Raw genomic sequence first — 122,176 nt, 5'->3', positions numbered from 1 at the left:
TGGAAAATTTTTAAATCGTTCACACTTGGAGACAAAACCAAGAATGATTGTCGCAGCAAGAGTCCACAAGAAGTGAAAATAGTTTCTGAAAGAGCACATGCTCCAAAGAGCTGGGATGGAGGAGTTCAGTGGGTGACCAGGGCCTCAGACACTAGCAAGACAGACCAGGCTGAGGGGCCACAGAACAGACTTCCTTGTGTAATTCGGCTCTTTTCCTGAGAGTTCAAGAGTCAAAATTAAACCAAACTCCACTTCCTGATAATCAATAGGTGGTGAAGATATAACAAATAGGCACCACACGCAAGGGAGTGCTCCCCGGTAGCGGCAGGAGGGAGGTGGGCTCAGGGTGGGAAACACCCGTGAGGTGGGGCCACAAGTGAATGGTCAAGAAAGAATTCTTGAGACATTTTCTGTGCAAAAAAGGTGCTTTTGTTATAGCACACGGACAGGACCCATGGGCAGGAAGAGCTGTGCTTTTGCTGTATGAGGCTGGTGGTTATTTTTATTTATTTATTTTTGACAGAGAGAGAGAGAGAGAGAGAGAGAGAGAGCAGGAATACAAGCAGGGGGAGTGGGAGAGGGAGAAGCGGGCTTCCCACGGTGCAGGGAGCCCGATGTGGGGCTCGATCCCAGGACTCTGGGATCATGACCTGAGCCGAAGGCAGATGCTTAACGACTGAGCCACCCAGGCGCCCCTAGACCAGTGTACTTTTAATATCCATTCATTTCAACCTTAGTCCTGACCACACATAAAATTCTTTTCCAAAGCTTTCCCTTCACAAGCCTTCTACAACTTTCTTTTTCAATCAGATTTTGTTTATGCCTTTTCTCTCCAGACAACCAGTCTCATTTTAGGACAAAATTACTTTCTTTTTCCCTCAACAAAATGTATTCCAGTTTCTTATACCTTTCCTACACATCTACTTTCCTACATACAGAGTTGTTTTCCTTATCATTTCCATTAGGCTTAATTACATTTATTAGAATTTTAACTCTTGGAAACCTTAGTCTCTGGTGAAACCTAACCAATTGTGAGCAGTCGGTTACACCAGAATTCTTTAGATGGCAAATTTATAAATAAATTTCATAATTTCTAAAAACGTATGTTTTCCCATAGTACAATCTTTCAGTCAAGCACAAAGCATATTTACTAACAGACCCAAGTATACTCAGGTTCTCTACAATAAGAAGCCAAATGCACAAACCTATGTTCAATAATCAATGCTTTAGTATTTTATGTTATTTGGAAAAGGCAGATATCCAGTCAAGTTAACCCAATTTGACATCTAACGTAGCAAAACTTCAAGGTTCCAGGTTACCAAAGACTTTGAAATCTATCCTAACAATCACCCATGAGAACTCTATGAGACAGACAAAATTAACCATTATTTCAAGTCATCTTTTTGCTGACCAATTGCAACAGAGATAACATGAGCTTATTTGACCTTTAGTAAACCTTGGTAGAATAAGTTTTATGTTTAATGCTGATAACTCTATGGACAGGTCTACCTTAATTAAACTAAGAAACTTAAATCAGTTTAAATCAGTCTGCTCCCCATTGTCAATTTTTTACCTGGGGCACCAGTGGGGAAATCTGAATTGGGGGATGTAAGTCCAGGGAGGGGTGCTCTAGGCTCCTTGACATCGAGGGAAGGAGCAAGAGCCAATGGTGCAGGGAGCACTGAGCATGGTCCCAGAGCCAGGCCACACCCAGGGTAGTGCAGAAACAGGAGGGGAATGGGGGGGGGGTGGGCAGGGCAGAAGAGGTGAGGTGCCTAAAAGCCCAGAGGGCAGAGAAAGAGAATTCCCTGTCCCAAAGCTCCTCAGCTCAGACAGATGAGCAGACACCATGTTTTTCCCCCAAAGTGAAAATAGGCAGTCCACGTCAGGCCAGAGAAGACAGGCAACTTCCCTGAAACAAAAGGAGTTTTGGCAGCTGCTTGGGAATATTCCTTAAAGCCCCCATCCTCAGATAGAACAACCAGATACAGTTGGCTGTAAAGGCCATTGCCATCTAAAGAATTCTGGTGTAACCGACTGCTCACAATTGGTTAGGTTTCACCAGAGACTAAGGTTTCCAAGAGTTAAAATTCTAATAAATGTCATTAAGCCTGATGGAAATGATGAGGAAAACAACTCTGTATGTAGGAAAGTAGATGTGTAGGAAAGGTATAAGAAACTGGAATACATTTTGTTGAGGGAAAAAGAAAGTAATTTTGTCCTAAAATGAGATTGGTTGTCTGGAGAGAAAAGGCATAAACAAAATCTGATTGAGAAAGAAAGTTGTAGGGGCGCCTGGATGGCTCAGTCGTTAAGCATCTGCCTTCGGTTCAGGTCATGATCCCAGGGTCCTGGGATTGAGCCCCGCATGGGGCTCCCTGCTCAGCAGGAAGCCTGCTTCTCCCTCTCCCACTCCCCCTGCTTGTGTTCCTGCTCTTGCAATCTCTCTCTCTGTCAAATAAATAAATAAAATCTTTAAAAAAAAAAAAAAAAAGAAAGTTGTAGAAGGTTTGTGAAGGGAAAGCTTTGGAAAAGAATTTTATGTGTGGTCAGGACTAAGGTTGAATATCATAGCCATTAACCCAGGACATGAATGAGGGAGAAGCCCCCATGTACAAGAGTAACCTGGGTCTGTTAGGAGGAGGAACAGAGTCAATGTCCCCTTCATTAGGGATGGCCTGTGTTTTCTACAGCAACCTGGGTTTATTAGGAGGAGGAGGCCTGTTTAGACAATCATCAAATAAATCAGGAGGGGTTCTACTACCCTGGTTAGTGCACAAACACATTCTGCAAGAGGCCCAAAGGCCAGGGTCCTGATTTAGGGCCATGCTGGGCTGAACATGAGGTACCTCCATCCATTTGCCCTGTTTCCTGCAGAAGGGATCTAGCTGATAGGTCATATTGAAGTTTAACGTCCCACTAATGGGCCATTTTTCCTTGTCTCCTAAGGATTAGTGAGGCCATGCAGTGTTACAGAAAATCAGTCCTTTCTTTCAATCTGAGTTGTTTCCAGTGGGTTAAAAGGCATTCCAAGGGAGATCTGTGGGAACTGAGAGAAGGTCCATTTTCAAGAAGATCCCCCCTGAATCCCAGGTGGCAATCCATGCAGGATACGTCAGAGGTTCCTGGTGTCAAAGTGACCAGAGCCGTCCCTCTAAGAAGCCGCTGTGAACACTGCCTTGCCCTGTAGGAGGGATGCTGGTGTCCCTCTGCTTCTCTATTGCATTCTAGACTAGAGAATGGGTGCCGGTGAACAGAGTGAAAGACCCTGCCATGAAGAACCTGCAGTTTTTAACCCATGGAAAACACCAGAAAAGTTTTACAAGGGGAAATTACCCAATGTTGTAATTTAAGTAGTCAATGGGGGCACTGATGAAAAATAGTAAAGAAAGAAATCCATCATGGTCTAAACAATGTTCCAACACATGTAGTCTTTACAGCCAACTTCCCTAGGAAACCATCCCCAGTGGGGTTTTAGTTCAGTCAGGTTCCGGTTTCGGCTGCCTCTGAGTGGAGGTCTCCCAGCCAGACGCGGCTAGACCAGAGATGTGGAGGGGATCACATTAGCCCAATGAGGAGGAAACCTCAGACGGGAGTCTTAAGATTGGCAGCCGTGCTGGTGACGTAGGTGGCTGTCCCGTGCCCAAGACAGACAACTTTGTATAAGGACAGGAATAAAGAGAGGGCGTCAAGTTTCTGGGTCTTTTTTTTTTTTTATTTTTTTTATTTATTTTTTTTTAAAGATTTTATTTTATTTATTTGACAGAGAGAGAGAGACAGCTGGAGAGGGAACACAAGCAGGGGGAGTGGGAGAGGGAGAAGCAGGCTCCTGGCCGAGCAGGGAGCCCAATGCGGGGCTCGATCCCAGGACCCTGGGATCATGACCTGAGCCGAAGGCAGACGCTTAACGACTGAGCCACCCAGGCGCCCCAAGTTTCTGGGTCTTATTACCATTCCAGCCTGGGTACTAACTTCCAGCCAAAAGGTAGGCTTTCTCCTCCCCATAGAACAGCGCTGGGCTAGAGGATCACAGGCTAAGCAATCATCATGAGCATGTTCCAGTAAGACTGTACTCTTTGAAGAGCCCCTGGAGTGAGAATAAAAGAAGAGAAGAGGGAGTAACTCACCAATTTTGCACCAAGATTCAAAGTCCAATGAGAAGACAGGCCCCACGTTGGGTGCCAAAATGATGTGGGGCCATGAGCCAACGGTCAAGAAAGAATTCTTGAGGCGTGTTTAGTGCAAAAAGGTGCTTTTATTTTAGCACAGGGACAGGGCCCATGGGCAGAAAGAGCTGAGCTTTGGCTATATGAGGTTGGCACCAGCCTCATATAGCCAAAGCTCAAGGGGGAGGTCATGTGCAGGAAGTATTAGATTACGAATGCCTTCTTCGAATTTCTACTCCTAAAACTACTTTTGCAAGATTTCTCTGGTGCTTATCATTCAGTTAGATATTAACTATGGTGCTTATCATTCAGTTCGAGATGTATAGGTAATCATGAGACCCTTTAAGAATATAGCAACCAGCACTTATTTGATCCTTATCAGAATGATGCAGGCTACATATATCAGCCTTCTGGGCTATAGGTGAACATTTTTCTGCTTCTATCCCTCACTACCAGGACACTAACAACTGCCTGAGTCTGTTCACAAATGTGGGGGACCCAGTCTAAAGAACGTTACCCACTTTTATTAAATTAAGCACAAAATACCTAATACATTCTTTTCTGAGAGTGACATACGTCACAATAACCTTTAGCGAGGGCGCCTGGGTGGCTCAGATGGTTAAGCATCTGCCTTCGGCTCAGGTCATGATCCCAGGGTCCTGGGATCGAGTCCCGCATCGGGCTCTCTGCTCCTTGGGAGCCTGCTTCTCCCTCTGCCTCTCTCTCTCTCTGTCTCTCATGAATAAATAAATAAAATCTTTAAAAAAAAAAAAAACAATAACCTTTAGCGAATTACATAAGCATGTACCAATATACAATTTTTATCATATGACCCAGCAATTCCACTTCTGAGTCTATACCCAAAAGAACTGAAAACAGGGTTTTGAAGAGAGGTACTTATACACCCGGGTTCAGAGAAGCATTCTTTAGCTGTGCACAGGAATTTCAGACTCAGTTTCCCTATGGAGTAACCCCTTGTCCAGAGCAGAGGGGCACCCAGGCCAGTCCAGGCTGAGACAGGAGGGCCTGGTGTCCAGGGGGTCAGGGATTGGCCTGGGAGGGAGGCCACCACTGGATCTGTGCTCTTTTATTGGGAGCTTCCTGGGTGTAATCTGAAACCAGCCCCTGTGTGCAGAGGGCAGAGAGAGACGCAAGAAAGAGGCAGGCCACTCAGCTTGGTAGGTGGCTGTTTTCCTAAGCAAAGGGAACTTACATACAAGGCTTATGTTGGGCGGTAGCAAAGTGAATGGGTCCCCTCACCCACCCACCAAATCTTAGAAGTTTATAGAATGGCCCTTGGAGCAGCCTCTGGGAGCAGGGCAGGCAAGCAGAACCCACATTCCAAGGACAGAAGAAGGGGTGCCTGAGTGCCTGCGTCTGGTTCATGGACCATTTGGAGGTCATGTCTTTTTTTTTTTTTTTAAGATTGTACTTATTTATTTGAGAGAGAGAGCACAAGCAGTGGGGAGGGGCAGAGGGAGAGGGAGAAGTACTCCCCACTGAGCAGGGAGCCCTGCATCCCAGGACCCCAAGCCGAAGGCAGACGCTTAACCACAGAGCCACCCAGGTGCCCCTGGAGGTCACGTCTTTTGGATGATTTCCCCCAACATCTTTGTTTAAAACCAACACATTAAAAGTGATGTCACCACCTGCAGTGAAGGCGCCGAAAGGAATCTATTTAAACTCCCCTCCCCCCACCCCCAGCCGCGCTTACAGGCAAAACTCTGCGGTGTCTGCACTTTGCGCTAAGTCTGTGTTTTTCTAGGTCACGGTGCCCGACATTCTCAGTCAGAAAGTAGACCCCAGCTACAAAACTTCCTCTTCTCTAGCCTGAGCACACCTGCTTCCCAGAGGAGCCCTGTTCAGAGCCCCTGGGAAACCTGCCCCCTCCTGCTCCCCCTGCCAAGAACCAACCCCCCCCATGGACACAGCTGCAATCCTGTCACACCCTTAAAAGGCCTGGCCCAGCCCGACAGGAACTCGGCCGACTTTCTCTAGATGTCTGGCCCCTCTCTCTCCTCCCTTGCAGAGTGAATCAACTCTTCCGTGTTTCTCTCCTCTCTCTGTACAGTTCTTTGCCACCCATGTCACCGGCCCACCTAACAGGGATAGCATACCTTTTACACTTCAAAGTCCTTAAGGGACACACTCAAAAAAGTGATCTGAAATAAATTTCTTTCCAGTGTAAAATGTCCTACTTGAACACTTTAGATACATCTCATGACTGTGGTTGTCGGAAGAGTTCCTGCTCCAGGGCCTGGGTGCTGTTAAAAATAAGACAAGACCAAAATGGAGTCCCTCATACTCAGCTCCTCGTCACCAAACCAAGAGTTAACTTAATTGCCGTTTCGGCCTCTCCCAGCAATGGAATCTTAAGCCCGGCCATCAGGAATGAGCTGGTCAGCAGCAGCGAGGTCGTCCGGCTGCTAGACCCCTGCCGGCCCGGAAAGGAAGGTGACCTGCCACGACCCACCATCCACTTTTTTTTTTTAAAGATTTTATTTATTTGTCAGAGAGAGAGAAAGCACAAGCAGGGGGACCGTCAAGCAGAGGGAGAAGCAGTCTCTCTCCCCATGCGGCACTCGATTCCAAGACCCTGGGATCATGACCTGAGCCAAAGGCAGACACTTAACCAACTGAGCCCCCCAGGTGTTCCCCCCCCTTTTTTTAAGATCCCATCCACTTTTTGTCTAATATAACTTCCTGCTCCCACTCCTTGTGCCTGTAAAAGTCTTTCATTTTGTGCAGCTCCTCTGAGCTCCTTTCTATCGGCGAGATGGCACGCTGCCCGATTCGTGAATCATTGAATAAAGCCAACAAGAGGGGCGTCCTGGGATTGAGTCCTGCAGTGGGCCCCCTGTTCAGCGGGGAGCCTGCTTCTCCCTCTGCCTGCCGCTCCCCCTGCTTGTGCCCTCGCTCTATCAAATAAATAAGTAAAATCTTAAAAAAAAAAAAAAAAAAGCCCATTTAAGATCTTTAAAATGTATTCAGTTGGGGGCCCAGTGCGTGGCTTGTACTCACAACCCCGAGATCAAGACCTGAGCTGAGATCATGAGGCAGATGCTGAACTGACTGAGCCATCCAGGCACCCAGTTGAATTTTGCTTTTTAAATAGTTCCAACTTCCCATGAGCGCCAAGCTCTCCAGAAGCAGTGGGTTCCTGATTTAAAATGCCTGTCTGTCCAATAACAAACAGAACTGTATTTGGTATAAGGAGAAACTTGACTCAAATAACAACAAACTGATCCAAGAGGTACAAGGATCTCAAATCAGACAGGAAGGGGCTTTTCTTTTCCACATAAGAAGGGGAAGTCAGACTGATAGGGGCGCCCAGCAGACTACAGGGCCATTGTGGCTGGACACGACAGGGCCTCCTATGGTCAACCTGTTTTCATTCTCGGGAGAAATGGACTGATATGGGAAACAAAGACAGAAGAAAAATTATCAAATTTCCTTACTACTTACAGCCTGTTGACAAGTCCTTGAAACGGGCAGAGTGACATTCCTCTGGGGACTCAGCTGCTTTGATGTTGATACTTTGCTAAGGGCAAAAGGCAACCTTAGCCCAACCCCCAGGACCCTGTAAGCCTACTCTAACATATAAAAATTCCTTTGGAAACTTCCTTTATCTCTTACCCCTCCCCCCACCCTCCAAGATACATGTTGGCAATCATTCCCCAAGCATATGACCCACTGATATATATCTGAAGGGTCTCATGACTGAAGGTTTACTAAACAGTAATAAATGACCTTCCCCAACAATAGATAGCCCCCTCAAGGTCCTGGAAACCTTGCTTCCAAGATTTGTTAGAGGTTTACACTATCCCTGACCCCCTCCCAACTTGAAAGTATAAAATGGGCCACTCCTCCCGACCCAGAGCAGCTCTTTCTGCCCATGGGTCCTGTCCCTGTGCTTTAATAAAACCACCTTTTTGTACCAAAGACGTCTCAAGAACTCTTTCTTGGCTGTTGGCAGGGGCACTTGGGTGGGTCAGTCAGTTAAGCATCTGCCTTTGGCTCAGGTCATGATCCCAGGGTCCTGGGATCGAGCCCCACATCGGGCTCCCTGCTCAGCGGGGAGCCTGCTTCTCCCTCTCCCTTTGCCTGCCTCTCTGCCTACTTGTGCTCTCTCTCTATCTCTCTGTCAAATAAATAAATAAAATCTTAAAAAAAAAAATTCTTTCTTGGCTGTTGGCTTCAAACCCTAACATCTTTCCTACATCACAGACCAGGAGCTGGGTCCCAAGTCCCAGTGTTTCCGCAGTCCCAGAGGCAACCCAAACTTTAGGTCTCCTGAGTGGAGAGAGCCTGATAACTGTGGGGTAAGAAATGGGTTGCAGGGAACCCTTGGTCAAGCACCGGAGGCACAGGAGGGGAGGGCGAGGCTTCAGGGTATCCAAGGTCACAAGTCAAAACAGCTGGGCCCTGCCTTGCATGCGGTGACGTCACTGCTGAGTGTCTTTGTTCTTAGAGGAAGGGCACAGAGCCGCGAGGACCTCATCCCCAGACTGACTCCCAACACCAGAAGTCACCAAGCCCTCCTGTCCTATTCAGGCCTGTCCCTTCTTGTCCCAGCTCCAGCCAAGGGGCCGTTCTGCGGGGAAACTGAGCCAGGATATCCCAGTCCGGGAGGAGGACCGCACAGGCCGGGAGGCTCTGAGCTGTGGGCAGCCGAGTCCGTGTGCTTGTGGGCAGCAGCATCCTGTCGCAGCGAGGAGGCCTGGAGGGCGGGGGAGGCTGAGACCAGGACCCTCGCACTTGTGGGCTCAGCCATGTGCCCCGCCTCTGCCTGTCACTCAGGACCCACGGAGCACTCTCCAATCAAGTCCGCCAGGGGCAGGGAGCCAGGAGCTTGGACCAAACCCAGCGCAGCCCATCGGGAGATGTGGGGCCGAGGGCCGAAGCTCTATCGGAAGACAGGTTCTAGCAGGGGAGCTCAGATTGATCAGGGTGCGGGGGCCCAGGACACCATCCAAGGGGGAGCACTCCCAGCCTCCTGTGAGTGGCTTTAGGTGGGTCTCGCCTTCATGTGCACCTGCCCTTGGGGCCCTCACGGGGGATGAGATGGTGAGTGCGTGGACGGGGGAGCCTGGGGCCAAATGGGCGGGTCGTGGCCGTGGCCGTGGCCAGCGCCTGGGTCTCCTGATACCCTTAGGGGTCCCCACCCCAATCTCCGATGGCGCGAGCCAAGCTACTCATGCTGTTTGATAAGGTCCAAGTATGGGGGACGATCCTGAAAACAGGAGACTCCACTGCCGGCTCCTGTTATTCTCTTTCATTTTGTTTATGGCAATCTTTGTAATTGTGGGAGTATTTCTGGGGTTTCATGATAAAGTGACTACTCATCTTAGTTACGCCTATCTAAGCAATCATAATGAAGCTAATTTCCTGCGCTATAGAACAAAATAACAAGACGGCCACGCTCTGTCTAGCACCTTTCTCTTTGCGTACTGTTTTTTAGTTTTCGCAGAAGTCAATAAAGGTCATGTTAATCATTACAAAGGAAAAATGAAAGAAGGCTATGTCTGTAATCCAGAAAATGATCTAAGATTATCTCGATAAATTGTAAAAAAACATAATCACATGTTACGAAAGTATGGAAAAACAAAAATATCCTAACATATAAATAAAGTTCCTCCAAGGCTGTCAGGAGGAGATGCTTGCAACCTGACCCTCTGTCTGTGTCTCCTCATTCGCCGACGCCGTCCTTTCCTACGAGAGACCCACCCCGGCTGGAGCTGGACTCCGGCACTCCACCCTTGGCTGTGGGCTGGGGTCCCCACTTTCCCCAGGGGTCCGCGCTCTAATCCTTGGCCAGATGGCATCCGAGGGAGCAGAGGGCCACCAGCACTGCAGCCAGGGGTTGGGGGGGGGAGGGTCTTGGAAGGACCTGCTGTAACTGAGCCGGAGATAACGGAGGGAGACTCAAAAGACAAGTTGACCCATGTAAAGCCATTTTGGTTTTAGGCTAACCCTTAACCTAAAAGTCATCAGGTCATAAAAAGAGTCACAAGATCTGACTCAAGGAAAACTACAAGACCCCACTCCCTACACCAGTGAAAGCCACAAAGCCTGGACATGCTCAAAATTGCTCCCTGTGGGTATCTCCACAACCCTAAGACAAAGGAAAAACCTCAGTGTGAATGAGGAGCCCAAAGTTAAAAAGGAAGCCCCTCCCTGTAGGGCTAGCTAATTAAAAAAACAAAAGGGGGGCACATGGGTGGCTTAGGTTGTGATCTCAGGGTCTTGGGATTGAGCCCCATGTGGGACTCCACACTCAACAGGGAGTCTGCTTGAGAGTCTCTCTCCCTCTCCCTCTGCCCCTCCCCCCAATAAATAAATAAATCTTAAAAAAACACTTACAAAGCCTTTGGTTAGAGGCAAAGGGAGGTCCTCTTTCCCATCTGGAAGGAGAGACCACCTCCTTTCTTACTTCTATACTTAGTAAATCCTTGTTCCTTTCTCTAAATGGCTTGCCCTTGAATTTCTTTTTTTTTTTTTTTTAAGATTTTATTTATTTATTTAACAGAGAGATACACAACGAGAGAGGGAACACAAGCAGGGGAAGTGGGAGAGGGAGAAGCAGGCTTCCCCCCTGAGCAGGAAGCCTGATGCGGGGCTCGATCCCAGGACCCTGAGATCATGACCTGAGCCGAAGGCAGACGCTTAACAATTGAGCCACCCAGGTGCCCCTGCCCTTGAATTTCTTGCACAAAGACAAGAACCCTCTTGGTGAGAGACCTGAGGCCCTCCTTCTCAGGGCCTTGCCCCTCTGGCATCATAACTGAACCCACATCCTTTTCCCCTTTGGCAGCAAGACCAGTTACTGAGTCTTGGAGCTTGCAGCCAGGACATAGTTTATTAGAGGTAGCCAAGCTACCAGAGAGGAAGCGGACTAAAGTCTGTCTCCCACAAGTGACAGTAGAATAAATATTTTGTCCATCAAAGGACCTTACCAGGGGAGTGATAAGACACCCACAAAATGGGAGAACATATTTGTAAATCACACATATGATAAGATTTTATTAACCAGAATACACAAACAACCCTTACATCTGAAAAGCAAAACCTGTAAAAACTTGGCTAAAACTGAGCAAAACCTTCACTAGACATTTCTTTTAAGATGACACACAAATGTCTAATAAACGCATGAAAGGATCCTCACCATCAAGGGGAATGCAAATCAAAACCACAATGAGATACCACTTCCCACTCCCTAGGATGGCTAGAATCCAGAATTCAGAAAACAAGGGTCAGTGAGGATGTGGGGAACTTGGACCCGTTGTGCATGGCTGGTGGGAATGTAAACTCGGGCAGCTGATGTGGGCAAAAGTCTGGCGGTTCCTCAAAAAGTGAAAACAGAATTACAATGGACCCAAGTATCCCAGTCCTACCTAAATTGAAACAGATACATGTACGTGAATGCGAGGTGCAAAACTATTCAAAAACCACAAAAGTGGGAAACGTCCTATTGGGCACCAATGCATGGATGGATGAACAGAGTGCAGCATATACATGGGATGGAGGATTATTCAGCCACAAAAGGGAATGAAGCAGGGACACATGCTGTACTATGAATGCATCTTGAAAATATGCTACGTGAAAGACACCAGATGCACAAGACCACAGACCATGAGTGAACTTATATAAAATATGCACAATAGGCAAATCCATGGAGACATAAAGTATTTCATTGGTGAGCAGGAGGCATGGTTTCCTAGCTATTTTGGCCTTTAAATTCGTGTTGACAAATGTGGATATAATTCACATACCATAGCGCTCACACTTTTTTTTAAAGATTTTATTTATTTATTTGTTTGTTTGTTTGAGAGAGGCAGTGAGAGAGAGCACACGAGCAGGAAGGAGAGGGAGAAGCAGGTTCCCTGCCGGCGGGGAGCCTGGTAGGGCTGGTCCCAGGACTCTCAGATCACGACCTGAGCCGAAGGCAGACGTCTAACGGAAGGCGCCCCAGCACTCCCACTTTTAAGGGTAAAACTCAGTGTTGTTTTTTTGTCTGTTCACGGCTCTGCCACATCCGGACATCATCTGAAGAAGGAAATAGAGCCCTTTACATTTCACATTCACAGGGACTGACTACAGACTTGATCTGCCGTGACTTTCCTTGCAGAATATAATGCACAGCCAAGCATTCTTTTTTGTTTTTTTTTTTAAGATTTATTTATTTATTTATATGACAGAGAGAGACACAGCGAGAGAGGGAACACAAGCAGGGGGAGTGGGAGAGGGAGAAGCAGGCTTCCTGTGGAGCAGGGAGCCCGATGCGGGGCTCGATCCCAGGACCCTGGGACCGTGACCTGAGCCGAAGGGAGATGCTTAACGACTGAGCCACCCAGGCGCCCCAACACACCCGAGTATTCTAACGTGTCCCACCTGTGGCCGTGCCTGGCTGGGGCCGCAGGGTCCCACGTCCCACGGGGGCGGCGGACAGGGGCACGTTTGGCTGACCTGAGGCTAGAGAAGTGGAGGGGGGGGATGGAGGGCGGGGCCTCGCGGTGTCAAAGGGTCAGGTCAAAACCCAGCGAGACCGCGCCTTCCCTGCGATGACGTCACCGGTTCTTGAGATGTGCTTAAACACGGAACAGGTGCACTGTCCCTCGCCCCCGTGGCGACCACGGACATAAGGATCACCGGGCCCCTCTGCTCTGTCGCATCCTGATGGGGCGCCGCACAAGGGAGGCTCCGCGGAGAAACTGAGTCAGATTCCCGGGACAGAAGGAGGACGCAGGCGGGTCGGCCGGCCAGGAGTCCATTCTGTTGGGAGCCGAACTCCCGGCAGCCAGATGAGACACGCGGGTAGCGCCAGCCTGTCAGTCAGGACACAGGAGGCGGGGCCTGGGAGATCTGCCCAATCGGGGACCACAGGGGCGGTGCCGGGATTACCGTCCAATCAGAACGTGAAGGGCCGCAGGCTGTCCTTTCACGGTGCGGGGAGCTCGGTGTCCGGGAGAAACGCCCAATCAGGGCCCCGGGGAGTTAACGCCGAAACCCCATCCAATCAGGTCTCAGAGCCTGAAACATCGCCCAATCGGAGCGCGGGGCCTGTATAGCATCCAATCAGGCCCGAGGGAGGGCCCTGGTAGCCTGGTAGGTGCGGCTCTCAGCCGGTGCCGGCTGCCGCGCTCCAGTCCTGCGCAGCCCAGGTGTGGCGGAGCGCGGCGGGGAGGACGCCCGGAGATCCGGGAGCGCGGCCCCGAGATGGTGAGCGCGGGGGCCGGAGGCGTGGATCGAACCAGCCAGGACGAAGTGGAAGCGGCCGCGGTAGGGGGCCTCCCCGTGCCCCTGGGTCCGCACCTGCGTCCTCGGCGGGTGGGACTGGGGAGGGAGGCAGCGACGAGGGGGAGGGGGAGGCTGGGATCCGGGCGGGTGTGCGACCTGACGGGAGCCTGCTCCTTGGTCACTTACAGGTGGAGACTAACCAGGTGAGTTGTCCCACGAAGGAAACTTGACTTGCAGCGGATGAGGGGACCGCAGGGAATAACTTCAGATGCGCTGCTCCCCTGGCGGCTGTGGGTGGGCTTCTTTCATGCAGGGTTAGGATGAATATTCAGAGGGGAGCTCGGTCATTGCCTGTAAAGGTGTTTTAGGATTTCTTTTCCTTTAGTGCCTGTGGTTCTTGGTCACGCCTTTTCGAAGAATGAAGAAGTAGATCAGAGGAAGAGTGGTGGGCAGCAAAGCAGTATTTATTGAGCAATAGTATAAAGCTCCCAGAGAGGGTGGGGGATCTGAGAGGGTTGCCCTTGGAGTTTCTAAGTTTAGGGGTTTTTTAGGAACTCTTTGACAGAACTATCTTAAGGAACCAGGGTGTGCCCAGTGGTGCCAGTCCGGGCTTTGATCACACATCTGTCTACCTGTTAGGTTAATGTTTAGGTGCTGATGGTCTTTTTGGGCTGACACCTGTGGGCTTATGTCTTAACTGCCTCTCCGTCGTGATAGTGACAAATGCTTTGTAGTTAATTGCTTCATTTTGGGACATTTTGCTGAAGTCATTTCTGCAAAGGTTGCAACACTGAATGCTAATGTGGTCCTGTCTAAGCTGCAAAACAGGATGTTAGTGTGGTTTTGTCTTAGCCGTCCCCGCTCCCTATCTTCTTGTTGGGGACCCTGGCTCTGACTACCTGACTGTCCAACTAACTCCTAACACTAACTCCTAACAAAGGCAGGCATAAGGTTGCCCAGAGGTAGTTAGAAAGCATTTCTAGAAAACCTGCATCCAAGGTGAGGGTAATGAAGCCAGTGCTCCTCTGGGGGCTGAGACTTCCCATTTTAATCCCGCAGAGGTGACTGTTGGGAGTGGGGAAGAGGCGAAGGGCCTGCTCTGAGAGCCGGTATCCACTGCTTGGGTTTTGGGCTGTTATCTCGGGGAAGGAATGCAGGACTTCGCTTACTCTTGAAGCAGCGGTGAGAGATGTATTGTCTCTGATGCGGTTTGGCTCTTTCCAGGCCTGGTAGAGACTGTTAGTCTTTGTGTTCCCTTCGTTCTCTTAAAATTTTTAAGGACTGAGGTTTTGTTGTTCTTGTTTGTTTTTTCTTTTCTTTGTGATTCTGACAGTACTAGGACGTTGTGCAGGTGTGTCCTAGGGCAGTTAGAACCCGTAAGGCTTAGGGGGAGGAAGATAGCTGGGGGCCTAAAATGATCTCTTTCCGGGCACCCCCTAGCCCTCTGAGCTCGCAGGGGGACCCACGGTGGACCCGTAACCCGTCCACCTGAGTTCACTCCTTCGTGAATCAGAAACTACACCAGGTTGAGTTGTCCCACCTGGAAAACTATTGGCAGAGATAAGGAGATCTCCGGGAATGGCTTCCAAAGCCTTGACTCCTGGAGGCAGGTGGATGGGCGCCTTTTGTTTACCAGTAGATGGATCTTTACATGGACAGTCTTGTCCTCTGTAGAGGCGGGCCTGAGGTGGGTTTCTTGTGCTGTGTGGGCGCAGCCGGCTGCTGGTCCCCACTGGCTCACGCTCACTGCTCCTCCCGCCCGTGTCCGGAGAGGCTCTTGCAAGCGGGGAGAGTCCGTGTGGGCGACAGGACTTTTGTCTTCGGGCCATGTTCGCGGGGTAGGTTCTTTATATTCTTTTTTTTTTTTAAAGATTTATTTATTTATTTATTTGAGAGAGAGAGAATGAGAGAGAGCACATGAGAGGGGGGAGGGTCAGAGGGAGAAGCAGACTCCCTGCCAAGCAGGGAGCCCGATGCGGGACTCGATCCAGGGACTCCAGGATCATGACCTGAGCCGAAGGCAGTCGCTTAACCAACTAAGCCACCCAGGCGCCCGGTTCTTTATATTCTTGACTGTTAGCATCCGCCACTGTGCTGCCCCAGGGGGACCAGTGCCCTGCCCCTTGCTGATGGCAGCTCGATGGTGGTCGTCACCGCCATCAGCGTGTCACGTGACTTTCCCTGTGGCAGGTGCAGTCGGAGAATGTCAGCGGTGCCCCCATTCAGGTCACGGCTGCCGTGCGGTTGCTCAGCCCTCGTGTCTCCCTTGGGCAGGTGCCTGTGGCTCGGGTCGCCCAGTGAACTCTCCATTCTGGGCCTTGTGGGGCACGGGGTCCCCACGTTCATCCTCTGCTGTCGTCGGCACTGCTGCTGTAGTCAGTCCTGACTAGGTGTAAATCCATAGTAAATACCTGCACGCTGGGGGAATTGTGTATCGTAGACGGCGAGGAAGTGAGAACTGACCAGCAGCCGCACACGCAGTGTGTGCGTCCCCCATCAGGGCTGATGCCTGTCAGTCCGGCGCCGGGAGCTGTCCGGCTTCACTTTGTCCAGCGCGGGTGCGGGACACGGCATCTGCTTGGGGTCAACATCGGTTTCTCTGCTGCCCACTGGGGTGGAGCATTAGCCTCTGTGGGGTTCCGCCTTCTATGGAAGCGTTTCCAGCCCCTTGTCACCTGTAACCCACCTGTCTGCTTCCCGATTTCTTCTGTTTTCTTCACGCACTGGGGATGTCCGTGCTGTTTCATTTCTGTGTATTGATAGTGTTTTGTCCAGGTCAGGGGTTGTTCCTCTCCGTTGTCCGCGTGGATGGACTCTTCACATTTGCAATACACTTGCACTTGCCCGTCCTTCCTGTGTAGATCACCCTACTTTTGTTCCATGAGAAACCTCTTCCATCGCTCAGGTCATACACACGCCTGCTGGTTCTTCCTCCGTGTGTGTTCTCCTTGTTTCCATGACAGTGAAATCCACAGGTTCTGGTCCATGAACTTGACAAGGGAAATGATTCCTTATTCCCCTGTAGATAAGCAGTCCTCCCTGGCCCTGCGTCCAAGTGTCCCCATCGCTGCCCCTGCCCCACGACACCTGCTTCCCTTCCCGAAATCAGGGGGCCTGTGCCTGCATTCCACGGTTTTCTGACGGGGTATTTGTCCATCCCTCTGTTAATGCCAACTGTTCTGATTACTAGTAAGTTTAAAATTAAAATGGTCAGTTATTTTGCCACAAAACTGAGTTTATTCTGGAATAGCAGAGAATTGCAATTCTGGACGTGTAAGGTCACAAAACCACAGGCAATTTCAGGAACAGAGGGGAGGAAGGCTCTCTTACAGAGGAGAGCAGGGGCTGGGGTGGCTATGGAAACACAAAGGTCTTGGCAGAAACGGAGTTGGAAGCCCAGGGGCTCCTCCCTGGCTGGGCGGTGGTGGGAGGGGGAGGCTGGCTGCCTCCTGCTGGGGCGGTGAAATCCCAGGGAAAGTAGTGTAGACTTGCAGGGTGCTGGGCTTCCTGCTGGGCCCCCCAGTAAGGACCCAAGGGCGGCCTGCTGGCCCCCCACTCCATCCCAAATGAGCTTTCCTTGTGTGCATTTCTACATTTCCTCCATTTGACCAAAACCTTTCCTTGGAAGCATCTCTGAGTAAGCGGCGGGTTGGCCATACTTGGTGGGTTTGTCCCTCAGCGCCAGGAAGGACGTCTTCTGGTTGTCGTGTGGTGTGTTGGAGGGAACGTGCATGGCAGTGGAAACCAGCGAAGGCCGCAGCTGAGTAGCAAGGAAGGACAGGAGGGAGAAACTCTCAGGCGCTTGCCGTCTAGTCCGTGTTCATCAGGAGTGTGAGATCGCAGAGCGTGTACTTATTATGTGCATCGTTTTCTCAAATTCATAGGCAATAAATTACAAAACTTTAACATACAATCAGAAGTAACGAGACAATTCCAAATGACAAAATGGATAGAATCCAGGACCCTAGGTGTGCAGGCAGCCAGCTGAAGTGTTTATTGGCCCCTGTTCCAGCCTGGGGAGGAACGTTTCGCCGTGGAGGCAGCTGCGGCCCTGTGTGCCTCCTGGAGGTCCCTGCTGCGGGCGAGCGTGAGGACAGCATCGTGGATCCTGCGGAGCTCCGGGAGAGAACGAGGCCGGGGCCTTTGGGAAGAGACAGTGCGGGTCAGAACACGGGCTCAGCGGGTGAAGTTTTTGCAAAAATAGCAGAACTTCAAAGATGTTTTGAAGGATGCTGTTTTCAACAGAACTGTTGGAACCAAATGTTATCCAGTAAGACAGCCTGTGAGGTTGTGTATTGAGAGACAGTGAATTTGGGTGAATAGTTCAGGTGAGGGAAAGACTTGTGATTTCAGAGCCTCTGACACTTGAGAAAAGGCAAGAGAACGATGAATTTGTCACAGGATCCTCATGGGCCTGTTCCTGAAAGGCCAGAACCCCAAGAAGAGGTCCCCCTCCCGCGAGGGTGCTGTGCATGCAGACAAGGGCCTGTGTCTCCGTGAAGGAGAGGAGACGCGACCGTGAGGCTCGGGAACCCAGGCCAGGGCCGGACGTCTCGGGGAGCCTGGGGCTCAGATGTTGTCGGCTGCCGTTCCGGGAAATCTTTACTGTCCCGTCCGCACGCGGTGTGCACGGCCGGGCAGGGTGGGCTGTGAGTCTAGATGTGTCCCCTGCAGCCAGGAGCCCCTTCCCTGGAGTGTGGCCACACAAGGGTCGGGGGGCAGATCCTGACGGGCCTTCCAGCGAGGTTGGAGAGAACCTGGAGGTGACTTTTTGGGGACGACCTCTCCAGGTGGCTGGGGTCCTGCTGACGTCTTCCTCCCCTGGGCGGGCGCCGTGACCATTGCTCTCCCAGAGCATGGTGGTTTTGAATAGAAGCCATCAGTCTTTCCCAGGATTGAAGTCCATCTCGTTCTGTCAGCCGGAGGTCAAAGGCGGCCGGGCCAGTGTCTCGGACGTCCTGGGGGAGCTCCGTGGTGGGAGTGTAGGAGCTCCGGGGGGAGGCCGGGAGTGTAGGAGGACCGACCGCAGGGCTTTCGGACGCGGTGTTTGGGCGGGGTCGCCCCCCAGCCTGTCAGTTGAGTATGAGTAGTGACACGAGCGTGTGCCCCGAAGCCCGCGGACTGTGCGTGGTGCGCACGGCGAACGCGTGAACCCGACCACATGCAGCGGAGCTGGTGAAGCCCCGGCTGGTAGCATGGGCGCCCCGATCCCTCTGACGTGTGAGAGCCGTTCCCCGGGTGGGGACGGTGTTTCCTCAGAGAACTGCAGCCACAGGACAAGCCCCGGCCTGTCTGCAGAGAAGGCTTCGGCGCCGCCGAGCTGGGGAGCGGCCTGGGCTTCCTCAGAAAGTGAAAAATAGAACTACCCTATTCTGTGGGGGTGGGGACCCAGCAACTGTACTGCTGGGTACTTAACTAAAGGGTACAAACCTATGATTGAAGGGGCACGTGCGCCCCTGTGCTTACAGCGGCAGCATTAACAACAGCCACAGGACGGGGACAGCTCTAGTGTCTGTTAGCTGATGAGCGGAGGGACAAGAGGTGTGTCCCCACACAACGGAATGTCACTCGGCCATCAGAAAGAATGAAATCGTGTCATTTGCAATGACATCGATGGTGCTGGGATGTATTATGCTAATTGAGATAAGTCAGAGCATGACAAATACCGTATGGTCTCACTCGTGGAATTTAAGAAAGAAAACGGAGGAACATATGGGAAGGGGGAGGAAAAAAGGGGGAGAGAGTAACAAGCTGTAAGTGACTCTTAACAATAGAGAAGGAACTGAGGATGGATGGAGGGAGGTGGGGGAGGGGCTAGATGGGGGATGGGGATTAAGGACGGCACTTGCAGTGATGAGCGCGATGTGTTGTATGTAAGTGATGAGTCCTGAATTCTGCTCCAGAAACCAATACCGCACTGTACGTTAACTAACAAAATTGAAATAAAGAAGAAAAAAGAAGGTGAGCTGTCAGCGTTCAGCAGTCATGGGGGCTTCATGTGGGTCCAGATGTAGTGACTGTTCCCGGATCAGATGCCCTACATGGCGATCCTGATGGCCTTTGAAGGCAAAAAGCTGTACCAGGTGGATTCTGTGTTCCTGTGAAGAGGTCTGAGAAGGGGGCAGAGAATGAAATCATCCACGTATCCTAACAAAGTGGAGCCCGCAAAAGCTTTCCGTCACCCAGATGGGCTTCTGAGATTCCAGAGAAGCCAGAACGACTGTGCAGCCCAGGGCCTGAGTGCCCAGGTGTATTTCTGCTCCTTTCCTACTGGCCGTCCTCATCAACCGGAATACGAGAAATGCACTGCGTAGTTTCATCACGTTGAATGTTTGCTTTCAGTGCGAATGGATGTCAGTAGCGTGTGGGAGCTGGGACAGCGGGGTGCCAAGGGATAAATAAACCATGTTGAAGGGGCATTTTATTCCCGATTAGGTTGAGTCCCTTCATCCAATTCTAGAATTACTTTCCCTTTTTGGGAGAAGGAAGTCCTGCCTGATCCTTTCTGAGGAATGAGAGCAGTAGTGAGCAGAGGTACAGGGGCTCACGTGAAAATGTGTCTGTGTCCCAGGGCCTAGACCAGGGGAGCGGGGTCAGAGGCGGGGACCTGTTGAGGTTCATGAGAGACCGCCCCCCCACTATAGGAGCGATGTGAGCTCCCTGAGGCGGGGGCTGCTTGACACCAAGAGTGTAGCTCCGGGGTCCACAAGGACAGAGAGAGCCCTTCCCCGTGTGGAGAGAGGTTTCTCCGAGCCCATCAAGAGGGAATTCGGGGAAGAGCCGCTGGGAAGGAGGAGGGAGTGGGAATGGCCGGCAGGGGGGCTGCAGGTAACAGTCTTGGCTCAGCTGTTGTGGCTCTTTGCAGGAATAGGGCAAACCAGTAGGCATTTGGTTTGTTAGGGGCCTTCAGTTGCCAGAGGTGAAAATTAAGAATTTCAGCTGACTTTCTTTCTTGTGGGGTGTGAGTGAGCTAGTTTCCCAGAGTAACTACATGCGCGGTGGACGTGGTTTCCCGTTCCATCCTGGTGCTTTTAAGTAAAAAGAACGATCCCGGCTCAGCCCGTCAGCTGCTGCCTGGGTAGACTCCGCATGTGAAGAAAGACCCCAAATTGCATCGGAGACAAGCTGGAGTCCCTTGTAATCGCCACGCACAGGTTCACCAGGCTTCCGTGTGGAGGACTGGATGTTGTCAATACGCAGTGTTAGGAAAAGCTTCTGTAATTGCTCCGCGGGGATTTCCAGCGAGTGCTGTAGTGTCTTTCCAGAAGTGAGGCGTCTGTTCCTCTCTCCTGGGTCCGTGTCACCCCACGTGTGGCCTGGCCCTCAGCAACACACCTGTGTTATAATTTGTATAAATCTGGGAAACCAGGCTGGTAGGTTGAAACGCTGTTATGTTCTTCAGCAAGATTATGGGGGTCCTCAGTCGCTCAGGACACTTCTGCCTCAGTCCAGGGAACATGAGACATTTGGGGGTTTAGATCTTGAGAAGCCTTATCTTTAAGGAGGCTGGGCTTTAATAGGCTGAGGTAAGGAATGAGCAAGGGCAGGGTCAGAAGAAAAGGGAAGGTCAGCAGAGAGTGTGCAGGGAGGTGGTTGCAGGCAGGGCGGGGGGCAGGGCGGCTCCCGCGGGTCTGCGGACCTGACCGTGAAGCTGGGCAGGAGAAAAAGATGCTTCAGAAGCCGTTTGTCTTCTTTCAGTTGTTTGCCTCAGTTAATTTCAAATAGTCTTTTGTGAGGAGGCACTTAGCTTCCTGAAAATATTTGCAAGTCTTGAGCTACCGATTAAAATATGTATCGTATTCAGTGTTTTGGAATCATGACTTCCTAATTCAGTTATCAATAAAACAAGTTTGTGGAGATCGAGATCGGAAGTTCCCCATAAAGGCCATTGTAGTTTTAAATTACATTTAGTTCATTTGGTTAAATTATAGCAATGCATTTTAGGAGAGACCATGTTTTTTGTTTTTAAGAGAAAGCTTGCTAGCAGGCCATGGTGGGGGAGGGGGGGGGCAGAGGGAGAGGAAGAGTCTTAGGGAGACCCCATGCCCAGCGCGGAGCCTCACCTGGGGCTTGATCTCATGACCTGAGCCAAAATCAAGATTTGGCTGCTTTTAAACTGAGCCGCCCAGGTGCACCACGACCATGGTTTTGAAACCTAAAACTGGCCAGGGTCCCCGTTGGGTGCCCCTCACGGCGCTTTGATGACTGGAATCCATTCTTGGTGGTTTTTTCTAGACCGAAATAAAAATTTCTAATCACTGGTCCGTACAGAAGAAATCAGACCAAGGGCAGCGCATTTCCAGCGGGCACAGATCTGAGAGGAACAGGCCAGTTCTGAAAAGGAGGGGAACAAAAGCCGAATGAGTAGTGTCAGAGAGGAGAAGCCCCTAACCCAGGTCCCCGTAGACCCTGCAGAGCGCGGACGGGGAGCGGGGCTCTGATCCCAGGACAAAGTGCCCTCCAGCTCAGGGGGGGGAGAAAGCAGTGGGCGCAGCGGGCTCCGTGGGACCCGCACCTGTTTGCTCAGCAGCGTGGAGACGTGGGGTCTTCCCTGGGTCCGTGCATGATCACCAAGGAATGTTGACCTTAAAAATAAAGCCGTCAGTTATTTTTACAGGAAAAATTGTTTTATCGGGGGGTGAGTGGGTGGTTCAGTTGGTTAAGTATCAGACTCTTGATTTTGGCTCAGGCCATGATCTTGAGGTCTTGAGATGGAGCCTTGCTCTGTGCTCAGTACACAGTCTGCTTGAGATTCCCTCTCTGTCCCCCTCTGCTCCTCCCCCACTGTGCTCACTCTCAAATAAGTAAATAAATAAATAAAATCTTTAAAAAAGAAAAAACGTGTTTATCTGGGAATATCAGAAAATTGTAATATAATACAAGGAAGCCCCAGCAAAACCACAGGCAAGTCTGGAGAAGAAAGGGAGCATGCTCCTTTTTAGAGGAGGGGGGCATTGGGAGGGTCCTGCTGTACAAAACATCCATTGGAGCAAACTGGAGGTTCCATGTGTTGCGGCTTCCAATTGGCTGGACTGTGGCTGCATCTCATTGGCTGAGCTGTGGCTGTCTCTCATTGGCTGAGCTGTGGCTGTCTCTCATTGGCTGAGCTGTGGCTGTCTCTCATTGGCTGAGCTGTGGCTGTCTCTCATTGGCTGAGCTGTGGCTGTCTCTCATTGGCTGGCATGTGGCTCTGTCATTGGCTGGCTTGTTGCCACACAGGGAAATTATTTTCCTTCCTCCTGCGCGGAAGGTAAGGTGGTGCAGATTTGTAATGTGCATCTGTCCCTGTTAAGTCTGCAGTTGGCCCTGAGGGAACGGTTTGGGTGCTTTCTCTGTGGACTCCTGACTCCATTTAGTCATGTCTCGTTTATTTTCAAAGAGTTGGTGGGCCTTTGGGTGGTTTTCACTTGCTGGCTACTATGAATCAAGCTGCTGAGAGTATATGGAGATTAGTGTTGGTGTTGTGCTCATCTTCACTTGTCTTGGGTCGATCGATACGATACTAGGTGTGGATTGCTGTATTGCATGATAATGGTGCATTCATCATTTGGACTCTTCCCAGGTGGCTGTACCATTTTCCATCCCCAGCAGCATAAATGCATGAGATCCCCCTTCCTCACGTCCTCAACAGCTCTTCCTTGTATGGCTTTATAGCCATTCTTTTTTTTTTTTTTTTAATTAAGATTTTATTTATTTATTTATTTTAAAGATTTTATTTTATTATTCGACAGAGAGAGACACAGAGAGAGAGGGGCACAAGCAGGGGCAGAGGGAGAGGGAGAACCACACTCCCCGCTGAGCAAGGAGCCTGATGCGGGGCTCGATTCCAGGACCCTGGGATCATGACCTGAGCCGAAGGCAGCCGCTTAACCAACTGAGCCACGCAGGTGCCCAAGATTTTATTTATTTTTTGACAGAGAGAGACACAGCGAGAGAGGGAACACAAGCAGGGGGAGTGGGAGAGGGAGAAGCAGGCTTCCCGCGGAGCAGGGAGCCCGATGCGGGGCTCGATCCCAGGACCCTAGGATCATGACCTGAGCTGAAGGCAGACGCTTAACAACTGAGCCACCCAGGCGCCCGGCTTTGTAGCCATTCTAGTGAGTTTGAAGGGGTATCTGCTTGTAGTTTGATGTCCATTTCCCTGATGACTAAGTCTAGCATCTTTTCCTGAACCTATTGGTCACTTGCGTATCTTCTTTTGAGAAGTGTCTGTTCAATTGTTAGGTGTGGGCTTTTCCTAGCTGCCCCTTATGAGGGTGAGGAGGCTCCCCTTTGTTCCTAGTTGGTTGAGTACTTTTGTTATGACAGGGTCGTGGGTTTAGTCAGATGCCTTTTCTGTGTCTGTTGAAGTGATCCTGGGTTTTTGGTTTTTATTTTACTCATAAGGTTTATGACTGCAATTTTGCTTGCTGAACCAGCCATTTTATTTCCTATAATGGGAAAGACCTGCTGCTGATTCCCAGAGGGGTGTTCCACCAAGGAAGGGTTGCAACAGATAGCAGTAGTAATCCCTGTTGGGTTGTCCCCAGCAACAGGGGGAGCCAGACATCGGGTGGCCAAACCGGGTCAAATAAAGAGGAGAGGACTCACCATGCAGACACATAGGAACGTGTTTGTCTGTAGATCAAGATCACAGCTGAATATAAGGGAACAAGGAAATTAAGGGGTTGGTCTCCAAAAAGCAAGGCAGCTGAGAGTCAGCAAGCGTCAGGAAAGGGTCCCACAGAATACATAACATGTGCAGATTCACCTTGCAGGAGCTGCCTTTGCCAGCTGCGCCACATGTTGGGAATGGAGGTCTCAGGCGATGCGGGAGAGGAGAGGAAAGGGGTCCTTCACCCACACAGGCATGCACAGTCCGATCTGTTCACCAAGACCTTCGGTTGTCTGAGGAGTACTAGGGTTAGACCAGCTGAGGGGCTAAAAAGAGAAAGGAGAGGTAGGGGAGGATCCCGCCGAAGGGCAAGAGGGAAAATCCCTCACCTTTTTGGGCAAGGGTGGTTAATTGGGCTCCCCTTGGGGCTTTGGATCATCACCGAGGAATAACCTCAGCTGGAGGTCGTCAGTTCCCCAAGCAGTACTAGAGTTGGTCCACCAAGATAAACTCCCACGAAATTCCTGGAGAATTTGGCGAGAGGCCCGGCACAGCGTAAGGTCCCTAAATGTGGTCACCAAAGTGGGGCGACCTGATCTGGTGGAGCTGGTGGCATGGGTGGGGAAAGAATTCACCCAAGGTAGAACAATAGACATAGAAGTTTATTGAATACACCATAAGGGAAGAGCCAGCAGGACAGTAAAGGAGAAGCTGCCCCTAGGCGGTGCTGAGGGGCAAGCTAGAGTTACACGGTGGAGTGAGGAAGTATGGGAACATGTGGAATTTTCCTGTTTTGGTAACTGTGCCTGGTTGTAAGTAGCGCATTGGTTACTTAGGGCCTGTGGCCATTTCCAGGTAGGTCACTTAATGAGCCTGTTTATATTACGCTGTGTGGTCACTGTGGGCCTTTGCCTTGCTGGTTATCTTTCCATTGTTCAAGCTTGTTGCCCGAAAGTGCCCTCTACACCACGTTCACTGCCCCCGCCTTAAACTCACCCTGGGCTCTGTTACCATCAATCCCTCAGGGGCTCTCCTTCCTGGTGCCCTTCTCCTTTGAATTCTGGGCACTGAGGTATATATTTGAGGCCCTGATGACTTCCATGATTCTTCCAGAACTGGAATTCCTCTTACGCACCAGGTGTGCCAGGTCCCTGGTCCCAGTGTCCATGCTCACAGTCCACCTGATCCAGGGAAAGGGTCGTGTCTGCCTCTGCCGGGATAGAGGGGACTGCACCAGGCTCCTTGACCTTGTTGCCTTCCAAGGAGGGATCTGCTTAAGTCAAGTGTCCACAACATCCTGACATTCTGGTTCCAGTTCTTGGAGCTGACAAGGCAGTAATCATCTTTGATCAAGTCAAAGATGTGTTTGTTGTCTGATTTTGTGTTGTTTGAATGAGGATTTCATTTTCCATTCTTTACCGTACTGGAGTGCTCGGATCTGCTCTGAGTCAGCAAAAATAGCCTATATTTGGGTGTATGTAAGTCTGAATCAGCCGTTGTCATCTCCCTCTGCTTCGGGTTCCTGGCCCCTCCCATCACTGAATGCGAGGCAGCGGATGTGCTTGCCTGTTGTCACTTCCCACGCGGGTGTGACTCAGGTCCTAGGAATGGAGTGCGGTTCCCTGCGTGTCACCGCCCCCCCCAATCCTCCCACGCACATGGGTGAGGAGGGAGCGTTGCTGCAATAGGATACGTGGGATGTTTCAGGACGCGGTGGTCTTCGCGGATGTGGCTGTGTACTTCACCCCGGAAGAGTAGGCTTTGCTGGATCGTGGTCAGAGGAGGCTCTACAGAGATGTGATGCTGGAGACCTGCAGGAACCTGGCCTCGCTGGGTAAGCGTGCCCCACCCCCACCCCAGAGTTTTACGGAATGAATGTTTCTTACAAGTGTTTGATCTTACTGGGGCCGAGGAATGGGAATATGTTGAAGAAGAGACAGCCATGGTCCAAGCCTTCATGGAACTACCTAGGGTCACATACCTTTTCTGTGAAAACAAAGTTTTATGTGTTAAATTGACTCTTCATTAGTCTTGGTCCAAGTCTGAGACTCCCTAATTTTATAGATGTGAATGTGGCCTCCAGTGTCACTTTGGGGCAGGGGGCACTGCTTCACTTCTATGAAAGTTACACGGTGGTAACTACGTGTTGGGCTCGGTAATGGTGCTCCAATTAAACCCTCATTTAATGAGGAGGGAAGATGACAGACAGCTCACCTGCTCCCCTGGACACTCTGAGGCAAGAACTACATGTATTCCAACTCACTCTGAAAATGATCTGAAGACTGCCAGAAGGGATCTTTCGCAGCTATAGTCAGAAAGAGATGTCCTCATGGAAACAGGTAGGCGGGGCAGAGATGTGTTTGGAAGCCAAACCCCAGTGTGTCTATGCAAAAGTGGGTGGGACATCACAGGTACAGAGAAGTAGGGAAATCAGTCCCCACACCAGGCACCCCTACCCCTGGGGACCACAGTGCAAAGACCAGGGCCCGGAACACCTGCCTTTGCAAATCAGTGGGCCTTAAGTTTGGGAGCTAAAACATTAGTGGGGCTTAACTCCAGGAAAGATGGAGGGCTATAGAAAACAGAGTCTTCACTCTTTAAAGAGTTAGCACACTCTATCAGGTGGCACAAGATGGAGCACAAAGCTGAATTTTGAAATGTACCTGGGTTATGTGTGAAGGAGATTTATTGCCTAATTTTAGGGCACACACTGGAGGCCCAGAGAGTTCTCTCTAGGAACTGACATGCTGACAGGTGTCATTTATCTTTCCCTCCTTCACCCGAGATAGCCAGATACATCTGAGAGCCAGTTCTGACACTCTTCATCTGCATTGCTTATGCTGGTTTTCCCCACTCGGCATTTCCCACCGACCCACCCCATCTAACCCACCTGCCCTGGGAGGTACCCGTCCAAAGTAGCTCCCGTCCAGCCGCCCCTCACTTGGGACTAATGTCTCCCCATTGGGACTCCTGTCCTACCACCTCTGTTATGCAGCCCCCGTTGTGATTGCCACCTCTCCAGCTTGACTCCTGTCGCAGGGTGTGAAGGAACTAACCACATGGACCAGTAAGCCTGCACTAGCTGCAGCTGGGCGTTTCCGTCGCCTGGCCCCTCAGTTAGCTGAGCTGCGGGCAGTCTGCCCACTACTGCGCCCATCATTGCAGATAGCCATATTGAGGGTCTCCCGCATTCATCAGTGCATATAGCAGCTGGGTCTCAGCCACAACAGGAGGGCACACACAGCCCACACCCGGAGCACCTGGTCCTGGTGGCCAGGGCGTGATTGTGGTTTAGGGTACCATAGGATGTCTTCTGCGTAAGGCCACTACTTTGAAGACCGGAAGATGTAGCTGAATTACTTAATACATTGCCAACACAGTGAGAAGACAAAGGAATTTGTTGCAAAGAAAATGACAAAAGCACTGAAAATGAGCTAAATCATATAGAGATAAGTAATCTACCAGATGAAGAGTTCAAAGTAATGGTCATGTAGATACTCCCCAGACTTGAGAGAAGAGTTCATGAACACAGTGAGCACTTCAACAAGGAGATAGAAAATATAAACAAGAACCAATAGCAGCTGTGGAATACCATAACTGAGAGGAACAATATACTAGAGGGAATCCGTAGGAGATTAGAGGATCCTAAACAGGTATCCGCAATTTGGAAGATGAGGTAGTGTGGGAAGCAACCAAGCTGAATAGCAAAATTACAATAACGGTGAGAAATAAATAACTGAGGATAAGTTCGCGGACCTCTTTGGCCACAGCAATGATAATAACATTTGCATTATAGGGGTCTAAGGAGGAGAAGGGAGAGAAAAGAGCAGAAACTTCTTTGAAGATACTATGGGTGAGGAGTTCTCAAATCTGGGCATGGAACAGATATCCAGGTCTGGGAAGTACAGCAGGGCCAAACTGTAAGAACAAAAGGAGGTCCACACCAACATTTATAATAAAATGGGAAAAAAATGAAATATAAAGAGGTTATCTTAAAGCAGCTAGAGAAACCAAACTCTAAACTACAAGGGAAATTCCATAAGGCTATCAGCTGATTTTTCAGGAGAAAAATGGCAGGCCAGTGGGGAGTGGCATGATACATTCAAAGTGCCAAAAGGGAAAAACCTACAACCAAGTATATTCTACTCAGGAAATTCATCACTCAGAATTGAAAGAGATAAAAAGGTTTCCAGACAAACAATAATTAAAGAACTTCATCACCATGAAACCATCTTTTTAAAAAAAATCTTTTATTTATTTATATGAGGAGAGAGAGTGCACATGCACAAGGTGGGGGCAGAGGGAGAGGGAGAGAGAATCTAAGTGGACTCTGCACCAAGCGTGGAGCCCAGTGTGGGGCTCGATCTCAAGACCCTGAGATCATGACCTAAACCAAAATCAAGAGTTGGATGCTCAAATCACTGAGCCACCCAGGCATCCCACCATTAAATCAGCCTTATTAATCATGAAGTACCTCTTTTAAGTGGAAAAGAAAAGGTAATAACTAAAAGCATGAGAATTATGAAAGGATATATGAATTTGCTGGTAGTTGAAAACATAAAGTTAGTAAATAAGTCACTTAGAAAGCTATTATGAAGGCTAAAACACAAAAGTAGTAAAATCATTTGTATCTTGAAGTTAATCCATGGATACAGAGGAACAGATGTGAAATATGGGGTGCCTAGCTGGCTTAATCGGAGCATTGGCCTCTTGGTCTCAGGGTCATGAGTTTGGGCCCCACATTGGGCTTACATCTTCCTTAAAAAACAAACAAACAAACAAAAAACGCTGTGGGGGCACCTGGGTGGCTTAGTCAGGTAAGCATCTGCCTTTGGCCCAGGTCGTGATCTCAGGGTCCTGAGATCCAGCCCCATGTCAGGCTCTCTGCTCAGAGGGGAGTCTGCTTCTCCTTCTCCCTCTGCCCCTTACCCAGCTCCTGCTCTGTCTCCCTCACTCTCACTCTCTCTCAAATAAGTAAATCTTAAAAAAAAAAGAAAAAAAGCATTTAACAGACCAGCTAGAAGTACATACTCCTCAATAATTACTTCCAATGTAGGTAGACTAAATGCTCCAGTCAAAAGGCATATATTAATTGAATGATAAAAAAAAGAACCCATCTGTAGTCTGCCTAAAAGGGAGACACAGTACAGACTGAAAGTCAAGTGGGTTAAAATAGATTTTCCATGCAAATAAAAGTGGGGTAAAAAGTAGAGATTGAATACTTACATGAGATATAGTAGATGTCACAACAAAGACTATAACAAGAGACAGAGACTGCCATGACATGAAGATAAACAGATCAATGAAACAAAAGTAGTATAACAGTTGATTATATCTACACATACAGCAGGAAACACCTAAATATATAAAGCAAATATTAAGAGAAATAAAGGCAAAAAATGACAGTAGTAAATAATTGTAGGAGGATTTAACACTCTACTAATGTGCTTGCATCGAACGTCCAGACTGAAAATAAGTAAAGAGTGGATTTCAGTGACACATTACACCAGGTGGACATAATGAACATTCCATCCCAAACGGCAGAATACACATTCTTTTCAAGTGCATGAGGAACATTCTCCAGGATAGTTCATATGTTAGACCACAAAACAAGTCTCAGTAAATTTATGAAGACTGTAATTTTTTTTTTTTTTAAGATTTTATTTATTTTTTTGACAGACACAGCGAGAGAGGGAACACAAACGGAGGGAGTGGGAGAGGGAGAAGCAGGCTTCCCGCTGAACAGGGAGCCCGATGCGGGGCTCGATCCCAGGACCCTGGGACCATGACCTGAGCCGAAGGCAGACGCTTAACAACTGAGCCACCCAGGCACCCCTGAAGACTGTAATCTTATGAGGCATGTTTTCCATGCACAACAGTATGAAATTACAAGTCAATAACAAGAAAAGGAAGAAGCTCAAACATGTTGAAGCTAAACAGCATGCTACTAAACACCAATGGGTCAACAAAGAAGTCAAAGAGGAATCAGTAAAATACCTGGAGCCAAATAAAAATAAATGCATGATGGAACATTTTTGGCCTGTGCAGCACAAGCAGTGGTAAGATGGGAGTGTATAGTGATACGGGCCTGCCTCAGGGAACAATAAAAATCTCAAACGGTCAAACCTTACACCTAGAGTAACTAGAAAAAGAATAAGCAAAGCCCAAATTTATAAGGAAGGAAATAATAGAGAGCAGAACAGAAATAAATGAAATGGAGGTTAAAGATAGAAAAGATCAATGAGGGGCGCCTGGGTGGCTCAGTTGGTTGGGTGACTGCCTTCAGCTCAGGTCATGATCCTGGAGTCCCTGGATCAAGTCCCGCATCGGGCTCCCTGCTCGGCAGGGAGCCTGCTTCTCCCTCTGACCCTCCCCCCTCTCATGTGCTCTCTCTCTCTGTCTCATTCTGTCTCAAATAAATAAATAAAATCTTTAAAAAAAAAAGAAAAGAAAAGATCAATGAAACTAAGAGCTGGTCTTTTGAAAAGATAAAATTGATAAAATCTAGCCAAACTAATCAAGAAAACGAGAAAGAAGACTTAAAATCAGAAATGAGAGAAAAGTTACAATTGACACCACAGAAATACAATGGGTTATGAGATTACATGGGAAATTGTATAGCAACAAACTGCACCACCCAGAGAAATAGATAATTTTTAGAAACTAATCTGCCAAGATGAGATCAGGAAGAAATAGAAAATGTAAACAGACTATTACTAGAAACAAAAGCGAATTACTAATCAAAACACACTCAGGAGAAATCCAGGACCAACCACATGACCTCACGGGTACATTCTACCAAGCAGATAAAGAAGAGTTAATACCTATTATTCTCAAACTACTCCAAAAAATAGAACAGGAAGGAATACTTCCAAACTCATTCTGTGATGTCAGCATTACCCTGATACCAAAACCAAAGACACTACAAAAAAAAAAAAAATTCACAGACAAATATCCTGAGGAACATAGATGGAAAAGTACTAAAGAAAATATCAGCAGGCTGAATTCAGAATACATTAAAAGGAGCATTCACCATAATAAAGTGGGATTTATTCCAGGGATGGAAGGAATTTTTAATATATGCATATCAAGCAGTATGATATACCACATCAATGAAATAAATTATAAAAACCATGTGATCATCTCCATAGATGTAGAAATCATTTGACAGAATTCAATCTCCATTCCTGATAAACACTCTCAAACAGGTGTATATACAAGGAATATACCTCAACAGAACATAGGCCGTAGATGACACACCCACACTAATATACTCAATGGTGAAGAGCCAAAAGCTTTTTCTCTTAAGATCAAGAACAAAGCAAGGATGTCCACTCTCACCAGTTTTATTCAACATAGCGGTGGAAGTCATAGGCCTACTAGTCAGACAACATAAAGAAATGGGAAACATGCGACTGTTTAAGAAAATTGTCAATATCTTCAGATAATATGAAAGTATATATAGAAAATCCTTAAGACTTCACCAAATACTGTTAAACTAACAAATGAATTTAGAAACGTTGCAGGATACAAAATTAATATACCAAAATCTGTTGCATTTGTATAACTCATAACAAAATAGCAGAGAGAAATTAAGAAAACAATCCTATGTTTAATTCCTTCAAAAACTATAAGATATGGTAAATAAATGTAAGGAAGGTGAAAGATCTGTACTCTGAAATCTATATATATTTTTTTTAAGATTTTATTTATTTATTTGACAGAGACACAGCAAGAGAGGGAACACAAGCAGGAGTGGGAGAGGGAGAAGCAGGCTTCCCGCGGAGCAGGGAGCCTGATGGGGGGCTCAATCCCAGGACCCTGGGATCATGACCTGAGCCGAAGGCAGATGCTTAATGACTGAGCCACCCAGGTGCCCCACCCCTTTTAAAGATTTTATTTATTTACTTGACAGAGACACAGCGAGAGAGGGAACACAAGCAGGGGGAGTGGGAGAGGGAGAATATAAGACATTTAATGAAGAAAATTGAAGATGACACACTAACTGGAGAGATAAACCCTTGTCATGGATTGCAAGGATTAGTATTTTTAAACATGCCCATACCATGAAAAGCACTCTGCGTGTTCAGTGATGTCCCTATCAACATACTAATAGTACTTCTAAAAGAATTTGAGGGAAAAATTTAAAAATTTGAATGGAAACAGAAAATATTCCAAATATACCAAAGCAATGTGGAAAAAGTGTACCAAAGCTGAAAGATATAACAATCCCAGATTTCAAAGTATACCACAAAACTCTATTAATCAAAACAGTATGTTACTGGCACAAAAACAGACACATGGGTCAAGGGAACAGAATAGAGTCCAGAAATAAACCCATGCTTATATGGTGAAATTATCCACCAAAAAGAATCTGAGAATATACAATGGGGAAAGACTCTCTTCAATACCTGGTGTTAAGAAAATGAGACAGCTGTCTGCAAAAGGATGAAACTGGACCACCTTCTTACACCTTACACAACAGTAAACTCTATATGGATTGAATACCTAAGTGTAAGACTTGAAACCATACACCTCTTAAGACAAAACAGAATCGTTAAATTCGTGGACGTCAGCCTTAGCAATACTTTCATGGAATTATCCCTTCAGACAAGGGAAACAAAAGGGAGAATTTAAAAATGGGGCAGAGGAACATAGTAGACATTTTCCCAAAGAAGATATACAGATGGCCACTAGGCACATGAAGAAGCTGCTCAATATCACTAATCATCAAGGAAGTGCAAATCAAAACCACAGTGAGATACCACCTCACACCAGCCGGATTTGCTGGTATCAAAAAGACAAGAAATAATAAGTATTGGTGAGGATTCGGAGAAAAGGAAACTCATCTTTGCTGGTGGGAAGGTAAATTGGTGCAGCCCCCATGGAAAACAGTATGGAGTTTCCATAAAACAGCACAGAAGTACCATATCATCTATAATTCCACTTCTGGGTATTTAACCATAGAAAAAACACTAATGTTCATTGTAGTGTTAGTTACAATACTCAACATACGGAAGGAACTCAAATGTCCATCAACAAGATGAATGGATGATGAAGATGTGGAAAATGCATATAAGGGACTGTTACTCAGCTGTGTAAAAAGGATGTAGTCTTCCCATTTGTGAAAACGTGGATGGACCTAGAGGATATTCTTCCAAGTAAATAAGTCAGACAGAAATATAAACACCATACTTTACTTATATGTGGAATCTAAACAACAAAATGAATGAACAAACAACAGAAAATAGAAATAGACTTAAAACTATAGAGAACAAATTGGTGTTTGTGAGATTGGAAGGGGATGGAGGGAGAGGTAAAATAGATGAAGGGGATTGAGTGGTACAAAGTCACACTTAGTAAATATGTGAATGAAAAGTACAGCAGATGGAATATGGTCAATAATATTGTATTAGTTTTCTATAGTGACAGATGATAATTATACTTACCGTGGTGAGCTTTTTGTAATGTATATAATTGTTGAATCACTGTGTTTTACACCTGACGCTAATATTGATGGTCAATATGCTTCCACTAAAAAAAGAAAAAAGAAGAAAGAAGGAAAAAAAAAAGTCCACACTATCCATCATCATTGAACTCGAAGAATAAAGTAAGAGCCCATCTTCCAGATTTCTTGTCACCCTCCAAATCCTTCCTCACGCTGGGCTGTTCTCCAGGGGCTGGGCAGCAGCCACACACACCATCCAACCTCCCAGTGGCAGTTGGGGCAGTCCAGGCAGGCTTCACCAAGGGCCTCTGTGCCTTCAGAACATCCCAGCAACCCTCAGTTGGGCCAGGTTCTGGAGAAGGGAACAGCATTTGGACATGTCCATTAGAAACGTGACTCAGTTTTGTTCGAGAAGGGTGATTTTGTCACTCACCTGGCTTTCAAGTCGGACCGTTCATTCATCCTCACCCACATTGCAAGCCTTTCTGTATTCCTCTTACAGAGGTAGGGTGTGGGTGTATCTTGCCCAGGTCCTTTCTACTTTCCTTTTCTGATAATACTTATCTCCACATTAGTCTCCATCAATTTTGAAGTATTTCTGAGTAAACGGGCTGCCCTTCATACACTTTTTCTCTTACTGCCAAAGTCCCAAATCACTAGGGTCCTCAGAATTTTTCTTTGGTCACTTGTCCATTCTTCCTGATGAGCTTCATTTACATTTTGTGATGAGTATATGAATAGAAATCGACATATGGTCTGTTTTCTTACCTTCAAACATCAGATCATTCCCAAGAAATTACATTATGCTACCAATTTTTGCAGATTGTCCCAGTCAGGATAAAAGGAGTGCATCAAGGACTCAGTGGAATATTTTGCAGAATGAGTTACCCAGTGAAGAGAAAATAGTCATATTTGCAAGAAATGATTCGTGTTCTGTTTTTGGAGAAAACTGGAAATTCCACAGCAGTGGAGATCAGACCCAAACCCAGGAGGGGCATTTGAGGTGAGTGACACTCCTGCAGGAGAAGGGGATCAGGGCAGATTGTGAGACTAAGTTGAAATCAAAGGATAGCTGAAAGCACACCTCAATAATTGTATAATCATGATTTTCACGTGAAGTTTTAATTAATGCATTGTAGATATTTATCATCTGAAAACTAATGGTGGAAGTTGGAAACAATGGTGAGAAAAACTGTATCTGAGAAAACTAGAGTGTTATGAAAATATTTGAGTCCTCAGCCAATGTATTAAGCTTGTTTCACTTTGTTACCATGGAGACAGTGCCAAAAATGTACCCATCCATTGAAAATGGCCATTATGTAGTCAAATAATCATTAATAAGCATCAGTAGATCATTAATAAAGAGTTTGGTTATAATCATTATTCCCTAACAGTGTGCCTTCCTATTTTGAACAGAAGTCATTTGGTGGAGTGTGTCTGTGAAAGCAGTGAAGGTAATCAATGTGGAGATACTGTAAACCAAATTACTAGTTTTGCTGTGCATGAGGATTGTACTACTGGAGATAAATCCTGTGAATGCGTTAAGTGTAGAGAAGCCTTCACAGATGGATCTTTCCCTGAGAACCCAGGAAGATCTCATCCTGGACACAAACCTAGTCCCTGTGAGGAATGTGGGCCGGCCTGCAGCTGTGTCTTGAGCCGCAGCACTGACTTGGACGCAGACCTTGTAGAGAAACCCTATGAACATCGTGAACATCAGGACTCTGGCACAGCATTTAAGAGATACTTGAAGAATCTCAGCAGTAAAAAATCTTTAGAGTGCAAGAAATGTGGAAAAGCTTTCACTCGCACCTCATCCTTTCAGGATCATGTGCAAGGTCACTGTGGACAGAATGTCCATGTGTGTGATGTGTGTGGGAAAGCTTTTATGTATAATTCTGATCTTACACGTCATGTGAGAACTCACACTGGGGAGAGACCATATAAATGTGTGGAGTGTGGGAAAGCCTTTAGGTCTACTTCAAGCCTGCAAAGACATGTGAGGACACACACTCGGGAAAAACCCTATAAATGTCAGCAATGTGGGAAAGCCTTCCCTGATCACTACTCGCTTGAAGTACACATGAGAAGACACAAAGAGGACAGACCCTTGGAATGTAAGGAGTGTGGGCAAAGTTTCAGGGAGCATCTACCTTTTGAATGTCACATGACCACACACAATGTCGTGAAACCCTATGAATGTAAGGAGTGTGGCAGAGCCTTCAGGCATCACACAGCCCTTGGAGTACATATGAGGACACATACTGGGGACAGACCCTACAAATGTAAGGAGTGTGGGAAAACTTTCCGGAAGTGTGAACATTTTAAACGTCACATGACCACACACAGTACCGTGAAACCCTATGAATGTAACCGGTGTGGCAAAGCCTTCCGGGATCACACAGACCTGCGAATACATATGAGGACACACACTGGGGAAAGACCCTATGAATGTCAGCAATGTGGGAAGACCTTCAGATATCTTGGAAATCTGCGAGAACATGTGACAACACACACTGGGGAGAGACCGTATGAATGTCAGCAATGTGGGAAGACCTTCAGGTATAACTCATGCCTGCGAGAACACATGAGGAAACACACTGGGGAGAGACCCTATAAATGTCAGCACTGCGGAAAAGCCTTCATTCGTCACCACACCCTTGTAGTACATACTGTGAGAAGGCACACAGAGGGTGGACACTTGGAATGTAAGGAGTGTGGTGAAGCTTTCAGAAAGCATCGACCTTTCGAACGTCACATGGCCACGCACAATGTCCTGAAACCCTATGAATGTAAGGAGTGTGGCAGAGCGTTCAGGTATCACAGAGACCTACAGGTACATACGAGGACTCACACTGGGGAGAGACCCTTTAAATGTCAGCAGTGTGGGAAGGCCTTTAAGTCTCCTGCAAACCTTCGTGCACATACAAGGACACACACTGGGGAGAGCCCCTGTGAGTGTCAGCAGTGTGGGAAAGTCTTCTCGACTCCTGGAAACCTGCGAGTACATGTGAGGACACACAGTGGGGAAAGACCCTATAAATGTCAGCAGTGTGGGAAGGGCTTCACAACTCCTGGAAACCTGCGAGCACATATGAGGACACACAGTGGAGAACGACCCTGTAAATGTCAGCAGTGTGGGAAAGCCTTCAGCTCTCCTGGAAATCTACAAGCTCATGTGAGGACACACAGTGGGGAGAGACCCTGTAAATGTCAGCAGTGTGGGAAAGCATTCGCCTGTGCTGCATCCTTACGAGTACATACGAGGACACACACTAGAAAGCGACCCTATGAATGTCACAGCTGTGGCAAAGCCTTCAGGAGTCCATCACACCTGGAAGCACACATGCGGACACACACTGGGGAGAGACCTTTTAAGTGTATGGAGTGTGGGAAAGCTTTCAGTCGGCCTCAGTGTTTTCAAGATCATTTGAAAACGCACAGCACAGTTAAACCCTATGAATGCAAGGAGTGTGGGAAGGCATACAAGTTTCCCTCATCCCTTCGAGTGCATATGAAGAAACACACTGGGGAGAGACATTCACTAGTCACCGCTCCCTTCAAGAACACGTGAGGATGCGCAGTGGACAGTATCCCTTTGAATCTAAGGACCCTGGTAAGATCTTCCAGTGTCCCATAGACCTGCAAGTACGTGTGATGACACGGGGCAGAACCCTAAGAATATCTGCACTGTGAGAAAGCCTTCCGTTGTCCCTCTTCTCTTTGAGGACACATGTGAAAGCACAGTGATGTGAAACCCTATGAACTTAAGAACCATGGAAAAGTCTTCAGGTATCTCATCAATCTGGGAGCACAGACACTGTGGGAAAGCATTTATTCTCCCTAAAATCATTTTTAAAATGAGAGCCAATACCTGGAGATGAACCTGAATGGACAGAATTTTGGTAAATCTTCTGATATCAACTTTATGTATTTTGTTCATGAAAATGTCAGTGGAGCAGAAATCGTTTCATTGTTATAAACATGGTTTTGTTTTTGCAAGTGCCTCTTCCTTAATAGAGATGCAAAGTGTCTTACTCCTAGTTCATGTCGCTGATATGAACACTAATGGTATAAGTGTCCTTCTTTCTCCTCTATATCTGTACAACATACACTTTGTTATCTCAGACTTGAAGTAATCACATGGTTATGTAAAACATGTCTCTTTTCCATTACAGTGTCTCTTGGACTCAGGTTGATAAGAATGTGTCTGTGGGAGGGGTGTGTGCATACAACTTCATATAACTTTAGAAAAAAACTTTCTTATGCTCACATTCTAAAATTTTCTTAATCTATGATCATCACATGAGACTTATTGTTGAAAGTTCTTTTCTGTTGTCTTTTGCAGATACTGGAATTTCCTGACTCTCTATCACCTGTACATTTCAGTCTTCATTATTGAAACACATGTTCTCACATAAATTTTCTCTTTTTATTGAATGAAAAGTTAAATTTCTGACGTTGGTTTATCTTTTCTGAGAGTCATTTTTGGTGTCTTTGGTCAATTTTGTTCTAAATGTGACTTGGAAGAACATGCCTTTTGACCATGACTCTGGATTGCTTATTTTTTTCGTGATCAGTGATTGTGGTAGAAATATCAATGAGGTGCTTTCTTTGGCCCTAGGAGGTCAGGTCTGGTGTGCATAGTGCCATTAATATCAGCCAGAACTCCTGCCAAAATACAGCATGTGGTAAATTTTAGACATAGGAGCCTCTTCAGTTTTATCCATATTGGATCTAACAACATTCCATTATTTCCATAATATTCCATAGTCCTGAGGTACCCCAAAGGCGTACCAGTTGGACTAAATGTTTGTGGTTTTACCCTTGGCAAAAGTAGGGTGTGTAACTCATCCTATTGGGTTGGACATCAAATGGAAAAGTATTTGTCTCAGTACCTTCAAAAGAATTTGCAGGGTGCTTGGATGACTAGGTCAGTGGATTGTGCAACTCTTGGTCTTGGCGTTGTGGGTTTGAGCCCCACATTCTGTGTAGAGATCATGTAAAATAAATCATAAAATAACATCTTAAAAAGAAAACGGATTTGCAGTAGCACACCCAAGATAATATTTACCACTTTCATCCTTTTAAAAATACCCACTAGTAAACTATGAAAAAAACTTTCTTCCTTAGAAGAGTGACATGTAAAATGCGACAGGGACTCAAAACATGATGTGTCAGCATTAAGTCATGAGGGGTTTTGTCTGTATCCCAGTGTGCTCTGGTTCCAAGATCAGATGCCATAAGTATTTATCTTGAGTTTAAGCCTAATGTAATTTTTTGAGACTTTATGTCCCTTTAAAGCCAAAAGTTTTAACAAGTAGATGATGCCTTCCATTGAAGGGAGGCAGAGAATGAAATTATCTCCATAGTATAACAAAGTAGAGATGCAGAAAACTCTGTCATCCAGAGCTGCCTTAGGGGTTTGTGAAAAGTACAAAAGACTTTCTGTGATTCCCTGCGATTGACTGTCCATGGGTATTACCCAAGTGAAAGCAAAAACTCGCTACACTTATCAACTGGAATACCAAATCCACTGCATAGATGAATTACCATGAAAAATCTCCTCTAGTGGTAATTGATGTCAGTAGGGTATGGGGTTAGGAACAAGAGTGTGGAGGGATGAAAATGTTACTTATTGCTGAGAGGTCCTAGACAGACGTCCATTGTCAGCCATTGGGTTTTCTCACGAGGGAAATGGTGTTACAGGGCATAGCGGAGGGGATCGTGAGACACTGAGGGTTTTAAACTTCTATCATGGGCTTGATCCCCTGAAGGGCTTCTTCATACAGTATTGTCTCATTCTGCCAAGAGGTTTTGAAAAATACAGTTTTATCTTGATGAGGTACACTGTGGATTCTGCCAATATCAGTTGAACATGTTGCCCATAAAGAACAAGGTAGCTGATCCAATAGGAACCAACGACCAGTGTTCCCAGGCTCTGCTATGGTGCCATCAGAGACCAAGGGTAGAAAAGGGGCCATGGGGTCGTGTACTTCCCCTGGTGGATTATTTTGATCACTGCTGCCAAATTCTAGAATTACTTGCCCGTTTGAGGGAATCAAATTCTGGCATGATACTTTTCTAAGAGATGTCAGGTGCACACATGAATAGAGGAGAAGTAACTAAGGAGAAGGTATCTCTCCAAGGGCCTAGACGAAAAGAATAGGCTGAGAGACAGGAACCTGTGGAGATTTTTAAGAGGCCCCCACTGTTGGAGCTGTTTTAGTCCTTGTGGGCAGGGGCTGCTTTCCATCAGGGAGTTGGCCACCAGGAGCGTAGTTCTGGTGTCAACAAGGACAGAGACTCATTCCCAATGCGGAGGTGGTTCCAGAAGTTGATTAAGAGGGAGCCCTGGGAAGAGCCCCTATAGTTCCTTAGAGCCCTGTCTTTGGGAATGTGGAGAATGTTGGAACATCCAGCCAGAGGGATGCAGGTGCCTGGAGTGCTTATGTGTGTAACAAGCTTTCTTTGATATCCTGGCTCTTTGCAATAATAGCAGAAAGTACAGGTTTTTAAAACTGTTCCATTCCATATGCTGTAACTGAAAATAGAGAATTTTCTTTAAAGACAATTTGGAGTCAGTTCTAATCATCATGAAAAGGCCCATCAGGTTTTTGTGTGCAAGTCTGCATTTTGTTCCACTCAACAGGCTTAAGCGAAGATAGTATAATTGTTCAGTAGTATTTCCAGGGAGTTTACTACATTCCTGCATAAATGTGCTGTTTCCCTAATACTTTTTAAGATGTTCCTATCAGGCCACATTCATCCAGTGTTTGGCCTGGCCCTCACCAACAAGCATGTGAGCTAATTGCTATAAGTCTGAGAACCAGATTGATAAGTTTGAATAACTATTAAATTCTTAAGCACACCTATAGGGATCCTCAGTCACGTTGGGAAATGCTGACTCTGGCTCACAGTTCAGTCTTGAATACAGGGAATTGAATTCCTGCAATCCAGGGAATGCAGGAAATGGAGGTTTATTTGGATCCCCAAATGAGCCTGTCTTAACAGGTTCAGGAGAGGAAGGACTGGGGAGAGAATCAGAGGAAAAGGGACCTTCAGAGAAAGGATTAGAAGGAGGAGGCAGGGATGGGGCAGAGAGAAGAGAGGAAGAGGGCACTGGAGGCCTGGTCTGCACACCAGGTGGTTGCAATTCTCTGGAGACAAGATGGAGGAGGGACAAAGAGGATCAGAAGCCATTTTGATACCTTTCAAAGGTTTGCCTCTGTTAATTTAGAAGTAGTGTTTTGCAGAGAAGCAACATTAGGTCCTGATAGTGTTTGGAAGCTTCAAAATACCCATTGAAGTAGGCATCCTATCTGGTTTTGACAACTGTAGAGCCATGGCTGTTCAATTCAGTTTTGATAAGAGTCAATTTGGGGACATCAAAAGTTCCCCATAAGGACCATTGATGTTCTAAATTCTTGTGTTTTTTTTTTATTTTTTTATTTTTTAAAGATTTATTTATTTGAGAGAGTGAGAATGAGAGAGAGTACATGAGAGGGGGGAGGGTCAGAGGGAGGAGCAGGCTCCTCGCCGAGCAGGGAGCCCGATGTGGGACTCGATCCCGGGACTCCAGGATCATGACCTGAGCCGAAGGCAGTTGTTTAACCAACTGAGCCACCCAGGCGCCCTAAATTCTTGTGTTTAGTCCATTTAGTTAGAAATGCATGCGAGGAGACCATAGTTTTTAAACACAACACCAGAGGGCACCACAAAATGGGGACAAAGCATTTTGATGGCTGGGATCCCATTTCTAAGCTTTTTCTTTAGAACAAAAAGAGAAATTCCTAAAAACCACTCTTTCAACAGGAACAGGCTGGTTTTCAAAAGGAGTTGGTCCGAAGGCCAGCACAGTTCCAGGTAGGAATAATGTGAAATGGGGTCTGGAAGCTAATGGTCAAGAAAGAACTTGGAATCATCTTTAGAGCAAAGAGCGTAGTTTTATCAAAGCACAGGGACAGGACCCAGGGGCAGAACAAGCTGCACTGGGGTTGTGAGGGTGGCTGGTTATATATTTTCAAGTTGAGAGGCAATTAGGGATAGCCTAAGTCTCTAAGGAATTTGGTATCAAAGTTTTAAGGACCTTGAGGGACTAGCTGTTATTAGAAAAAGTCATTTATTACTGTCTAGTAAAACCTTAGTTCTGAGACCCTTCAGGTGTATACCAGTGAGCCATAGGCTTGGAGGATGATTGTTAATATATATCTTGGGGGGTAGAGTTAAAGGAAGTTTCCTAAGGGATTTTTATATGTTAAAGGAGACTGACAGGATCATGGAAGTAGGGCTAATATTAAGCTAAGGTTGCCTTTTGCCCTTAGTAAAGTATTAACATCAGGGCAGTGAGTTCCTAGAGGAATGTCACTGCCTGTCTTAAGGACTTGCCAATGGTTTGTAGGTTGTAAGAAAATTTAATTTTTCTTTTGCGTTCATTCTCCACATCATTTCCCCTGAGCAGTTGTGACCCTTAAATCTTAGAGTTGCTGAGGGTGGAAGGTCTTATCTTCTGTAACTTCATCCTGCTCAGTGGGGGTGTAGAGATGTCCCTACCTATGGGTCTAGTTTGGTCAGTTGGGGACTTACATATATAGGAGTTACAAAAGGCAGAGGCTGCTGAATCCAAGGGAGACCACATGTATGGAACTCCTCTAGTGGAAAGGATCATCTGTTGGCTTGACCTAATGGCAGTGAAGGAGTCTCGGCACCAGGTGGAGAGACATGGCAGAAAAGAGCAAAGCATAATTATTGTAACAAAGAAGAAAGGAGAAGGAAAAGGAAGAAAGAAGAAAGAAGCCCAAATAAGAGTGATTTCATAGTTGACAAATAATCTTACAGTCCAGGAGTCCAATCATCACTAAAGGAAAGAGAGGGATTGTTAAAGCGCCTGTTTGAGTACTCAGGTCAGGTAGAAACCCAGAAATATTTTTGTGATAATCTGGAACGTATACACAGCCTTCTGTTTTTATCATAGCACAAATTCTACCTTGTGCAGCGGTTAACACATCTCCTGCATTCTGTTTTGTAAAACTGCTTTACACATTGTGTTACTTCATTATTTAATAGAGAAATGCTATTTTGAGTGTTAGTTAGGGCTTTGTTGTATGCTTATTAAATGACATCCTTCAGTCCTAAAGAGGGAATAAAGATAGATGCTAGGTGGTTATACCAATGAAGGACAAAGAATGTGTCCACCATTGTTTTAAATGTGGAAGGTTGGCTGGGTTGGTAATGGTTTTAATAATGGGTCCGTGCATCCAGGCAGAACCCAGAGTACAGTGGGCTATCCAGCCTGGGGGCAGCCATGGCCACGGGTTAGGGCCACACAGCCACTGGGCCTGTTAGGAGCCAGCCATCTAATTCTGGGCCTCCTTGTCCAGTCAGTGGCAAACCCATCGTGGCCTAGAGAACACTGATTTGTGAGCATACTTCTGATGACAGCCTTTGTAACTGCTGTGTGCTGTTTGTTCATGTGTTACAACTATGTTTTCTTTTTTCCCTAGCATAGAATTGCCTTTTGGCTTAACTGTCCCACTGTGGGGGTAAGCCATAACTACTTATCCCAGATTTGACGTATCCCATCCAGTGTATACCTGGATTTGGTTCAGGTGGCTATGTGCTTGGCTAAAGCCTCCACTTGCAATTTTACATCACTAGAGACAGTTCCTGGGACAAACACGGCTGAGGGTCAAAACCATCAAGAAGCCCTCTTTGCTTGAGGTCCAGCCTTGACGATATCCTAATTATGAGGAATCACTGGGAAGTGGGAGAAGACTTGTCCCAGACATAGGGCATCCCCGAGTGCATCATCCAATCCTCGTAAGTACAGTGAGGCCACCCATCATAGCTAACCCCATGGAGTGCAGTGCACGCTGGCTTGAGGAGTGATTTTGCCATCCCAACCACACAGAATTGGCCAAGGTGTTCCTTGAGTTACACAGTTGTTGGGGGATCCATTCCATCTTCCAGCTGTTTAAACAATCATATGTCCCTCGGGTACTGTTATTATCCTCACAGAATAACAAGCAAGAAGATTGTCTATTCATGAGCTGTTGTGGATATTTTTCTTAAATTCACCTCAAGTTGTCTAGCTTAGGCAAACAACAAACATTCAGAGATAATCAGAACTAGAATTTAACAACGGTAAAGGTGTGTTATTGAAACACAATTTTTCTTTACTCTCTAAAATCAGCATTATTTTCAGGATGATTATTAGCCAAATCAAGACTAATTCATTTGCAGGGCGCCTGGGTGGCTCAGTCGTTAAGCGTCTGCCTTCGGCTCAGGTCATGATCCCAGGGTCCTGGGATCGAGCCCCACATTGGACTCCCTGCTCGGCGGGGAGCCTGCTTCTCCCTCTCCCACTCCCCCTGCTTGTGTTCCTGCTCCCGCTCTCTCTCTGTCAAATAAATAAATAAAATCTTAAAAAAAAAAAAAAGACTAATTCATTCGCAATACAAGTCCAATTTTAACAAATTTGGCCCGATTATTTACATAAGCTCAGTAAGAATGGTGATTGGCCATATAGATCTTTTAAAATCTGCTTTGCTGGAACTTTTTATATGGAATCTAGATTGAACTTTTAGTATTCTCCCTAGGCCAGAAGCCAAGTACTTGCCATCAGACATGCCTGTAATACCTTTAGATTTGTGTGAATTCCTTTTCTCAAGGTCCCCACAATATCCTGAGGTTCCTGCACCTGCCAGGAGGAGACATTCTTCACTTACCTGGGGAGACTCCTGGGAATTCTGTAAGCAGGGTATCAGGCCAACATTCCCAAGGGGCTTTCTGGCTCCATATTTTATAAAGTCAACCTCAATTTCTTAAAGCTGTCTGGTCATAGCTGGGTCTATACATGTCTCTCTCAGATACGACATTCCAGTCAAAGCCTTGGTAAAATAACCAATGTTTTCAATGGTGTCCTGTTACAAGTTGAACAGATTCTTATTGAACTTATTCAAATGATTATAATTGCCCTGGAAGAAAGAATACTTACTGAGATCTTTTGAATTTCAGAGGGTTCAGGTAGAGAGAAAAATTAAATGCTTCAATTCATTCAGAAATGATTACTTTATCACATTTCTGTAAGTGATAGATACCTTAAGAGAAAGTTTCCTTAATCTGGAAGAGCAAATATTAGATTAGCAGTAATGTTTGAAGTAAGAGTCACAAAACTATAACCATTTTCTTCAGTTCATTTAGTTCCATGTTATTAATTCTCCTTCAGTTTGAACGCAGCTTTTGAATTTTGAATTTTGAAATGGGAATTCTTACCCATTTCAGTTTTAGGATCTGAAAGATATCCAATACCTGTCTTTGTCAAAAGCCCTTTTTATGAATCTCTTTGAAGATGAAACAGACTTTGCAAGAGCATGGGAACAATTATAAATGAAAAAACTCCAAAATAGACATTATTAATGAGAGTTCGTTATGATGCAATTGACAAGGAAATTCAGTTATTTCTGTGACACATAACATTTCAATAATCAGAATACCAGGTGATGACCTTATACCAGAACATAACATACCAAGTAACAATCCTAATTATTCAAAGAGACCTTGTTTACAATTTACATCTTGGAGAAGTTTGTTTACACCTTAGAAAGTTTTAAAGCACATGCCTAAATAGGATTAGTTTTCATCAAAGACCTGATGAAGACAAAACATGGAAACTGTTTTTTCTGGGCAGACAAAAGAGAAAACAATTTCATTTACATTTTCTTATCAAGAACAGACCAACAGTACAAGAAAAGTTTGTCTTTTTAACAGAAGACAGAATTTCAATCTTATAACATTGTCCATTCATTTAAATCTCAGTCTCTTCACCACACATAAAATTCCTTCTCAAAGATTTCCTTTCACAAACTTTCTAGAACTTCCCTTTGCATTCAGATTTTGTCCAAAGCCATTTCTTTCTAAACAAACAGTCTCATTTTAGGGCAAAATTATTTTCTTTTTCCTTCAAAAAAAATATGAACTCTATTCCTTATATCTTCCTTACGTATCTCCTACTTTCCTACATACACAGTCGCTTCCCTAATTTCCATCAGTCTTAATTACATTTAGCAGAATTTTAACTGTTAGAAACCTTAGTCTCCAAGGGAAATGAAGTAGTAATCAATTGTGAACTGTTACACTAGAGTTCTTTAGATGGCAAATTTATGAATCATTTAAGCACAAAGCATGTTTTCCAACAGACCCAAATACCCTCCGTTTCTCTGCAATAAGAAGCCGGAAGCACAAACCTGTCTACAGTAATCAATGCTTTAGGATTTTATCTCATATGGAAAAGACTTAGATGGCCAATAAATTCAATCCAACTTATCATCCAAGCAAAACTTGAAAGTTTCAGGTTATCAAGGACTTCAAAAGCTATTTTAACAATTGCTGATGAAACTGAGTCAAAGTGAACCATCATTTTAAGTCATCTTGTTTTGTTTTGTTTTTAAGATGTATTTATTTATTTGAGAGAGAGAATGCACAGGGAGGGGCAGAAGGAGAGGGAGAAAAGCGGACCCCCCACTGGGCAAGGAGCCTGATGCTGGGACATCCTGGGACCCTGAGATCATAACCTGAGCCAAAATCAAGAGCCAGTCGCTCAAACAATCGAGCCACCCAGGTACCCATAAGTCATCTCTTGGCTAACAAATTGCAACAGAAATCATGAGCTTATTTGACCTTCAGTAAATCTTGGTAGAATGAAAGTTTCATATTTAATGTTGGTAACTCTAAAGACATGTCTATCTTAATTAAACCAACATAGTTAATTTAGTTGCAATACCGAATTATGTTCCACCTGGGTCCACTTAAAAATCACTTTGTTCCCCATTGTCAATCTTTTGACAATTTTAGCTGGGGCACCTGTGGGGAAATCTGAAGTGGGCGGTGTTAAGTCCAAGGGGATGCTCTTCACTTCTTTTTTTTTTTTTTATAAAGATTTTTTTTTATTTATTTATTTGACAGAGAGAGACACAGCGAGAGAGGGAACACAAGCAGGGGGAGTGGGAGAGGGAGAAGCAGGCCTCCCGCAGAGCAAGGAGCCCTGATGCGGGGCTCGATCCCAGGACCCCGGGATCATGACCTGAGCCGAAGGCAGACGCTTAACGACTGAGCCACCCAGGCGCCCCGATGCTCTTCACTTCTTGATAGCAAGGATGGAAGTAGGAGCCAATGGTGCTGGAGGCACTGAGCATGGTATGGGAACCAGTTATGCGGTCCATACACAAGCTGGTATATAAATGGGGGTGGGGGGGCAGAAGAGGTGAAGTGCTGCCAGAGGGCAGAGAATGAGATTGCCGGTTCTAAACATCATCAGCTCAGACAGATGACCAGACACAATGTTTTTCCACCAATGTGGAAATATGCAGTCCATGTTGGACTGGAGAAGACAGGGAGCTTCCTTGAAACGAAGGGAGTTTTGGTAGCTGGTTGGGAATATTCCTCAAAGTCACCGTCCTGAGGTAGACTAACCACAGGTGGCTCAAATTGTGGCCATTAACCTGGGAAATGAATGAGGGAGAAGCCCCTATGTCTATTAGGAAGAGGAACAGTGAGAGTGTCAGCATGCCCCTCCTTAGGGATGGTGTTTCCTTCAGCCACCTGGATTTATCAGGAGGAAGCTTATTTAGGTAATTATTATCCAATATGTCAGGAGGGAGTTTATTAACCTGGTTAATAATCAAACATATTCCACAAGAGGCCCTTAGGTCAGGGTCCTGTTTTAGTGCTAGAGGGCCTGGACATTGCATACCTCCATCTGATTGCCCTGTTTCCTGCAGAAGAGATCCAACTGATAGATCATACTGAGGCCATGCAGTGTAACAGGAGATCAGTCTTTTCCTAAATTTTGCAATCTGAATTGTTTCCAGGGAGAGATCTTGGGAACTGAAAAAGATGATCCCATTTTCATAGAAAAGTACAGAGGTCCATTACCAAAACTACCCACCCCCCCAACTCTCGGGTGAGGTGCCACACAGGATATGTGAGAAATTCCTGGTGTCAAAGTGACCAGAAGCCTCCCTCAAATGAAATTGCTATGATCAGCGCCCTGGTATAAAGGCCCTGTAGGAAGGATGCTAGTGTCCCTCCAATTCCCCGTCGCATTGTAGCCAGTGAATGGACTGTGATACTGTGCTGTGCCGTGAAGAACCCACCATTTGTAACCCATGGAAAACACTACAAAAGTTTTACAAGGGGAAATTACCTAAAGTTGTAATTGAAGTAGTAGGGGACATTGCCAGAAAACAAAAGACACAAATCCATCATGGACTAAGCAACCTTCCAACACGGGTAGTCTTTTACAGCCAACTTTCCTAGGAAACTTCCCTGGTTGGGTTTTAATTCAATCAGTTATTGGTTTTGGTCAGCTCTGGGCAAAGATCTCATAGACAGAAGCAGCTAGACCAGGGATGTGAAGGGGATCACATTAGACCAATGATGAAACTTTACATGGGAGTCTTAAGATTGGCAACTCTCCTGGTTACTTAGGTGGCTGTCCCGTGCCCAAGACAGACAACTTTGCATAAGGACAGGAATAAAGACAGGGCATCAAGTTTCTGGATCTTACTACTATTCCAGCCATGGTACTAACTTCCAGCCAAGAGGTAGGCTTCCTCCTCCCCGAACAGTAGCCATGGGCTAGAGGATTGCAGCCTGACCAATCGACATGAATGTTTTCCCAAAGGACCATACTTCTTGAAAATTTGATGACGTGGACATAAAGGAAGAGTAGAGAAATTACCAAGTTTGCACTGAGGCTTGGAGTCCAGGTGAGAAGACTCAAGCTCCATATTTCAGTGCCAAAATGATGTGAAATGTTGGGATCTGGAAGCTAATGGTCAAGAAAGAATTTTTTTTTTAAGATTTTATTTATCTGAGAGAGAGCATGAACAGGGAGGAGAGGGAGAAGCAGGCTTCCCACAAACAGGGAGCCCGACGGGGGGCTCAATCCCAGAACTCTGGGATCACGACCTGAGCCAAAGGCAGACGCTTGACCAATATAGCCACTCAGGCGCCCCAAGAAAGAATTCTTGAGATGTCTTTGGTGCAAAGAGTGTGGTTTTATTAAGCATGGTGATAGGAGCTGTGGGCAGAAAGAGCACTAGGGTTGTGAGGAGTGATTGATTATATACTTTCAAGTTGGAAGGGGCTTAGGGATAGCATAAATGTCTAAGGAATTTGTTATCAAGGTTCCCAGGACCTTGAGGGGCTAGCTGTGGTTAGGAAAAGGTCATTTATTACTGTCTAGTAAAACCTTAAGAGATATTTCAGGTGTATATCAGTGGGCCATACACTGGAGGATGATTGCCCACATGTATCTTGGGGAAGGGGTTAGAAATAAAGGAAGTTTCCTAAGGAATTTTTGTATGTTAAAGGAGACATACAGGATCCTGGAGGTTGGGCTAATGTTAAGCTAAGGTTGCCTTTTGTCCTTGGCAAAGTGTTCACATTGAGGCAGTTGAGTTCCCAGAGAAAATCCAAAAGTGTGATAGCCTAAATTGGTGGCCTGGTGGCCACAGTGGGGCTGGGTGGAACACCCAGAGCTGTGGACTTCTGACCATAGAATCTGATCCAGGATCGGGGAGATCGTGGAGATGAAGTAGAAGTCAGGACCGCTAAGAAAATAGAAGGGAAAAGAATGGTGTTTGGTTTGGGTACATGCCTGATTGACAGGCTACTCTTTAGAACAATGGGCTGCAATCTGTTGCCAAACAAGCCCCTATGCATCGGTCCATCTGTATGGTGACCCCAACCCTAGACTAGGGCATCTTTATTTGTACTCTCAATACTCATGCAAGTTAGACTACTGCTGAATTACCACCTAGAATCATCAGACAGGAATTCTGGGAAATATGTTCAATCCCCGAGGCGGGCTCTGCACTCAGTGGGCAGTCTGCCTGAGATTCTTTCTCTCCCTCTGCCCCTACCCCCCGCATGGTCTCGCTCTCTCTCTCTAAAAATAATAAATCTTTAAAAAAAAAAAAAAAAAAGAGTGAAAGGACACTCAGAAAATGAGAGAACATATTTCTAAATCACATATGTGATAAGATTTTATTATCCAGAATACACAAAGAACTCCTATCTGAATAACAAAAACTCAAACGACCCAGTTAAGTACTGAGCAAAACGTATAGATATTACTTTTAAGATGACACAGAGATGTCTAATAAATACGTTCAAAGATTCTCAACGTCACTAACAAGGGAAATGCAAGTCAAAACCGCAATGAGATACCACTTCCCACTCAGTAGGATGGCTAGAATCCAGAATTCAGAAAACAAGCATCAGTGAGAATGTGGGGAAATTGGAACGCTTGTTCATGGGTGATCGGAATTAAACTCCAGCAGCTGATGTGGAAGAAGTTTGGTGGTTCCTCAATAAGTTAAACCCAGAATTACAATGTGACCCAAGTATCCCAGTCCTACCTAAACTGAAACAGATATGTGTACATGAATGCGAGGTGCAAAACTATTCAACACCTGCAAAAGAGGGAAATTTCTCAACTGTCCACCAGCTTGGATGGATGACCAGTGCAGCATATACACAGGACCGAGTATTACTCAGCCACAAAAAAGGAATGAAGCAGGGACACACGCAGGACCCAGAGAAGTCGGGGTGTGATGGGGGGCGGGGCCTCGCGGTGTCAAAGGGTCAGGTCAAAACCCAGCGAGACCGCGCCTTCCCTGCGATGACGTCACCGGTTCTTGAGATGTGCTTAAACACGGAACAGGTGCACTGTCCCTCGCCCCCGTGGCGACCACGGACATAAGGATCACCGGGCCCCTCTGCTCTGTCACATCCTGATGGGGCGCCGCACAAGGGAGGCTCCGCGGAGAAACTGAGTCAGATTCCCGGGACAGAAGGAGGACGCAGGCGGGTCGGCCGGCCAGGAGTCCATTCTGTTGGGAGCCGAACTCCCGGCAGGCAGATGAGACACGCGGGTAGCGCCAGCCTGTCAGTCAGGACACAGGAGGCGGGGCCTGGGAGATCTGCCCAATCGGGGACCACAGGGGCGGTGCCGGGATTACCGTCCAATCAGAACGTGAAGGGCCGCAGGCTGTCCTTTCACGGTGCGGGGAGCTCGGTGTCCCGGAGAAACGCCCAATCAGGGCCCCGGGGAGTTAACGCCGAAACCCCATCCAATCAGGTCTCAGAACCTGAAACATCGCCCAATCGGAGCGCGGGGCCTGTATACCATCCAATCAGGCCCGAGGGAGGGCCCTGGTAGCCCCGTAGGTGCGGCTCTCAGCCGGTGCCGGCTGCCGCGCTCCAGTCCTGCGCAGCCCAGGTGTGGCGGAGCGCGGCGGGGAGGACGCCCGGAGATCCGGGAGCGGGGCCCCGACATGATGAGCGCGGGGGCCGGAGGCGTGGATCGAACCAGCCAGGACGAAGTGGAAGCGGCCGCGGTAGGGGGCCTCCCCGTGCCCCTGGGTCCGCACCTGCGTCCTCGGCGGGTGGGACTGGGGAGGGAGGCAGCGACGAGGGGGAGGGGGAGGCTGGGATCCGGGCGGGTGTGCGACCTAACGGGAGCCTGCTCCTTGGTCACTTACAGGTGGAGACTAAGCAGGTGAGTTGTCCCACGAAGGAAACTTGACTTGCAGCGGATGAGGGGACCGCAGGGAATAACTTCAGATGCGCTGCTCCCCTGGCGGCTGTGGGTGGGCTTCTTTCATGCAGGGTTAGGATGAATATTCAGAGGGGAGCTCGGTCATTGCCTGTAAAGACGAGCGTAAGGTTGCCCAGAGTAGGTAGAAAGCATTCCTAGAACACCTGCATCCAAGGTGAGGGTGATGAAGCCAGTGCTCCTCTGGGGGCTGAGACTTCCCATTTTAATCCCGCAGAGGTGACTGTTGGGAGTGGGGAAGAGGCGAAGGGCCTGCTCTGAGAGCCGGTATCCACTGCTTGGGGTTTGGGCTCTTATCTCGGGGAAGGAATGCAGGACTTCGCTTACTTTTGGAGCAGCGGTGAGAGATGTATTGTCTCTGATGCGGTTTGGCTCTTTCCAGGCCTGGTAGAGACGGTCTTTGTGATGTAATTTTGGAATGTAGGTCAGGTTTGGTGGGGTGATGTCCCGAGTCGAGGACCAAGGAAGAATTCTTGAGATGTCTTTGGTGCAAAATGGTGGTTTTATTAAAGCACGGGGACAGGACCAGTGGGTAGAAAGAGCTGCAGCCCAGGAGTTGTGAGGGGCAGCTGATGATATACTTGGGTGTTGGGGGAGGTGAGGAAAAGGGAGGTTTTTAAGAGAACTTTCAAATGCTAAGGAAGACCCTCAGGATACTGGAGGCCTAGCTGTTGTCAAGTTAAGGTTGGTTTTCCCTCTTGCAAGGCATTAACATTAGGACGGCTCATAGCTTCCTGGAGGAATGTCACACAGATCTCACCCAGGAGTAGCGGGGGGAGGGCTTTGTCCTCAGCTAGCTGTCTGCACCCTCATCATTTCCCCCCCTTGAACAGTTTTGACCCTTCAGTCTTTAAGTTTTGAATGTGGATGGTCTCATATGTAACTTCTTCCTGCTGAATAGGGGTATAGAAATGTTCCTACCTGTGGGTCCTTATTGGTCCGTTGGGGAACATATAGGGGAGTTACTAAAGGGGGAGGCAGCTGAATCCAACGTGGACAACACATATGAACCTCCTTTAGTAGAAACATTGTCTGTGGCCTGGATGCTATGGTAGTGAAGGAGTCTTGGCACTAGGCAGAGAGACGCCAGAAATGACAACAAAATACGGTTAATGTTATAATGAGAAAGAGAAATTTGACTAAAAGATCTTTGATAGTTGACCTTTGATAATTTTCCTCCAGTCCAGGAGTTTAAAGCAATCACTAAAGGAAAGAGAGATCATTTAAAGCGTCAGTTTGAATATTCATATCAGTTAGAAACCCAGAAATATTTTTGTGGTAATCTGGAATGTATACACAGCATTCTGTCTTTATGATAGCACAAGTTCTACTTTGTGCGACAGTTAAAACATCTAATGCCATTCTATTTTGTAAAACTGCTTCACGCATTTGTATTACTTTAGTATTTAATAGAGAAATGCTACTTCGGGTGTTATTTAGGGCTTTGACCATGTACTTATTATTAATAGAGCTTCCAAGTGCCAAACAACATCCTCCAGTCCCAAAGAGGGATGGATGCTAGGTGGTCATACCAATGAGACATAGAACATGTCCACCATCATTTTAAATTTGGAAGGTTGGCTGGGTGGGTAATGGTTTTAATAATGCGTCAGTGCATCCAGGCAAAACCCAGAGTCCAGCGGCCTATCCAGCCTGGGGGAAGCTATGGACACAGGTTAGAGCCCCATATAACCATTGGGTCTGTTAGGAGCCAGCCATCTAATTTTGGGCCTCCTTGAACTGCAGTCAGGATTTCAAGGGCTATTCAGTTTTAGGGGGCCATCCTTTGAATTTGTGTAATAATTTCAGGCCCATATTTGATTGGGGAGTTACGGCTTGATAATAACCCCCTTTTCTTTAAATTGCTCCATGGGCATGTAGGACTAGGAAGGCATATTTGGAGTCAGTATACATACTAATTTTTAAGGCTTTTGCCAATTGCAAAGCACAGGTGGACACTATTAACTGCTTTTGGGGGCAGATACATTTGTTGACAGGGCTTTGGCCTCAGCAGTCTGAATTAGACTGACTATAGCATACCCAGCTTTCTTGTTCCCTTTTCCGTGAAATACCGCCATTGGCAAACCAGCTGTCATCTACATTTTTAATAGGGGCATCTTTAATCTGGTCGCCTAGAATAAACAAGATCAGTAACCTCTGAACAGTTATGCTCTATAGAAGGATGATGGTCAGGTTCAGGCATAAGGGTAGCTGGGCTTAAAGTCTGACAGGTTTCAAGTATAATTCCAGGCATATCTATAAGCCTAACCTGGTTTTTAATAAGCCAGCCTCCCATCATCCATTGGTGGCTTTTGGTCTCTAAGGCACTCTGGACCTGATGTGAAGTCATTACAATCTGGGACTGTCCCATAGTGAGCTTGGAGGCTCCTTTACCAGGAGGGCTGTTACATGCTTGGCTAAAACCTGTGTTTGTAATTGTACCTCACTAGAGGTGGCTTTTAGGATAAATACGACTAAGGAATAAAACCACCAAGAAGCCTTTTTGGGGACTCCTGGGTGGCTCAGTTGGTTGGCTCAGTTGGTTAAGCATCTGCCTTTGGCTCGGGTCATGATCCCAGGGTCCTGGGATGGAGTCCGGCATCAGGCTCCTTGCTCCGCGGGGAGCCTGCTTCTCCCTCTCCCTCTGCCTGCCGCTCCCCTTGCTTGTGCTCTCCCTCTCTCTCTGACAAATAAATGAATAAAATCTTTAAAATAAAAAAGCCCTTTTTGTTTGAGGTCCAGCCTTAATATCCTAATTATAAGGAATCACTGGAAAGTGGGAGAAGACTTGTCTCAAGAGAAAAGGGCATCCCCAAGTGTACCATCCAATTTAGTCATAAAGAAAATGGGGTCATCCATTATCTCCCCAAGTCCTTAGTTAACCCCATGGAATGGGGTATGCTCTGGGTTTTAAGGAGCGATTTCGTCACCCCAGCCACACAGAACTGGTCAAGGTGCCGGTTGTGTTACACAATTGTTGGGGAATCAAATCCATTTTTTTTCAGCTGTTTAAAAGTGCATATGCCCATGGGGTCCTGTTATTATCCCCAAAGAATAACAAGCAAGAAGATTGTCCATACATGAGCTGCTGTGGCAATTTTTCTGGTTTACCTCAAGTTGTCTAGCTTAGGCAAACAACATTTAAGGATAATCAAAACTAGGATTTAATATCTGCAAAGGTGGGTTATTGAAGCATAGTTTTTCTATAAAATAACCCTCATTTCCAGAGAGAGCCAAATCAAGACTAATTTGTTTGCAGAACAAGTCCAGTTTTAACAAACTTGGCTTAATTATTTACATAAGCTCAGCAAGAATGTTTGATCATATCTTTTAGAATCTGCTTTGCTAGAATCTGCTTATATTGAACTTTTAGTAGCCTCTCCAGGCCAGAAGCCAAGCCAAGGACTTGCCATCAGACATGTCTGCAATACCTGTAGATTTGGGCAAATTCCTCTTCTCGAGGTCCCCAAAGTATCCTGAGGTTCCTGCACCTGCCAGGAAGTGACATTCTTTACTCACCTGGGGAGGCTCCTGGGAATTCTGTAAGCAAGGTATCAGGCCAGCATTTCCAAGGGGCTTTATGGCTCAGCCCATGTTTCATAAAGTCAACCTCAGTTCCTTAAAGATGTTTGGTCGTATCTGAGTCTATGCACGTCTCTCAAATATGACATTCCAGTCAAAGCCTTGGTAAAATAACCAATGTTTCCAATGGTGTCCTGTTACAAGGAGAACAGATTCTTACTGAATTTATGCAAATGACTCTGATTGCCAAGGAAGAAAGAATACTTACTGAGATCTTTTGAATTTCAGAGGGTTCAGGTATGCTTTAATTTGTTTTATTATTATTTCTTTATATCACTGATGTCTTAAGAGAAAGGTCCCCTAGTCTGGAAGAGCAAATATTAGAGAACCAGGAATGTTTCAACCAAGAGTTACAAAAAAACTATAATCATTTTTCCCAATTCATTTAGTCCCGTGTTACTATTCTTGTTTAGTTTGAATACAGCTTTAGTTAGTTCTGGAAATTCTTACCCATTTCAGTTTTATGATCTTAAAGATACTGAGTACCTGTATTTGTCCTAAAAGCCCTTTTTATGAATCTCCTTAAAGATGAACCATTTTACAAGAGAGTAAGAACAATAGCTGTAAATGACAAAAGACTCAAAAATGGACATGGTTGCAGATCTGATGAGAGATTACAATATGGCTGGCAAGGAAATCTGATTATTTCTGTGACACATAACACTTTAATAATCAAAATATTGAGTAATGGTCTTTTACCAGAACATAATAAAACTTTAGGAACTGCATATCATCTCTAGAATAGTTATAGCATTTACCCAAATGTAACCTAAGGCTTATTATTTGTTCAACAAAGTTTCCAGAGTAACTTAACATACCAGGTAAAAAGGCCTAATGAGTTAAAGAGACTCCATTTACAATTTAAATTTTGGGAAAATTGTTTAAACCTTAGAAAGTTATAGCACATACCAGGATAGGATTACAGATCATTACAAAACTCAATTTTTTTTTTTTAATTTAGCCAATATGACAATAAGAGATTCCAAAGGCAAAATGTAGGGTTACCTAGTTGTTAGCAAAACTTAGCTCTTTAATATTGAGAAGTTTTAACCAAGTAATCAAAGACCTGATAACCATAAAACATAGAAACTGGTTTTCTGGGCAGACAAAACAGAAAAAAAAAACCTTTGTTTACATTTTCTTATCACAAGCAGACCAATAAATCAAGAAAACTTTTTTTGAACAGAGAATTTCAATCTTATACCACTGTACTTTTAAAATCCCTTTATTTTAGGGATGCCTGGGTGGCTGTTGGTAAGCTTCTGCCTTTGGCTCAGGTCATGATCCCAGGGTCCTGGGATTGAGTCCCATGTCGGGCTCCCTGCTCAACCGGGAGCCTGCTTCACCTTCTGCCTGCCGCTCCCCACTACTTGTGCTCTCTCTCTCTCTCTGACAAATAAATAAATAAAATCTTTTTTAAAAATCCCTTTATTTTAATCTTAGTACATCCTGACCACACCTAAAATTCCTTTCCAAAGATTTCCCTTCACAAACCTACAACTTTCTTTTGCATTTAGATTTTTGTCCTAAGCCATTTCTTTCCAAACAACCAGTCTCATTTAGGACAAAATTACCTTCTTTTACCTTCAATAAAAACGTATTCCCATTCCTTCGATCTTTCTTACATATAGCATTTCTTCCTTTTTTCCCATCAGTCTTAATTACATTTAGTAGAATTTTGCATTCTTTAGAAACCTTAGTCTCCAGTGAAGACTAAGTAGTAACCAGTTGTGAACTACACCAGAATTCTTTAGATGGCAAACTTATGAATCTATTAAGTACAAAGCATATTTATCAACAGACTCAAATATCTTTAGTTTCTTTGCAATAAGAAGTCAATAGCACAAACTTAGGTTCAGTAATCAATGATTTAGCACCTTATTCTGTTTGGAAAAGACATAGATATCCAGTGAATTTAATCATATTTATCATCAAAGCAAAACTTTAAAGTTTCAGGTTACCAAAGACTTTGAAAGCTATTTTAACAATTTCCTGTGAAAACTTTGAGACAGACATGATTAACCATCCTTTTAAGTCATCTTTTTGCTAACAAAATGCAACACAGATAACACGAACTTATTTGAGCTTAAGTAAATTTTGGTATAAAAGTTTCACATTTAATGCTGATAACTTTAAAGACATGTCTATTCGGGCGTCTGGGTGGCTCAGTCGTTAGGCGTCTGCCTTCGGCTCAGGTCATGGTCCCAGGGTCCTGGGATCGAGCCCCGCATCGGGCTCCCTGCTCCGCGGGAAGCCTGCTTCTCTCTCTCCCACTCCCCCTGCTTGTGTTCCCTCTCTCACTGTGTCTCTCTCTGTCAAATAAATAAATAAAATCTTAAAAAAAAAAAACAAAGACATGTCTATCTTAAACCAACAAACTTAAATTAAATACTGAATATGTTCCACCTGGGCCCAACTAAAAGTCCATCAATTTGTTCCCCATTGTCCATTTTCACCTGAGACACTGGTGGGGAAATCTGGAGGGTGGTGTTAGGTCCAGGGGATGCTCTTGCTCCTTGACAGTGAAGCAAGGAGCCCTGGTGCCTGAGGCACCGAGGATGGTCTAGAAGCCAGTTATGCAGGCCGCACCCAATGTGGTGCAGAAACGGGAGGAGGGGGAGGCAGAAGAGGCCAAGTGCTGCCAGAAGGCAGAGAAAGGGTTCCCAGTTCTAGAGCTCATCAGCTCCAACAGAAGAGCAGACACCACGTTTTCCTGCCAACAAGGGGTATAGGCAGTCCACGTCGGGCCAGAGAAGACAGGGAATTTCAGCAGCTGCTTGGGAATATTCCTTAAAGTCCCCGTCTCAAGGGAGACTAACCACAATTGGCTCCAGTTATAGCCATCAACTCAGGAAATGAGTGAGGAAGAAGCCCCCACATCTATTAGGAGGAAGAACAGAGAGAGAGAGAGAGAGAGTGTCCCCTTTGTCCGGGATGGCCTATGTTTCCTCCAGCAACCTGGGTTTCCTCAGAGGAGGCCTATTTAGATAATTATCATTCAGTATGTGGGGGGGGGAGGGTTACAAGCTGACACATTCAGGCAAACACATCTGCAAGAGACCCTTAGGTCGGGGTCCTGGTGTAGAGCAATGAAGACCTAGGTACAAGCAACGAGGGTACCCTAAGCCCATTTGCCCTGTTTCCTGCAGAAGACATCTAAAGGATAGATCCCATTGAGGCCATGCAGTTTTACAGGAGCTCAGTTCTTCCCTAAATTTTGCAATCCGAATTGTTTCCAGTGGGTTAAAGGTATCTCAAGGGAGAATCTCTGGGGCCTGAAGAAGCGCCCATGCTGGAGAACATCCATTACCAAAGAAAATCTCCCCCCTTCCCCCCCGCCCCCGACTCCCAGGTGGTGTCCCAAGCACAGCATATGTTAGAGGTTCCTGGTGCCAGAGCGACCTGAGGTATCCCCCTGAACAAAACTGCTGTGATCATGAGCACCCTTAAAGCCCCTGTAGGAGGGAGGCCTGCCCTCTGCCGGCTTCCCCATCACATTCTAGGCTACAGTGGGTACCTGGCATGTGGACCAAAATACCAAGCCTTGAAGGTTATGCCATAGAGGGTCACGCCTTATTTTACCTTGCCTTGAAGAATCTGTCGTTGTTCTTTTTTTAAAAAAAGATTTCATTTTATTTGACACAGAGAGAGAGCATGCGCGCACAAGAAGGGTAGACAGGGAGAGGGAGAAGCAGGCTCCCTGTGGAGTAGGGAGCCAGGTGCTGGGCTCTCTCCTAGGACCCTGAGATCATGACCTGCGTGGAAGGCAGATGCTTAACCGACTGAGCCACCCAGGCGCCCCATACCCTGCCGTTTTTAACCCATGGAGAACACTAGAGACGTTGTACAAGGGAAAATTACCCAATTTTGTAGCTTAAGTAGTTTAGTAGAGGACAGAAATCCATCATGGTTCTAAGGGACCTTCCAACAACATGTAGTCTTTAGAGCCAACTTCCCTAGAAAATAGCCCATGGTTTTTTTTTGTTTTTTTAAGATTTTATTTATTTATTTGACAGAGGGAGAGCGAGCACAAGCAGGGGGAGCAGCAGGTAGAGGGAGAGGGAGAAGCAGGCTCCCCACTGAGCAGGGAGCCCGATGTGGGGCTCAATCCCAGGACTCTGGGATCGTGACCCTAGCTGAAGGCAGAGGCTTAACTGAGCCACCCAGGCGTCCCCCAGGGTTGGGTTTTAATTCAATTAGGTACTGGTTTCAGCTGGCTCCAAGTGAAGGTCTCCCGGCCAGAAATGTGGAGGGGATCACATTAGACCAATGGGAGGAAACCTCACACGGGAGTCTTAAGATTGGCAGCCATCCTGGTGACTTAGGTGGCTGCCCCTGCCCAAGACAGACAGCTTTGTATAAGGACAGGAGTAAAGAGAGGGCATCAAGTTTCTGGGTCTTATTACCATCCCAGCCAGGGTACTAACTTCCAGACAAAAGACAGGGTTTCTCCTCCTGGTAGAATAGCCACAGGCTAGAGGATTGCAGCCTGAGCAATCGACTTGAAAAGTTCCATTAAGACCATACTCCTTGAAGAGACCCTGGACTGGAAGTAAAGGAGGAGGGGAGAAAGTGCTCACCAAGTTTGCACCGAGACTCAGAGTCCAGATGGAAAAGACTCAAAGCCCCGCATTCGGGCGCCATATGATGCAGTTTGGGAATGTAGGTGAGGTTTGGTGGGGTGACGTCTGGAGCCAACCACCAAGAAAGAGTATTTGAAAGCTCATCGGTGCAAAATGGTTTTATTAAAGCACGGGGACAGGACCCGTGGGCAGAAAGATCTGCCCCAGGGATGTGAGGGGCGACTGATTATGTACTTGGCAGTTGGGGGAGGTTAGGAACAGGGAGGTTTGGGGGGGGGTTTCATTTTTTTTTTTAAGATTTTATTTATTTATTTGAGAGAGAGAGAGCACTAGAGATACGGCGTGAGGACCTGAGAGAGAGGGAGAGGCAGACTCCCGTTGAGCAGGGCGCCTGAGGCTGGGCTGGATCCCATAATTCTGGATCAGAACTGGGGTCCCAGGCAAACGCTTAACCTACGGAGGCACCCAGGCACCCCAAAAAAGGTAGGTTTTTAAGAGAATTTTCATATGCTAAATAAGACCTTCAGGATACTGGAGGCCTAGCTGTTGTCAAGTTAAGGTTGGTTTTCCCTCTTGCAAGGCATTCACATTAAGACGGCTCATAGCTTCCTGGAGGAAGGTCACACAGATCCCACCCAGGAGTAGCGGGGGGAGGGGTTTGCGGGGTCTCAGTCTGTGCTTTGTCCTCAGCTAGCCGGCTCTTCCCTCATCATTTGCGTTCCCTTTGTTCTCTTAAAACTTAAGGACTGAGGTTTTTTTTTCTTGTTTGTTTGTTTTTCCATTTCTTTGTGATTCTGACAGTACTAGGACGTTGTGCAGGTGTGTCCTAGGGCAGTTAGAACCCGTAAGGCTTAGGGGGAGGAAGATAGCTGGGGGCTTAAAATGATCTCTTTCCGGGCACCCCCTAGCCCTCTGAGCTCGCAGGGGGACCCACGGTGGACCCGTAACCCGTCCACCTGAGTTCACTCCTTCGTGAATCAGAAACTACACCAGGTTGAGTTGTCCCACCTGGAAAACTATTGGCAGAGATAAGGAGATCTCCGGGAATGGCTTCCAAAGCCTTGACTCCTGGAGGCAGGTGGATGGGCGCGTTTTGCTTGGCGGTAGGTGGATCTTTACATGGGGAAGCCTTGTCCTCCTCTGTGGAGGCGGGCATGTGCCTTAAGGAAACAGGCCTGTACCTTCGTTGTATGTTCTGTAAATGGGGCTTGTGCCCCTGGTTGCGCGGAGGTTTTAGTGTTCTAATGAGGTAAAGGTAATTGTCGGGCATTCCAGAAGTCAGTCCTTGGTCCATCTGCGCAGGGGCGAGTGGGGGGCTCCTCGCAAACTGGTCAGGGTGGTTTGGGCGTGCTGGAGGTCTGGGCAGGGCAGGGCCTCTGGCTCCAGGGGCGGGTTCCCTTTCATTGCCTGAGTGAAGAGATAAGCTGGAAAGGAGAGCTTCAGGGAGAATGTGGGACAAAGATCAGTGACTACAAGCACGTGGGCAGTAGAGGTCAGGTCTTGGGGACTAGCTGGTGACGGACCTGGGAGATGAACTCAGATACGGGCTTGGTTGAGGACACTTTATTGCAAAGAAGTTCCAACAGAGACAAGGTCCGATGTCCAAGATCCTGTAGCGTCTCCAGGGACACAGAACCAGGGCTTTGCTTTTCTGTGTCGGGGGATGAGCAGGAAGGCCCAGTGTCAGGATCAGGCCCCTGCGGTGAAGGAAGGCCTTGTGGCTCAGGTCCCCCAGCTTGGTGGGTGGTCACAGTGCGGCCCCACAGTCAGGAGCTGTGGGGAGGACAGTAGCTTGGGTAGAGTGTGGGCGGGGAGGGACAGTGCTGCACGGTTGGTCACACCAGTCCAGTGAAACATGCGAATTTAGCGGGGAGAGGCTAGTATTGAGAAGAATGAGGGCAAAGGCTGGGGGGCAGGGACTGTGGCGCTAGGGGCAGAGGGCTGTTGCATTAGGGGCAGGGGGCTACATCAGTAGGGCCACCACTGTGAGCATAAGACCTGCCAGTGTCTCAAGAGTTGTGTAAAAGGGGGTTTTTCGTTTCTAGAGAGGAATAAGGAAAAGCAGGCATGACCAGGTGTGATGATGACCTGGGGGTTCCCTGAAGCCAGCCTGTCCACAGGAGGGGCTTGTGTGGCTCAGGCTGAGGGCAGGTCCACCACGTTCAGGGTCTGGAGGAAGGAGAGAAGCCAGACCAACGTGGAAGCAGCAAGCGTTCTGTGCCCATGGGTCCGTGGGGACAGGCAGCTGAGCGAATCGTGGATGAGGCACAGAGTGTGGATTTGGGGGGTCTGTGCCCGGCCCTGGGGTGGATGAACAAGGGGGACTTCCTGTGAGTCCTATCTTGGTGGCATGGGGAAGGGGACCCTCTGCCGGGGGGTTTCTTGTGCTGTGTGGGCGCAGCGGGCTGCTGGTCCCCACTGGCTCACGCTCACTGCTCCTCCCGCATGTGTCGGGAGAGGCTGTTGCAAGCGGGGAGAGTCCGTGTGGGCGACAACGACTTTCCTCTTTGGGGCATATTTGCAGGAGTAGGCTCTTGATATTCTCAAGTGTTAGTGTCCGCCACTGTGCTGCCCCCAAGGTGAACAGTGTCCTGCCCCTTGCAGATGGTAAAACTGCCATGGAAGAAAGAGCACTCGCTGAGAATTTCTGAATTTTAGTGGGTTCGGGTAGGGAGAAAATTTAAATGTTTCAACTTATTCAGAAAGGAATACTTTAAAATAAGTTATAAAAGCGGTAATCATCTTTAATTCACTCAGTCCCACTTTATTTATTTATTTATTATTTCTGTTTGAACACAGCTTTCCGGTTAGTTTTTGAAATTGTTACGCAGTTCAGTTGTATGATCTTAAAGATACCAATACGTGTATTTCCCCACCGCCACCAAAAAAAAGCCCCTTTCATGAATCTCCTTTAAGACCAAACTCATTTTGCAAGAGCATCCAAACAATAAGTATAAATGGCAAAATTAAAACTCAGAAATGGCCATGGTTAATGATCTGATAGCAGACTTCGTTATAATGTAGCTGACAAGGAAATCTGGTTCTTCTGTGACACCTAGCATTTTAATAATTAGATTGTGAAGTGATGACCCTCTGCCTTAGCATATTAAAACTTTAGGGGTTTTATGTAATTTCTAAAACAGTTACAGCGTTTACCCATCAGTACAGCCTGGGGCTCATCGTTGTTTGACAGCACTTCCCAAGTCCCTTAACACACCAAATGTACAAGCCTAATTAGTAAAAAAAAAAAAAAAAAAAGACTTCATTTACCATTTCATCTTGGGGAAGTTTGTGAAAACCCTCAGAAAGTTTTAAAACAAATGCCTAAATAGGATTATAGACCATTATACATTCTGAGAAGTTTTTTGTTGTTTTTTTTTTTTAGATCTTATTTATTTATTTGACAGAGAGAGAGACGGCAAGAGAAGGAGCACAAGCAGGGGGAGAGGGAGAGGGAGAAGCAGGCTCCCCGAGGAGCAGGGAGCCCAATATGGGGCTCGATCCCAGGACCCTGGGACCATGACCTGAGCCGAAGGCAGATGCCTAACGACTGAGCCACCCAGGTGCCCCAAATTCTGAGAAGTTTTAACTTTAAATAATGGAAGACCTGATAAAGACAAAACGTAGAAACTTTGGTTTTTCTGGGCAGATAAAGAAAGGAAGAAACCGTTTCTTTTTACACTTTCTTATGAAGAGCCTACCAACAATCCAACAAAACTTTGTCCTTTTTCACAGAAAATAATGCCTAGTTTCAGGCTTAGACCAGTGTATTTTAAAAATCCATTTATTTCCATCTTAGTCCATCCTGACCACACACACATAAAATTATTTTCTAAAGCTTTCCACTTCACAAACTTTCTACAACATTCTTTTGTGTTCAGATTTTGTCCTAAGGTTATTCTTTCTAAATAACCAATCTCATTTTAGGACAAAATTACTTTCTTTCACCACTTCAGAATGTATTCCCATCCTTTATGTCTTTCTTACACATACCCTACTCTCCTATATATACAGTTGTTTTTCTGATTTCCATCAGTCTTAATTACATTTAGCAGAATTGTAACTCTTAGAAACCTTAGTCTCCAGTGAAAACCAGTTGTTGACTGTCTGATAAACCAGGATTCTTTTTTTTTTTTTTTAAGATTTTATTTATTTATTTGACAGAGAGAGAGACAGCGAGAGCAGGAACACAAGCAGGGGGAGTGGGAGAGGGAGAAGCAGGCTTCCCGCTGAGCAGGGAGCCCGATGGGGGGCTCGATCCCAGGGCCCCGGGATCATGACCTGAGCCGAAGGGCTGAGCCACCCAGGCGCCCCCAACCCAATTTGTTCTTAAACTTAGCAAAACGTCACAGTTTCAGGTTACCAAGGGTTTTGAAAGCTATCTTAACAATTACCTGTGAGAACTTTCTGAGACAGACAAAATTAACTATGATTTTAAGCCATCTTTTGCTGACAGATTGCAACAAAGATAACATGAGCTTATTTTACTTTTGGTAAATCTTGGTAGAATGAAAGTTTTAGATGTAATGTGGATGACTCTAAAAATGTGTATTTTGATTACATGAGCAACCTTAAATTAACTTTAATACTAAATGTGTTGCAACTGTGTCCACTAAAAGTCAATCACTTTGTTCCCCACTGTCGATTTTTTTAAAAAAGATTTTATTTATTTATTTGAGAGAGAGAGCATGAGTGGGGAGAGACTCAGAGAGAGAAGCAAACACCCCGCTGAGCAGGGAGCCCGATGTGGGACTCGATCCCGGGACTCCGGGATCATGACCTGAGCCGAAGGCAGTCGCTTAACCAAGTGAGCCACCCAGGTCCCCCCCTCCCTGTCAATTTTTACCTGGGGTACCTGTGGGAAAATCTAAAGCTGGAGGTTTAAGTCCAGCAGAGCCCTCCAGGGGCAGGGGAAAGATGATGGGATGGAATAAAAGAGAGGTCATCTCGACTGTCTGCAGGAACAGAGGGGCCATGAAAGTAAGACACATCCTACAGTTTTTGTGGAGGTTGGGATTTGGGGGACAGTGCCATGAAGGCTTGCAAATATGGGACCGCTGACCATTTGGAGTGCTGGGAAAAGAGGTCAAGCTGGAAATATTTATTTGACAGAGCAAGCGTAGAAGCAGGCTTCCCACTGAGCAGGGAGCCCGATGTGGGGCTCGATCCCAGGACCCCAGGGTCATGACCTGAGCTGAAGGCAGATGCTTAACCGACTAAGCCACCCAAGTGACCCTACACAAGGATTCTTTAGATGGCAAATTTATGATTGTTAGGAATGTGCTTTTTTCTTAGTATAGTTTCTCAATGAGGCTTGTCCTAAGGTTATTCTCTCTAAATAACCAGTCTCGTTTTAGGACAGAATTACTCTCTTTCACCAGGGTTCCATGGAGGGGCCGTACCCTTTGATCTGGGAGTTTGTACTGAGGCCAGGAAACATTACATGAAAAGATGAGATGTTTTTCCTCAGGTATTGAGGGCCAATTTTTTTTCCACTTTTTAAAAATACATCCCAAGGGTGAGTCCAAAGGGATAGAGGGGGTTTGCTCACAGTGGGAAAGCACTTCTGCCGATTACCCAAGGGGCATCCCACCAAGGGGAATGGGCTCCAACTCAAGGTTGTGATTTCAGTCAGGGCATCCACTGACCTGAGGAAGGACCAGACCTTACACGGGGTGACTGACCTTACTGGCGTGTCCCACTAAAGAGAAGGTCATGAGAAATAGCAATAGGAATCCCTGCTGGGGTGTCTCCTGCAACAGGGAGGGCTGGGCACTGGGTGGCTTTAATCCGGGTCTGAAAAAGGAAGGGAAGACTCACCACTCAGACGCATGGGAGCATGGAGGGCTGTAGATCAACGTGGCAGCTGGATACCTGGGAGCAAAGGAATGAAGTGGGGCGTCCAAAGAAGCAAGGTGTCTGAGAGCCAGCATAAGGAGAGGACCCCAGCCACATCTGTAACATACGCAGATTAGCCCTGGACCAGCTGCCCTCGCCATTGGGAACAGGGTGAGAACGCAAGGAAAGGGGTCCCTTCACGCTCTCAGATGTGGGCCGGAGACCTTCAGTTATCTGAAGAATACTCAGGTTAGACCTGCTGATGGCCAAAAAGAGAAAGGAGAGGGACGGAAGAGTCCCCTCCCCAAGGGCAAGAGGGGAAATCCCTCACACTTTCAGGCAAGTGTGGTCCTGTGGGTTCCCTCTGGGGCTTCAGATCCTCATTGAGGAGTAACATCACCCAAAGGTCAAAGTGCCCCAAGGAGTACTGGAGTCGGATCACTGAAGGAAAGTCCTGAGAAATCCCCGGAGAATGTGGGCAGAGCCCCAGCCCCGCAAGTCAGATGGTCCCTGTAAAGACCACCAAATGTGGGGCGCCTGGGTGACTCAGTCGGTTAAGTGTCTGCCGGAGTCCCGGGATCGAGCTCTGCATCGGGCTCCCTGCTCAGCGGGGAGTCTGCTTCTCCCTCTGCCCCTGTCCGTGCTTGTACACGCTTTCTCTCTCTCTCTTTCTCTCTCAAATAAATAAATGAAATCTTTAAAAAAAAAAAAAAAAAAGACCACCAAATGTGGGGCAACCCGATCAGGTGGAGCTGACGGCGTAGGTGGGGAAAGAATTCACCCAAGGCAGAACAAGGAGATAGAAGTTTATTGAATACACCACAAGGGTTGGCAGGCAGGAGAGCAGAGGAGAGTCTGTCTGCCACGAGGTGGTGATGGGGCTATAGTAATGGGGGATTGTGAGGGGATATGCAATCCTATGGAATTTTCCCTGTTTTGGTAACTGTGCATTACTTTGGTAAGTAGTCCACTGGTTACTTCGGGCCTCTGGCCATTTCCAGGTAGGTCACTTAATGAGCCTGTTAGCATTCAGCTGTGAAGTCACTGTGGGCCCTTTGCCTTGTTGCTTATCTTTCCAATCCTCAGGCCTGTTGCCTGAAAGCAGCCCCTACGTTATGTGGTCTCTCCCCCCCCCCCCCCCCACCGTTTGCTAAAGTAACCCTGGGCTCTGTTACCATCAGTCCCTCAGGGGCTCTTCTTCCTGGTGCCCTTCTCCTTGAATTCTGGGCACTGAGCTATATATTTGAGGCCCTGCTGACTTCCATGGTTCTTCCAGAACTGGAACTTCTCTTACGCACCAGGTGTCTGGTCCCTGTGTCCATGCTCACAGTCCACCTGATCCAGGGAAAGGGTCGTGTCTGCCTCTGCGGGGATAGAGGGGACTGCACCAGGCTCCTTGACCTTGTTGCCTTCCAAGGAGAGATCTGCTTAAGTCAAGTGTCCACAACATCCTGACATTCTGGTTCAAGTTCTTGGAGCTGACAAGGCTATAAATCTTTGATCAAGTCAAAGATGTGTTTGTTGTCTGATTTTGTGTTGTTTGAATGAGGATTTCATTTTCCATTCTTTACCGTACTGGAGTGCTCGGATCTGCTCTGAGTCAGCAAAAATAGCCTATATTTGGGTGTATGTAAGTCTGAATCAGCCGTTGTCATCTCCCTCTGCTTCGGGTTCCCGGCCCCTCCCATCACTGAATGCGCGGCAGCAGATGTGCTCGCGTGTTGTCACTTCCCACACGGGTGTGACTCAGGTCCTAGGAATGGAGTGCGGTTCCCTGCGTGTCACCGTCCCCCCCCCCATCCTCCCACGCACATGGGTGAGGAGGGAGCGTTGCTGCAATAGGATACATGGGATGTTTCAGGACGCGGTGGTCTTCGCGGATGTGGCTGTGTACTTCACCCCGGAGGAGTGGGCTTTGCTGGATCGTGGTCAGAGGAGGCTCTACAGAGATGTGATGCTGGAGACCTGCAGGAACCTGGCCTCGCTGGGTAAGGACGGCTCCACCCCTTCACTAGAGTTTTAGGGAACGAACGTTTCTTACAAGTGTTTGATCTTACTGGGGCGGAGGAATGGGAATATGTTGAAGAAGAGACAGACATGGTCCAAGCCTTCATGGAAACTACCTAGGGTCACATACCTTTTCTGTGAAAACAAAGTTTCATGTGTTAAATTGACTTTTTATTAATCTTGATCCAAGTCTGAAACTCCCTAATTTTATAAATGTGAATGTGGCCTCCAGTGTGGCTCTGAGGGTGTGGCCAGCACCTGCTTTATCCCTCCTTACTCATGTCTGACTGTCTTCCATTCCCCCCTCAAGAGATTGGCCCCAAATCATTGGGAATTGGGGTGATGACCACTCTGGCTTTTTCAAGCTTGTGTTGTGTGGGGTATTGTGAAGATCTGGGGAGTCCATCACTTGCTGAGTATCGAGGAGAGAAGGTGGTGGTGGCTCTTGGTGTCTTTCAAGGAACTTCCAAAAGGGAAGAAGTTGTAGGCATCTAAATGTTGATATCCTTGGTTGAGGACCAGTTGGAACTTGATGGCCTGTAGCCTGGAAGAGACAAAGAATAGCAACATACTGATTAGTTTTGGTCCAAAGAGTAACATTAGGAGAACTCCTAGAGTGAGGGGAATAAAGGGAGTAAGGGTATAATTGTAAGCACTTGTGGACAGATTACCCAGGAACGCAGGTGTTCCCTTGTTATTAAATCTTTTATTTTTAAGGCAGAGAGGGAAGTGAAGACCCTGGATGTAGGGATTAGTAACCATTGGGCCAGTGGGTGAAGAAGACAGTTGAGTTATAAAAAGGAAATGATGGCTATGGCAAGCCCTATTTCTAATAAGATGACACAGGAAAAAAAGAAGACTTGTAGGTCATGGAATCTTTTTGGAGAGTGATGTTAGATCTTTGAAGAGATCACAGGATAGGCATCCATGGTATTTGCCAGGGGATGATTCCAGGGTTTGACTCTGGAGCAATGGATCCAGTCAGGGACTCCTGGTACCTTGATGGCTGTAGGGGAAGATAAAAGAACCAGGAAAAGCCCTTTCCACACAGGTTTTAGTTGGCATTTAGGGAAGCCCCCTTTTCAGACCTTGATTAGACTTTGTTCATTAGGTTCATATAGAGAAGATGCCTCTTGTTGGATAGTGGAAACTATTAGGCTGTATTTTTTAAAACCTGTTGAAATTTGGATAAAGAGATAATATGACTTTGTATCCCTAGAGTCTCTGGCTCTACCAAAAGGTCTGTAGTAAGAAGGATTGCTCATAGAGGACTTCAAAAGGACTCAAACCCAGGGCGTCCTTGGGAGCTACATGACTACAGAGAAGGGAAATTGGCAGGGCTTCTTTCCAGTTCAGTGATGTTTTTTGTGTGAGTTTTTTAATAATACCTTTTAGGTAGTGGTTGGCCCTTTCCACCTTCCCAGAGGACTGTGGCTTTCAAACACAGTGAAGGTGGTATTTGATACCCAGTACTTTGGAGACAGATTGAACTATGGTGGCCACAACAGAAGAGTCCATTGTCACTCTGAAGTGACTTTGAGAGGCCAAATTAGAGGATAATTTCATGCAGAAGTTTGTTGACTACTCAACTGCCCTTTCAGTCCATGTTGGGTATGCGTCTGTCTACCCTCTGAAGGTGTCAAGAAGCATGAGAGGAGGTATTTGTATCCTCTGCAGGGTGGCATCTGAGTAAAAATCCATCTGCCAGTCTTCTCCAGGGTAGGATCCATACCTCTGTATTGGTTGGATTAATCGAGGTTGATGGACACCCTGGGTTGGTATGTGTGCGAGGCAAGAGGAGGTTATTTGTTGAACCACCTGGGAAAGTCCTTTACCTTGAAACATTCTGGAAATGACAGTTTGTAAGGCATCTTGTCCTAAATAAGTAGAGTTATGAAGGACTTTAATTAGTTTCCATTGACAGTTTTGAGGAATGGCCAATACTTGAGTGGGGGAGCGAATGAGCAAATTGTCCACATATTGAAGGGTAGTTCCCCCCTCAAGTTGTTAGTTTTGTGAATCCTTAGAGATGGCTTGGCCAAACGGATGGGGGGGGGGCTCTCCCTGAGTCCCTGTGGGAGTATTGTCCAGGTAAGTCGTTGGGTGGGCCACAAGGGGTGGCCCATTCGGATGCAAACAGAAATTGGGATTGTTGAGCCAATGAGATGCAAAAGAAGGCATCTTTAAGGTCCAGGACCATAAACCCAGAGACTGTTTGGAGGAATGGTACCCAGGAATGGTACATGCGGATTTGGCATGGTTGGGTTAGGGATGCAACAGCCTCATTAATGGCTCACAGGTCATGGACTAGGTGATAGCTGTTTCCTTTTTTTAACTGCTAGGATGGGAATGTTGTAGGGTGAAGTTGTGGGGATAAGAAGCCCATGTTTTAAGACTTGGCTCAGGTTGTGATCTCAGAGTTGTGAGATTGAGCCCCACATTTGGCTCTGCACTGGGCATGGAGTCAGCTTAAGATTCTCTCTAACCCTCCCCATCCCTCTCTCTTTCTCTCTCTCTCTCTCCCTCCCTCTCCCCCATCCCTCTCCCTTCCTCCCTCCTAAAAAATAATAATAAAATAAATCCTTAAGACTTTACCAAATACTATTAGAACTAACAAATGAATTTAGAAAAGTTGCAGAACACAAAATGAATATACCAAAATCTGTTGCCTTTCTTTCTTTCTTTCTTTCTTTCTTTCTTTCTTTCTTTCTTTCTCTCTCTCTCTTCCTTTTTTCTTTTTTTTTTTAAGATTTTATTTATTTTTTTGACAGAGAGACACAGCGAGAGAGGGAACACAAGCAGGGGGAGTGGGAGAGGGAGAAGCAGGCTTCCCGCCGAGCAGGGAGCCCGATGCGGGACTCGATCCCAGGAGCCTGGGATCATGACCTGAGCCAAAGGCAGACGCTTAACGACTGAGCCACTAGGCTCCCTCTCTCTTTCTTTCTCTCTCTCTCTCTCTTTCTCTCTCTTTCTTTCTTCCTTTCTTTCTAAGTAGGTTCCGTGGCCAGCATGAGCCCAACATGGGGGCTTGAACTCATGACACTGAGCTGAGATGAGGAGTCAGATGCTTAACCGACTGAGCTACCCAGGCAACCCTCTGTTGCATTTTTTTTTTAAGATTTTATTTATTTATTTGTCAGCACAAGCAGAGGGAAAAGAAGGCTCCCCGCTGAGCAAGGAGCCCAATGTGAGACTCAGTCCCAGGACCTTGGGATCATGACCTGACCCAAAGGCAGACACTTAACTGACTGAGCCACCTAGGCGTCCCCCTCTGTTGCATTTCTATGTCAGAAAGAGAAATTAGGAAAACAGTCCCATGTTCAATTCTTTCAAAAACAATAAAATGCTGTGAATAAATGTAACCAAAGAAGTTGAAAGATCTGTGCTCTGAAAGCTATAAGACATTTAATGAAGAAAATTGAAGATGGACATAGTAAATGGAAAGATAAACCTTTGTCATGCCTTGTAAGTATTAATATTGTTTAAAAATGCTCAGACTTTGAAAAGCACTCTACATATTCAATGCAATCCATATTCTATACAATAGAAATAGTGTTTTTCAAAGAACTTTAGCAAAAAAACAAAACCTCTAAAATTTACATGGAAACAGAAAACATTGCACCTAAACAAAGCAGTGTTGAGGAAACATATTCAAGTTGAAGATACAACAACCCCAGATTTCAAACTGTACTACAAAACTAAAAAATCAAAACAGTATGGCACTGGCACAAAAACAGACACATTAAACCAAGGAAACAGAATAGAGTCCAGGATTAAACCCATGTTTATATGGTCAAATTATCTACAAAAAAAAGGAGTTGAGTATATACAATGGGGGAAAGACTATCTCTTCAGGAACTGGTGTTAGGAAAACGAGACAGCTACTTGCAAAAGCATGAAACCACCTTATTACACCTTACACAAAAGTAAACTCTATGTGGATTCCATACCCAAGTGTAAGACTTGACACCCTATACTTCTTTTTTTTTTAAGATTTTATTTATTTATTTATTTGACAGAGTGGGAGAGGGAGAAGGCTTCCTGCCGAGCAGGGAGCCCGATGCGGGGCTCGATTCCAGGATCCAGGGCTCATGACCTGAGCCGAAGGCAGAGGCTTAATGACTGAGCCACCCAGCCGCCCCTGAAACTGTATACTTCTTAAGACAGAACAGAGGCATTAAACTCATGGACATTAGCCTTAGCTATATTTTTGTGGAATTATCTCTTCAGGCCAGGGAAACAAAAGGAAAAATATAAAATGGGGTAGAGGAACATAATAGACATTTTCCCAAAGAAGATACGCAGATGGACGCTAGGCACATGAAAAGCTGCTCAGTAACAATAATCATCAGGAAGTGCAAATCAAAACCACAATGAGATATCACCTCAAAGCAGCCAGATTGGCTGGTATCAAAAAGACAAGCAATAACAAGTGTTGGTGAGAACGTGGAGAAAAGGCAACTCATCTTTGCTGGTGGGAAGGTACTTTGGTGCAGCCACCGTGTGGGAAACAGTATGGAGTTTGCACAAAACAGTAAACACGGAAGGACAGTATGGTCCTTAATTGCACTTCTGGGTGGTTCACCTTAGAAAAAAACTAACACGAAAAGATACGTGCACGACCACGTTCACTGTGGCATTAGTTACAGTACTCAACATATGGAAGCAACCCACATGTCCATCAACAGATGAATGGATAATAAAGATGTGGTATTCACATACAAGGGACTGTTACTCAACCATATAAAAAGGATAAAGTCTTGCCATTTGTGACAACATGGATGGACCTAGAGGGTATTCTTCCAAGTAAATAAGACAGAAAGACAAACACCATATTTTATTTATATGTATAGTCTAAGTAGCAAAGTGAACAAGCAATAAAAGGAAAATAGAAACGGACTTAAAAGTATAGAGAACAAATTGGTGTTTACGAGATTGGAAGGGGATGGAGGGATAGGTGAAATAGATGAAGGGGATTAGTCAGTACAGAGTGACACTTTTTAAATAAGTCGTAGGAGTGGTGCCTAGGTGGATCAGTCGGTTAAACATCTGCCTCTTGATTTCAGCTCAGGTCATGATCTCAGGGTCATAAGATTGAGCCCCTCATCAGGCTGTGCACTCAGTGGAGATTCTGCTTGAAGATTCTCTCCCTCTGCTCTTCCCCCTCCTGAACTCTCTAGCTGTCTCTCAACATAATAAATAAATAAATCTTAAATAAGTCACGGGAATGAAAAGTACAGCAGAGGGAATATGGTCAGTAATATTGTAGTAGTTTTTTATAGTGACATGTTAATTACACTTAGTGTGGTGAGCATTTTGTAATGTATATAATTGTTGAATCACTGTTGTACACCTGACGCTAATATTATAGGTCAATATACTTCCACGAAAGAAAAGAGAGAGAGAGAGAAAGAAAGAAAGAAAAAGAAAGAAAGAAAGAGAAAAAGAAAGGGAGAGAGAAAAGAAAGAAAAAGAAAAGCTCACACTCACCATCATCAATGAAATTGAACCCTAAAGTAAGAGCCCATCATCCAGATTGCTTGTCACCCTCCAAATCCTTCCTCACGCTGGGCTGTTCTCCAGGGGCTGGGCAGCAGCCACACACACCATCCAACCTCCCAGTGGCAGTTGGGGCAGTCCAGGCAGGCTTCACCAAGGGCCTCTGTGCCTTCAGAACATCCCAGCAACCCTCAGTTGGGCCAGGTTCTGGAGAAGGGAACAGCATTTGGACATGTCCATTAGAAACGTGACTCAGTTTTGTTCAAGAAGGGTGATTTTGTCACTTACCTGGCTTCCAAGTCAGACCGTTCATTCATCCTCACCCACATTGCAAGCCTTTCTGTATTCCTCTTACAGAGGTAGGGTGTGGATGTGTGTATCTTGCCCAGGTCCTTTCTACTTTCCTTTTCTGATAATACTTATCTCCACATTAGTCTCCATCAATTTTGAAGTATTTCTGAGTAAACGGGCTGCCCCTACATATACTTTTCCTCTTACTGCCAAAGTCCCAAATCACTAGGGTCCTCAGAATTTTTCTTTGGTCACTTGTCCATTCTTCCTGATGAGCTTCATTTACATTTTGTGATGAGTATATGAATAGAAATCGACATATGGTCTGTTTTCTTACCTTCAAATGTCAGATCATTCCCAAGAAATTACATTATGCTATCAATTTTTGCAGTTTGTCCCAGTCAGGATAAAAGGAGTGCATCGAGGACTCAGCGGAATATTTTGCAGAATGAGTTACCCAGTGAAGAGAAAATAGTCATATTTGCAAGAAATGATTCGTGTTCTGTTTTTGGAGAAAACCGGAAATTCCATAGCAGTGGAGATCAGACCCAAACCCAGGAGGGGCATTTGAGGTGAGTGACACTCCTGCAGGAGAAGGGGATCAGGGCAGATTGTGAGACTAACTTGAAATTAGAGAATAGCTGAAAACATACTTCAACAATTGTATGGTCGGAATTTTCACACAACGAAGCTTTTATGAATGCATTCTAGATCCTGATCATCTGAAAAACAGTTCAGTTGGAAACAATGGTGAGAAAAACTATTATCTGAGAAACCTAGAGTGTTATGACTATATTTGAGTCCTCAGTCAGTGCATTAAGCTTGTTCCTCTTTGTTACCATGGAGACAGTGCCACAAACATGCCCATTCATTGAAAATGGCCATTATGTAAATAAGCATTAATAAACATCAATAGGTCATTAATAAAGAGTTTGGTTATAATCATTATTCCCTAACAGTGTGCCTTCCTATTTTGAACAGACGTCATTTGGTGGAGCGTGTCTGTGAAAGCAATGAAGGTAATCAATGTGGAGAAACCGTGAGGCAGATTACAAGTTTTGCTGTGCATGAGGATTGCCCTTCTGGAGAAAAATCCCATGAATGCGTTAAGTGTAGAGAAGCCTTCGCAGATGGTTCTTTCCCTGAGAACCCAGGAAGGTCTCATCCTGGACACAAACCTAGTCCCTGGGAGGAATGTGGGCCGGCCTGCAGCTGTGTCTTGAGCTTTAGCCCTCATGTTGATGCAGACCTCGTAGGGAAACCCTATGAATGTCAGGACACTGGGAGAGGATCGAAGAGAGAATTGAAGAGTCTCAGTAGTAAAAAGTCTTTAGAGTGCAAGAAGTGTGGAAAAGCTTTCACTCGCACCTCATCCTTTCAGGGTCACGTGCGAGGTCACTGTGGACAGAGAGTCTATGCGTGTGATGTGTGTGGGAAAGCCTTTATGTATCAGTCCTGTCTTACACGCCATGTGAGAACTCACACTGGAATGAAACCCAGTGATTGTACAGACTGTGGGAAAGCCTACATGTGCCTCTCATACTCTCAAGATGACTCAAGTAATCAGACTGGGAAACGACTTTTTAGATGTGGGCAGTGTGGGAAAGCCTTCACTCGTCAGGCCTACCTTCTAGTGCATGTGAGGACACACACTGGGGAGAGACCCTATGAATGCCAGCAATGTGAGAAGACCTTCACAGATCGTGGAAATCTGCGAGAACACGTGAGAACACACACTGGGGAGAGACCCTATGAATGTCAGGAGTGTGGGAAGACCTTCAAGTATAACTCAGGCCTGCGAGCACACATGAGGGCACACACTGGGGAGAGACCCTATAAATGTCAGCACTGTGGGAAAGCCTTCACTGGTCACTATTCCCTTCTAGTACACGTGAGAACACACACGGGGGACAGGCCCTATGAATGTGTGGAGTGTGGGAAAACTTTCCAGAAGTGTGAACATTTTAAACGTCACATGACCACGCACAGCACAGTGAAACCCTATGAATGTAAGGAGTGTGGCAGAGCCTTCCGGGATCGCACAGACCTGCGAATACATATGAGGACACACACTGGGGAAAGACCCTATGAATGTCAGCAATGTGGGAAGACCTTCAGACATCTTGGAAATCTGCGAGGACATGTGAGAACGCACACTGGGGAGAGACCGTATGAATGTCAGCAATGTGGGAAGACCTTCAGGTATAACTCAGACCTGCGAGAACACGTGAGGACGCACACTGGGGAGAGACCCTATAAATGTCAGCAGTGTGGGAAAGCCTTCATTCGTCGCTACACCCTTCTAGTACATGTGAGAACACACACAGAGGGTGGACACGTGGAATGTAAAGAGTGTGGGAAAGCATACAAGTTTTCCTCATCCCTTCGAGTGCATATGAAGAAACACACTGGGAGAGACATTCACTAGTCACCGCTCCCTTCAAGAACATGTGAGGATGCGCAGTGGACAGTATCCCTTTGAATCTAAGGACTCTGGTAAGATCTTCCAGTGTCCCGTAGACCTGCAAGTACGTGTGATGACACTCACTAGAGCAGAACCATATGAATATCTGCACTATGAGAAAGCCTTCCGTTGTCCCTCTTCTCTTTGAGGACACGTGTGAAAGCACAGTGATGTGAAACCCTATGAACTTAAGAACCATGGAAAAGCCTTCAGGTACCTCATCAATCTGGGAGCACAGACACAATGTGGGAAAGCATTTATTCTCCCTTAAAATCGTTTTTAAAATGCCACCCAGTACACTGGAGATGAACCTGAATGGACATAATTTTGGGAAGACTTCCAGTATAGAACTTCATATATTGTTCATGAAAATTCTGACGGGACAGAAACCGTTTCATTGTTATAAACATGGTTTTGTTTTGCAAGTGCCTCTTCCTTGATAGAGATGTGAAGTGTCTTTAATTCCTAGTTCATGTCGCTGATGTGAACACTAATGATGGTCAGTGTCCTTTGTCCTCTGCATCTCTACAACATACACTTTGTTATCTCAGACTTGGAGTAATCACATGGTTATATAAAACATGTCTCTTTTCCATTACAATGTCTCTTAGACCCAGGGGTGATAAGAATGTGTCTGTTTGGGGCGGTGGGGATAATATAACTTCATGTAATTGTAGAAAAAGATTTCTTGAATTATACGTTCCACATGTTCCTAGCGTATGATCATGACACGAGACTTGTACTGTTGAAAGTTCTTTTATGTTGTCTGTTGCAGATACTGGAGTTTCCTGATTCTATATCACCTCTTTTCAGTCTTTATTATTGAAAGATATATTGTCAGGGCACCTGGGTGGTGCAGTTGGTTAAGCATCCAACTCTTTGGTTTCAGCTCAGGTTGTGATCTCAGGGTTGTGAGATCAAGCCCTGCATCAGCTCCGTGCTCAGCTCGGAGTCTGCTTGAAATTCTCTCTTCCTCCCCCTCTGCCTCTCCCACCTCTAAAATAAATAAATCGTAAATAAAAAAAGAAAGATATATTTTCACTTCAGTTCTCTCTTTTTATTGAACGAACAGTTGTTAAAATTCTCTTACTGGTTTATCTTATCTGGCACTAACTTTTGATGTCTGTGGTCTTTCTTCCAAATTGTGGCTTGGAAGAACATCCCTTAGCACTATATGTTTCAGGTTTGCCTGTTTATTTCCATGATCAGTGATTGTGCTAGAAATACCAGGGAGGTGCTTTCCTCTAGCCCCCAGGAGATCATGTCTGGAGTGCCCAATACCCTTAATATTAGCCAGAACACCGGCTAAAAGTTGGCATCTGGTTAATTTTGGACGTAGGAGCCTCTTCAGTTTTATCCACATTGGGGGTAAAAACCCATCATTGTTTCCACAATATAACAGTCCTGAGGTACCCGAAAGGCATACCAACTATTGGACTAAATGTTTGTAGTTTTACCCTTGGATAAGGTATATGGCCAAGTAAGAGTGTATAACTCATCCTATTGGGTTGGCTGTCAAAGGGAAATGTACTGCTGCCTTAGGACCTTCAAAAGAATTTGCAGGGCGATTGGATGACTCAGTCGGTAGAGCGTGCAACTCTTGGTCTTGAGCCCCACACTGGGTATAGAGATAACTTAAAAAAATATATTATAAAATAAAATCGTAAAGAGAATTTGGAATAGCATGCCCAAGTTGTTATTTACTATTTTCATCCTTTTTAAAAGACACATCAGTAAACTATGAAAACTCTTTATTGTTTAGAGGAGTGACATGTAAAATGCCATAGGAAGTCAAAACATGATGTGTCCGCGTTAAGCAGTCATGAGGGGTTTTGCCTGCATCCAGATGTCTGGTTCTAAGATCAGATACCCTAAGTATTGATCTTGAGTTTGAGCAAACTGCAAAATTTGATACTTTCTGTCCCTTTAAGCCAAAAGTTTAACAGATAGATGGTGTCCTCCATTGAAGGGAAGCAGAGAATGAAATTATCTCCATATTGTAACAACGTAGAAATGCAAAAAACTCTGTCACCCAGAGCAACCTTAGGGGTTTGTGAAAAGGAAGAAAATTCTCTGTGGGTCCCTGGGGCATGACTGTCCAGGGGTATTTCTGTGCTTCCAAGTGAAAGGAAAAACTGGCTACACTTACCAACTGGAATGCTAAAAATGCACTGCATAGATGAATTACAGTGGAAAATTTGCTCTCAGTGGCAATGGATGTCAGCCCATTGGGTTAGGAACAACAGAGTGTGGAGAGATGAAAATGTTTATTGCTGAGAGGTCCTATACAGATGTCCATTGTCAGCCATTGGGTTTTCTCACGAGGGAAATGGTGTTACAGGGCATAGCGGAGGGGATCGTGAGACACTGAGGCTTTAAAACTTCTATCATGGTCTTGATGCCCTGAAGGGAATCTTTATTTATAGAGTATTGTCTTGTTCTGCCAGGAGATTTTGAAAGATATAATTTTATCTTGATGAGGTACACTGTGGATTCTGCCAATATCAGTTGAACATGTTGCCCATAAAGAACAAGGTAGCTGATCCAATAGGAACCAACGACCAGTGTTCCCAGGCTCTGCTATGGTGCCATCAGAGACCGAGGGTAGAAAAGGGGCCATGGGGTCGTGTACTTCCCCTGGTGGATTATTTTGATCACTGCTGCCAAATTCTGGAATTATTTGCCCGTTTGAGGGAATCAAATTCTGGCATGATACTTTTCTAAGAGATGTCAGGTGCACACATGAATAGAGGAGAAGTAACTAAGGAGAAGGTATCTCTCCAAGGACCTAGACGAAAAGAATAGGCTGAGAGACAGGAACCTGTGGAGATTTTTAAGAGGCCCCCACTGTTGGAGCTGTTTTAGTCCTTGTGGGCAGGGGCTGCTTTCCATCAGGGAGTTGGCCACCAGGAGCGTAGTTCTGGTGTCAACAAGGACAGAGACTCATTCCCAATGCGGAGGTGGTTACATTAGCTGCTTACGAGGGAGGACTGGGAAGAGCCCCTGGAGTTCCCTGGAGTCCCATCATTGGGAATGAGGAGGACATTGGAACAGCCAGCTGGAGGGATGCAGGTGCCTGGAGTGCTTGTTTGTAACTAAGTTTTTTTCACTGTCCTGGCTCTTTGCAATAATAGCAGAAAGTACAGGTTTTTAAAATCTTGTGTAGTGGGCTTTCATATGCCGTAAGTGAAAATTGGGAATTTATTGGTCTTTCATGTTGGTGACTCATCTAGGATGTGAAGAGCTTGTCTGTCAAATTACCTAAATGTGGAGTGGACATAGATTCCCATACACCCTGGTTCCTTTTACCTGAAAGAGAAAGAGCTCAGTTCTGCCCATAAATAGAGTTAAGTGCATTCAGTTCCTAAAGTTCATCGAGAATTTTTTTTTTAAGGATTTTATTTATTTACTTGAGAGAGAGAGAGCACAGGCCGGGGGGGACAGGCAGAGGGAGAGGGAGATGCAGACTCCCCACTGAGCAGGGTGACTGATAAGGGACTCAATCCCAGGACCCTGGGTTCATGACCTGAGCCAAACACAGACACTTAGCTGACTAAGCCACCCATGCACCCCCAGAATTTTCTTTAAGGACAATTTGGAGTCCATTATGATCATCATGAAAGGGTCCATCAGGTTTTTGCGTGCAAGTCTGAATTTTGTTCCACTCAACAGGCTTAAGGAAAGATCCTACAATTGCTCAGTAGTATTTCCAGTGAGTGATATAGCATCCCTGCAGAAACATGGGTTTCTGTTTCCCTGATACTTTCTTTAATGTTCCTGTTGGGCCAGCTTCATCCAGTGTGTGTCTGGCCCTCACCAACAAGCACATGAGCTAACTGGTATAAATCTGAGAAACCAGGTTGGTAAGTTTGAATAACTTAAATTCTTCAGCACACCTATGGGGATACTTCATCACTTTGGGGAAAGTCTGGCTTGCAGTTCAGCCTTAGTCCAGGCAAGGTAAAAAATTGGGGTTTATTAAGATCCCCATTGGGGTCCATTTTGATAGGTTCAGGAGAGGAAGGACTGGGGCGGGAAACAGAAAAAGGGAACTTCAGTGGGAGGATTCGAAAGAGGGTGGGGGGTACACAGGAGGCGGGGAGAAAGCAGAGGGAGGAGAGAGAGGGCACTGGAAGCCTGGTCTGCACATCATGTGGCTGCCACCTGTCTGGAGACAGGATGGGGGAGGGGAAAGTGGCTCAGAAGCCACTTTGACACCTTTCAATGGTTTACTTCTGTTAATTGATTTTTGCAGAGAGCAACTTAAGATCCTGATAATGTTTGGAAACCAAAATTCCCATTAAAATAGGCATCCCATTTGCTTTTGACAATTTTAGAGCCATGGCTATCCAATTTTGGTTCTGTAAGTCAGTTTGGGGAGATCAGAAGTCTCCAGTAATGGCCATTGATGTTCTAAGTTACTTCTGATAAAGTTAGTCCATTTAATTAGAAACGTGCATGAGGGGAGACCATACTTTTTAAACATAAAACCAGAGGGGTGCCCTCAAAGCATTGTTATGACTGGGATCCCATTTCTTGGGTTCTTTAGAACAAAAAGAAATTCCTAAAAACCACTGCTTCAATAGGAACAGGCTGTTCCCAAAAGGGCTTGGTCCAAAGGCCAGCACAGTTCCAGGCAGGAACAGTCTGATTCCACGCTTTAGTTGGACCAAAGGCCAACACTCTTCCAACACGCACAGTTCATGACACCAAGTAAGTAAACCTTAACTGTTGGTTATTTCACCAGCAAAAATCGGTTTATACAGAATAATAAGAATTGCAAATGAGGACATGCAAGAAATGGCAAATCCAGGGGCAAATCCAGAGAACAAAAGAGAGGCCACTCTTTTGCAGGAAAGGGGAGAGTTGGGAGGGGTTACTGTCAAGACAAAGTCAATTTGGGGAAACTGGTCTTTTGAAGATGATGGCTTCTCATTGTTAGAGCTGTGACCGTCTCTCATTGGCTGAGCTGTGACCGTCTTTCATTGGCTGAGCTCTGTCTCTCCTTGGTTGAGCTGTGACTGTCTCTCATTGGCTGAGCTCTGACCATCTCGCATTGGCTGAGCTGTCTCTCATTGGCTGGCCTGTTGCTGGGCGGAGTAAAGCTTTCTCACTGTGGCAGGGAAGTGAAGCTGTGTGCACTTGAAGCCCTTTTCCTCTTGTGTGTACAGCTGACCAGGGGTTAGACAGGAGAGCACCCACTGCTGGTCTCCTGCCTTCATCTTAGCAAGGGTTCCCTTTAACGACCACCTTTATTCATAAAAACTAGTCCATCCTAATGGTGAAACCCTTAATATTGCTTATGTAATGGCCTCAAAGAACACCAGGAGTCATGGTCTTGCCGCTCAAAGAGTGAGTGAGGGGAGCCTGACACACGCATCTTCCCTACTTGTCGGTCAGTGACTAGAACAAACCGCATTCCTGGTGAGGTGAGTCTTAGCAGTGATGGGAATGACATGACTGGGTGCTCCAGGCATAAAGTAAACCTTGAGAAAAATAATTTCAGGAAATGTTGCTTCTCATTGTTTGTTGTCCAGTAGGCTCTGAGATGTTTACGTGAAAATCGATACCAGAACAAAAACATCCCCATATCTCACTTCCTCTTGCTACTAATTGTGCTAAATAACCACAGGACGTTTCTTGCCGTGATGGATGGGTAAGGGGTTGGTCATGCTTCACCCAGTGGTGTCTCCTTGTATTAATTCCAGTGGAGGAAAGATGGGCCGTGCCTTTCTCTTTCCTTCCGACCACTCACGCTTCTGTTGATCTGCCCCCAGTTGACACAGGTCAGTTTCTATCTCCATCAGACAGCCCCCAGGGATGCTCCTCTGGCCCTGGGCCTGGTGGGAGTATGGTTGTATTTTGGGTGGAGCTGGTTGGGCTCCATGTCTGAGAGGGTTTGTAAGGTGAGCAGGCCCACTGGACTTGGGGAAGGAATGTGGTAGTGTGAATGCACAATAAGGATACCTGTATGGTCTTTGCAGAGAGGAGTGCTTCTGTCTAATTATTCCAACCACTGTGGAATGGGATTTGCTCTCTACTGTCCTCAGTTCACCAATATGACCAGTGATCGTGTGGATCCCACACAGTAGTAAGGGTTAATATAGGTGCACTGAACTGAAACAGCATGGAAGGTGTGCATCACAAGCACATTTCGATGTCACCACCAGTGGGAAACAGTCCATATGTGACATTTTCCATGGAACTCTCTTTCTCATAGCAGAACCATGAAATCCAGTTTCAAATTTTTTACAAATTGTTAACCCTTCCATGTACCCAGAGATCGTTTTCCCTGTGATTTTATGGTTCTTTTGTTTCCAGTTCTCTTCAGAACCTGAGAGCGAAGTTTTGCAGGGGTGCCCACTTGATGCTTGTTTGTAGGCTCCGAATCTGCACCTGTTCTGTGTCCTTTAGTGGTTGGCCAGTCATATGTGGCCAAACAAGGGACACAGGAAGGTCCAGGGAGACAGTGGATTATACTCAGGTCCTAGAAGGACAGTCGGTGCTTGTAAAGAAGGGGTGACACTGGGGAACACCAGGGGAGCAAGCAGGAGTGGGAGGGTGGGAAGCCATGAGCATGAGGACGTGGGCAAGTGCCTGCAGTGTCTAGATCAATGTGGAGTGTCATCGTTTGCTTTGAGCCGAGTGTGTGGCACACGAAGGAGCGAGGGAGACTCAATATTTAGCACCTGACACTGAATATAGAGTCTGGGAAAGAAAGGCTCAATTTGAATCATGATCCTGACTTCGTTCCTTTCTTGCTCTGTGGCCTTTGGAAAATCACCTGCATCTGTAGGCCTCAGGTAGCTCATGCAAGGAGATAAAAACATTATCTACCTTATAGAGTTTGCTGAGGAGCAACTGGGTTTATCCATGCTGAGTTCCTTTATGGAGAACATTTAACGCAGTGCCGGATGTGAGTAAGCAAGATGTCAGTGTTCACATAGTAAATGAGAATAGCCTCAGACAGTGGAAGCTGGCCTGGAGCTCACTACTGGGCTGTGGCTTTCTCTCACTGAGCAGAAACAGTATCACCCACCTGTCCTCCAACGAGGCACTTCCTTGTCTGTGATGAGTCAGGGCACATGAAGACCATGTCACGGTCATGTCAGTAAGGAGGCTAAAAAATGAAGTCCAATCTGTAAAAATCAGCAAATATTCCCTGCCTCTAGCTGATGTGCCTGGTGCCTCTCCTAGTTTCAGCTGCACTGCATTCTTCCTGCTCTCTAGATAAGAGAGCACCTAGGTGGCTCAGTCGGTTAAGCATCTGCCTTCGGCTCAGGTCATGATCCCAGGGTCCTGGGATCAAGTCCTGCATCGGGCTCCCTGCTCAGCGGGGAGTCTGCTTCTCCCTTTCCCTCTGCCCCTCCCCTGTGCTCTTTCTCTTTCTTAAATAAATAAATAAAAATTTTTAAAAAACTGTTAAAAAAGAACTACTAAGATCTTCAATCATAAAATTACAGGTACCTCCTGACAGCATCTAATCCAGAGTAAAGGAACACTTTATATGTCAGAACATGTCCTCATGCTGTACCTGTCACGATGTGTCCCTCACACCCACAGCTCTGCAGTCCTTCATGAGTTGTGTTCATCTGACGCTCTAAGCAGTATGCTTCTCTCTAACTGCAAGTGTGGTCCTGGTGATCATTGGCTGGAGGGCATTGGCCAAGTCATTATCTTACTCTTATTAATGTACTACAAGTTACGTTAATGACAAAAGTCATTATATATATGAATTTTTTTAAATTGACCCAAAAGAAAAAAATCCATAAAATACTATGCACCTGGTACCATGACTAAGAATTCATGACTGTAGAATGTAGAATGTAGAATGCAATACTGTAGACAGTATTGACCAAGAGTAATAACAAGGCTGAATTTGACAACCCATAAGTGCAAAGAGACATGTTGATAAAATCTCTCAGCCAATGAAAAGTAAAGAGAGTTCCATTTCTTAATATACAAGTGATATTTAAACACAGTTTAAGAAGACTTTCCTGGGAAACATGCATAGAATCTTCTGTTTGAGGAAACCAATGCACATTGTTATTAATCTCATGGAACTGGAATAAGTCAACACTGATGACTTGGATTCAGCTCTGTGTAAATGGAGAGCTCCCACATTCAGTCTGAGCAATGAGGAAGGTGCTCATTTCTCACATGGAAGGATGGAAGAGTACAGGCAGCAGAGGGTCAAAGTCCCATGTGCCTGTTAGCTATGCCATTATATCTGTTGTCCTGAAATCAAGACCCCTGATCTCAAATTACTGAGAAGATGGGTGTTTGCTCTACAAATGAGATATTTTTTCCTTTTAAAAATATTTTTAAAAACCAAGCTCTCTGCTCAATGTGGGGCTCAAACTTAGAAACTGAGATCAAGAGTTGAATGCTCCACTGACTGAGCCAGTCTGGCACCCACAAATGCTATCTTATATCTTATACAGATGTGATAAGAGCTGGAGAAGAGGGGAGTCAAAGTACCAGAGAAAATCAACCATGACAGCCCAGCCTAAATCAGTGGCCTGAGGAACACAGTGGGGTTGCTGGAAAACCCAAAGCTGTGGATTGCTGGTGATAGAATCCCATCCTTGATGGGGGAGATTTTGGAGATAGAAGTGGAAGTCAGGACCGCTAAGAAATAGAAGGAAAAGGTTGGTTTTTGGTTTGGGTACATGCCTGACTGACAGGCTGTTCATCAGAACGATGGGCTGCAATCTGTTGCCCAACAAGCTCCCACATATTGGTCCATCTGTATGGTGACCCCAACCCTAGACTAGGGCATCTTTACTTGTACTTTCTTTTTTTTTTTTTTTTTTTAAGATTTTATTTATTTATTTGACAGAGAGAGACACAGCAAGAGAGGGAACACAAGCAGGGGGAGAGGGAGAGGGAGAAGCAGGCCTCCCGCGGAGCAGGGAGCCTGATGTGGGGCTCGATCCCAGGACCCTGGGATCATGACCTGAGCTGAAGGCAGACGCTTAATGACCGAGCCACCCAGGTGCCCCTTTACTTGTACTTTCAATACTCATGCAAGTTAGGCCACTGGTGAATTGTCACCTAGAATCATCAAGGTAGGAATTCTGGGAAATATGCCTGTTGGCCTTATCCACAATGAAATAACACAATTCAGCAGAACTATAATTATCTATGTGTGCATTCATTGACCTTTCACACTTCCACGAAAAAATGTAGTACAGTGAAAGGATTAAAGGAAAATGTACTTGGAGATAATATATATATTTCAGAAATATACATGTATATATAGTCCAAAATATGTATGTATATTTCAGAGACATATATGCATATGTGGTTGGAAGGACTAAGAAATCAAACCAGGAACAATTTCACTTAATACTGCTACTTGATACCTAAATTGATGATAAGATCTATGCAGTACAGGCATACACATACTCTGGGCTCAGTATTGGACCCCCCAAATTTCATGCCAAATGGAACCTCAGAACACACCCTCATCTAGAAATAAAGTGAACACACAGGTAATGAAGATGAGACCATACGGGATTAGGGTAGGTCTTGATCCAGCGATGGGTATCCTTATAAAACTGGGAAATTTGGACACAGAGACCTGCACTGAAGACAGACAGGGTTTGACCATGTGAGACAGAAGCAGGGAGTGGCATGATGTGTCTACCTGCCAAAGAATGCAAAGGATTGTTGGCAACTGCCTGAAGCTGGGAGAGAAGCCTGGGACAGATTCTCCTTCAGAGCCTCTAGAAGGAGCCAACCTTGCAGACAACTTGATCTCAGGCTTCCAGCCTCCTCAATTGTGACACAACAAGTGTCTGTCGTTTCTGCCGCCCAGTGTGTGGCACTTTGTTATGGCAGCCCCAGGAGACGAATGCAGTTCTCAGGGAGGGAGGGTGCCTTGGATATCCGAAGAACAGCTGGAGGCCAGGGTGCCCACAGCAGAGTGAGAGGGGGAGAAGGAACAGCAGAGGGAGAGGAGAATGATGGGGTTGGGTCGCATGCGCTGGCTGGACAAGAAGACTGACTTTGGTGGTGGGTGGCCTGGACCCTCAAGATGAGCTGATGAGGCAGCCTCACAGGATCCGTCTGTTACCATGACAACAGGCACTAGGATGGTGATGTCGGCCAAGGTGGTGGATCAGACTGGGTTGGTAGCAGTGACAGTGATTTGGAGGTTGGACCCCAGGTACAATTGAAGTTAGAGCCATCAGAATTTCGTTGCTTGGTGGTGGGCTGAGAGAGAGAGAGAGTCAAGGGACACTCCATTATTTTGTTCGGGAAAAACTGGCATGATGGAGATGCATCAGCTGGTATGTAGGTCTTCACATATGGAGAAGGTTTTGGTGGAGCGGCAGGAGAGCACCTTGAAGCCTGTTGAGTTGGAGATGAGATAGCGCACACGAAAGGAGAGGATAAGCTCTTCACAATGTTAATCAATTTCACTATAATTCAAAACAAATTTGAAAAGTAACTTATAAGAAACATTGGTTTTACAAGCAAAAAATATGGAATCACTAAGATAGCTGCAAACAGTTGAATCAACCCAGGAAAATGGTTGAGTCCTAGAAGGGCAGCACAGCTGAATACAAAAATGAATGATGGGTAAGGTACGGAAGACCAAGCATATTTGAACAAAGGAGGTTTGATATAGAATGGCATGAACCTTTTGACTCCTTTTTACATGCAATATAAAACAAGTGTGCACACAGGTGATGAAAATAAGGGACCAAAAGGAAAGGAAGTTTTCAAAGTTGAGTTATTGGTGTCTGCCGGGGCACAGGGTGTGTTTTCTGACAGGACATCAACCCAGGTAGGATGTGGGCTGTCACCGCCTCTTTCTTGTCCGTGTTGTGATGTCATGTATCTTTATTTTGTTATATTTCTGTCAAATGTACATGTCGTGTGTTTTTCTGCATGTATAATTTACAGGAGAATGTCATGGAATGAATTAATATAACTCACCTCAATGCCACCTTTTATTTTATTTTTTTAATTTTTATTTTATTTTAAAAAATTATTTATTTTGGGAGAGTGGGGAGGGGCAGAAGGAGAGAGAAAGAGAGGGAATCTTGAGCAGACTCTGCACTGATCTCAGAGCCCAACACAGGGCTCGATCTCCCAACCCTGAGATCATGACCTGAGCCAAAATCAAGAGTTGGATGCTTAACCAACTGAGCCACCCAGGCACTCCCCAATGCCACATTTTAAATAACCTATCTAAAATTATCTTAGTAGGCAGAGAAAGAGCATTTTGTAGTATCCAACATTCACAGTATGACAAATACACTTACTAATTTAGGAATACATGAGAAGTCTCAAATCCTCTTGGAGGGCATCTCTAAAATGTGGTTTATGAAAGAATGCACTCGTATGTGTTTAGAGTCACTTGTTCAGTAGAATTCTATACACATCATGGAAACCCAGCACTCTGGTCCCCTTCAGCAGGACTGTAGATCTCCCAGCCAGAACTAGGACATGTCAGTGTAAGAGTTACATTAAGAAAAAAGGAACTTGGGGCGCCTGGGTGGCTCAGTCGTTAAGCATCTGCCTTTGGCTCAGGTCACGATCCCAGGGTCCTGGGATCGAGCCCAGCGTGGGGCTCCCTGCTCAGCGGGAAGCCTGCTTCTCCCTCTCCCACTCCCTCTGCTTGTGTTCCCTCTCTCACTGTGTCTCTCTCTGTCAAATAAATAAATAAAATCTTTAAAAAAGAGAGAGAAAGAAAAAAGGAACTTGTCCTGTTTCATAGCCAAAGCCAATGTGTATATAGAACCTCAAGCCTATCACAGTAATTAAAAAAAAAAAAAAAAAGATAATTAACAGGTATAATTGCCAAATAGCTGAATCATTTTAATAGAATTCAATCAATATTATAACCAATTTTTCCCTGGAACTCTGTCGCATCCTGATGGGGCGCCGCTCAAGGGAAGCTCCGCGGAGAAACCGAGTCAGATTCCCGGGGCAGAAGGAGGACGCAGGTGGGTTAGCGGCCCAGGAGCATCTTGCGCTGGGAAACAACCTCCCGGCAGGCGGATGAGACTCGTGTGTAGCGCCAGCCTGTCAGTCAGGATTCAGGAGGCGAGGTCTCGGAGATCTGCCCAATCCGGGACCACAGGGGCGGTGCCGGGACTGCCGTCCAATCAGAACGTGAAGGGCCGCAGGCTGTCCTATCACGGTGCGGGGAGCTCGGTGTCCTGGAGCAATATCCAATCAGGGTCGCGGGGAGTCTCTGTCTTACCAATCACGTCGCGGGACCTGAAGCAACGACCAATCGGAGCGCGGGGGCGCGTACCGCGGTGAAAGGCTCATCCTCCGGAAACTGTCCAATCGGGCCTGGGGGCGGGGGGCGGATCCCCCCGCCGTGGACCTGTGTCCGCGCCCGCCGCCGGAGGTGCGCACCCGCCCGGAGCTGGCCCAGGTGTGGTGTGCGCGGAGAGCCCCGTGCCCAGGCTGCAGTGCCGCGTGCAGGAGTCCCGGAGAGCGCGGAGCGGAGCCGCGAGATGGTGAGTCGCGGGCCCGGGCGAGACCAGGAGGGGCTCGGTCCAACCAGCCGCGTCCGGCTGGAGGTGGCGGCGGGTCCGGGTCTCCCAACCCCGGGGGTCCCCTCCGGAGTCTCCGCCCTCGGCCGCGGGGTGGGGTTCCTGCGTCCTGTCCCCTCTCCTCGTGGGTGTCCCGGTGGTCCCACCCGATAACCTGTGGTGGGCCGTGGTTTCCGGCGTCCTGTCACATCCCCGCGTGTGGGCCCTGCGGTCCCGTCCCTAGTATCTGCCGTGGCCGCGGGGTGGGGTCCTGGCATCCTGTCCCCTCCCCCCGTGGAGGTTCCCCGGGTCCCGTCCTGATTCTCTGCCGTGGGCCATGGGGTGGGGTTCCGGTATCCCGGTCATAGGCTCGCATGGGTTCCTGGGGGCCGGAGGGTTCCATCCTGAGCCTCCACTCTCGGGTACGGGGTGGGGTCCTGGGGTCCAGGTGTGATGATGACCTGGGGGTTCCCTGAGGCCAGCCTGTCACAGGAGGGGCTGTGTGTGGCTCAGGCTGAGGGCAGGTCCACCACGTTCAGGGTCTGGAGGAAGGAGAGAAGCCAGACCAACGTGGAAGCAGCAAGCGCTTTGTGCCCATGGGTCCGTGGGGACAGGCAGCTGAGCGAATCGTGGATGAGGCACAGAGTGTGGATTTGGGGGGTCTGTGCCCGGCCCTGGGGTGGATGAACAAGGGGGACTTCCTGTGAGTCCTATCTTGGTGGCATGGGGAAGGGGCCCTTTCTGCAGCCTGCTGTTTTCCAGGCCCCAACAGGGTGGGGGAGGGAGTGCCTTTCACCTCCACGGATGCTTGCCCAGGAGCACAGGACTCAGGTGGAGCCTGCCTGTCACTGACCCCGGGGGCAGCCTGTCCCTGTCTAGCTCAGCACTGACAGCTCTCTCTTAGGCAGCCTCACGTTCAGCAGATGGAAAATGACTGAATGCTTTCTGCCTCCTTCCTTCCCCTTCCGCGTGGAGGGTGGTCAGTGGGTCATGTCTTCCTTTTCCTGCTGACTCGTGTTATTCTGGGGCTTATCCAGAGAATGTCCGCTGGGGGAAAAGTGTCTCAGTACAGAGACTGTCCCTGTTCATTAGGATTGGGGGGAATATGCACGGAGTCCCCCACCTTCTTGTCAGGTGACCCCAGTGTTGCAAGCACTGAAGACTTCTGCGCCACATTTGCAGGGGTAAGATTTTTATATGCTAGTGTGGGAGCTGCCCCCGGCACTGCTGGGCTGCTTCTTCGCATTTGCAGCCCTGCCTGTTTCCCTCAGCAAGCAGTGAGTTATGGCTTGATTTTGCCTCTGTTGAACTTGCCCGACTGAACGGTACAGTGTAATTAATCATTTACCGTCACGGGTGTAGTGTGGCCCCTCAGCCCGGGTTTGTGTCCTCGTGTAGGCGTCCGCAGCTCGGGTCACAGTTTACTCCGCCTTTCTCGTGCTTCTGTGCCTTGGGGTATTTCACATACGGTGTGGTTTCTGGTTGGTCACTGCTACTTCATTCATTCTTACTTTTGCTTCCAAGTGCAAAATGCAACTTAATATTTCTACACTTGAGAGAAAAACTGTGGGATTGGAGATTATGGGTAACTTCAATTTACTAGGAAGGGATGGGGGCCTGTATGAAATGTCATGCCCTCTCTTTCCCCCATCTGTGCCTATGTGTTTAATCCTTCCATGTGATGTCAGCACCTAGAGCCTACTGTATTTTTTCTCATCCAATGGATGAGCCAGAGTCTCCCCCTTATTATGTATAATTCTGACTTCTTATAATTGAGGCTGAGCATGTGGGGTTTCATCTTGTGTGGAAGAGTTTCCTGGCATAGTCCCACCTCTAGTTTGTGTATTGATTTATGTGTTCTTTACATACTCTGGACATGAGTCCTTTGTTATTTTTAGGTAGTGAAGGCATTTTCTCCTGGAGGGTGGTTTACCTTTTCACTCTCCTTACTCAGTGCTACTGAATGGACTCCTCTGAATTTTAAGAGAATCGTGATCGTCAGTGCCTTCCTTTTTAACTTATTCTTTTTCCCTTTATATTAGAAAACTTTGTAATAGCAAGTCCTAGAACACTTGTGTTTACCTCCTTCTGCAAGTGTTCTGCTTGTAAAATCTGCATTCAATTGTTTCTTCTAGGGATGCCTGGGTGGCTCAGTCGGTTAAGCGTCTGCCTTCAGCTCAGGTCATGATTCCAGGGTCCTGGGGTCGAGCCCTACGTAGGGCTCCCGGCTCAGCAGAGAGTCTGCTTCTCCCTCTCCCTCTGCCTGCCTCTCTGCCTACTTGTGCGCTCTCTCTGTCAAATAAATAAATAAAATCTTAAAAAAAAAATTGTTTCTTCTACATGAAATTGGTATGAAAGACATTCGTCATCTCCCCTAGCTAACCTCTGGCACCACCTTCTGTGGGAAAATATCCAGCATTTCCATCACTGGGCGGGGCCTGCCAGGGCAGAGCCTGCCGGAGTGGGCGGTGCCTGCAGGGACTGGGCGGTGCCTGCGGGGGGGCACTGGGCGGAGCCTGCCTGACTGGGCGGTGCCTGCCTGACTGGGAGGAGCCTGTGCACCCTCAGCACGGAGACCTATCTCAGTGGCTTCCATTCTTATCCACTGGTCCCTCTCTCTGCTCTTGTATACCAGCCTGATTCGGTTGTTATTCATATGCCTTGATAGTTTTAGGGAAAGTCTCTTCCCCTTGTTCTGTAGAAAACTTGGCTATTCATAGACATTTGCCTTCAATTTCAGTTTTTTGATGTTGTTTTTCATAAATTCAAAACTACAAAGCCCAACCTGGTTTGGGATTTCGTGGAACGTCATTAAAAGTCTGGAGTTGCAGGGCGCCTGGGTGGCTCAGTCGTTGAGTGTCTGCCTTCGGCTCAGGTCATGATCCCACATCGGCTCCCTGCTCCGCGAGAAGCCTGCTTCTCCCTCTCCCCGTGCTTGTGTTCCCTCTCTCGCTGTGTCTCTCTCTGTCAAATAAATAAATAAAAAATAAAAATCTTTAAAAAGTCTGGAGTTGCTGTCCTGGTGGTCGGTTTTCTTTCAGAGAACACGCACCACCCTTCCATTTCTGCCTTTCCACTCCGATGTCATCCAGGAGCATTTTAGGATGTTTCCTTTACGATCCTTTTATGTTTGTATTCGACATTGTATTTGGAAAGCCTACGGTTCTCCTACGTCTTTCCACTTTTACACAGAACACTTCAGTTCTGACACTTCTGGTCACTGGATATGCAGCTGTTTCCCCCACACCAATCAACTGTCTGCAGCACTAGCTGGGTGTCCTACGGTCTAACTCAATTCTGACACTTTCTGCCTGGAGACAGCATCAGATCCCACACGCTGAGGTTCAGTCCCATAAGACTGCCTCCCTTCCATAAGCCTATTGCAGATCCTAGAGCCCAGTCACCCACAACTGTCTGACTTGGCTACAAGTCAGAGGTTCACATGACCCCCTCCTTGGATTTAGTTGCTAGAGCTGCTCACAGAACTCAGGGACCAAACACTTAACAGTTACCAGTTTATTAAGGAATATGATAAACAGTACAAATGAACAGCCACATGAAGAGGTACATAGGGGGAGGGCCATGAGCACAGGAGCTTCCCTCCCTGTGGAGTTGGGGTGCATCATCCTCCTGGTGTGGATCAGATCACCTAGCTGGATGCTTTCTGCACCCCATACTATTGGAATTTTAGAGGCATCCTCACCTAGGCATGGTCAGTGATTAACTATGACCCTAGACCCTCTCCTGAGACTAGAGGGATGTGGTGTGGGGCTGAAAATTCCAAGCTTGCGGTCATGGCTTGATCTTTCTGGTGACCAGCCCCCATCCACAAGCCACCCAGAGTCGCCTCATTAACATAAAAGATGCTCCTAGTGCTCTTATGACTTCATAATTTCCAAGGATTTCAGGAGCTCTGTGCTAAGAACTGGGGGCAGAGACCAATATATATATTTTCTCTTACCTCACAGACATACTTTAGGACTTTAAAAATGTGTAATAAATTGAAAAGTTGTCATTAAAATTAGTTACATATATTCTAGGTTAGATTCTAAAATTTTTCTTTATTATTTTTTAATTTTAATCACCTGGTATTCATCACACTTGCCTCCTTAATCCCCATCCCCTATTTCCCCCATCCCCCACCCACATCCCCTCTGGTAACCATCAGTTTTTTCTCTATGGTTAAAAGTCTGTTTCTTGGTTTGTCTCTCTCTCTCTTTTTTCCCCCTTTGTTTTGTTTCTTAAATTCCACATGACTGAGATCATATGGTATTTGCCTTTCTCTGACTTATTTCACTTAGCATAATATTCTCCAGCTCCATTCATGTTGTTGCAAATGGCAAGATTTCATTCCTTTTTATGGCTGAGTAATAGTCCATTGTATATATACACCACATCTTCTTTATCCATTCATCAGTTGATGGATACCTGGGCTCTTTCTCTATCTTGGCTATTGAAAATAATGCTGCAGTAAACATCAGGGGGCATATATCCCTTTGAATTAGTGTTTTTGTATTTTGGGGGTACATACCTAGTAGTACAATCGCTGGATCGTAGGGTAGTTCTATTTTTAACTTTTTGAGAAAACTCCATACTGTTTTCCAGAGTGGCTGCACCAATTTGCATTCCCACCAATAGTGCAAGAGGGTTCCCCTTTCTCCATATCCTCACCAACACCTGTTGTTTCCTGTGTTATTGATTTTAGCCATTCTGACAGGTGTGAGGTGACACCCATCTTGTTTTGATTTATATTTCCCTGTTGATGAGGGATGTTGAGCCTCTTTTCATGTGTCTGTTGGCCATCTGTAGGTCTTCTTTGGAGAAATGTTTGTTCATGTCTTCTGTCCATTTTTAAGTTAATTTAATTATTTAGAGACAGAGAGCGCAAGTGGGGGTGGGGAGAGGGAGAGAGAATCTTAAGCAGGCACCATGCCCAGCTGGAAGGTGATGTGGGGCTCAATCTCATGACCTTGAGACCATGACCTGAGCCAAAATCAAGAGTTGGAGGCTTAACCGACTGAGCCACCCAGGCGCCACTGCCCATTTTTTAGTTGGATTGTTTTTTGCATGTTGAGTTTTATAACTCCTATATATATTTTGGATACTAACCTTTTATGGGATATGTCATTTGCAAATTATATTCTCCCATTCTGTAGGTTGCCAGTAGTTTTGTTGGATTGTTTCCTTTGCTGTGCAGAAGCTTTTTATTTCAGTGTAGTGCCAATAGTTTATTTTTGCTTTTATTTCCCTTGCCTCCAGAGACATACCTAGAAAGAAGTTGCTGTGGCTGATGTCAGAGAAATTAGAGTAGGCTATTAGTAGTTAAGTTTTAGGGGAGTCAAAAGATATATATGGATTTTTAACTATGCAGAGGGTTGGTGCCCCTAATCCCTGCATTGTTCAAGGTCAACTATACTCATTAAGTTTCCAAGTTCTGGGGGTCAGGTAGGGAGAAAAAAAATTTTTTTTTCCATATTGTAATTAGACTAACGTGAATCTGCCCCTGGTCCCAGCAGAAACCAGGGAACTGGAGAGCAGAGCCTCAGAAAGAAAACAGTCCCATCTCGGTCACCAAATTTGCAACTGAACTAACATGATTTTGCTTCTTGGTGACTCACACATAGAAACTGCACCAGGTGAGTTGTTACACAAAGGAAACTTTATTTGCAGAAAATAAGGAGATCACAGGGAATACCTTCCAAATCTGTGACTCCCTGAGCAAGGGTGGATGGGTTCCTTTTGTTTAGGATTAGGGTAGATATATATATATATATTTTTTTATTGTTATGTTAATCCCCATACATTACATCATTAGTTTTAGATATAGTGTTCCATGATTCATTGTTTGTGCATAACACCCAGTGCTCCATGCAGAACGTGCCCTCCTCAATACTCATCACCAGGCTAACCCATCCTCCCACCCCCCTCCCCTCTAGAACCCTCAGTTTGTTTTTCAGAGTCCATCGTCTCTCATGGTTCTTCTCCCCCTCCGATTTCCCCCCCTTCGTTCTTCCCCTCCTGTTACATTCTTCTTCTTCTTTTTTTCTTTCTTAACATATATTGCATTATTTGTGTCAGAGGTACAGATCTGAGATTCAACAGTCTTGCACAATTCACAGCGCTTACCAGAGCACATACCCTCCCCAGTGTCCATCACCCAGTCACCCCATCCCTCCCACCCCACCCCCCACTCCAACAACCCTCAGTTTGTTTCCTGAGATTAAGAATTCCTCATATCAGTGAGGTCATATGATACATGTCTTTCTCTGTTTGACTTATTTCGCTCAGCATAATACCCTCCAGTTCCATCCACGTCGTTGCAAATGGCAAGATCTCATTCCTTTTGATGGCTGCATAATATTCCATTGTATATATTTACCACATCTTCTTTATCCATTCATCTGTTGATGGACATCTTGGCTCTTTCCACAGTTTGGCTATTGTGGACATTGCTGCTATAAACATCGGGGTGCACGTAGCCTTTCGGGTCCCTACTTTTGTATCTTTGGGGTAAATACCCAGTAGTGCAATTGCTGGGTCATACCGTAGCTCTATTTTCAACTTTTTGAGGAACCTCCATACTGTTTTCCAGAGTGGCTGCACCAGCTTGCATTCCCACCAACAGTGTAGGAGGGTTCCCCTTTCTCCGCATCCCCGCCAACATCTGTCATTTCCTGACTTGTTAATTTTAGCCATTCTGACTGGTGTGAGGTGGTATCTCATTGAGGTTTTGATTTGGATTTCCCTGATGCCGAGCGATATTGAACACTTTTTCATGTGTCTGTTGGCCATTTGGATGTCTTCTTTGGAAAAATGTCTGTTCATGTCTTCTGCCCATTTCTTGATTGGATTCTTTGTTCTTTTGGTGTTGAGTTTGGTGAGTTCTTTATAGATTTTGGATACTAGCCCTTTATCTGATATGTCATTTGCAAATATCTTCTCCCATTCTGTCAGTTGTCTTTTGGTTTTGTTGACTGTTTCCTTTGCTTTGCAAAAGCTTTTTATCTTGATGAAGTCCCAATAGTTCATTTTTGCCCTTGCTTCCCTTGCCTTTGGCGATGTTTCTAGGAAGAAGTTGCTGCGGCTGAGGTCGAAGAGGTTGCTGCCTGTGTTCTCCTTTAGGATTTTGATGGACTCCTGTCTCACATTGAGGTCTTTCAACCATTTGGAGTCTATTTTTGTGTGTGGTGTAAGGAAATGGTCCAGTTTCATTCTTCTGCATGTGGCTGTCCAATTTTCCCAACACCATTTGTTGAAGAGACTGTCTTTTTTCCATTGGACATTCTTTCCTGCTTTGTCAAAGATTAGTTGACCATAGAGTTGAGGGTCCATTTCTGGGCTCTCTATTCTGTTCCATTGATCTATGTGTCTGTTTTTGTGCCAGTACCATACTGTCTTGATGATGACAGCTTTGTAGTAGAGCTGGAAGTCCGGAATTTTGATGCCGCCAGCTTTGCTTTTCTTTTTCAACATTCCTCTGGCTATGCGGGGTCTTTTCTGGTTCCATACAAATTTTAGGATTATTTGTTCCATTTCTTTGAAAAAAGTGGATGGTATTTTGATGGGGATTGCATTGAATGTGTAGATTGCTCTAGGTAGGATTGACATCTTCACAATATTTGTTCTTCCAATCCATGAGCATGGAACATTTTTCCATTTCTTTGTGTCTTCCTCAATTTCTTTCATGAGTATTTTATAGTTTTCTGAGTACAGATCCTTTGCCTCTTTGGTTAGATTTATTCCTAGGTATCTTATGGTTTTGGGTGCAATTGTAAATGGGATCGACTCCTTAATTTCTCTTTCTTCTGACTTGTTGTTGGTGTATAGGAATGCCACTGACTTCTGTGCATTGATTTTATATCCTGCCACTTGACTGAATTCCTGTATGAGTTCTAGCAGTTTTGGGGTGGAGTCTTTGGGATTTTCCACATAAAGTATCATATCATCTGCAAAGAGTGAGAGTTTGACTTCTTCTTTGCCGATTTGGATGCCTTTGATTTCTTTTTGTTGTCTGATTGCTGTGGCTAGGACTTCCAATACTATGTTGAATAGCAGTGGTGATAGTGGACATCCCTGCCGCGTTCCTGACCTTAAGGGGAAAGCTCTCAGTTTTTCCCCATTGAGAATGATATTCGCTGTAGGTTTTTCATAGATGGCTTTTATGATATTGAGGTATGTACCCTCTATGCCTATACTCTGAAGAGTTTTGATCAAGAAAGGATGCTGTACTTTGTCAAATGCTTTTTCTGCATCTATTGAGAGGATCATATGATTCTTTTTTTTTTTTTTTAAAGATTTTATTTATTTATTTGACAGAGAGAGGCACAGCGAGAGAGGGAACACAAATTGGGGGAGTGGGAGAGGGAGAAGCAGGCTTCCCGCCGAGCAGGGAGCCCAATGTGGGGCTCGATCCCAGGATCCTGAGATCATGACCTGAGCCGAAGGCAGACGCTTAACGACTGAGCCACCCAGGCGCCCCTGAGAGGATCATATGATTCTTGTTCTTTCTTTTGTTAATGTATTGTATCACGTTGATTGATTTGCGGATGTTGAACCAACCTTGCAGCCCAGGGATAAATCCCACTTGGTCGTGGTGAATAATCCTTTTAATGTACTGTTGGATCCTATTGGCTAGTATTTTGGTGAGAATTTTTGCATCCATGTTCGTCAGGGATATTGGTCTGTAATTCTCCTTTTGGATGGGGTCTTTGTCTGGTTTTGGGATCAAGGTAATGCTGGCCTCATAAAATGAGTTTGGAAGTTTTCCTTCCATTTCTATTTTTTGGAACAGTTTCAGAAGAATAGATATTAATTCTTCTTGAAATGTTTGGTAGAATTCCCCTGGGAAGCCATGTGGCCCTGGGCTTTTGTGTTTTGGGAGATTTTTGATGACTGCTTCAATTTCCTTAGTGGTTATAGGTCTGTTCAGGTTTTCTATTTCTTCCTGGTTCAGTTTTGGTAGTTAATACATCTCTAGGAATGCATCCATTTCTTCCAGGTTATCTAATTTGCTAGCATAGAGTTGCTCATAATATGTTCTTATAATTGTTTGTATTTCTTTGGTGTTGGTTGTGATTTCTCCTCTTTCATTCATGATTTTGTTGATTTGGGTCATTTCTCTTTTCTTTTTGATAAGTCTGGCCAGGGGTTTTTCAATCTTGTTAATTCTTTCAAAGAACCAGCTCCTAGTTTCATTGATCTGTTCTACTGTTCTTTTGGTTTCTATTTCATTGATTTCTGCTCTGATCTTTATTATTTCTCTTCTCCTGCTGGGTTTAGGCTTTATTTGCTGTTCTTTCTCCAGCTCCTTTAGGTGTAGGGTTAGGTTGTGTACTTGAGACCTTTCTTGTTTCTTGAGAAAGGCTTGTATTGCTATATACTTTCCTCTTAGGACTGCCTTTGCTGTATCCCAAAGATTTTGAATAGTTGTGTTTTCATTTTCATTGGTTTCCATGAATTTTTTTAATTCTTCTTTAATTTCCTGGTTGACCCATTCATTCTTCAGTAGGATGCTCTTTAGCCTCCATGTATTTGAGTTCATTCTGACTTTCCTCTTGTGATTGAGTTCTAGTTTCAAAGCATTGTGGTCTGAAAATAGGCAGGGAATGATCCCAATCTTTTGGTACCGGTTGAGACCTGATTTATGACCTAGGATGTGATCTATTCTGGAGAATGTTCCATGGGCACTAGAGAGGAATGTGTATTCCGTTGCTTTGGGATGGAATGTTCTGAATATGTCTGTGAAGTCCATTTGGTCCAGCGTGTCATTTAAAGTCTTTATTTCCTTGTTGATCTTTTGCTTAGATGATCTGTCCATTTCAGTGAGGGGGGTGTTAAAGTCCCCCACTATTATTGTATTGTTGTCGATGTGTTTCTTTGCTTTTGTTATTAATTGCCTTATATAATTGGCTGCTCCCATGTTAGGGGCATAGATATTTACAATTGTTAGATCTTCTTGTTGGATAGACCCTTTAAGTAGGATATAGTGTCCTTCCTCATCTCTTATTACAGTCTTTGGTTTAAAATCTAATTTGTCTGATATAAGGATTGCCACCCCAGCTTTCTTTTGGTGTCCATTAGCATGGTAAATGGTTTTCCACCCCCTCACTTTAAATCTGGGGGTGTCTTTGGGTCTAAAATGAGTCTCTTGCAGACAGCATATCGATGGGTCTTGTTTTTTAATCCAATCTGATAGCCTGTGTCTTTTGATTGGGGCATTTAGCCCATTTACATTCAGGGTAACTATTGAAAGATAGGAATTTAGTGCCATTGTATTGCCTGTAAAGTGACTGTTACTGTATATTGTTTGTGTTCCTTTCTGGTCTATGTTGCTTTTAGGCTCTCTCTTTGCTTAGAGGACCCCTTTCAATATTTCTTGTAGGGCTGGTTTCGTGTTTGCAAATTCCTTTAGTTTTTGTTTGTCCTGGAAGCTTTTGATCTCTCCTTCAATTTTCAATGACAGCCTAGCTGGATATAGTATTCTTGGCTGCATATTTTTCTCATTTAGTGCTCTGAATATGTCCTGCCAGTCCTTTCTGGCCTGCCAGGTCTCTGTGGATAAGTCTGTTGCCAATCTAATGTTTCTACCATTGTAGGTTACATATCTCTTGTCCCAAGCTGCTTTCAGGATTTTCTCTTTGTCTCTGAGACTCGTAAGTTTTACTATTAGATGTCGGGGTGTTGACCTATTTTTATTGATTTTGAGAGGGGTTCTCTGTGCTTCCTGGATTTTGATGCCTGTTTCCTTCCCCAAATTAGGGAAGTTCTCTGCTATAATTTGCTCCATTATACCTTCTGCCCCTCTCTCTCTTTCTTCTTCTTCTGGGATCCCAATTATTCTAATGTTGTTTCGTCTTATGGTATCGTTTATCTCTCGAATTCTGCCCTCGTGATCCAGTAGTTGTTTATCTCTCTTTTTCTCAGCTTCTTTATTTTCCATCATTTGGTCTTCTATCTCACTGATTCTTTCTTCTGCCTCATTTATCCTAGCAGTTAGCGCCCCCATATTTGATTGCACCTCATTAATAGCCTTTTTGATTTCTACTTGGTTAGATTTTAGTTCTTTTACTTCTCCAGAAAGGGTTTCTCTAATAACTTCCATGCTTTTTTCAAGCCCAGCTAGTATCTTTAAAGTGATGATTCTGAACTCTAGATCCAACATTGTACTAATGTCGGTATTGAGTAGGTCCCTGGCAGTCGGTACTACCTCTTGTTCTTTTTGTTGAGGTGATTTTTTCCGTCTTGTCATTTTGTGCAGAGGAGAATAGATTAATGAGAGAACAAAATGCTAGCAGGGTAACAACGTCCCCAGAAAATATACTCTAAACAAATCAGAAAAGACCTGAAGCAGTGGGAAAAGAAAGGGAAAGAGAGAAAAAAGAAAAAGAAAGAAAAAAAGAAAAAAGAAAAAGATAAAGATAGAGATAAAAACAAACAAAAACAGAACAAAACAAAACAAAAACAGAATGTGATCAAATATGATCAGGCTGGTTTATAGATCAGTGCCACACACTAGATTTTGGGTGTATTTTGGTCTGTTAAAAGAAAGTGCCTCCCAAAATTTTAAAGAAAGAAAAACTTATATATGTACAAAAATAAGGGTTGATATGATGAAGGGATAGAATATGACTGTAAAGATGGAAATTATAAAAAATTTTATAAAAGGAATTGATAAGTTGTTTGAAAAAAGAAAGAAGAGGATTTAAAAAAAAAAAGAAAGAAGGGAGAGAATGTGATCAGGCAGGGGAGTAGAAAAAAACCATACACTAGAGATTTAGAGTATATTTTGATCTGTTAGAAGAAACTATCTCAAAATTTTAAAGAGAGAACAACTTATATATATATATGCCAAAAATACGGGTAACTACTATGAAGGGATAGAATATGACTCTAAAAATGAAAAATAAAAATGTTTTTTTAAAAAAGGGATTGATAAGATGTTGGTTGAAAAAGGGAAAAAGAAAAAAAGACAGTTAAAAAAAATAATTTTCTTTGAAAGACTAAAGAATCATGGTAAAAAAGCCATGGATTCTATGTGCAGTATTCCCCTAGCGCTGGAGTTCTGCCGTTCTCACTGATCGGTAAACTTGGTCTTGGCTGGCTGTTCTCGCTGACCTTCTGGGGGAGGGGCCTGTTGCCGTGGTTCCCAAATGTCTCTGCCGGAGGCGGAATTGCCCCGCCCTTGCCGGTCCGGGCTGAGTAATCTGCTCGGGTTTGCTCTCCGGAGCTTTTGTTCCCTGCAAGCTTTCCGTACAGCTTTGGAGGCGGAGAGTGAAAATGGCGGCCTCCCAGTCTCCGCCCCGGCGGAGCCGAGAAATCGGGGCCCCGCTCCTCAGCGAGCCCCCAGAGAAAAGCCGTCAGTCACTCCCGTCTCCCCGGTCTCCGGCCGCACTCCGCGCTCACCCGGCCTGTGACCGCGCCTTTCTATCTGGCACCCGACCCCGGGTGGAGTCTCCAAGCCCAGCAGATCCCCGCGGTGCGCTCCCGCACCTCTCCTCCCGGGGGAAGAAGGGGAGTCTCCCCGGATCTGCCGCTTGTTGGGTCCCTGCTGGAGGAGCAGTGGCCCGACTGTGCCACAGATCACGGTGTATGACAACCCCGAGCTGAGAGCCCGCGCCTGGGCTCCGTCTCTGCAGCCGGCTTCCCCGCTCCGATCCCTGGGAGCTCTGCCGCACTCAGGCACCCCCGGTCTTTCTGTGACCCCGAGGGTCCTGAGACCACACTGTCCCGCGAGGGTTCCACCCCCCACTTCGCCACCAGAGTGCCGTCCCTCAGCGGAGCAGACTCTAAAAGTTCCGATTTTGTGCTCCGCGGCTCTATCACTTGCCAGAAGCGGCCGACGGAGGCCCCTCCCCCGCCGTCTATCCTCCCGAATGACGCCTCGGATTCACTTCTCCGCACGTCCTACCTTCCAGAAAGTGGTCGCTTTTCTGTTCAGAGAGTTGTTGCTCTTCTTTTCTTTGATCTCCTATTGAGTTTGTATGTGTTCAGAATGGTTTGATCCCTATCCAGCTGAATTCCTGAGAGGAGACGAAATCCAGGTCTCCTGCTCCTCCGCCATCTTGCTCTGCCCCCCTCCCTGGGTAGATATATTTTTTTAAAGATTTTATTTATTTATTTGAGAGAGGGGGGGAGCACACAAGTGGGGGCGGGGGGCGCAGAGGGAGAGGGAGAAGCAGACTCCCCACTGAGCAAGGAGCCCAGATCCCAGGACCCTGAGATCATGACCTGAGGCGAAGTCAGAAGCTTAACTGACTGAAACACCCAAGCACCCTTAGGGTGGATATTTCAACAGGGAAATCATATGTAGAAGCAGGCATAAGGTCATATGTGTGCCCTAAGGCCACATGCCTATACATACATTGTATGTTATGTAAATGAGACTTGTGCCCCTCCTTGGGTGGAGATTTTAATATTCTAATGAGGTAAAGGTAATTGTCGGGTATTCCAGAGGTCACTCTTTGGTCCATCTGTGCAGGTGTGAGGGGTTTAGCTCAAACTGGTCTGGGGCCACTGGAGGTCTTGTCATGGCAGTCACTACCACCTGAGGGGTGGTTTGGGGTTTCATTTGTCTGAGTGAAGAGATAAGCCAGAAAGAAGAACTTAAGGAAGGTAGTGAGTACAACCTGGTGGGCAGTAGAGGTGTCAGGTCTTGGGGTCTAGTTGGTGACATTATTTGTTTGCAAAGGTATATTTTAGCTTCAGAGAAAGTTTCTATCTGGAATAGCAAACATTAAACAGTAATGTTTCAAACAAGAGTCATAAAAACTATAATTATCGTTCTCTGTTCATTCAGTCCCATGTTATTCTTGTTCTGTTTGAATCTGGTTTTCCCGCTAGTTTCATTAATGCTCACACAGTTCAGTTCCGTGATCCTAAGGTTATCAGAAACCTGTCTTGTTAAAAGTCCTTTCCATGAATCTCCTTGAAAATTAAGTACTTTTGCAAAAGCATCAGAACAAAACAATAGCTGTAAATGACAAAAGATTAAAAAATGGCCATGGATCTGATAAGAGTTCATGGTAATGTAGTGGACACAGAGATTTGGTTATTTCTGTGACACTAAACACTTCAGTAACTAGAATTACAAGTGATAACATACCAGAACATATCAGATTTCTAGGAGTTTCATATAATTTCTAGAACATTTATGTATCCACACAAATACAGCCTAAAGAAAGCTTAGTATTCCTTCTTATTTGACAGAGTTTCCCATGTAATTTAATGTATCCAATAAGCCTAATTAGTTTAACATAACAAATCCTCTGGAATGTTCTAGGGACCCTTCAGGGGAAATCCCAAGTTTTCTTCCAGGTCAAGAAGACTTCATTTAGAATTTGATTTTGGGAAGTTTGTCAGAAACATCAAAAGGAGTTTTAAAGCACTTGGTCAAATAGGGCCATAGGTCACACTGTGAAACAGCACTTTGGTTATGAAACAAAGTGATAATAAAATATTAAAAAGGCAAATACAAAAGGTTACATGGTTATTAGCAAAACTTAACTTTTAATATTGAAAAGATTCAGTTTTAGGGCACCTGGGTGGCTGAGTCAGTTAAGCATCTGCCTTCAGCTCAGGTCATGATCCCAGGGTCCTGGGATCGAGCCAGCATTGAACTCCCTGCTCAGCAGGGAGTCTGCTTCTCCCTCTCCCTCTGCCCCTCCCCCAACTTGTGTGTGCTCGCTCACATGCTCTCTCTCTCAAAAGTAAATAAAATCTTTTTTTTTTTTAAGATTTTATTTATTTGACAGAGACAGACACAGTGAGAGAGGGAACACAAGCAGGGGGAGTGGGAGAGCGAGAAGCAGGCTTCCCGCGGAGCAGGGAGCCCGATACGGGGCTCGATACCAGGACCCGGGGATCACGACCTGAGCCGAAGGCAGACGGTCAACGCACTGAGCCACCCAGGCGCCCCAAAAGTAAATAAAATCTAAATTAAATTAAATTTAAAAAGCTGTGTGACCTAAGTAAGATACTTAACTTCTCTGGCTTGATCTCACAGAGCTCTTCCACAAATTAATTTTGGCAATACCATCCAGAGGTAGAAAAATACCATACAACACATATATAGGCATATAGGAACGGATGCAGACAGAGACCTTAGAGTCCCCAAGTTTAGTGGAGAAGGTGTTTCATTTGTCCAATTTCCAATTACTTCCTCTCTCTTTTTCTCTCTCCTTTTCTGTGATGAGAAACATCTCCCTAAAGTTTGTATTTCAGGGAATGGCCCTTAGATCCTAGAGAAAATGTGGGTGGATAGTCTACACTACAGAGGCACAGAGCAAGTATCCAAGTTTCTCCAAGGACTTTGGTTTCTCGGGACAATACTTTACAAGCCTTTTGAAATAAAGAGGGGAGGTTTTGAGGTTGGTCAAAAGGACAGGTTGAAGGACTTTGATTTGTTTCTGGACAATTCTGGGGCCATTTTCTAGTTTTGCAAAGATTTTAAAGATTGCATTGCAACTAAAATGACATCATAGGTTTATGTACCCATCCAACTACATTATCCTCAATTTACTTCTTTCCCTCTGTGTACCTAATTTTATTTTAGCTTAGGAGAGAAAACCTACTTTCCTATCAGACTCAAAATATGACCAATGTGGCCAAACTTTTGACTAAAGAGCTACTTAAAAACAAAATTCTTTTAAATATTTTGTCAGTTTTCAGCCAAGAGAAACAGTAAACACTGCTGGCATTATTGAAGAACCTATCCCCCCTCCCAGGGAGGATGCAAAGGTTACTGCCTCCCCAAGATACAGAGTCATTCCCAAAGATAGTTATAAGGAAGAACTGACAACCTGCATGTCCCAAGCAGGCAGCTAAAATGATCCAAGCAAGAAAGCAACAGCTATCCCTGGGAGAGAAAGGATCAATAACCACTGGGTCTGGATTTGGAAAGGAGGGGGCATAATGGAATTTCATTTTCCTCTCCTACCTGCCCCTGAACATTAGCCTTCTGCTGGTCATTTGTGGGAGAGCCTAGGAGAAATTCTGGTCATCTGTTTCTTCTGTGATGACAGGGAGGGGATTTGTGAATAGCCACTCATCTTTCTAATTCTTCTCTAAATTTGGTATAATCTGCTGAAAAGATCTGCTGCTGTCCAAGGGACAAGAATTCTTTGTCTGGGGGCCTAGGATAGATCCACAAAGACCAGAAGCTGGCAAGCGCTGTCAGTCCCGGTGCTTCTGACTTCCAGCATTTACATGAGCACCTGCATACCCTAGGCCTAGAGAATGAAGAGAAGCTAAGGCATATGGGGCCGGATTTTGAGAAGGGGAATTTACACTGAGTTTAATTTTTGTTCTAATCTCTGTTCTTTCATCTTGTTAAGGGAGTCCCTAAGGCTAGTCATTACATTGCTTTGTGCTAGGACTCTCCACAGGTGCCAATAAATAAATTGTTTAAGATGACAACTCTCTAATTTTTTTTATTCTTCTCTCAAATATAGCCAATTCAAAGGAACCATCATCTAGCCATTGATGAGTAGGATCATCAATAGCAATTCAAACCATTAAGCCTTTTTGTGGCCCAAAGAGGCCTCACACAAGAGACTATGAAATATGCAGCACTCATAAGATCCAGAACGTTCACTCCCAGAGATAGTCTAAGAAAGCAAAGACCTTCATTGCTTAGGCAATAAGGATGGTGTAGTCCGATTTCCCATGAGAACATGAGACACCTCCAGTCACAAACCCCCTAAGCTGTGACACTGGGCAGGTGCTCACCCACAAAGTAATGAAGAATGAAATAACGAAGTCCCATTATGGATTGGGACACTTTATGACATTTCCCCCTGAGAGTTGGCATGGCCAAATAAAAAGTGCTGCTTGGAACCCCAGCTATTCAACTGGATGCCAAGGTGCACCCCATTAAGTGCACTTTCCAGATGGTGGGGACCCAGAGCAAATGTTCTCATTGGTCACAAAGCCATGTTCTCAAGATATAGAACAAGACAAGAGTTTTTCTTTTTCTTTTTTTTTTTTTTTTTTAAGATTTTATTTATTTATTTGAGAGAGAGAACGGAAGAGAGAGCACGAGAGTGGGGAGGGTCAGAGGGAGAAACAGACTCCCTGCCGAGCAGGGAGCCCGATGCGGGACTCGATCCTGGGACTCCAGGATCATGACCTGAGCCGAAGGCAGTCGCTTAACCAACTGAGCCACCCAGGCGCCCGACAAGAGTTTTTCTTATGTGCACATTAATAGCTTTAGCTAAGCCTTGGGTCTCTCAGAGCCAAAAGAATACTTTCTCCTTTTTTTTAACGCATCAATTTTGTGGCTTTGGCTTCAGCAACAGCCTTTACCTCATGTGCATGTTAACCCAAAGCCACGTTTGTCTAAAAAGATACTGGTCTGGTGAGAACTATGAACTACCCAGTCTGTGAAGCTGGCTTGAACAATAGGCTTATATGCTGTGTTCTGCCTTATGGTTTCCTTTCTAATGACAAACAACACAACGAAGTACGACCATCTCTGAGAGAAAAAGGACCACTAGAGTTGCTAAACCCAGGGAACTAGTTTCACTAATATTTTTTCCTACTAATCTAAATTTAGAGAAGAAAAAAAGAAGGGGGGACTCTCACCACTGCTTCCACTGGACTGTGCAGAAAGACATGCGAGACTCTGACATAAGAATTCTTACTTTTTGCCAACTCTTGTCAGACATCCCAGGATCTTTCTATTGCAACAGCTTTGGGGGTGAGCCGTGTCTAGTTGGTGAGGTCCAGTGGGCTTGCCAAAAGTGGTGGGGAGGAAAATTTTTACTGTACCATTAAAGGTTCTTCTGGCTGGTCTGAGAATTACATTGACATGAGATCAATTAGTAAGGGGAAATCAAACTTAATTTTGTAACATATTGAAACCCAACATACAAGAAACGTTCAAAGACAGGTAAAATGAGGTATCTATGCCCTCCTGAGCATAGGAATAGGATAGGGACCTGGGGCTTCAAAGGGAGGAGGGCAATTCACAGGCTAATAAGAAGAGCAGATGTTTGTTAATCAGACATTTGCCCTGCCATACAGATGAGTCACTCAGATAAAATTTATCTCTGGTAATAACTCTTATTCTGGGAAAGACCCCCAACTTGGATTTTCCTAGGTAGTTAAGGGAGGGACAAAAGTTTCCCTTGAACCTGCAGGGTCTCAGTTGCCTTCAGCTCAAAATAGTCCACATGCCAAAGTAGCATGTTTTGGGGAGATTTGATCTGAACCCCTCAGGAGTAAAACATGTTGGGTAAATCTAGGACAGCAAAATAGGGGCCCTGAGCCTTTGGGATGTCCTCTATCATCTCTGTAACATCAGGAATGGGAGAATAAATGGCAAGAACCTACACATCTAAGATTCCATAGTCAGTTGTTGAAGACCGTTCATTGCCACCCAGTTTTAACCTGGCAGATAGGCTATTACAGTGTGAGGTAGGTGGTAGGCTAATGACCCCAGGATTTAGCATATTTCTAATGATGGACGAAGGCCCTCTGTATCTTGCTCCAGCTGACACCATACTGCATTTACTGTTTGCATTGGCCGAGGCAGTTGATAATGCCATTTGACATTCCCCAGGGATGATTAAAACACGACCCAATGCATCCTGTCTGTGGCGCCAGCTGTGATACTGTTAAGTCAGCATTTGTTACATGGAGTCCTAGGGTTTCTAATGAAGAGTCCTGGTTCTGCAAAATTCCACAGGGGAACTGAAGTAGAATTTATCACCACAGTCCTGGAAGTGGTACATGGCATGCTTGAGGGGCCAGGTGGGAGGTCACTTCAGGTACAAAGCAGAGTGTCTCCAGTAGAGAGAATTTAGTTAGGTCGTGTTTCATGATACACTCTGACCACCTCTGCCTTTTGTTGGGTTGTGTGATCCATTCACACTTAATGTGATCATCATTGTGGTTGTCCTGTGTCCCCATTCACTCTTGCTGTCTTGTGCCTTTGATTGATTGATTGATTGATTTGTCAGAGAGAGAGAGAGAGTACAAGCAAGGGGGGTGGCAGGCAGAGGGAGAAGCAGGCTCCACACTGAGCAAGGAGCCTGAGGCAGGACTTGACCCCAGGACCCTGGGATCGTGACCTGAGCCGAAGGCAGACGCTTAACCGACTGAGCCACCCAGGCGTCCCTGTCTCGTGCCTTTATTCCTATACTCCTCTACTACTTTGTTTTGCATTAATATTTTCCAGTAAAGCATTTCAATTAGTTTAATTACATTTTTAAGTATTTTTTTCCTTTTTTTTTTTTTTTAATTGGTTGCTTTAGGGTTACCAAATACACCTAATCAGATCAGCTTAGATTTATGATTGTTTAATCCCAGCAAGGTACAGAAATTTTGCTCCTATGTAGTTTTATTCCCCCCCCTTATAAGGCATTATTTCTCTATATGTTACAGCTATTAATGTTACAAAGCCAACAATGCATGTTTTAATTAATGCTTTATCATCTTGAATCATTTCCACCCCTTTTCCATTACAGTTTTGCTCCTAGCCACCTCCTTTGTGCTGTTATTGGGAATCAGTTTACAGCATAAGTTTTATATACCCAACAATACATTATAAACACTATTTTACACCATTACCTTTGAAATCAGTTAAGAAAATGAAGGAGAAGAGGGCGCCTGGGTGGCTCAGTTGGTTAAGCGACTGCCTTCGGCTCAGGTCATGATCCTGGAGTCCCTGGATCGAGTCCCACATCGGGCTCCCTGCTAGGCAGGGAGCCTGCTTCTCCCTCTGACCCTCCCGACCCTCCCCCCCCCATGTGTTCTCTCTCTGTCTCTCTCTCTCTCAAATACATAAATAAAATCTTAAAAAAAAAAAAATGAAGGAGAAGAATATGCATTTATGTCATTACCTTTGCCATTGTTCTTTATTGTTTCATGTGGATTCAGCTTTCCTTCTGGGAGCAATTGCTATCAGTTTTTTGTTTTTGTTTGTTTGTTTGCTTTTCAAGTTTTAATTTTAAATTCCTGTTAACATACAGTGTAATATTAGTTTCAAGTATATAATTTAGTAATTCATCACTTACAACACCCAATGCTCATCACAGGTGTCCTGCTTAATACCCATCACCTATTTCCCCCATCCCCCACCCACCTCCTGTCTTCTGGTAACCATCAGTTTATTCTCTACAGTTAAGAGTCTGCTTCCTGGTTTGTTGCTCTTCCCCCATCCCCATGTTCATCTGTTTTTGTTGTTTTTTTTTCCTTAAATTCCACATGAGTGAAATCATATGGTATTTGTCTTTCTTTGACTGACTTATTTTGCTTAGCATAATACACTCTAGCTCCATCTACGTTGTTGCAAATGGCAAGATTTGATTCTTTTTTATGGCTAAGTAATATTCCATTGTATATAAATACTACATCTTATTTATCCACTCACCAGTCGATGGATATTTATGCTCTTTCCATAATTTGGATATTGTTGGTAATGCTGCTATAAACATTGGAGTACGTGTATCCCTTCAAATCTGTATCTTTGTATCCTTTGGGTAAATACCTAGTAGTGCAATTGCTAGGTCATAGGGTAGTTCTCTTTTTAATTTTTAAGGAACTCCATGCTGTTTTCCAGAGTGGCTGCACCAGCTCAGATTCCCATCAACAGCATAAGAGGGTTCCCCCTTCTCCACATCCTTGCCAACACTTGTGTTTCCTGTGTTAATTTCAGCCATTCTGACAGGTGTGAGGTGATAGCTCATTATAGTTTTGATTTGCATTTCTCTGATGTGTGATGTTGAACATTTCTTCATGTGTCTGTTAGCCATCTGTATGTCTTCTTTGGGAAAATGTCTACTCATGTCTTCTGCCCATTTTTTAAACTGCATTATTAATTTTGTGGGTGTTGAGTTTTTAAGTTCTTTCTATACTTTGGATACTAACCCTTTCTTTATCAGATAAATCATTTGCAAATATCGTCTCCCATTCCAGAGGTTGCCTGTTACTTTTGTTGATTGTTTCCTTTGCTGTGCAGAAGCATTTTATCTTAATGAATTTCCAATAGTTTATTTTTGATTGTGTTTCCCTTGCCTCAGCAGACATATCTAGTAAAAAGTTGTTGCGGCTGAGGTCAAAGAGGTTGTTCCCTGTGTTCTCCTCTAGAATTTTGATGGTTTCCTGTCTCATATTTAGGTCTTTCATCCATTTTGACTTTATTTTTGTGTATGGTGTAAGAAAGTGGTCCAGTTTCATTCTTCTGATGTGGCTGTCCAGTTTTCCCAGCACCATTTGTTGAAGAGGCTGTCTTTTTTCCATTGGATATTCTTTACTGCTTTGTTGATGATTAGTTGACCAGATAGCTGTGGGTTGATTTCTGGGTTTTCTATTCTGTTCCATTGAGCTATGTGTCTGTTTTTGTGCCAGTACCATAGTGTTGTGATGACTACTGCTTTGCAATATAGCTTAAAGTCAGGAATTGTGATGCCTCCTGCTTTTCCTTTCTTTTTCAGGATTGCTTTGGCTATTCGGGGTCTTTTGTGGTTCCATACAAATTTTAGCACTATTTGTTCTAGCTCTGTGAAAAATGCTGGTGATATTTTGATAGGAATTGCATTAAATGTGTAGATCGCTTTGGGTAGTATAGACATTTTAGCAATGTTTGTTCTTCTAATCCATGTTCCATTTCTTTGTGTCATCTTCAATTTCTTTCATTACTGTTTTATAGTTTTCAGAGTACAGATCTTTTACCTCTTTGGTTAGGTTTATTCCACAGTATCTTATGGTTTTTGGTGCAATTGTAAATAGGAAACATTCCTTGATTTCTCTTTCTGATGCTTCATTATTGGTGTATAGAAATGCAGTAGATTTCTGTACATTGATTTTGTTTCCTGTGATTTTACTGAATTTGTGTATCAGTTCTAACAATTTTTTTGGTGGAGTTTTTTGGGTTTTCTATATAGAGTATCATGTCATCTGCAAATAGTGAAAATTTTACTTTCTTTGTGCCAATTTGAATGCCTTTTATTTCTTTTTGATGTCTGACTGCTGAGGCTAGAACTTCCATCACTATGTTAAATAACTGGTGAGAGTAGACATTCCTGCCTTGTTCCCAACTGTAGACGAAAAGCTCTCAGACTTTCCCCATTGAGGATGATATTAGCTGTGGGCTTTTCATATATGGCCTTTATTATGTTGAGGTATGTTCCCTCTAACCCTACTTTGTTGAAGGATTTTATCTTGAATGAATGCTGTATTTTGTCAAATGCTTTTTCTGCATCTATTGAAAGGATCATATGGTTCCTATCCTTTCTTTTATTAATGTGGTGTATCACGTTGATTGATTTGTAAATATTGAAACACTCTTGCAGCCCAGGAATGAATCCCACTTGATTGCAATGAATGATTCTTTTAGTACTGTTAAATTTGATTTGCTAGTATTTTGTTAAGAAGTTTTGCATCCTTGTTCATCAGGGATATTGGCCTGTAGTTCTCTTTTTTAGTGGAATCTTTGTCTGGTTTTGGAATCAGGGTAATGCTGGCCTTGTAGAATGAGTTAGGAAGTTTTCCTTCCCTTCCAGTTTGGGAAGAATAGGTATTAACTCTTTAAATGTTTGGTAGAATTCACCTGGGAGGCCATCTGGCCCTGGACTTTTGTTTCTTGTGAGATTTTTGATTAGTGATTAAATTTCTTTGCTGGTTATGGGTCTGTTCAAGTTTTCTATTTCTTCCTTTTTTTTTTTTAATTTTAATTTTTTTTTTTTAAGATTTTATTTATTTATTTGAGAGAGAGAGAATGAGAGACAGAGAGCACGAGAGGGAAGAGGGTCAGAGGGAGAAGCAGACCCCTTGCTGAGCAGGGAGCCCGATGTGGGACTCGATCCCGGGATTCCAGGATCATGACCTGAGCCGAAGGCAGTCGCTTAACCAACTGAGCCACCCAGGCGCCCTCTATTTCTTCCTGTTTCAGTTTTGGTAGTTTATATGTTTCTAGGAATTTACCCATTTCTTCCAGATTGTCCAATTTGGTGGCATATTTCTTTTCTCTCATTTATGATTTTATTTATTTGAGTCATTTTTTTTTTCTTTTTGATACGTCTGGCTAGGGGGTTATCAATTTTATTAGTTTTTTCGGAGAACCAGCTCCTGGTTTCATTGAACCTTTCCACTGTTTTGTTTGTTTGTTTGTTTGTTGTTTGTTTTTAGTTTCTGTATTATTTATTTCTGCTCTAATCTTTATTATTTCCCTTCTTCTGCTAGCTTTAGGCTTCATTTGTAGTTCTTTTTCTAGCTCCCTTAGGTGTAAGATTAGGTTGTTTTTCTCTGAGATTTTTCTTGCTTCTTGAGGTAGGCCTGTATTGCTAGAGACTTTCCTCTTATGACCACTTTTGCTGCATCCCAACGGTTTTGGACTGTTGTGTTTTCAGTTTGTTTCCATAGATTTTTAAATTTTCTTCTTTAATTTCCTGGTTGACCCATTCATTCTTTGGTAGGATGTTCTTTAGCCTCCATGTATTTGTGGTCTTTCCAATTTTTTTCTTGTGGTTGACTCCAAGTTTCATAGTGCTGTGTTCATAAAACATGCATGGTATGATCTCAGTCTTTTTGTAATTGTTGAGGCCTGATATGTGACCTGCTCTGGAGAATGTTGCATGTACACTCAAAAGGAATGCGTATTCTGCTACTTTAGGATGAAATGTTCTGAATATATCTGTTAAGTCCATCTGGTCCAGTGTGTCCTTCAAAGCTATTGTTTACTTGTTGATTTTCTGCTTAGATGATCTGACAATTTCTGTAAGTGGGGTGTTAAAGTCCCCTACTATTATTGTATTATTATCGATGAGTTCCTTTATGTTCGTTATTAATTGTTTTATACATTTAGGTACTCCCAAGTTGAGGGCATAAATATTTACAATTGTTAGATCTTCTCATAGGGTATTCCCCTTTATTATGATATAGTGCCCTTCTTTATCTCTTGTTACAGTCTTTGGTTTAAAATCTAGTTTGTCTGACTTAGGTATGGCTACTCTGGCTTTCTTTTGATGTTGTTAGCATGATAAATGTTTCTCCATCCCCTTACTTTCAATCTGCAGGTCTCTTTACGTCTAAAATTAGTCTCTTGTAGGCAGCATATGGGGTTTTGTTTTTTTATCCATTCTGACACCCTGTCTTTGATTGGAGCCTTTAGTCCACTTACATTCAGCATAATAATTGATAGATATGTATTTAATGCCATTTTATTACTTGTTTTATCATTATCTCTGGAGATTTTTCTCTGTTCCTTTCTAGTCTTTGTTATATAGGGTCTGTTTTTTTACCACTGAATAAGTCCTCTTTAATATTTCTTGCAGGGCTCGTTTAGTGGTCATGAACTCCTTTAGTTTTTGTTTGTCTGGCAAATTCTTTCTCTCTCCTATTTTGAATTATAGCTTTGCTGAATAGAGTATTCTGGGCTGCAGATTTTTCCCATTCAGCACGTTGAATATATCCTGCCACTGTCTTCTGGCTTCCCAAGTTTCTGTGGAGAGGTCAGCTGCTACCCTTATTTGTCTTCCCTTGTAAGTTAGGGACTTCCTTTGTCTTGCTGCTTTCAGGATTTTTTATCATTGTATTTTACAAACTTAAATACAATATGTCTTGTTGTTAGCCTACTTTTGTTGGGAGTTCTCTGTACCTCCTGGATTTGGATATCTGTTTCCTTACCCAGCTTAGGGAAGTTTTCAGCTATTATTTCTTCACATAAATTCTCTGCCCCTTTTTCTGTCTCTTCTTCTGGGACTCGTATGATATGAATGTTAGTATGTTTGATTCAGTCACTGAGTTCCCTAAGTCTACTTTCATGATCCATCATTCTTTCTCTATTTTGTACAGCTTCATTATTTTAAATAATTTTATCTTCTAGGTCAATTATTCATTCCTCGGTTTCTTCCATTTTTGTGGTCATTACATCCACTTGGTTTCAAATCTCACGTATAGCATTTTTTATTTCAGCCTGACTGGTTTCTAGCTCTTTTTTTTTTTTTAAGATTTTATTTATTTATTTGAGAAAGAGAATGAGACAGAGAGAGAGAGCATGGGGGGGGGGAGGGTCAGAGGGAGAAGCAGACTCCCTGCTGAGCAGGGAGCCCGATGCGGGACTCGATCCCGGGACTCCAGGATCATGACCTGAGCCGACGGCAGTCGCTTAACCAACTGAGCCACCCAGGTGCCCTAGCTCTTTTATATCTGTGGTGTCTCCCTGATGTCTTCCATGCTTTTCCCAAGCCCAGCTAGTATCCTTATGATTGTTGTTTTATTTTTTATTTTTTTTTTAAACATTTTATTTATTTATTTGAGAGAGAGAATGAGACAGAGAGAGCATGAGAGGGTCAGAGGGAGGAGCAGACTCCCTGCTAAGCAGGGAGCCCGATGTGGGACTCGATCCCGGGACTCCAGGATCATGACCTGAGCCGAAGGCAGTCGCTTAACCAACTGAGCCACCCAGGCGCCCATGATTGTTGTTTTAAATTCAGCATCAAGCATATTACTTATATCTGTTTCAATTAGATCCCTGGCCATGACCTTTTCTTGTTCTTTCTTTTGGGATGAATTCCTCTGTATTGGTATTTTGTCTAGGTGTCTGTCTTCTTCTGTGTATTAGGAAGCCTGTTATGTTTCCTGCTTCTGAGAGTAATGGTTTTATGAAGAGGTCATATAATGTTTAGGGCCTGGTGCTTCGGGAATTGTCTCTGGTATGTGCTATGTGCACTCACTGTTGTGTTTTGGCTGCTCTGTCCCTCAGTTCAGTCATCTACAGAGGCCTCCTTGCCTGCAGTGGGGGAGTTTGGACCTTTGCCAGCATTGGGTGAGATTTAACTAAGTGTGCTCTGGTCTGCTTGTTAAATGAGACCTGATGCTATTTCCACTAGACCTGAAGCTTTGCAGAAACTATTGTCAGTAGGCATTGTGTGTGTGTGTGTGTGTGTGTGTGTGTGTTTGTGTGTGTGTGTGTGTGTGTGTTGGCGGGGGTATGCTGGCCTTCTGGGGAAGGGGCCTGCTGTGCTGGTCCTTAGGCACACTTACCTGAGAAAAGCAGTACCTGCAGAGTGCAGGGAGGCAGGACTTGGTAGAAGCAGATTAAGTCAGTGTTGGTGCTGTGCTGTTTACTGAAGTTGGTTTATGCTAAGGGGCGGGGTAGGGAAATGGCACCAGCCAGCTCCTTTGTACCCTGAGAGGGGAGTCCATGCTTGCTGCTCTCAGGGAAGCCCTCCAAGAAGAGTGAACAATTTCCCCTCATGTATCCTAGGTGTTTTTCAGATTGCCATTCTCAAACTGTGTCCATGTTGATTGTCTGCCTGGAGTAGTGCAATGTACTTTGGGCTCTACACCAGCCAAGTTGTCTGATTTTTAAAACTCCAGACTTCAGGGACCTGGTGTGGTGGGGACCTGTGCTAGTCCTCTGGGAAAGGATCTCACTGTGCTGGGATTGATGCTGGTTTGATCCAGAAAGGCAGTCACACCAGTGTGGGATTATGAGCAAGCAGGCTAAACAGCCAGTGTCCGGCTTAGCTGCCCTCAGCAGGTGTCTCTGCTCCTATGCTAAGGGGCAGGGGAGGGAAATGACACCTGCAGCCTCTTGTCCCCTGAGAGGCAACTCTGCGAATGTCTTCTCTCACAGATGCACTTCAAAAAGAGTGAACAGTCTCTCCCTGTGCCTGTTAGATGATCTTCAGCTCATGCTGTCTACCCTGGGATTTTTTGCATGCCTTCAGTGCAGGAGTAGGGCATCACTCTTAGGGCTCTATCCCAGTCAAGCCTGCCAACTTCTTTAAGTCCAGTCTTTGAGCTACACTGGTTGCAAAAACTCATGAAAATCAGCCCCTCTCATTTTCCAAGCCAATGGCGTTGGGGAAGTGTTCTCCTTGTGCATTCCCATGTGTTCCTGTCTCACCTTTCTTTGCAACCATGGCTCCCTTCCCTTTGTAGCACCTGTGATCCGTCTCCCCCAGACTACATCTCCGCACCTCCTACCTTCCTCAGGGTGGCCTCTTTTCTCCCTGTACTTGTGCAGTTGCTTCTCTCAGCCTGCAGGTCGATTTCTTGGGTACTCAGAATGATTTGATACTATCTAGCTGTGCTCTAGGGATGAGGCAAGACTGGAATCCTCCTACTATGTTGTCATCTAAGTTCCCTGCCTCAATTGCTATCAGTTTAAAGAATTTTCTTAGTATTTTCTTATATTGTGCTTCTCCTGGGAAAAAAAAATTATCAGGTTTTGTTATCTGGAAATGTGTTCATTTTCCTTCACTTTAAAAAGTAGCTTTTGGGATATAGATTCTTTATTGGGAGTTGCTCGTTCTCTCAGTACTCCGAATACATTACCCCATTACCTCTGACTTCCGCTATCTTTGCTGAGAATTAGCTCTTGTCTTATTGTGGTTCCCTTCTAGTTGACAGGTTTTTCTCTTGCTGCTTTCATGATTTCTCCTCATCTCTGGCTTCCAGTTTTCATTATGATGTATCTATTCGGGGGTCTCTTTGTGGTTTTATTCTTTGGAGTCCATTGAGCATCTGGATGTGTAGCTGATTTTCAATAAATTTAGGATGTTTTTAGTCATTATTTCTTGAGTATTTGTTCTGTTCCTTCCTCTCCCATTCCTCATTCTCGTACTGCCAGCACGTGTGTTGGTACACTAAACGGTACCCTACATTTCTTCTATCTTCATTTTTATTCTCTCTGTTCTTCAGATTGCATAAACAGCCTGTCTTCACGTTCACTAGTTCTATATCTTGGCAGTTTCAATCTACTGATAGCCCCCATAGTGAATTACTTTATGACTCAGGGAGTTGATGATGCTCTGTGTCAGGGGTCTCCAAGACCAACCTCAGGTATGAGGACTCACTACAAGGACTCACAGAAATATTTATTCCACAGAAGGACTTAGTTCAGAAAAGCTCTTATACACAGTGCTCCAGTTGACTATGGGGAAAAAGTCTGTATTGAAATTAGTGAATAGAAAAGGAACACAAAGCAGAATCCAGGAGAAACCAGGATCAAGCTCCAAGTCGTCCCCTCTCAATGCAGTTGTACATACAGAGCTTAATGTGTGACAACTTTTATGAAATATTTCTAGCCAGGGGAGCTCACCCAGGTCTTTTTGGTGAGGGTTAGTCATGGGCACTCCTGTGTGACTGGTCTTAGCTTCTCAGCATCCAGCTTCTCTAGAAGTCTGATACAGTATGTCACAGGGCCCAAGGCCCCACCTATATACACAGACACTCTTATCAGTCCATGTATCCTGAGGGCTTGCAGATTTCCTCCCAGGAGTTGGTCAAGGGCTAGTCCTAAAGAATATTCAGGGTTTGGACAATTAAGATCTGTTACCCTTTTACTGCATACTTTCCAACAGAAGTATTTATTTAATGTGCATAGCATATCTCTCTGGGTCCTGCTGATAGAAAGGAGTAAGACGAGAGTGGTCATGGTAAATATAGCGTTAAGGTTGACTCCTTAGTGGTGCAGGTAAGCCTATTAGAGTCAGAGCACATATTGTGAGACCAGAGGATCTGATTTGAACTTCCTATGAATTGAGTTTAGGTCCCCAGTGCTTTCAGACTCACCCTTCCTCCTGCACACATCATGTTTCAGGACTCGGTGGTCTTTGAGGATGTGGCTGTGGACTTCACCCTGGAGGAGTGGGCTTTGCTGGATTCTATGCAGAAGAACCTCTACAGAGATGTGATGCTAGAAACTTTCCAGAACCTTGTCTCAGTGGGTAAGGATGGCTTCAGGCCTTCACTTAGTCATCTAATAAACAAGTATCTCTTGTCAGTGCTTTTCCACAATTTGAAATGTGGAAAAGAAATACACTGGTAAGTAAGACAGACATTGTCACAGCCATCACGGACCTACAATCTAATAATGTCTCCATGACAGTGGAAATGTGTCCCTTAAACTGAGGTTTTATTTTTGTCTTGGTTCAAAGACTAGAAACTCCTTTGGCTTCATTAGTGGGGGATTGGCTTCATGTGTTGTTCTGGTTCAGAGAGAGGTTTCTTGGAAAACTTTTGATAGTCGTTAGTAAATTGCCTACCATTTTGACCCTACCATTTTGACCCCTCCTGCCTGCCATCCATGAAGTCCTGAAAGCACTAAAGTCCTCAAAGTCTTTCTTTACTCATAAGTTCCTTCTTCCTTTAATATGTTCATTCACCTTTTTGTTTGTTTCAGATTATGAAACACTGCTTAAAGCCAGTGGGTTGGTTTCTCAACAGGATATGCATGAGGGAAAAAAATCTAATGAACAGAAAATGGCAAAATTCACAAGAAATCGTTCTTGTGCCTACATTTTAGAAAAAAATTGCAAAGACCATAGCATTGAAGATCAGCATGGAAACCATGCAAGACATCTGAGGTGAGTTGTGTTCACAAGATAAAGCAGTACTAATCCCAGGACAGAGTTTTGGTAGGTCATGAAATTTAAAAAACTAAAAACACAGCTCCAAATCTATTTGAGAGAGAGAGGACAAGTGGGTTGGGGTGGGGGGGGGGAGGTACAGAGGGAGAGGACGAAGCAGACTCCCTGCTGAGCAGGGAGCATGACACAGGGCTTGATCCCAGGACACTGAGATCATGACCTGAGCTGAAGGCAGACAGTTAACTGACTGAGCCACCCAGGTGCCCCCAAATCTATTTAGAATTCTAAGAAAGTTTTTAAAAACTTGATTGAGACATTGAGTGTTTAAGCATAATTCAGTTAGACACTTTTAGGAAGTCCCCATACATGATAAACAGTATGAACAGTGAACATGATAGAGGTCACTTCTAGGGCATTAGTTAACTCTAAGACAATCCACAGAGAGTAGAAAAACTTCCTGTCTACTAAAATGCAGTTAGTCATCTGGCTCTAATACTTACTAGTTGCTAATAATAAATCATTAATAAACATAACATTGATAAAGTGTTTCTGACTTTTAACAGAAATCCTGTGACAGGCAGATTCTGTGAGGGTAATGAAAGAAATCAGCACAGAGAAATGTGCAGCCAGTTTCCCCATTTTAATTTCTGCAAGAATGTTTCTACTGGAGTAAAACTCTATGAATGCACCAAGTGTGGAAAAGGCTTCATGCATCTTTCTTCCCTTAAGAGGCATGTCAGATCTCACTGTGGACAAAAACCATATCCGTGTCAAGAATGCAAGCAGGCTTGCGTTTGTCATGCACACCTAAGAACTCACGCTGGAGAGAAGCCCTATGGATGTAAATTATGTGGGAAAACCTTTCCTTATTTCTACTCCCTCACTCAACATATCAGGATTCACACTCCAGAGAAAAACTATGAATGCAAGCAATGTGGGAAAACCTTCCACGAGTTCTCCAGTCTTACTAGACACATGAAAACTCACACTGTGGAAAAGCCATATAAGTGTAAGGAATGTGGGAAAGCCTTCATTTATCCCTCAATCTTTCAAAGACACACGGTAACACACACTGGGGAGAAGCCCTATGAATGTAAGTTATGTGGAAAAGCCTTTCACCATTCTTACTCCCTCACTCAACATAGGAAGATCCACACGTCAGAGAAAACCTACGAATGCAAGCAATGTGGGAAAACCTTCCACGAGTTCTCCAGTTTTACTGGGCATGTGCGTACTCACACTGGAGAAAAGCCATACAAGTGTAAGGAATGTGGGAAAGTCTTTATTTATCCCTCAGTCTTTCAAAGGCACATGATAACACACACTGGGGAGAAGCCCTATGAATGTAAGTTATGTGGGAAAACGTTTCGACATCCCTACTCCCTTGCTCAACATAAAAAGAGTCACACAGCAGGGAAAACCTATGAGTGCAAGCAGTGCAGCATAGCCTTCCACGAGTTTGCCAGTCTTACTAGACACAAGAGAACTCACACTGGGGAGAAGCCATGCAAGTGTAAGGAATGTGGGAAAGCCTTCGTTTATCCTTCTACCTTTCGAAGACACATGATAACACACACTGGAGAGAAGCCCTATACGTGCAAACAGTGTGGGAAAACCTTCAGTTATCCCCAGTCTTTCCAAAGACATGAAAAGGCTCACACTGGAGAAAAGCTGTATGAATGTAAGGAATGTGGGAAAGCCTTCAGTTGGCCTGAAACCTTCCGAGCACATGTGAGGATGCACACTGGGGAGAAGCTGTATAATTGTGAGCACTGTGGGAAAGCTTTCAGTTCCCCCAAGTCCTTCCAGGGGCATGTGAGGACCCACACTGGAGAGAAACCTTACGAGTGTAAACAGTGTGGAAGAGCCTTCAGTTGGCCCTCAACCTTTCGAGAACATGTGAGAATTCACACTGAAGAGAAACTGTATAAATGTGAGAATTGTGGGAGAGCCTTCACTTCTTCCAGATCCTTTCAAGGCCACATGCGCACCCACACTGGAGAGAAGCCTTATGAATGTGCACGATGTGGGAAAGCCTTTAGTTGGTCCTCGTCCTTACAAAAGCATGTGAGGATGCACACTGGAGAGAAACCCCATAAATGCAAACAATGTGGGAAAGCCTTCAAGTGGCCTTCATCCTTTCGAAACCATGTGAGAATGCACACTGGGTAGCAGCTCCAGAAATGCATGTAATATTTGAGTTAGGTCATGCTTTCTAGAGAGAAATTCCATAATTGTAAGTAATGTTGGAAAATCTTACACTAATTCATGTATCATATTCCAGGAAGGAAATATAGAAGTTATAAATATGGCACTGTTTGTCACTACCTCATTTAAAAATGGACCCCTAAATAGTGAATTTCCAGTTCTTTCACAAATAAATGTTCATATGAGAAATAATTCTCTAAGTCTTTCAGCTAGAGTGCAGGGGTTTAAAAAGTGGGGTGTTTTGGGTTTTTTTTTCCTGTTTTTTCAGTTAATACCATTTTCTTTCTTGGTAGTTTATTTGAGCCATAGTAATTTGAAGTGTGCTTTTAATGTGACAGAAAGTTTAACTCTTACATAGTGTGTTGTAGTGTAAGTGCTTGACATCGAGCTTCAGATTTTAATGTAGGGGCCTGACCGTAGTCATTTGACTGCTGGGGCATCTACCTGAAAGACCTCTGTCTGGAATAAACATTGTTGGCTATAGAATACGGCTGCCAGCAGAACAACTAGATACAGAACCAGGCCACCCTCCACCAATGAAGTTCCTAATAAATAATAAACCTGCAAAACCCTAGGCAGCCCACCTTTGTCCCCAACATACATAGAACACCAGGTCTGCATTCTCTACTCACAGCCTTGCTGTGTGGCCCCAGGCATACTGTGTACTTCCCAGGACTTGGGAGTAATAAACCTTGTTCTTCTAAGTTCCATGATGGCTGTTGCTAAGGTGCGTCTTATAATAAGAACCACAGGGAACAGTCCAGTCACAACATTGGGTCTGGATGGGGTCAGGTCTGTGGGGCCTCACCACAAGCAGTGTGGCCCAGGTGAGCACACCTAGGCTTTCCTAGCTGACAGGATCACCACTGACCCGCTGAGATGAACAAAACAGTAGTCTTTCTGTATCATTAGAATAACAGGACTTGGGTCATTTTGCAGTTTTCTTACTGTTCTAGAAGGGCACATAGTGGATATCACTTATGTATTTCTTTCTTCTTACTGAAATACTCATTTAATGTAAAAATTTGTAAGTATTCAAAACTCTACAAAGAGTGATCTTTATCTCCTGCAATTTGCTCTTTTCCTTGCTTCTGCATGTGACTTGGACAGCAAGCTTTGAATTAAGAATAGAGACTATGACATAATGAAACATATAGATAGAGATGGTTATACCAGATTTCATTATGGAAATGTGGGTAAGGCTGGGAATTCAACTTTCCTAAATGTCTTTCCTGTATACTTCCAGGTTAACATTCATTAGTTGACAAATTTTCATGAGACATAGAAAGCAGAATGGACACTGCCTTCTAGACCATTACACTAATTCCTGCCCCTTTTAATCAAGAGTCCCCTCAAAACAGACAGCAAGCACTTGACTTTCATTCTCTCAAACCTAACCTGTCATTATCTCCATGTCCTCCACCGACATGGATACTAAGAAATGGTTTTTTTTACTTTTCACTCGGGATATATTAAAATATCCCATTGCAATTACAGAGTGTGAAATCAATGTTATAATTTTGCCAATTTAGGCACCATTCATTCTGAGTCAGTGTTAACAGGTTTGTACAAATTCCTGTGTTTTTCTTTCTGGTTTTTTAATGTACTTAAAACTTCTGACATTAACATGATTTCATATTCATTCGTGATAGTAAAAACTTATTTTGTCAATGTAATCTAGCCAAGACCACCAGGACCATGCCTGCAGCCAAGGGGAGTGGGTAGGTTATGCCGCTGCAGCGGGACACTCACTCACCAGGGAGGTTTGCAGGATGCATCAGAGTGTTTTAAGAGACTGACCAGTTTGGGGTTTCTGTGATTTGGAGGAGCATTGAGTGATGTGAGGTTTGTTCTGGATTGGCTACTCAGGTCTGGTTGGTAATCTTCATAGTTCTTATTTGGAAGAGACAAAATTGAGTGGAACAGCGTCACCTGAGTGGCTCAGTTGGTTAAGCGGCTGCCTTCAGCTCAGGTTATGATCCCAGGGTCCTGGGATCGAGTCCCGCATCGGGTTCCCTGCTCAGTGGGGAGCCTGCTTCTCCCTCTCCCTCTGCTGCTGCTCCCTCTGCTTGTGCTCTCTCTCTGACAAATAAATAAAATCTTTTTTTAAAAAAAGGAAAAAATAAAAAATAGACAAACTTGGCTTCATGAAAATTTAAAATTCTGTGCATCAAAAGACAGTATCAACACAGTAAAATGTCAACTCACAGAATGGGAGGAAATACTTGCAAATCCACATACTTGATGATATTAATATCCAGAATAAGAATATATACAGAATGTCTAAAATGCAACAACCCCAAAAAACCAAGCCTGATTCAAAATTAATAAATGACTTCAATAGACATTCTCTAAAGAATATATATGAGGAATTTGAGAAACAAGACAGAGGATTTTAGGGGAAGGGAGGGAAAAATGAAACAAGATGAAACTGGAGGGGGAGACAAACCATGAGACTCTTAATCTCAGGAAACAAACTGAGGGTTGCTGGAGTGGAGGGGGGTGGGAAGGATGGGGTGGCTGGGTGATGGACATTGGGGAGGGTATGTACTATGGTGAGTGCTGTGAATTGTGTAAGACTGATGAATCACAGACCTGTACCCCTGAAACAAATAATACATTATATGTTAATGTTAAAAAGAATATATGTACATGTCCAATAAGCACATTAAAAAATACATGACATCATTAATCATTAGGGAAATGCAAATCAAAACTACAATCTGATACCACCTCAAACACAATGGGATGGCTTCTAACAACAAAACAAAGCAAACCAGAAAACAACAAGTGTTGATGAGGATGTGGAGAAATT

The 122,176-nt window shown here is 45.1% G+C and overlaps 1 protein-coding gene across 10 annotated transcripts; it reads left to right on the top strand.

Annotated features, from left to right (window-relative positions):
- The first annotated feature begins 13,227 nt into the window (after positions 1-13,227).
- On the top strand, positions 13,228-120,067 carry LOC118550787 (uncharacterized). Of its 10 annotated transcripts, XR_013442262.1 has the most exons (5): positions 13,238-13,445; positions 25,705-25,831; positions 29,677-30,056; positions 34,268-34,448; positions 34,862-37,909. XR_013442262.1 is itself a non-coding variant. In XM_078057745.1 (4 exons), the coding sequence occupies exons 1-4, from the start codon at positions 13,383-13,385 to the stop codon at positions 119,323-119,325; spliced, it is 1,923 nt and encodes a 640-aa protein (XP_077913871.1). In that variant the 5' UTR covers positions 13,228-13,382; the 3' UTR covers positions 119,326-120,067. The 10 variants fall into 10 exon arrangements, 5 of the variants coding, with proteins under 5 accessions (XP_077913871.1, XP_077913862.1, XP_035956842.2 ...); XM_078057745.1 differs by lacking the exons at positions 25,705-25,831; positions 29,677-30,056; positions 34,268-34,448; positions 34,862-37,909 and adding exons at positions 116,385-116,511; positions 116,967-117,150; positions 117,717-120,067 and having other exon boundaries at positions 13,228-13,385; XR_013442261.1 differs by lacking the exon at positions 29,677-30,056 and having other exon boundaries at positions 13,251-13,385.
- The last annotated feature ends 2,109 nt before the right edge of the window (positions 120,068-122,176 follow it).

The sequence above is a fragment of the Halichoerus grypus genome, chromosome 1 (assembly GCF_964656455.1).
Source record: "Halichoerus grypus chromosome 1, mHalGry1.hap1.1, whole genome shotgun sequence".
NCBI lineage: Eukaryota > Metazoa > Chordata > Mammalia > Carnivora > Phocidae > Halichoerus > Halichoerus grypus.
This window is presented reverse-complemented; position numbering and strand designations above follow the sequence as displayed.

Coding starts and splice junctions, on each gene's coding strand:
- LOC118550787 (XM_078057736.1), top strand. CDS start 50,788: ATGATGAGCGCGGGGGCCGGAGGCGTGGATCGAACCAGCCAGGACGAA. Junction 50,851..116,384: donor ACGAAGTGGAAGCGGCCGCG/GTAGGGGGCCTC, acceptor ATCATGTTTCAG/GACTCGGTGGTCTTTGAGGA. Junction 117,151..117,716: donor AACCATGCAAGACATCTGAG/GTGAGTTGTGTT, acceptor GACTTTTAACAG/AAATCCTGTGACAGGCAGAT.